The sequence below is a fragment of the Anguilla rostrata genome, chromosome 11, assembly GCF_018555375.3.
Source record: "Anguilla rostrata isolate EN2019 chromosome 11, ASM1855537v3, whole genome shotgun sequence".
Classification (NCBI taxonomy): domain Eukaryota; kingdom Metazoa; phylum Chordata; class Actinopteri; order Anguilliformes; family Anguillidae; genus Anguilla; species Anguilla rostrata.
This window is the reverse complement of record NC_057943.1, coordinates 8,659,421-8,803,599: the sequence shown is the minus strand read 5'-3', so window position 1 is coordinate 8,803,599 and position 144,179 is coordinate 8,659,421. Positions and strand designations below refer to the sequence as shown.

Genomic DNA, 144,179 nt, shown 5'->3' with positions numbered 1-144,179 from the left:
ACAATTTATTTTCATTTCATCAGAGATTATATTTATTGTAGCATATTATATCACTGCATTGCTCTGTGTGCAGGCTTAACTATGCATGATGGAAGGGGACTGATGCAGTTGTTAATTAGAAATTGATCTGAAACCATTTTGTAGCGATAAATTCTTGTCTGGATGTTTGAATACAACATTTGAGAAAGCAAAGAAGTATGTCCTAGGGCATAAATCAAACACAGTTCCAAAATATTGCCCTCTAAACCAAACAGGTGCCTTAGATAATGAACTGAAATGGGCAGGCTGGAATAGCTACAGTCCCCCCCAAAAAAAATGGATCAGATTAAAGTGGATATAATTATGAGTGTGATTTTCTGTACTCTCTCGCTGAAGTCCAGTCAAATCACTGCTTTCTGGGACAGTTTCCAAAACCAGCCCCAGGGGACAAAGGGGCCAGTTCATTAAGTCTAAAACTGCGAGACTTGTATTGAATGTTCACCATATACTATTCTACATTTTATCAATACCAAGTGAGAGGAGAGTTAATCAGCTCCGTGTTAATCATATTAGAAATTCAATCGGACTTCAGCAGGGCTGAAGGTTGTGAAATTAATAGACTTGCAGCCCACACATTTCACACTGGCTTCCTCCAGAAAAAATGCATGAATACTTCAGTATTTCAGCTGCAATGTCACATTGTTACCGATACGTTTTTGCAGTATCATAAAATATTAAACCTGACTGCAAATGAAAATTAATGACAGGACAACTATGAAAGAACACCAGTGTAGAACGACATATTTGCAATAGAATACCACTGTTTCAAATTACGGTGCTTCCTTTTTTCAAAACACATGCATGGATGCTGGCATGCACATGCACAAACTAAAAACAACTGACGATCTCTCCCCCTATCCACATCCCCCACCCCACCCACAAAATGAATGCTTTATTTTTCAGCAAAAAATAATTCTCATTAATGTTTTAAACAGCGTACGAAAGGATGGAAGGCATACCACAGTGTGGACTTAAAAAACAAAATCTCCATAAAGGTATGCGTGAAACTAGGAAAGAGGCAATATGTCCATTTCTGAACAGAAAAAACAGCAAGCATGTAGACATTATATTTGAAGGTACTACGTTCTAACATCGTAAATCAGTTGATTGATTGACTAATTAATGTATTCAATCAAATTGCTCAAGAAAATCTGAGACTGACCTTGGTTGTCATAGAATATAACTTTTTCCTCAGCTATTTATGCAGAAGTATTGCAGCAACACTTAAAAATAAAGCCAGATGAACTGTTATGTTGCTGTAGATCTGTACCAATCCGAGCATTACATAACACTAAGCAAATGCTCTTCAGAATATTGTCGATGAAGTGAGGATTAAGTGGAAGAGGTTTCGTTCCTTCTCTGTATCTTATACCCAGGCCATGATGGCCAAGCGCTTTGAAGCTTCCCAGGGCTGAGAACAAGGCAAATGACGAATTAGATTTCTGACAAATATGAAGAAGATAATTACAGTTCAAAATGCCTTTTTCAAATATTGTATTCTTTTCAGTGTCTTCTTTTTGGAGGCAGAAAAAAGATGATTACCTTTATTCCACAATAAGCTGTCAGAGCTATACCAGACTGCATTAACTTTAATTAATACTAATAGTATGCAAGGCCTTTTGGATTGTAAGTGTATCTATCTGCAAAAGACTGCCATGTTTTTCCTTTGATGACTGTTTACTGTATACTGGCCATCTGGGCATAGTTCTAAGCAGTAATGACTTTTTACTGGTAGAACTGCAATAAAGAAGTGTATAAGAAATTGTATAATAGATTGTTATTTTTATATTTACTTAGCAGATGCCGTTGTACCCTTACATGCCCTTCCAGTCATTTAGCATGTACAGTACACAGCAGCTTACATACAGTAGCTCACATATTTCTTTATTTTAAATATAATCTGTTTATACGGCTGGATGTCTTCCTACATTAGTTTAGGCTAAGTACATTAATGAAGGGTGCAATAGCAGTGCCTCACCCAGAAATCCAGCTTATCCTAACTATTTCCACCCCTCCATTTAGGGTGATCAGCAAGCCCAATTAAACTGTGGAAGTTTTGCTGTATGATCATTTGTCCTGTTTCCCCAACAGATGAACAGCTGGGATGCCGTTTGTTCCGGCAATTATACTTATGGGAAATTCTCTAATCAAGGTTACTGTGAAAAAGGGGTTGACAAAAAGGAGACATCATAACCTTGTGAAACTTACATAAACCCCAGCTTTATGGTGTCTCTCTGGGGGACCCGATGCACAGAAACTGAGTTTGTTTTTTTGTTGACTCACTGGGTGGGGACTGGCTATGTTTTTCACTAATTTAATGCCACACACTAAGTGAACACACACACACACAAACACTAGTGACAAGTACATATCTTGTGTAGTATGTGAAGGGAAAGTGATCAGGTCAGGTTTCCTCATTACTATGTGGCCAATCATGAACCTAGAATCGCCATCAGCAATATTATGAGGCGGAGCGCGGGTTGCCCAGGGAACATTTTTGCGGTGGAAAGTGGAGGGAGACACCATCTAGGCAATCAGGTGAAAACCTGGCTACATTTCGTAGAAAAGTGAACATTTCTATAGCCAACTTGGACTTAGCCAGGCTATACCCTGGTAAAACCTGAGTTATATTGGGGCTGACCAATTTAATTTATAACAAAAGGTCTCTCAGCCCTAGATGTCTGGATTTCTGGGTTTTTCTTGCTAGGTTGGCAGTTAGCTCTCTGCAAAGATGCAATCTAATCCATGCTCAAAGAAACAGATTGCAAGTATCAAAATGATTAGCACTGCTGCCTGTAAATACATGCTTTGTACGACTGCAACATGAAAGCTTTTTATGAAGCTGTAAAAACCCGATAATGAACTTTATTTAAAAATGGGAAAAGTAAAAAAACTTTGGTATGTCCCATAGAGGGATGACTTAGAGCACATTGCTGATAAGATTGTCATAAATCTAAAAATGAAAAATAGCCATATCTATTTTTTATTTTTTGAAGTCCATCAATGATCAAGCTCTCCATCATCATTCACGTTAGTCTAAGAATAAAAGAAGGGTATGAGGTATAATATGAAACTTAATCTATGGAAACATGAGCTATGTCATTAGCACCAACAGCTGAATTAAACATTAATGCAATTTGCAGTGCAAGTTGATATTTAAAGATCATACTAATCAGAGACCTGGTAAGGCCAACTGCTTTACGGTAGAGCCAGCCCTCTAGCTGCACCAATGAACATACATAAACATACTTTTTAAAGTTAAATTTGATTTAAAAATTAAAAAAAAAAAACCTCCAGAGAACCATGAAAAACAATGTTTAATTAAATATAATGCATAGAAATATATCTTACTGTCAAACATGCATTCCCCTTACAGCAACAGCTGTGTAAATACATTTTTAAAAATGCATCCATGTGTTTTCATACAACAAATGTACATCCATTGCATTTTAACTTGCTTTATAAATCAAATATTGGATGAAAAATACATATCTATGGGTGGGCAATTCTCAGCTTCCCCATTTATAATACATAGGTGATTTTTAGACTCATTATACTTCCTTTTAAATTGTTTTCCCTCTCGTCTAAACGCAATACCAGCGGTGATAAATGTTTAAACAAAGTCTTGATATTCTTCATGTAAGGCCTTTTGTGTAACATATTCAGTCCAGAACACTTCACACTGCATACTCAATCAGGATTCCCGAGTTCTGGTCACAGTGTGGAGCTAAGAAGACAAACATTTTGTGTGTCCCCCCCCCCCATTCTCATGTCTCAGTTGACACAAATAGACAAATATAACATGAAATGGAAATAAATTCTCACTCCCAGCCAAGTACAATGCCTTAGATAGACACACACATGCCTGGGCGCATGCGTGCACGCAATCACACACACACACACACACACAAACATATGCGCATGTACATTATGCACACGCATGCACAAACGCACACAAATACCCACGCATGCACACACACACACACACACACACAGCTACTGACATTCACACGCACTCACAATATTTCCCCTCACCACACCTCATGTACTCTCTGAATTGCATACAGCCAAGGGGCAGATAAAACTGCTTTCTTATTATTCTCATGCAGCTCTGAAACGGAAAGCTCTCTGGCTCTGCAGACAGAAAAACATCGCTTGCACTGTTGAACGGTATGGCTGGCATTAAGTCAATGCTGACGTCTAACACTTTGTCAGCACCTGAATACATTTCCAATCTTTTAATTATCAGCCAATGAAAACCCTGAGAAGCAGAACTATTGTGCGTTCCAAAGGTGAATTATATATGAAATGCTTAGGTACGAGTCCTATTCTATGAGCAAAAAGTATAGAAGATTTTACCAACAGAAGAAGCTTCATCCATTGACAATTAAGTTTCAGTTGATGAAAACCCACTTGATTTAGCTTATTGGTAATTGTTGATTTTACTCTCTTTTTGTTTATTGTTTATCCACACATTTTATTAGTAGCCAGAGTGAACCGCAGTTTTGGAAAGGCTTCAGCAAAGGCTTGTTTTTCCCCATCTGTCAATAATGCAGTAGCTTTCAGACGATATAACAAAAGATTATTTGCCATGGTTTAGTCTCAGAAATTTCTAATAAATGTATTCGCCACCATACCTATTTAAGCAAAATGATTTCAATAACAGCTGATATAATAAAAACCATATTTGTGCAGCTTTAGTACACTCTAATACATGAAAATCTTCCATGCAGCTCGACAAATAAGTCTTTCTGCCCCACTTTTTATTATTATTCAGCCATATTCCAGCAGTTTATGCAAATTATAAACTGCTGGGGAAATTGATTTGCGACCAATGACTTTTATTTAATTGTTTATTCTGTTCATTCAAGCAGATCATACTCCCAGCCCAAGGTAAATAAGCGTGTGATAAGAGTTCATATCTTCACACAACCCCGCATTTCCCAGATGTTTTATTGAGTCGCTGATATTTCACCATTGGGTTCTTGTTTTCTCTTCTGTCATCCCCGTTTGTAAATAATTGCCAGCGATTTCACAGATTACTCAAGAAAGCATTTCACAGCGGCCTTTAGGGTTCATTTCTGACAGTGGGAGATCATATTAAATTTAACTTCAAAATTCTCATATTCAAAAAGCTCCATACAGATACAAAATCTGCACACTGAAAAAAACCCCCAGTAGTCAGCATTGATTTATTGATCTTTTTTTTTCAGAAAAATGGTTCATAAGTAGAATTCTCAGTTGATGCAATTTTGTGAGGTGGACAAGGGTCAAAGTGGTTTTCCCCCCACAGTAGATTATTATTATTATTATCATCATCATCATCATCATCATCTATCTCTAGTATGGTGATGAAACTGTCCCATGAAAACGGCCAAAAGGTCAAAGTAGTGGGACGTTGTATACAAAATATTAAAAGCTCTAATCTGATATTGAAATCACAAAGCACTACTTCATAATCTCCTCTGACATAACTCATCACAGCTGAACACAGCAGTACAGGGGACACCAAAGACATTACTCAGTACAAAACATTGTACTGTATAATGCCTTTGTACTGGAGCATGTTCATGAAACACGTGTCATGTTAATAAATGAACTGCTCTGTACAGCAAATACAGTGCATCTACAACTCTTAGTCATCATACTGCTCTGTTATACTCAGCACTGATCCGAGATTATGCTAGGGATTATATAATCTCTTTTTTTCTCTCTGTCTCTCTCTCAGGTTCATGAAATAACACTATACAGTAAAATGATATATAGTAGAAATAAATAAATAAATAAAATTAAAACAATATTAATAATAATGAAGATTCACACTTCTGGTTATCATTTTATTTCTTAAAAATACAAGTGGTAGATTAGTTCAGAAACAGACAGCAGAACTGCAAAACAGAGCAAAGTATCAATCAATCAATCAATCAATCAATTTAACTTTATTTCAGACACACAGACACATAGGTCCGTAGCAGTAAGAAAATTTTTTTTTTTAAATAATAATAATGTGACCATCATCATGTGACTAATTTGGTAAACCTGCAGCAGGGGTGTCAAAGTCAAATCCTGGACATGGGGTTCATTCCAATCGGTTATTTTCACTCACGGCTGCTTTCCTCGCTCCTTAACTCCGGCCAACGGAGGACATGAGAAGAGATGCAAGGATGAGATACAATATGAGGATGAAGCAGCTGAGGCAACATGTATTAGGCAAACTGTATGTCCTTGCTCAGTGAAGTGTCAGTTTGAAGCAGTGTCCGTTAAAAATGTGGCAGATGTGGAGATGTGGATTGATATGTGAATCATTTATACGCCTCAGGGTCTGATAAAAAGACTTCCACGAAGGCTGCACTCGCGTCCTCACTGAAGCATCCTCCAGGAGCCTCCTCGCTCCTTTGAGGAGTGTTAAACAGATCTGAGTGTCCTTAAAGATGGCGGACCTTGATCGATTTCCAGGTCTCGCGAGGACTGAGGAGACGGGGGGGCAGATAAAATAAGCAATTGGAATGAATGCATTGTGTCCATTGTTTTTTTTTGACAGTGTCCTTTTCTATCAGCAGTCAAATAAAGACATGAAAACAAGGGATGTGGATTTGGACAATTAACAGCTTGAATGAATCGCTGGTGCTGAAAACCAGCACTGCCACCCCCTAGGGCAGTATTTTAATGCCTGTGGCAATCAAGTGTTTTGCGGGCTACAGATGCACATTAGGAAAATACAAAGGAAGTGGTCATGTTGGCTGACACAGAGTACACAGTGCTTCCATGGAGTGCAACAACAGACCAAGGATCAGACCTCCCAATAAAAAAAAAAAACTCACAGCAGTCACAGATAAATGGGACGGGGTGGTTGGTATTCTGCTGTTCCACGCCATTCCGACTGGCTCGATGTTCCCAGTGGCACAAAGGCTCAGGCCTGCGAACCTGGAGATGGAGGGAGATGAGAGGGAGAGTGACACGGCTGTGTCCGGGGAGGCCCGCGGATCAGACGAGCAGCAGCATTCTGAATGCGCTGCGGAGGTCTGAAGGCAGAGGCTGAGAGACAGCGTGTGTCGTAGTCCAGACAGAGAGACCCCCTTGTCTGGTGCAAAATGGCTGCCTGGGTGCATCGCCCAGGTGACTGTCACATATCGCCAGGGTTGTAGCTGAGGTGAATTTCCCTCCTTGAATATAAACTGCTTTGAGACCATTAAAGTTAAAAATACTGTTATTTTATAATAAAGCTTCTGCTGCTGTCACACCACCTCCAGCAACAGCACACAAATCAGGGATTTAAATTATTGGCCCCTTTTGAAAAAAGGTTCTCAATGAAGCCCACCACTTTTGGGCAAATGAGCTTTGTAGTGACAGTGGGTAATCCACCAAGCAAGGCAAGGCTTTGATTTTCAGTATTCGTGTAATATGAATATTGTATTCCTGTAACATGAGTGTTGCTTCTCATTTGCTGTTTTCCTATTTCTTTTTGATTTTACAATAATCGTTGCATAACATGTACTGTATGCCATACGTTGGACATGTAAGCAGAATTTACCACATTAATGCATTTTTTACACTATGTGCACCACAAAGGAAATCAATGCGAGCAAGCCTTGCACATTATGTGCATCACGAAGCAAATCAATATTCGAAAACCGAAATAAAATGAGTACACATGAATTATACAACACGACGCCTTCAGCTTTGCGGTTCGAAATATAGCAGGTACCTCAAAGACATCCAACAGAATGGCATTAAAATAAATAAATAATAAATAAATAAATAAATAAAAAGCAATCATAAAAGCAAAACTTGCCTTGGGATGTTGTAAAACAATATTACTCTGAAGAGAGCAAAATTTGAGTGATTGCTTTGGACCTGCATACACAAACACTGCACTGCACATATCTCAGCAGCGAGCGGAGGGGAATGGTTTTTAGCAGCCATTAGAAGAGATGAAATAGTACTCTCTGCGGACTCGTCAAAGCAATATATGATAAAAATGCAGGAGGTCATCGTTTCCAGACTCAAATTAATGAAAATTAATGCAAATGAAATTTTGGCGCTGAGGTATGGGGTCGATCAATATTCGTCTTTAGCTTTCACTCAGTTAAGTTGTTCCTGCTTTCCCCTTCCGCAAAAACACTTTTGTCAGTTCAGCATTAAATGGAAGTGAACGAGCCATGTTGTGTTTGTGAAGTTATTCTTGCCTTTATGTTAGAACCTCAGAGTTATGGACTGAAGAGTCAACTGAAGAGGGCATGAACCAGAGAAAATATACATAATCACACCTTATCAAGCTTCTTAGTGGAGAGAAAAAGCCAATGAAAAAACACTAGCTTTAAAGGCAAATGAGGCACACTCTCCAAAACTCTGCAACCCTCAAAGTCCATTTCAAACCTTGTTGCCACGGTAGTGCTCATCCTCCAGTAGCTTCCCCAAGCAGGCTTTTATGGAATCTAGTGCCTGGCTCTGAATAGTACACCTAAAACACTTCCCTTCCCTTCTCTCTGAAGCCACACAGATGCCAGTTTGTTAGTAATCTGAAAGTTGCCCCTTGAGTACAGACATCAATGCCATTTTTCTCCCAATTTCAAATCGGCGATTGTGAAATCACAGCGGACCTCGGGATATTGTTCAAAGCAACCTCTCAGATGTCAGACAGGGGTTCTCTGTCACAGTTTGTTTGCCCACCTTCACAGTTTTGCCAAACAAAAAAAATAAATAGATATATCCCCCTAACTGGTGATTATTACAGGTGGATTTCTTTCTGCACTTCTTGAATTTCAGGCAAAAACTGGTCCCAAATAAACGCTGCGTCTCAACGGAACAGTCATCTGCATGTAGCGGTGCCAGAGACCCATTACGGGAGCTTCACAGCATGTGTGCAGCGTGATCATTTACCTGCCCTGTTTCTGCTTCAGCACGTCACCCAGCCCCGCTCATATTAGTGGCTCTGTTCCCTGCAGACTTTCAATTTTATTTTTTTTCCCTCTCGCAACGAGCGAGGCGGTTCAGTAGCAATCCAGCCAATGACTCCCCTGTGGTGCTTTCTACGTGGGTAAACTCCAAAAAGCTTCGGTGCAATTGAAGCTTTGTTTGCAGTCATTATGAAATATTGAATCATTAGTGTCAGTTGCTCCTCTTGCGGTGTGTCTAGTGAGTGTTCCAACGTGCCGTTTCAATGGGGAAAAACTTCATTATCTTTCAGAAAACTTCAGCGACAGCCACAGTCATAAACCTCATGAACATTTTTTGACTGTCTGAAAAGGTACTTTGTCTTTTCACTTTATTGCGTGCTGTAAATGATAAGTGAATAAAAGATCCCATGTTTCTACAAGTTGCAAACAGTAACAAGACATTTTCTGTATATAAATACTGGTCTTTGGCTCCATGAATGTATATAGTCATGCTAAAAAAAAAAATAAATAAAATAAAAAAAATTTTAATCACCATACACAGTGTACAGGGTTTTTGTTGGATAATCAGTTCCTTGCTATTTCATACTCCTCAGTCCTCCCTGTATAACAGTCACAAAATGTAATGTATGGAATGAGAAGATCGTAACAATATGGTAGATGGTTGAAAAATCAAGTTAATTCTAGATTATATTTAATCTTATGCGGTTCACGTACTTCCAGCCACTTCAAATATGCGGTATATACTGTACAACTCAAAGGAATCTACGCTGCAAAATTTATAGTGACAATTCTTCAACTGTAGCTGGTTAACAGTTTGAATATTTTATTCTTCAAAATGCCCATGAAAAGATCTGTAAAGATGCATAATATTACAGAAGTCTTACAGCAGTGGCCTAAGGCACTTATTCCAGACACCCTCTCAAGGGTTAGCAAAAGCATCAAATGTAATTGCTTCAGCATCGTTCATAATGACTCCGTGATCACAAATGAAAATTCAACCCCTTGTATAAGAAAAATCCAATGCCTGTGCACAAGGTGAGCATTACGAAATCTCACTCTCTGCCAGTTTCCTTGCCTTCCCATTACCCCCGCACTCTAGAACGTCCGCATCTCAATTGCTTAATGACAAAATTAAGCCATAAAATGACTGAAATGTTTTTTTGAAAGGGGAATGTGTGACAAATATGATTAATATTAAATGGCAATGTGGAATCAAAACTTTTGATTCAAATTTCAAGGTAATGTAAAATTTTTATGTCCTTTAATTACAAAAAAACGCCTTGAATGAGCTTAAAATTTAAAGCTGAATGGAACACCTGCGTGTTTGTGTCGACTTCCAAATGAAACGTTCAACATCTATCCGTTTGTTTTTATCTCTGGTGATAAAACCTCTGACAGATTTAAATGAAGCAAAGTAAAAAATCAAGCCATCTGGTCAATTGTCTCTGAAAGCATGCATATTGATGCGTGTGCGCGCATGTGTATGTGTGCACGTTTGAGGAACACCATGTTCTGTATTCATCTGTAAAATTTCTGCAGATGGCAGCGCTCTCTCCAAAAACTGTAATCATCCTAATCCCTTTAAGAGCCCTCATTGCAAGTCAGTGTTTCCGTATAAATTAGTGTGCCTACAAACGCTGCCATTTTCTCTGGCATGAAATTGTCACCATTTTCAACACATCTGTTTCAAGGCCTTGCAAATGTATACATGTTTACATGTTGAGTGTGGGTACAGTATGCGTTTCCGATATATGGGGGTGGTAGTGTTCTGTAATGTTCCGGAGCCTGAAGACACACGCAATTAAAAATGATGACAACTTCAACAGTATTAAATTTCTTAATTGTTGTGCATTTCCTCACAACAGGATTGTACGTCACACCAGAAAAAAGTCAGAAAAGTGAGAATATTACTGTTTAAAAACAACACAGAAATAGCATAAGGAAAATTTCTTTTGAAATGAAATGCTTTTAAAATGCTTTTTTTTTTCATCCAGAAAGCAAGACACATTGATTCTACATTTGCCCTTTAACTTTGACAACTAAACCAAATCTTAAGCTTATAAGATTGAATGTTTTATTCAATAATTAATTTAGTTAATGTGAAGAAAAATGCTAATTAAAGCCCAAAAACAGTCTATATAACTAAAATGCTGCTGGTTAGCACTGATAGATCAGATATATATATCTCAAGTTGATAGATAAAAGTAGATAAAAATATAGGCAGTTGATAACTAAATATTTCATAAAATGGAATGAATGCCAAGTCTAATTATATCCTTACTTTGGTAGGAGTGCTACCAATGCTAGTAACCCCTTCCTTTAAAAAATAATATTAATAGCAAAATAACAAATGCAACTAAGCTAAGCCAGCAACTAAAGTTGGTAGCTTGCTAGCTAGCCACCAATGTGTCATACAACCACTTAGCAACAGGTCACAAATTATTCATATCTGTATAAGAATCTGAATAATGCCCTTAAATGACCAGCAAGCAAGCAGGCTTCAGTAAGCTTTCACAAAACAGGTTTTCGTGTGAGTGTGTGTCTGTGTTTTTGTGTGTGTGTGTAATTTAAGTCAGTCATTCTGTACAGCATTGACTTCAAAATAAATAAATAAAAATTGGTTGGCAGTGCTCATTACTTTCGAGTCAAAAAGCCTCAAATTTATAATTCAGGCAAAATTTCTCTCTTCCCCGTGAAGGAGTGAGGCTCCGTCTCAGCAGAACGGAGACCGAGAGGCTTTGACAGCAGAGCTTTGCACATGCAGCCGGCTCTCACTCTTGAAAGAGTGAACCCTGGAACCCCAGCGCTAAGTGCTAAGCGCTAACCTTTGGAAGCATCCTGTTAATATAGGAGCTGCTTACGAAGAAGGGACCGGTTGTTTCGGTTTTAGGTTACACTCCCGAAAACAGACGTAGATGTAGTTACGAGTTTTAGGAGTTTTAAAACCGGTTACTTCCGGTGACTCGTGTCCACTGAAATCCACAGAGCAAATGTAAAAGCATTCCTAAAGTACACACACCATGCCTAACAAGCAAACTTTCAGTAAATAAGTAAGAAAGTCGCCAAAAAAAACAAAAAAAAATTGCCATCAAACTTAAATGAAGGAACCACGACTGACAGTCATTGTACATGCTCACAGCATTTCACTTCATCACAGATGCCCTGGGCCAGCTGGTCTTAAATACCAGCTGGGCCAGCACAGGTGAAACACACTCTGACTAATGAGGTGGCACCAGGGAGTGCCACACCTGACCGAAATTGACCTCAAAATGGAACGGGAGAATGAATAAATGCGTCATATTTGCTGAAGGCGGGGGGGGATGGGGGCGCGGGGGGGTTTTTTGTTCTCAAAGGCCCAATGTTAATCCACCAATTACCCTGGCTCAATTAGCTAATTAGCTCTACAAACCAACGCTGGTTCCCTTGCATATTAGACCACAGTAAACTGTTCGCTGTAGGGACATTATAACGGTGATAAATTCGAGATTGCTGAGTTTATCTGGAAATTTTGTGAAAGTTTCAGTACAAGTAAATTATTGGGCTAAATTAAATCATTTGGATGCAAAAGTCCAGAAACACATCCGGTACCACTTGCCCAACCCTGGTGTAGCCCATGCTAATTGCAATTGTAGCCTGCTTTAAACAACACCTAAAACAAGGGTGTGAAAGTCCAGTCCTGGAGAGCTGCAGCACCTGTTGTTTTCCGAGGTGTTTCAGCATGAGTGATTCATTGAAGTCACTGATTGGCTAAAGAGTCCATGCACCTTGTTTTCAAATCCTTAATTGGCTTCTGTTTGAAAGGAAAACACAAAGACCAGCAGACACTGCAGCCTTCCAGGACTGGAGTTTGACACCCCTGGCCTATGCCTTGAAAGACTTCACAACAACGAGGAGAAATTAAGCACTTATTTTGGGACCAGCAGGAGACTTGCTGGAGATCAGCTAATGCAGTGGTGTCAAACTCGTGCCATGGAGGGCCGTGTGTATGCAGGTTTTCATTCCAGCCTCAGATCTTGATTATATAATTAGTTAAATTATTTGCTGAATTAGGGATGCAGGTTTGTGCACAATGGTGACCCGACATCTATGGTGACCCGCATTGTCTAAATAAAAATTTTCTTATATTCTGTGCTTCAATGCAGTTAAACGCATATGGCTGAATGAGTAATTGGACTCAATTAAGGCAGCATTAATTGGTTGGAATGAAAACCTGCATACACACGGCCCTCCATGGCACGAGTTTGACACCACTGAGCTAACGCATAACTCCATTGGATGCTGGAATAAAGACCTTCCTGAACCTAATGCACAGCTAACCACAGCTAATGTTAGTATGGTACTTTGGAAACCCGTCTTAATATGCAGCCGTGTACTAAAACAATTAGGGCACGCAATCGATCCACAGGGTCTGCTGGTTTTTGTTTCTTGCCGTGTGATCGACAACCGATTTAGACTCGAGAAACCAGGTGATCTGAATCTGCTGTATAATCAACAGTTTTTTTTATCTAATCAATTTCTGTACTACTTAATGACCCACGAAACCAGGTGATCTGAGTTAGTTGTGTAATCAACTGCTTTACCTGATCAATTGCAGTGCTACTCAAGGACCCAAGAAACCAGGTGATTTGAGTTAGCTGTAATCAACTGCCCTAACTGATCAATTACTGTGTTATTCAAGTGTTGAAAAACAACAAAATCCAGGAGGACCTGTGGACCAGGATTGAGGGCCCCAGTCCTAAATGATCAAAGGGGCAGGAGCTCAGTCTCTAGTTTAATAGTCCTAATATGCATAGCTGCAGTGAACATAGCACTGATGCTCCTGACCTCAGTAACAATTAGAGTGAGAACTAAATTAAAGTGCTGTATATATATATGTATCTTAAATTGTCTAAATTATTACCATTTTCTGCTGTAACCCACAGACGATCTCAATGACTGGATTCTGTCAGTAAACTTAAAAAAAAAAAAAAAAAGTTATTTCAGAAAATTATTCAGATTTCAAGGAAATCAATAAATTCCATAGAAACAAACGCCGTGGAAAATTCCATGAATCACATTTATTGAGGATTGATATTAATCTTCAACAGAGAGATTAAATCTGGCAGTAAATTAACTGACAGAGAAAGCTTCAAAGCATTTTACACCATAGTGAGGGAAATTAATATTGAAATACCAATTACACTTTGACTTTCAATAAATCTGTTGCTGTTATTCAGCCTACTGGAACATACAGTGAGACAGCAGCGTGTGGTCCATCAAAAAAACAAAAATACTTCAACCTAAAGTTCTATGCTTTCAGAGCTATACATAAGAGATATTTTATGTGTGGAAAAAGGATTACCAAAAAAGACCCACAAATGCTCTCTCCTCCTCGGACACGGCCCCGAAAAACCAGGAGAGGCCCAGAGAAGAGTCACTGGCTGATCCAGAGATTTACTGCCGCAGCGCCAGAGAACGACGATTAATATTCAAAAACCCAAAAGCAATTTCTCTCATACCAGACTGTGCAGAGAGGCTTCACCTCGAGGCAGGCCTTTGACAATGGGAGACAGATCAAAATCTAAGACCTTGACAAAGCACAGACTCAGTGAGCTCAGCCTAGCCCAGGGGCGTGCGGTTCTACTCCCACAGGGGCCTGTGAGTGTGCGGGTTTTTGCTTTCACCAATTACCCTGGCTCGATCAGCTAATTAACTCTACAAAACCAACAGCGGTTTCCCACGTATATTAGACCACGATAAAATGTTTGCTGTAGGGACATGAGGCACTTATCAGTTGTGATTAATGGGCTTATCCAGAAATTTAGCAAAAAAAAATGTCAAAACACCTAAATTATTGGAGCTAATTAAATAATTAGGAGCAGGAGTTGGAATGAAATCCAGAGACAGATACTGTCCTCCCTGCCCGACCTTGGCCTAGCCACCGCACCCCCGCACCCAGCACCCCGCACCCCCGCACCCCGCACCAACGTCGACCATACATTTCTCCTTATGCTAGCCTGACAGCGACAGAAGTCGTCTTAGGGAGAATGGATGGGCTTGGTGGTAGAGACCAGCATTAATCATTTTCTTATGGTTTTGGATTATTTAATGCGCAAGACTTATGAGGCTTATGAAGACGGTGCTCTTAATTAACATTAATGAATTCATTAATAAAACATCATTCACATTTATTGCACTCTCCGTCCTAAAGCAGGCATTACTCACCATTAGAAAATTACTTTAGGACAAACACTGGAAAACAAAGCAACTAATGCTTTGAATTAACTGATGTTCAACGAGCATTCACAAGTACTACTAAGTGGTTTACAATTTATGAGAGGCACAGTAAAACAGTTATTATGAATGATACACATTGAAAAGAAATACATTTAACAGCATAAATATTTGAAATTAATGCATTACTCAAGCGCTAATTAATGAGACCTTAATACAGATTAATATCATTTCTGGTGTCTCATCATGTTAGTTGTGGAGCTATTGCTTTGTTTATGATGCATACCATATGTAAATATGATCATGATACACTAGCAAAACCCTACACTAAATCTCTCTCTCTCTCTCTCTCTCTCTCTCAGACGTGTGCATTAGAGCACACACAAATACACTAAGACAAATTGCCATTGTCCAGCATGATTACAGCAACTCTGAAGATGGACGAGCTATCCAAGTATGGCCATCAGAGCCAATCTCTGTCCACTCGGTGACCAGGAGACTAATAAACTCAAACTGGCACTGGCTAGATGGGCAGTGAAGTCTCTTTGATGCCTGCCTCTTGCAGCGAGTACTAGTTGATCACATGGCACCAAAGAGCAGCACACTAGCACACTGGCCGCTGTTAGCATATGCCGTCCACTTCACTGAACAAGACGTCTGTGCGGCCATGCATAATTCTTTTTAATGTACGGGAGTCATGGAATTCAGGGACCATCAGGGTGGGTAGATACTGATTACTGATCATCTGCAGTTCCTGCAAATGCCAGCTGGCATGGGGGGTGGGGGGTGGGGGGACAGCCAGGCAACAGGAGCATCATCCCTGTTAATGCAGATTCATCAGCATCTGTGAGGGCCTTGTTTGAACCCTGCTTACAAGGTGATGCCAATGCCCCTGTCTTAAAATTAAACTCAACTGAAGAATTAGAGGAGGTGCGTTTGAACGGTGCATATATTTACAGCCATTTTTCAACCTCTTAACCAGGGGGTGTCAAAGTCCAGTCCTGGAGGCCTGCAGTGTCTGTTGGTTTTTGGCGTGTTTCAGCATGAATGATTAAGTCATTGATTGAGTCCACGGACCTTATTCTCAAGGCCTTAATTGGCTGCTGACTGAACGAAAACCCCAAAGACCTGCTGACACTGCATCCCTCCATGACTGGAGAGTGACACCCCTGCTCTTAACCAAGCCTGAGCTCCCTTGGACACTACAGTCCATCAGAAGACCTTGAAGGGTGTCTCTTGGTGTACTCAATAGTGGGTACTATCAAGCCTTCAGACAAAAATAGTCCATCCATCCATTATATATACCCACTTCTTCCTGCTCAGGGTCATGGGGGGTGCCTGAAGCCTATCCCAGCGTGCATTGGGCAAGAGGCAGGAATCTATCGCAGGGCACACATAGCATTCACTCACACACTCATACCTATGGACAATTTAGAGTCTCCAATTAGCCTAGCCTGCATTTCTTTGGACTGTGGGAGGAAACCGGAATACCCGGAGGAAACCCAAGTGGAGACGGGGAGAACATGCAAACTCTATGCAGAAAGGCCCAGGCCGGGATTCAAAACCAGGAACTTCCTGACAAAAATAGTAAATAGTGGAATTGCTTAACAGAAACACAGCATTAGAATTGGCCACCTTCTCTCTCCTGCATGCAAAAAACATTTTACGTTTTCCTTCAAATTCATCAACAGTAATAACTTTATCTGTACACCACATTCTGCACAATCATTAACAGGCACCTTGGGGGGGTTGGGGTATGGCCCGAGGGAAACACTACTGTTCAGGTCTTACAGCTCTGGCCTCCTTCCCTGTACTCTGTGAATGGAAATGTTTGGAATGAGATAGTATATTAATTGTCATAGCTACATCTGTACAGACCTGGTTACTCTCAAAGTAGCATGATTTTATGTGTGTATGTGTTTGTGCCTGTGTGTGTGTGTGTGTGAGGGAGGGAGGGAGGGAGACAAATAGAGAGTTAGAGATGGTGAGGGATAGTGTCGGTCTCTCTGTCTTTGCATTAGACAAGTGTGCATGTGTTTCATTGAAATGTCCCAAGTTTGTTTTGAATCATAGAAGGAGATATAATACAATGTGACAGCTCTGGTTCTCTCACCAGTCTTCATTGAGAATATTTCAGGTGGGGCTCATGGTGTACTGAAGCTACGTTCTGTCAAAATGATTTTTAAAATGGCTGTGCTTTATCGGCATGAATAAGCACATCATAGTGCTCATGGTCTCTTATAGATTTGACTTTGTAATGTTGAGATGGCATTTGGATCGAAGAAAAAAGGGAAAGTATTCCGACAGCATGTGGGTGCACAGCCACTGCCAATACAGTTTTACAAGAGAAGGACCAAATAACAATGAAACTCACATCCTACAAACCCCCTAAAGTTATCAACCATCTGTATCAGTCACAATATAAAACACCCCTAAATCTATGCATGCTAAGTAGCTTGCAAATAATCTTGAGCAATGAAAATTAGGTATACTGGCTGTCTCCGTGTCAGTTCCTGATTAGCACAATTTAATTTGGCCCAAACCCCTTATAAAAGAAAACCATTCTGTTCATAGCACTGACCTCAAGAGAAATAAAGACATAAAAAAACAGGAAACACTCACAATATTGTCCATGACAGAAGTGTGAGTAAAAGCCATTGCTGCAGAAAATATAATATCTGACATGCCATCGATATACATGCTGATGCAGAGAATTTCACCAATTCACCTTTGGTGCTCCCATTCAACTTTAAATCCGAAATAATATACATAAATAACAAGACAAATTACAAGGCTTGTAGGAAATGACAGTTAGAATACAGAATTGTGTTGTTTATTGAATACTTTTTGAATTATTTATTGTTAGAGAGTTTTCTTAGAGTCAATACTGGAAGAAAAAAAAACACACACTTGTTGCACTACTCTGTAGCTGTTATTCTGGTCAGAAATATTAATATTGGATACCCTAAGTGAGGAATTTCTGAAACAAACAGAAATTTCTGAAGCCTTAGGGCAACAAAAAGAGAGGAGGGAGATATTGCATATACAGTACTTGAATAACTGTATCTTCTGTAAAACACTAAAATCTCATCATTTTGATCCAGATGTCCAAATACATCAGCGGGCTATGAACACCACTGTTCCACCATTCCACCAGGAAAAGAAAAAATATTACATTCCTGTCAGTCGAAACAAGACAAATGAGAAATCTTTTACAACACTGGTAATGTTCCTTTCAAAACTTATTACCTAATTTCCGGAAACACAGGTGTATACCCCAGAGCGCCCATCCCATCCAAATCTTCTCCGACTCCTCATTTTTATGGGACTGACTGAGCACCAAAAACAAATAATGACAATGTGTTATTTATCACCACGGGACACTGCATTCATGATGCTTTGCTGAGTGGTGTGTTTTCTGCTAATTGTAAGATCTAATTATATTTTTTTAAGTACTGACTTTTTCCCCCTTGAAATTACAAACCATTAGAAATCAATCATCTGTGACCAGATTCTCATCTGTGACACAGATTAGCTCACCCCCGTGGACTCAGATTCCTGGAATCCCCATTAATCCTAATTACAGAGCTTACTAAACCTCATCCTTCTGTAGATGACTAATAATGCATTTAAATAAGTAAATAAATACACAAAATATTTTAGAGCCGCACACTCTGAATACGGATGAGATGACAGCAGGCTGTTTGGCAGTGCAGAGCTATGCACCGGATGGATTCTGGTGAACCATGAATTAGAATTCCCCAACCAGGACTGCACATGCATTGTGGACTTGTTTGAGTCATTAGGCCCTGAGTTTCAACCAAAGATATTAATATGAATAGAGATTCATCTCCCCTTTAAAAGAAGTCCATTCATCCTACAAGTGTTATTTTTTGTTGTTGGTGTTGTTGTTTTTTTGTGTGCAGGTTGTTTTCCTGAACAAACTTACCTACCATTAAAAGAAGCGGGAATTTTTCTAATTCCCTTTGAAAAACAAGAGGTATACACATTTTTGACATTATTTACTGTACATTGCAGTAAATGATATAAGATTAGCAGGGTTGCGCAACATGAACAGACCAAACCCCAGTACCTCAGCAACTTAAATCTATTTATTTTATTTTATTTTTATGGTCCCATCAGTCTAAAGGATGGTGTTTCATTTACACTGCATTTTTCATTTTCTTGTTTCATTTCATATGGGTCTCTCTTTCCCCAGAACAAACACCAAATATACACTTAACAAGATATATTTCATTTTTAATCTTATTCCGCAACAACTGGTGCAGCATCTGCAAACATTTCATACATATCCATCTGTAGTGCATGCACTGCAGCTATACAATATATATAAATAAAATACAATATAATAATGTGAGGGAAGTGGTTGTTAAAAGTGAATGTTAAACTGCAGTCTTGTTTAGTCTACTGTATGTCTTTGGCATAGAGCAGGGGTATCCAATCTTATCTGAAAAGGGCCAGTATGGGTGCAGGTTTTAGTTTTAGGCCAGCACTATGACACCTGGAGGACTAATTGACTAGTCCTAGTTTTCAATGAAGACCTTGATAAGTATAATTGGGTGTCTTCTTGCTGGGTTATAACAAATACCCACACCCACACCGGATTGGACACACATTACAGAGAGTGTATGCTTTTGTATGTGGGCAACATGCCTTTTTTATGTTTAAAATGTGTTTATTCATACATTACTTCTTTTTAGTTTTTACTGGCATAAATTGTATAACTTTTAGACGTGCAAAGACAATAGAGAGACGTTATTTTTATTAGAAAAATAATTAGAGCATGACTCAGGACTTTCAATCGAGATATTTGTTTGTGAATGACACCCATGCTGGCAAGCGGTCAGCAGAATTGACGCTAAGCAAAGGCGACATCGGTGGTGATGAACAGACAACTGTACTGTGGCCTGTATGGAATTGGGAGTGCAATCATAATGTGCATTCACCATGCGGAAGTCTGCAGAATAGACACTAATCATTCGCTGCACACTGCACTGCCCCAGCATTGTGATGGGTTGAAATGTGCTGGTCTTTGTTGAAACAGACATTGACCAATGGGAAGAATTAATAATAGTGGAACTCGAGGCAGTAAAATTAAGGAGAAGGAGATAGAAAAACAGACACAGAAGAGACACAAAATTATTCAGTTTTGGAGCTGTATTTAAAATACTGTATCAACTGAATATGCTGGCATGAACATATATGCATATGTTACCAGCCATTGTAAATTATTTCAAATATTAATATTATCCTATCCCAATTTCCAAAGGCCAAAATGGAGCGAACCTCCCCGAGATCAAGACAAGCATCTTGGAGCGACCAATCAGCAAGCTTTACATGCTACAGGAAGCATCATTGAGCAGTATGATACATACCGACACCTTATGCATACGCATCTAAACTGATTTACAGAACAACACTACGGCCTTTTGAAATTGGAAAAGTGAGGAAAATAATAAATATTAAATTGTGCCTGAATATTAAATATTGCTCGCAAGATTTAAAATTAATTGTTTGCCATTCAGAGCCACAATTAACAGGCTGGGATGAAGGGGCCATTTATGTTATATTAAATATTATTTGTTTTTGTTTTGTTTTCTTCCCCATAATTACCTTAGTTTACCTGGGTCGCCCACCCTTCTGCCCTGTACTTTCATGATTTATCTGTTTTGTCCCTGATAATTATATGGTGAGGTAGGTGGGAGGGATGGGGGACTAGTGTTCGAGTGAGGCGCACAAACTGTTTTTTAAACATATTTGTATGCTTTGGAAACTAAGAAGGGAGAATTATTTGCTAAAATGTATCTTCGGATCTCTCTTCATTGGAATACTTCCCCGGGTAAGTGACAAGAGCTCTTGTTCAAGATTTGCCACAATGCCATACTGACAAATCATCGTAATACAGCTGAAATATTTTCCGTTCATAGTGTTAAAACTCCCTGCAACTCATACCATCATTGAGACGACCTGCATCCTGAGCACAAACTCAGTATGGCAGCTATGAACTGCTTGAGATCTGCACTCCAAACTCTGCCTGGTGATTTCCTCTGATCAACCCCTGAGCTGTCTCTCCATTGGTTCCTCCCAGTCATTCAATTACACTGTGTATAAAGGTCCTGTTGGAGGAATTAAAACATTGTCTGAACAACACCCAGCCAGGTTTAACAAGAGAATGTACTTGACCTATTGATAACAGTGTAAGTACAATTACATGTATTCAAGCCTTTTTTTAGGTCCAGCTAATGACCAGACATGGTGTCTGGTTTTTAACACACATTTAAGCCAAAGAGCATGCATTTCTAACACAGCCTGAGTTTTTCTTTTTGTTGTGTTAATTAAAAGTACTGCTTCCCTAGCGCCGTAAATCAAATCCTCTTAGCGGTACATGGTTTGATTTCGAAATAAAAATCTGCCTTGTTAGCCTGTGACAGTACTGTATGTCAAAATAATTTGCACGTTTAAATGTAACATCAGCTAAAATTCATCATAACAGGCAGGAGTAAAACCTGTCCACAAGTTAAGATGTGAGGACATAAAACATTAACATGTTAAGAACAGACCTCATTAATTACCTATTAGTCAACAAAACAACAGCCACATTAAAATATACCACATTCTAAATATTGCAAGCATATATATATTCTTTCAGACAAAAAAATGTAGTCCTTCTATCAGAGAAGCTGCACAAGGTCATTGAACCTTGAAACTCACAGTTCTGGCCCACAAACCTGATTTTCAAGCCTAGGGTCTAAGGAATGCAAATTGGTCTCTAGGGGAGTGAAAAAATAATGTGTTTTCTAGTTTCTGAAAATAGAATGAGACACTCACTTTTTTAATAGAGGAGGATGGTTTTTTTTTCTATTTGACAGACCTTGTAATAGCAGTGGAAGTCAGGTCATATATAGTAAACAAAGACAAATTACAATGACCTTAACCTCAGGTACTGAGGCGATAATCAATAGAAACAGTAACAAATTAAGAAAAGAGAAGGCCCTCAAAGACCACTTGTAAGGACCAGTCACTTTGGGATTTAACAACCCCCATTTGTTGGTCATTCATCCATATTACCAAGATGGCAAGAGGTCAAGTCTACAGTACCATTTCATTCCCGAGGCAATTTGTTGGTATTATGGTGGTCAATATTCCACATTTTTCTTTCAGCCCCTTAGATGTATCTGAAATGTTTTGGATGGGCTTTTCATTAATCTTTTCTCCCAAAGCATTTACAACAGCAATTTTCACCTGGGTGTACGACTCTTAAATAAAGCCTGACATAGTCTAAATGGATTCTTGTCTGATTGAGTTGAAAATGGACCTAGCTAACAGTGTTAGTATGAATACAAACAGAACAGCCCATTTTTAAATAAATTGTGGATTTCCTTTATTGATGTTCCATGGACGCCGGTGCCCACACCACTAGGGGGCAGGAGGGATGGGTCTACTGCATAATGATTTACTTAATGCATACTGCAGCCAGGAAAGGATACATATCAGTAATTAAAGGCTAGGGGCTATACCTGGAAGTAAGTTCTTTCTTTGATATAGTCCTGGATTAGTAACTGAATTGAGATGTCAGCATATTCAACATCATGGCATCTTTCTATATTGCAGCATACCAACTTAGTACAATCTAGATATCTAGAGGGGTAGAAATCTAAGTTGAGGGACATTTTGACACAAACTAGACTAGACTAGAGTAACCCTAATATAGCTCAAGTTTTGCCCAAATTCCACCCGGCTATGTCCTAGTCAGGTAGAAAACTTACACTTTTCAAACAAACGTTGCCGGGTTTTCACCTGAACGACTAGACAGCATTTCACTGACTTTTTTTGCCTCAAAGATGATCTCACTGCATCATTGTTGCGTGGAATTTCACATTTTAAGTGTGTTATCCTGTCCAAAGTAAAAGATTGATAGCTTAGAATGCCAGAATCATACTTCATCGCCTGAAGCAATGCTTGCTGGTTCCCTGAAACGAATTCCTCTTGTGCCACCACTATGCAATCCACACTGATTTGCCAGGAGCAGCACAGAGAATTTTGATCGGGAGGTCTGTCATAATTGCTCATATACTGTACATCAGGGGAATGAAGTTATGTTCTCCTTTCGTGCATGGCATGCTGCTAAGCGGATGTGATGCAGTTGGTCTTTCTCATCCTGGAGGAAACTGTAACAATTCTCCAAATGAAATGTGGGCTCACAGAACCATATGAAGGCAAACCTAATCTAACATGAAAGGTATGTACAATATTGCTTTATTAATTTACTGAATGTGTAAATTGTGGGTTGATATACATTCGTAGCCTACAGTCGGGAAAATAATTCTTATTTGGTAAGAAATATTGATAAGTACTTTTGGTGTCTTCAGAGGTGTCTGAACCTAAATAAGACTATTTGTTTCATGTACTACTGTACATGAGCTTTTTGTATTTCAACATATTTTTATGACATTTTTAAAAATCAATTTAAACACATCATTCAGTTTTAGCAACACTAGTTGTCAAATTCAGCAATCAGCAAAATTAACTGAGGAAAAGCATTGCTTTGTTCCAGGCCCGATATCTAAAATAAAAGTGTAAGGACTTAAATGAACAAAAAGTAAGCTTTCCCCTATGACCAGTAAGTTAAAAATGCAATAAAAAAGGCTCTTTCAAAATGTGTTGTTGTTTGCTTTACACCAGTCATTGCAAATTCCTCTTTTTTTCTCTCTCTTTCTGGTTCTGCCTAATTTCTGTCTTGTAAGTTGAATGCACAGTCTTCATGGTTTAGTGCCCCAAACGATCTGTTTTTACCACAGGAAGCAAGGCCCTTCTCTGACTCCTGCATCGCTGCTCCACCAAATGAGCTAGCAAAAGGCATCTCCTTTCAGTCACCATCCTCCAGCTAATGGAGGGGTTGGGGTTTGGGGGGGGGGTCGCTTGTTTTCAAGTTCAGCGTAGCATGAACAAGGGACATGAAAAGAACTTACATTTCAAAAGAACACAGAAAAAAATATATATTTCAGGTAGATCCTGCCCTGTCTCTGTCGGTGCCTCTCTCTCTCAGCCGCCCCGTGTTGGATTGCTGCTCTACACGAGAAACATTTCGCCGGAGGAAGGGGAAATCACTTCACCCCGTGCGCCGTATGCGTGGTTCTCTCAGCATAACAGCGATCGCGATCGCGCCCGCTTGATCTGAGATGCGCTGTTACCCACCCGGGGCACTCATAGCTGCTGTGTGTCCACTTGACGTGTTAGTCTGTGTCGCTCACATGTTAACACAAAGTGATTATGTACAGTAAGAGCACTCTGCCATACAATGAGCTGGTTTTGCATGCAAGGGGAAACGCGAATTCTAATGTGTGGATTGTGTACAGTATGTGCCTTATACTTGGGTCTCCAAATTGTTCTTTTTCGTTAACATTAAAACTTCATAGTTTAAAAAGCCTTCAGACACTTTTTTTTGAGAAAACAACTCATGTAGTTTTATATTTTATTAATAGCAACATCAGAGTACTAAATGTACAGAGGAGGAGTCTGATGAGAATCGCATTTACAGTGCTTGCAAATACAGAGCTTAGAAGTACAAGAGTAACCAAATCAATATCACCTGGAAATTTTAACATATTACCAATACTTACAAAAAGAATAGAGAACTGTGATCCATAAGACAGAAAAGAAAAGTATACAACAACTGACACAGGAACTGCATCTGGTTATAATATATTTTTGTATGTCCGTGTGTGTGTGTGTGTGCATATGTGTGTGTATGTGTATTCTATTCATAGATCTTATATAAAAGTAACAGAGGTACTCTTTGATATATTAAACACAAATATAAAAAGATAAAGTTTTCACTACGTACAAAGTTTTCATTTAAATGGCACAACAAAATCTGAATCAGGTTTTGTAGAGCAGTATGGAGCAGTATGCGGCATATATCATAAGTTCATTCTACTGAACAAACTAGGTGGCATCAACTTAATGTTGCCCATCAATCAAATGTAAAACGTCAAAAAGGATGGTGCTATCTGCAAACACATTAAGCTTTGTAAGTAATTTTGTATGATGGAAAATCATTAAAGCATTCAGATTGGTGATGGTCGCAGAGTCTGGCTTTGTATCTCTTGATGGAGGTGTCAAGTGCTGCACTATAAGCGTCAGCGTAAATGGATTACATCATTTTCATTTCTACATTTTCTGAAAGACTCACCTGACCCCCAGTATACATGAGATATTACACATCTGTATTACAGTTCTGTATTAAGGTCTTTGTGCCTGAAATGTCTTTTTTTTTATTTTTTATAATGGACTGGAGAACTAGCTGAAAATATCTTTTAAAACAAAAATAAAGAGGGGGGGGAGAAAGCCTACATTTATAAAGTGCAATTTGTTTCCGTTACAAGTTTGACAGAAAATGAATGATTCAACAGTGATTCAAAATAAAAAGTGTTCACACGGAAATTTGATATTTCCAAGACAATGTCAAGCAAAGTATACAGACCGTCCTGAAACACAAAGCCCATTTTTTTCACATTGCTTGGTATATTTCTGTATTGGCACACGTTTTAGAAATGGCTTCCCGCCAGCCATTCCCTCTATGTACCCACATTTATTGAAATTACTCTGTTCCGATATATTTAAATTGCCTCCGTAAAAGTTACATACACCTGTACGCTGTACTCTGAGTGGAACAACAATTAAACCATGCACTAGGACTTGAAGAATAACTGCTTTAATCCAGACCTCAAAAACATGTATGATCTTCCACAGTGATTGCTATACAGTGCTTTTTTAAGATAAAAAGTCTGTCATAAAATCAAGGAGCTATTTTATGAGGTTGCTGTCACATTACTTTCTGAAGTATAACCCCTGGAGACAAATTTGTAGATGGCGGCCTTTTTTAGCTAGTGTTTTGGCAATTTTTAAAAAATTTGTTTATCTGCTTATTTTGTCCTCCGTGAATGTAATCACAGACAATAAATAAATAAATTGTGTTCAGAAAAATGTTGTCATGGTTTTCTAACTAAATTGCACCATTAAAACACACAACAATCAGCTGAAGAAAAAAAAATCATACGTAAATTGTCTTCACATTTTCGATAAATAATATGAAAGTGGGAAATCTGCGGCTGGTTAAATGGACAAGTTGAATGTACAATACGAGTGACGTTCGTTTAGCTGTGAGGCCAAAGTAATACAACTCCATTTTATATCAAAACCTGACCTTTTACATTTTAGGGGGCCATTGTAAATCAGATTTACATGCTCAACCAAAATGGTCAAACATGCAGAACACAGAGGGAGAAAAAAATACAATGCATCTAAAATTTGACCTGTATGCATGAGAAGCATTAGAGCCATTCCCCCCATATATTATTTTATTACCATTAATTTACAGCCAGTTTATGTGGCCATTAAGCAGCATACAGTATTTAGGACGCAATTCACAAGGGTCATTACGGAAATGACCGCGCATCAGATCGGCTGGTATTCATCCATGATACAGTTTTCAGCTCTCCTTTGCTTTTTTTTTTTTTTAATCTCTCCGCATGCCAATATCATCTATAATTACTCTAAGGGAGCAGTCGAGATTCTGAAGAACCATAAGTACTGGACGGCCTTCGAACCCATTTGTGTTTGAATGACGATGACACCACAAGCGCATAAGTGCTGACGGGATGTTTCAAAGATAGGCGCCACGCCTCAACTACCTTAGTTCCAGTTTTTAAGGTAGATTTTGTACTTTTCTAAATTTTGAGACTGCATGTAATACTGAAACAAATTCTAATGATATAGCAGATACAAATGGGGAATTTCTGTCCTTAAAAGCGTCAGCGAATGATGTAAAGCAATTTTTAAAAAACAGTGTTCTGAAACTACAAAGGCTTACGGTAGCAATTTCTTCCCTTATTTCAGGCTGTGGAAGGAAGTGGAGAGGGTGAGGGCACAGAGCAATGGTGCATCATGGGATATCATTCCGTCTCCATATCCAGAAGGTAGCAGGTTTCATCTCAACATCGCACCATCAACAGGTGCTCAGTCGTTTCTAAATGTTTTGTGAAAAAGTTCTTATTAAAAAAAAACAAGACCACCAGTGGATGCCAGCACATTACATCATCTGCAAAAAGAGTCTGGACTAACAGCCAAGACCAACACACCGGGTCCTGCTGTGTAACCTCTATTATGATTTCAATGAATTGACACCATAATCTTGTGTCCTTAGAGACATTACTTGGGTCAGAGAAAACAGATAAAGAAACACACACAAAACAAGTACAATCCAAAACCAATAATAAAAACCCTAATGTCAAGATTTGAAATTTACATATCCTTTTCCTGGAAGAATGTATCAACCAAATCATATATCAGGAGGATCTGGTGGCTGATTTAACACATTTGTTCAATAGCAAGTGTGCCATTTTACAATCAATCGAGAATATTGTTTTCTTGTTTGTCATTTTGAGAAAAAAAATACATCTGCAATACAGTTAAAACCATTCATTTTTATAGCAATATATAATGTGAAAACTGAAAGACTTGAGCATGTGTTGATACAATATATTCATATTTCCAAAAAAACTGAGGTATCGTGTAGGAACGAGAAGCATGTAAACAGTTCTGTACTAAACAGGCGTGCTTCAGTGCACTGCTATGATAAATTATTCAGAAAATGGTTTACACCTGAATGATTGGCAACAGAATGCTTTACATGAGGCAAAAATAGTTGTTGGACCACGCTTAATGACCTTAGAATTAATTACTTGCAAGAACATCAGTTAAAACATTATCTTTGTTACAGAACCAGTTTTGACAATGGCATGGCAATGGGAGAGTGAAACTTCACGAATCCCATAATGGGTAGACTAGCCCATCCGTCAATCCCTAATTCATATCAACCAATCAGTCTTTTCATTACAAAAGACTGCTGTTAGATAAATTCAGTGATCCATAACAGATGATGCTGCCACTAAGTTTGGGGTTTACAAATCCTGGCTCTGCCACCACTATAGTGGTGAGTCTTAACTGATCAATAAATGCCCAGTTTAGGGATCATTGTCATTTTGTGCCAGATGAAAACCTCTCAAATCCTGCCCTGCTCCAGTTTTTTTTCTTCCTGAATGAAAAGATTTAACATAAAAATGGTCCGCTCTTGATCTCGAACATGGTGTTAGCATGAAAAAAATACAGTAGCCTCGATGTAAGCATTATGTACCCTATTTTGTTGGTTGAAGATATCGTACATACTGCTTGAATGCGCGGACCAGAAGTTTGGCACAAGGTCAATCTGAGTTATGAAAGAAATATCATTGTTGTACCCATTGTAGTCACAGATGTAAACAGAGACACAATTTCCCTTTCCCAGCCCCAACACTCCCAAAAAGAACAGGTAATCTTTTAAAAAATAGAACACCTGTACAGCAATGGAAGGATTTTGTATTATATATATATATATATATATATATATATATATATATATAATACATCTACACATGTATATTACAGCAACAATATAATAATCAGCCATCAGGCTCTTTCAATAAAAATATGAAATCAGGGCAGCAGCAGAACCAGCTCAGGTCACTCTCTGGTTGAGAATGAGGCATTATCTCTTATAGGAAATCTGAGGTGAGGGGCAGTGGGATATGCAGGCAGCAAAGCACAATGGGCACGGCGTCCGTGAATGGCTAGCACACAGCAGCGCACGGTGCTCATTTCCTCTCTCATTGTGTGATCTGGCGGGACCAACAGGTGCGTGCCCAGAATAGGCCCACTTGCGGGGGCAACCCACATTTACACTGTGTGCTGCCAGATGGCACCCAGACAGGTCCTTATGGGCTCCAGGATAACTGGGCTGAGGAGCACAACCATAACATTACGGTGTCAGGGTACTGTTGGCCACGGGGTCACTGACTCGCATATATTAAAACATAACAAACATTTTTGGTAATTTCCTGCGGTTGAAACTGAAGCTAGCAAAACCGTTACATGACAGTAACTAATATGGGTTACTTTTTTATTTCTAATTGTTTTTTCCTGGATACACATTCTGTTTATAATAACATTGGGCTTCATTCACAACGTATGTGTACAATTACATTTAATTGTAAACTGTGTCTAAGAACGTTTTAAAGAACATTTTGGAATTCATCTTTTTTTATTTATCTGTACTTATTTATGGCTGTTTCCTTATACTAATTACATGAACATGATTGCGCATAAAATTTGCAAACTGTCAGCATTCATTATCTCATACAATCATATGCACAAAAACAAAGTTCTGGACATGTGTCATGAATTCCATATTGGTATTTTTGTAGGAACATTTTTAGGAACAAATGTACAGTAAGAATAATTTAAGAAAAGTTATGTGAATGAGGTCCATTGTGTTTTAAGTCTTATACTATAATTTATTCATGTATTTGCATGTCCAATACGTACTGGAAATGCTGATGTCACAGATACTATGTCAACAGAGCCATATAAAATTGAATTGAGTGGCAGATTCAGAGTCTTCTCTGGTTTTCACTGGAGATGTGAACCTGGCACTCAATTCACTTTATATTCATTTTACATAACAAAATGGGCATCTTTAGGGACAGGATTTGGCCATAAGAGCTGTGGATGCCCATCGTAGGATGTCGGTATAATTCGTAAAATTAAATGGTAATTCTATTAATCAATAAAGCTTGCAAATAAAAAATCCCCAGCAGTGTCTGAACAGTCAACTAACACCACATTTAAAGCACATGAGTATTGTCAGTGGGTGGTTTCATGGCAGTTGATGTTGCAACTGAATTCAGTTGAGGAATGACGCTTCATTCATTTGTATTTTTGATGCCATACTACTCAAATACTTGATCCAATAATAATAATAATATTTGTGGTTTTTAAACTGTCGATAAAGAGCTACAGTTGTTAATGGAATGGGAAATTCTGCTGCAGGTTTCAAAATGGCACCTCTGTCGACCATGTGACACACCAGAACATGTGACTGTCACCAGCGAATGAACCGCACCCTTGTTCTGGCTCTGATGGGTGATGTCACACCACACAGCAGTCACTGACATGCTCACTCACACAGTACGCTACACTGAGACTGATTTTGGGCGCATTAGTAATTGCATTTAAAGATAAAGGCTTTCCTGGACTTGGATTAAGACGAGGAACGCGTGCGATGATTCTCAAATGCTGGCAGTGATGATCTGTTTTGCTTCCGCTTGCACCTCAGCTCCTCCTTGGCTCGGTGAAAAAGACATAAAACTGTCTTTTATAATTTAATAAAACTGGGATATGTCAGTTTAAACCAAGATGTATTAGAGACCTCCCACAAGAGATAGTGCCATTCTCGTTGTATTTTTAAAAAATGGTAATCATGGCTTGAATAAATGAAAATAAAATAAAAATCTCCCCCAAAAATTACATTTTAATGGCCAAGTATTAAAACTGTATTCCTATGTTTAAATTATCAAAAGTGAAACTTCATTTGGGAATAACCCTTTGACAGCATCATTTATTTTAAGAGTCTGGTCTGTATCTTGACAGTCATCTCAAATTGGGCACCAGAACATGATTAACAGTCCTGAGGTCCAGTCACAGTGGACCTAGATGTCGTGTTGTGATTCAATTGTTTGTTGCTGTATAAAAATACGGTTGGGATAGGCTGAATTTTTTTGTCTTTTCTTTTCTTTTGTTCTTAAAAGGGGATCTGGTAACAATGCCTGGAAGAAAAGTCTAGAACATAGCATGTACTGTAGAAAGCAATTTCTTCTTTTGTTATCACCGTATAGTGCTTTATACATTTTCTCTTTTGGAATTTACCACAACGCTTTATAACTATGTTAAAACATATTCATAAAAATATTTTTTTTTATTTTATTTTTTTTTTGTTTCTTTTGTTTCAAAAAGGGTACTGGATTGATGTAGGGGTACGACTTGGTAAAATGACTTGCCCATAATGTCTTTATTAATCCATGATATCCTGGATGGGGTCCTTCTGTACAGAATGTGGCACAAGTGGCATTATTGGCACATTGTTCAGTAACACAGTTCAGCTCGCACTGGCAGCAGCCATTGGCTAGTACACTCTCTTGTCTTCAACGTGTCTGTGATTTGATTTACTCTTCGGTGCGCGCACGCACACACGTAATATATATATATATATATATTCGCTCTAAATATATATTTTTAAATCACCATCGGTCTCTGGAAAATAATCTGGAGAGGCATCCGGCTCCACTGTCTCAAGCTGTCATTCATTTTAGAAAAATAAACTTCTGCGCTCATGTTCGGGCAAGGTCCCATTATTTTACAAAATTGGCTGTTGGTTCTTTGTGTAATTGCTTGTTTCGCTTGGTTTACAGGTTGACCAATGGAATCCTGTGAAGAGAAACAAAGCGTTGCATTAACATATTTTACAAAAAAAAGTTTGTTTCATTAATTAGTTCCTTGACAGTAAGGAAGCACAAAAAAGGATAATGTGTAGATCAGAATTAAGTGCAGGCCATTGTTTGATGTTGCTCTCTCAGATATTCCCATGAAAGCATATTGCTTACATCGCTCATGAAGCATATACAGTACTTTCATGCTGCATGAGCTGTTGGGAATTAGTTGTCCACATTTATTTGGGTAACATCCAAACCAAAGAAAAATTAAACAGGTCTGAATGACAAAAAAATGTTTAAAAGACTTTACATTTCCAAAGAAATTGTGCCAAAACAGCTACAGTCCAAGCACTGTCAATGCAAAGATTATTCTGAGGCATCCAACATCAACTAAAATAACATTTTCACAACAGGTGTAGCAGTCTCAGAGAGGTTTAAAATTTCTTAATGAAAAAAAAGCTGAGAGACAAAACTCACAAGCTAAAGAGATGCGGTGGCAGACCAAAATTGTGATTTCTTTTTCTTTTTTTTTGTAAAGCACTACACAAAAACAGAAAAATTGCTTTTATCATTCAAGCGTTTTTGCTTGTCTGTTGCATTTCTTCATGACACAAACCACATGAACTCAAGAAACAGAGTCCTGGTAAACCGGAGTCATAGGCCGGACCTATCCCAGTCCCGATATTACAAACATTTACAAACATTATTCACATCATTCACAAAATACTTGCGCACATTTAATCATGAGCAGATTTTGAGAATGTTCACATTTCATTGACGGGTTTCAGCATATCTAGTTTAGGTCATTCAGCAAAAGGGAGTTTATAATTTCGCTTAACGTTCTTTGGATCGGTGTGCGGTGTGCACAGACATGTTCCCCTCACCCGCACAGATCCTTACCTTCAGGCACTCAATTCCCTTTCAAAACTGGGTCAATAACAAAGACTTGTTTCTTGGCCCCCCAAAGGGTTTGGACCGTCTCAGTATTCTCAGAATGTGTGTTTTTTTATCTTTAGTATTTAGAATTTTAAATGAATGCAGTTTACAGTTCTGGTGATGAAAAAGAAAAGCTCATTGGCATTCTGTGAAATGCACCACCTTTGATGTTTACCTTTAGGTTTTACATTGCAACTGTACCCTTTCAACAAGCAAGTGGGAACATTCAGATGGACAAGTGGGAACAGATGGAACGATGCCATTTTATGGAACAAGAATGGCTACCGTAGGCTTTAAATACAGACTTCCAAACACATGTATAGCACACATACGCACATGTGGAACACACCATTGGATATAATCCTTCCAAAAATGACATTTCTATATGAACAAGACCAGGTTAAAACCTAGTATATGGCTGGACCGAACCGGCCGACGTCACAGACAAGCGCGGTGTAACTTTATCACTCACTCAGTCAGTCAGTCACTCAGTCAGTCACAGACATGCGCGGTGTAACTTTATCACTCACTCAGTCAGTCAGTCACTCAGTCAGTCACAGACATGCGCGGTGTAACTTTATCACTCACTCAGTAGGTCAGTCATTCAGTCAGTCATAAACATGCGCGGTGTAACTTTATCACTCAGTCAGTCAGTCATCACTCAGTCAGCCACAGACATTCGCGTTTGTAGGGCTGGCCCACTGTTGAGGTCCAGCCAAAAATCTAACAATGTCAGGCAAATGAGTAATCATTCCCTGACAATCAAACGACCGGACCACATATCACTTTAAATGTGGCCTGCAGATTTCATAAAAGTCCTTATGAAATTCTGATACCAGAATTAATGTGCAGGCAACAGGAAATAATGTTCTTAAGTAAGTTTAAATATAAAGAGAACATTCCTTATGTCAAGAATGATTTCAAGAGTACAGGACTTTACTTGCTTGCTATACTTCATTAAAATGGCACTTTCCATGTGACGAATTGATTATTCTTACTGTTTTTATGTCTTTTTCTAATATTAGTTGCACAAAAGCAAACCTGTTGCTAGACATTACAAATCCTAACTACAATAATACAATCTCACAACACCTGCTGTGCTAGTGCAGAAATTGTCATTCTGACTGCAGATATAGTTTTCTTCTACATTTTGTAGATATAAGCAACAATAAAAAGGGATTTAAAAAGCAATTCAAGCATAATAAAATTATTGCAATTGTAAGAGATGCATGATTAATGTTTTGTTCAACTCTAACACACAGAATGTGGTAATGTGATAAAAACTTTCTAAAGATGAATCTGAAAATGAAACAACATATGATTCCTTAACCAGTGGGTTCAATTTAAAATCACTATACCCACTCAATGATGTCAATGAAAAGCAAACAATGTTTTTGTAGTTCAAATTATGTTCTTGCACGTGCAATCCAATTGTTACATATCTTTTCATTCGTGAAGTCTAGTGCGTATCCATTGAATCGCAGTTCATTTTGCCCGAAAAGCAGTCAGAACAAACTCTGTCTAATTATATAAATAATGGCTCACAGGAAAGATGCACTGACTTCTGACAGGAAACAGTGAACAAATTCATGACTGGGCTTTTTAAAACAGTTTGCATCACATCAGTGCATGCTATTCTGTTGAGTGCATATTTTCCTTCGGCAGGCAGTCTGGAAGCAATCAAGTTACATTAGAAATTCTTACATTAGAAAGGTTGGCTGGTGACCTGAATAGTTTTTTAACATTAACAGACAGAGGAGAACAACTCTGCCACAACAGCTGTTGTTTATTTCACTGAAATATATTGTCTCACCAAAAAATTATATTCAATGTAAAAATGACAAGTTGCAAAGCATACACTCTATAGATTTGTAAATCTGTCTGTATAAAAAAATAATTGATATTGAAAGTCACAACTAAATGTCACCAGTGTGTTTCACAGAAACCAAACATACCACATCACAAAGCAATGCTAGCCAGCTATGTTTCCATAGAGTCCTTTGAGTAACTTGGCCCTGCGTGTTATAATACCTTTAATCCTGGCAGAAGACACGGTTACGAAAATGCATCTTTCACCTGCTGTACCTGAGTACTGGAAATCAAATTCAAGACTAATACGTTGTGTGGGAAAATTAACATGTAGTAGATAAACAGTAAACAGAGTCTCAGAACATTACGTCAACATAACATTTTTAGTGAGACATCAGGTTGAACACCTAAAAATTTCATAATTTAGGCCAATAATCTGGAAGTATAGAAAGATTTATATTTATTTATATATCTATCTTTCATGCTTCCATCACATGATTTATACCAGCACAGCAGCACAGAAATAACATATCACAAAAAGTGGTGGTATAATGATGGACTCTGTGTACTTGGTGCACCAGGTGCAGATATAACCAAGAAGGCCTGCCTGAATGCAACTAACAGACAGTATCCGGCAGCAAACACATGGCTACAAGGTTAAAATAAAGCAAGCCGTAGGGCGAAGGCACAATTTGGCTATAGAATATAGAAAAGAAAGCAATACGTACCAGAAACAAAAAAATCAGGAAGTCTGAACCACCGACAGGAAGTAAAGGGACTCTGGTCGGTCAGCAGGAGATCTCAAACCATTTCTCAGACACAAAGGCCACAGGAATTAGCTGCCGTTCAGTGGGCGAAGGTCTGCAGGGGGCGGAAAAATGTGTTTGCGAATGCTGGTACCAGACAGAAGACAAAGGGTCCAAGTTAATTTGTCAAATGCACGCTCTCTCACACACAGGGAACAACGCACAGTACAATTTACTGAAGTTCATCTGAAGTGAAGCAGACCTCGGAACTTGGCAAAATTAAAGCAATATATACTCCACCTGCAATGGAATTACTTTTTATGATGCAAGAAATATATTTTTTTATATCTTATAATTATTCTTTAATGATCAGGCGAGTGATTACAGCTTTGTTCACTCATTGTAAATCAAGAGGACCTTGTGTTACCGTTTCAAAAAAGCCATCACGCATTGTCATCAAAAAGCCCTTTTCCAATAGTTTTGATAGACTTTGGGTTCCAATGGGCACTGTCTGGCTCAAAAGGGTTGGTGAGATTAGTTACCATAGGAACCACACCTGTGTCCCTCATATACCCAAGTGTTTACACCTTTGGATGGACTGCATTTATATAGCGCTTTTATCCAAAGCGCTTTACAATTGATGCCTCTCATTCACCCATTTACACACACACTCACACACCAACGGTGAAAGGCTGCCATGCAAGGTACCAATCAGCTCGTTGGGAGCAATTAGGGGTTAGGTATCTTGCTCAGGGACACTTTGACACGCCCAGGATGGGGGATCGAACTGGCAACCCTCCGACTGCCAAACAACCGCTCTTACCTCCTCAGCTATGTCGCCCCCACCTTTGGGGAACTCTGTATATTCCTTCACGCCAGTCTAATATAATCTCATGCCATGCAGTAGAACAGGGTGAAACTTTATTTTCTTTATAAAGTTATCATTGCTTTTCAACGTTGAGAGCTTTTACTGTTATTTATCTTTTCACTTCTCACTCAAATGACTTAAAATATAAAAATTTACACAGATATTTCAAAAAGCTATGAACTGGGGGTTTGGAAACTATAAAGCTTCATTGGTGTGTTTTTCTGCATACTGCAATTTCTTCTAAATAAAACAAAATTTACGAAGCAATGATTGAATGCTTAAAATTAGCATCACGTCTGCGTCGTGATCTGCATCAGTAGTTCATCGCTGCCGTTTGCATTTAATCACGGGAAACACGACAATTCACCAGAAACTCAGCCCCTTAACACCTTCCCACAAATAAGGTAGAAACAAGGTGCTTGGTGAAGCTGTTGGAGTCGCTGGCGTATTTGTGCATGACAGCACGGAGAAATAAATGTAACAACTGATTTAAGAAATAAAAATGTGATGTGACACAGCAACACATTTTAAAATATTTTTCCCCTTCTCTCAATGACAGTTTAGCACGAGCCCAATGGCAAAGAAAGACAACAACAATAATAAAAATCAATAGAACAATCAAAGCAGAACGCAGAAGAGCAATGTGGTCATGTCTTTAATAAGAAACTAATTAATTTATTTTCCAAATTTATTTTCCAAATCTTGTCAGTAGTTGCTTTCAGCAGCCATGCAATATCTATCGGGGCGCGCTTGAAATGAAAAATAAAAGTCGTGCACTTTAAATTTGACAGATTAAATTTTATAACTACAAGACTGATTGACTTGGGCCTCATACAGCCTCCTATCACATTATTAAACCCCGAACAATATCTCTTAATTCCTTTAGGACTTCAGGGGTAAAGAGGACGTTGCACAGGGCTGACAGACAGCCGCTCTATTAAATCTGTTCGCGGATAATCCTCCAAATCTCTGCAGCAATAATACACACAAAGTGCAAGGAGCCGCTTGAGCAGAAACCACATCTTTCCAATGTTGTCTTCCCTACGAGGAGGAATGCTGAAAAACAACGCAATCAGACACGGGCTTGTAGTTTACCCAAATGCCCAAAGGTGGTTGACTTTATAAGATTCGGGCAGTCAAGTTCAAAATGAGTCTTCACAGCCTTCAATGCAGTGTTTGAGGACTCCTTGCTAAATGAATCTCCTTCTACATATACACAGCATTCTTGATATGAACTTTAATTATACTTCAAGCATTCTTAAGTATAAAATAGTATACTTCAGGTATACTACACCATACTATTTTTTCTCTGACCATTGGCCTGAAAGTCAGCCGGGCCTTACCTATTTCCGTTGTATGTTGTCTTGTACACGGGGGTCTGCTGGATCATCTCGTCCGTATAAACGGGTACTGCTGTCCGTACGCACTCGTGCGAGCACTGTAAACTGTCGTTGTAGGCCGTGAAGATGTCCACGCTGCTCGGCACCCGCGCCGGGGTGAAGTCCGTCAGGTTCTGGCAACTCTCCTCCTGCTGGTTTATCTTCCGTTGATGGCTACTGTGGCGACCACTTCCGCTCTGTGCACAGCTACAAAAACACGTACCAAAAACAAAAAACAAAAATAAAATCGTACCCCGTACAACCGTCAGACCTGGAATCTCCGCGTCTTAAAATCACACATTCTGTAAAAAAAGTTTTTATGCCAGGCTCCCAAAGATAATTGAGGATTCTGCCTAACCATACAAAAAACCTTGCATGGCCCAGTGGTTATCAGTTTTATTGGTCTTTAGTCAAAAGCACCATTCTAGCAATGCAACACAATACCACAGATTACAGCAAATTAACGTAATTAAAATTCAGCATCTTAATGGATGAAAGGAATCTTTCCTACCAGTTCTTAAGGACCAGTGTTGTTATCAAGGCTGCGATTACCATGATTAGAGACACAGTGATTGTAATGATCTGGTGAACAGCCAGACCTGGAAACAGAGAGGAAAATCAAGGAATACAAGAGTCAGGTAATGGAAAAAAACATGTTTATGCAGAAATGCAAATAGCACAAATGGTTGGCGTGCAGCGAGGAAACCGCATTCCATTTCAAAAAAAGCAAACACATGGCCCCAAATTAGCTGTGATTTGGAAGTTAATAACATATTTCACCAGCTACCTTTTTTTCCAAATGTGTCATTTAGTTACAGATTACAGCTAATCACGAATCGTTGCCGTACCCACACAGGATGACGCATGGCCTGCCAATTTTGCACTGACGCATAAATCAGTTGCGGTCCCATATTTTCCCATTTGACTGAAACAGAATGCAATCGTATACATTTAATCCACCATATCCCACGCTGCTTGAAGGTCGATCGCAGCTGAGTCTGAAACAAACTGGAGGCACTGTATCTACACATGGCAGTATTATTCATTCAGCATTTGTCTAAGACTACCATATGCAGATTAGACAGAGAAGGAGATGGAGTGAGTGTGTGAGAGAGAGGGGGGGGGGGGGGTCGAGGCCCGTTAATGCACTCATTGAAAAACGAAGAGGGACTTAGACTGGCTGCTGATGTGCCGAGCCTCAATAGAGATGAGAATCACAAGGACAAGCAGATCTGTGGCACTGTGGGAGTGTGCCCAGTAAAGGGCATCTGAATGGAAGTGGGCACGGGGCATACCTTCGCTAAAATCGCTGCACACACACTTACACGACAGGCGTATCTTTCATCGCAATTACATTCCGTTTCTTGTTTTCCCCGAAAAGCACTACAACCAAATTTCAAATGAAACTGATCTTCCATTTTGCTTATTAGCCGCTACGACCCATTTCTCACACGCCATTTTTTGACATCTGTTCCCGTTGCTGAAGCCCATTAACACCACCGTATCAGACGACTCCTTTCCCACAACTCATGAATTTTGCATATTTCTCATGTGCATAAATTCAGAGGGTATTATCCGGCTTCCAGACATCCTCAACTGAAGCACCACAACTTCCTTTTTATTGTTTTCTGGGCCAGGGTGTTCATGCAAAGTGACCTAGAAACCCCCCATGACAAGGCACAGAACTACAGTACACAGAGCCGTTTCAGCCTACCAAATAATGCATATGTCATTTGTCAGTGTATTTCCAGTCGATTACTTCAGCTGACTTGCTCATAAAGTGCACTTTACCAGACCATTTGACCCTTTGACTTTTATACTTTTTGCAAAGTCTTAAATACTGAGACCTTAATATCGCATTTTAAATCTCTAAAGCCTAACCAATCAAGTTTGTTTTCCAACAGGATTATCACTGCATCTGAATTGCTTTGGCTTCAGGCCTTGATGTTTGCTGAGGGCATCACATTATTTACCCCGTGAGAAGAGGTGTTTAAGGTCTAGCAGAACCACTTACTAGCCATGGTTACAAACGCTGGCTTAATGCATTTCTGCTGCTCATAAATGTCTTGGCTTCAATGTATGTGCAATATTTAATATGAGCTTGCTAAATATAATATCTACATTTAAAGACTTTAAATTTTAGTAAGGTGCAAATGTGCATGGTGCTATGAATCTGGATAGAGCGTAATTATATGTCTGTGTAGTGGAAAGAGACCAGGGGGGTATTTCACGAAGCAGGATCACAGAGATAGTGAAGATATCCAGCTGAATAAAACCCAGAACAACTCTTTTTACTTTGATCCATGTTCCAGATTTGGGACAGTTCCGGGTTTTACTCCATGCAGTTATCCAGGTGACTCCGTAATCCTGCTTCCTGAAACAGGGCCCCAAATTGTTGCCTTCCGTTCAGACATTAACAATGCCAGAACATCTCCAGCAAGGTAAAAAGGCAATACAGACATCACCGCTTCAAATGGCTTCAGCTGAATGTAGCTCACATCCCTTTCCCCCACTCTGGAACTGGCATAAGTTTGCCCTCATTCTTACTAAATCCCTGCAGGACCCCACTTTTATCAGAATCTCTGCCAGTGCCATGCACGATTCCACCACTTCTAAGGAAGTATAAGACGAATTCATATCAACTTCAGCAGTTAAAAGTAAATGGCATTAGCCCATATAATGAGCCTGCCTATATAAGTAATATGATCATCTTATAAGAACTGACGTAAGAGAGCATGCTACAACACAAAAGATGCTGCATTCTATGTAAACCACTCATTATAAATGAGCAATTACTGCAGGCAGCATAACACTGCTCAACATCTTCCCCATTTACGTAATGTTCTCAAAATCTATAAAAACAACAACAACAACAAATATAGCTGCAAGCAGCAATGTCGGCGGCCACACACCAAGGGTGAGCCATAATCCCATAGTATTTTGGTCATGGACTGTAAACCTAATCGAAATACCATCCATACCAACTTTAGTGTGTATTGATGGGCACCTCTGTTATAATTATTTGATAATAGCAATCCTGAAGCAGTGCTGTAGCGCCACCTATGGTGGTAATGGCATGAAATTGGATACATATGTTCTCCAATCCTTTTCAAAGAATGAAGAAGAAGAAAAAAGAAGATCAAAGAAGAAGAATTAAAAAAAGAATCCTTGGCCCAACAACAACAATAACAACAACAACACACACACACACACACACACACACACACACACACAGTTAGTAGACAGCAACCAGAACTGTGCTGTTCTTCCATTGATCTTTCAAAAGCATTTTATGCAAATGACCAATGTTAATTCTAATGCAAAATGGAAATCCAAGCAGAAAAAGGCAGCCGGCTGCTTTCGTAATTATCAACCAAACAGAACTTTCTTTATTAGTCTGTATTGCATAAAGAAATGTAATTTAAAAAAACCAGCTGATCATATTTTTTGAAGGTAGACTAACAAACCGCAATTTTATTTAGTAAATCTGTGGTCAGTGGGTTCACTGCATCATGCTTCTCACTTCTCCAAGTGTTTTCTCTTAATTCATTCAGGCAGCATAATTTGAATGCAGGCATATACTTGTAGCTTTAAAAAAAATAAAACTCATCAGAATTTGGAGAAATACATTTACCTTGTGTTATAGATCATAGGAGAGCTTTTCAACAGCTTGTGCAGCACTGTACGAAATTTAAAAAAAACCTTGAAAAATAATGCAGAATACTGGAACAAAAAAGTTTTTAAAAGAAGACATGTCACAAAATGTGTTTAGAAATGGCATATGATGTTCAATAATTGCCAACACAGAGGTCACAACATTCAGAACCATTAATTTGTATGCCATTAAAGCATAAATAACCCTCAAAGAACTCAGGTTCAAATCCACTCTGCTCTGAATGCCATTTTATGAGTGAAATACTATAAGACTGATGACTAAAAAAGCATAAAAACATACATATTTTGAAATAGCAATGTTGCCAATCGATTTCAATAAGATACAGTAGTAGTTGGCATATTTGGTTCGGGCCGGAATAAATCTTGTAGTGAGAGCACAATCCAGATCTGGCTACGTGCCCAAAATTCAAACCGATTCCATTCTGTATGTGAAGTACTTCACAGGCCCCCAAAGCCGAGCGGAGAATTGAAACTGGAACAGCTCCAGGAGTAACTAAAGTGTTATTTTCATTTATATGTACATATATATGATTTGCATGGATATGTGTATACTGTAGGAGAAAAGGAGAAAAAGAAAAACATGAACGGACTGCTTGCTTTGCCTCGCAGGGTTAAACCATTAGCCGAGTCTGAACGGCGAAGCATTGTGCTGCATTATTTAACCGGCAAACTCGCGGTGCTCCGCCGATCTCACTGTATCGGCACACCGGAGCAGCCTATACACACCGATGAAGTGCGTGTCAGGGACAAGGGTTACTCCACTGTCACACGGGCGGGGAAGAGAACAAGTTAGTATGGCGTGTGCGCGAGCGGCACTCAGAGGCGCTTCTGCTCCTGCGATTAAAACCGAGAGAGAACGCCACTGTGACTGCCCACCAGCCCACCTTCCTCACAAACGTGCCAGCTGACCCAGGTACCGCGCATCCACACAGTCTCGCAGTGCTAACGTGGAACCGCGTCCAGGGGAGAGGAGGAGTTCGCTGTTTGGACGCGTTCCATCCCTAAGACGAGCAGCCACGTTTGCTGTTCGAAGATACTAAATGGAGCTGTCGCAGAGGTGCTTTTTTTTTTTTTAACTGCCATTCCTAATTGTTACCTTACCTCACCTTACCTCGTGTCTCTGAACTGCATTTGCACTTGGATGCTTAGCAACTGCAGCGTGACAAGGTGGACAAGTCGTCAACCCCTGGAACCATGACAGCACCGCCAAACTGTACAAACTCCTTGCCCTTGCAATTAGGGTCATTCCGTTGCCAAAGACACATTAACTTAACAGAAAGCAATTTGCAGCCCTCGTTCTTGAGTCTGACATCACAAGGCTAGAGCCACGAGTGTGGGGCTCTGCAAGAGATTAATATCTGTACAATTTCAGAAAGAGACAAACGTTGCCCTTGACCTTGATCAACAGCAACGGGTCTGCTGATGTGGACCTATCCTCTTCAAGTCTGATGTCAGCAGTGCTGATTTAAATGTGAGCTTGCTTGTAGAGGGACTCTTTTGAATTAAGCAGATCAAATGTACTCAGGAGATAATATCAAGTCAATCAAAAATGCATGCAGTCAACTAATCAGCGCTTTTTTTCTTAAACGGTAAACACTTCATTATAGAACAGTAATGTCTTCTGTTTGTTACGCAAACATATTTGACAAGATAAGATGACACTTCCATGATGTTTTCAAGCAAACCTATGAACGTACAGGCAGGCTGAAATATTTTCTCATTTCAGCCAACCTACCGGAGAAAGAAATGGCAAATCATGTGGCTCCAACCTCTCATTCGCATCTGGGGTTTTGAAAAATGACTCTCTATGGTCACCTTGCTTGCAGAGGTGCAGGGACACTGGCTTTGTTTGGACGAATCAATTCTGATTACCAAGAGGAAGAGGAGTGAGCAGGTGTCTGACAGAAAGGGATAAATCAAACTTTGTCAACTCATTTCGCCAAAATTCTGATCGACTCCAACAGGAACACTATTCAAACAAGAATTCAGAATTCACAATTCAACTCATTCAGAATCCCAGGGGCTCACCCACACAACTCAAATTTCAGTATTTGCCAAGTATATATTAACACATAAAAAAGACCTCCAGTTCCAAACCCTAGAAAAAAAAACTTGGCACAGTCATGCACATGGTATGGGAGAAGATAATGCCTATAACAATCAAACCTAATATGGAGAGATATGCCCAAAAATCCTGTTGTCTTGCTCAGTGATGAATGCCAGGATTTCCAATCAATGAAAGGCAGTGGAAAATCTGGCTAGCAGGCCTGACAGCAGCAAATAAACTAATGACACCCAATAAACTGTTTGTAAGGCAGTGGAAAATCCATTTTCAGGATACTATACTTTTTCTTCTTTTTCAGGATGCTATAATTTTCAAAAAAGCGGATAAGAAAGTCCGTGCCATTTTAGGAATACCTAGAAGATACATAAATGTTCATTCATGTTACTCATTCAATAAAAAAACAACACATTTATTTAATTTCAGAAATTCTTTTGAGGAAGGCTCTAGTAAAAAGTCAAGTTATTTATTATTGTTAGTGTTTCACAATTCTACTGAATTATTGGGAATTCATTACTACTGTAAATTGACAGCGTGAGCTATGACAAGTTGCACAATGGCAGTTGACAACATTTCAAATGGAATATTCCGTTGGCTTTTGTGTCTCTTATTCTTCAAGTAAAGCCTCAGCTGGCATGATTCTCGGCACAAGAGAGACTCGGAGTTGAAAGTACTGCGCTTGAACGAGTTTAAGAAGACAGCGCATCAGGAGGTAGTCCCTCTCCGGTTTCCATCCAACACATAAAACCAGAATAGTAGTAGGGCCTTAATGGTGTTTTTATGCTTTAGGGTTCATTTTGATTTGTGCCTAGCCTCTTTTTTTCCCCCTCGTGCTCTGTACCGTTCTGCACTGCTGCTAAGATGAAAATCTTCCCAACTGACTCTTGCAAACTGAAAATGTTCCTCATTTATAATGCATTAAAGGTCCGAGGGGGGTCCAGCCTGCATGAACCTTAATGCACGCCACCACCCCACCCCCCCCCCCCCCCCAAATCCACCCGCTCATTGTCTCTCCTGTAACCTCTGTAGCATCCCCGCGCAGAGAAAACCGTCTGTTAGGCCGTACTGACGATTTGCCATCGGCAATTAACTCCGATGTCAGAGTGTCAATCGCTGGTTTCCATGAGTCACGGCCAGCCAAAACAGTTATTGCAGGAGTAAAAAAAAAGAAGAGAAGGAAAAGTGGTGATACACACAGCCAGATCCATAGTTTATTTGAAACTATTTTTGCCAGAGTCCAGCATTATTTAACCAATCTGCACGCCAAACGTTCACAGAAAAGAGAAGGCAGACAGACTCCCACCTATCCATCACTACTTGGTACTAAATTAAGTTGTCCCTGTATGTGGCTACATAAAACTACCTTTTTATAGCTACCTGGTGGCACCTCACGTGTGCGTTAACATTTCGCTTTCGAAAAGGCAGTTTGGCAAGTTATTTTCACACGGGGCTTATGTCGTCAAACTGCATCCATGAACAAATAAAATGAGAACATAAGTTTTAGTAAAGTAAAAGTTTTTATTTGTATTAAATCTAGGTCAGCTACTGAATTATGTGGATCCATGTGACACATTTGTTATACTGTGTTAAACATAACAAATACTGTAATGGTGTTGGAGTTTTGTATGTGACAACCTACAGTCCACTTCACTTCTGTCAGCTTGTGAACTCATTTGCTGAAAACGGTAAGTACCTTACAGCTGCTCGTATGTCTTCTTGGGTAGGATTAGTTTAATCAATGCAGCGCTTGACAGAATTTTTCGGTCAACAATGTCAAGCCAAGATTAAACATTTTGTGGGAAAAATACTCAAGTTTATTAATGCAGAGTAAAGGCCAATGCTATTTTTATGATTTCTTCAATCGCCATGGTAACCAGATCCTCCATGGATAAAGCCGAGCAATCATTCCCCCCTCCCCCCCCCAAGAACACGTAAGCGCTTTTATGCATATTTAAATGTACGAAGTTAACAGAAAAGAGCATGTCTGACAAATAAAAATCTAAAACTTGACAAACAATCCATTCATAAATAATCATGTCCTCCAGGGCTACTCAACTCCAGGTCCTGCAGGCCGCAGTGTCTGCAGGTATTTGCTCCAATCATGCACTACAACCCCCTAATTTCACTAATGAGCTTCCTTCCTGAACCAAGGAGATAAAATAATCATTATGAATAAAATAATTATACATTCCTTATTCATTTTTAAGGAACCGATGGTAGGGCTGGGCTGGATATTCTTGTTGTCGTTGCTGTTGTTTTATTTTTTATTTTTAAGTGTTTAATTAACCTTTCAACCAAATATAATAACAAGCCCTGAATTATTGGGAGTGAGTCCTAGCACAGTTTTAATCATCTCGTACGCGTAGTCGGGCCGACAGCTCCATCTGCGTCGTTTTCGAAACGGCGGCAAGTTTCCCCGAGAACGGTCCGGGAGCAGCTGCGGCATCCTCAGCCATAAATCTCCTGTACGTTAAAGCGCGATGATCAACAACGCTCGCCGCGCTTCATCACAGGCCACGCCCCTCTGCGAGAGGGCACGCGTGCGGCAGCCGCTGAATACCACAAAAACAGCCCAGTGGGGGGGGAGAAAAGATTAATCACGCTCACGGCTGCCTACTTCTGTCCATGTGGAGGGTTGGTGGGGGCGGCTTCTAAGTAGTTTTACGTGAATACCAGCAGTGTGCTTTGTCTTCTGGAAATAGAAGAAAGTACAAACGACTTTGGGGTCAGATTAAAATGAAAATCCAGAAAGGTATCCAAGAGCCAAGTGCCCTCTGGGCTGACAATATATGGTGGCAGGATAATAGATTGTAGGGACACATATAGTATTTCCATGTGGGATTTAGGTAGCATACATAACACAAGGGTGTATTGTTCTTTTTCATTTATGTTCATTGTCTTCAAAGGCATTAAAAAAAAAAATCTGCCCCAATATAAACCAGAGGATTACGCAGCTGTGCTTTGGATGTACTTGCTACTGTGTTTCTGGCTCTACTCAAACCATGTCATGTGGAGGGTCAGCATGATCTGGACTGAAATTAAGATTTAAAGTAATGTTTTGGCAACATTTTGGATCTTCGTCAAATGGGGAAATAAGGAAAATATGTAAGAAATAAGGCCTAGCTGCCTGGCCCAGTCAAACAGTGCCAAAGTGCTACGATGCCACAGTGCCCGTGGTCTAACTCTGATGAGAAATATACCTTGTCTGTAGGAGGAGCTATATTTTGGGTGAAAGGAACACTGCTTGGCAGCAAAATTAATCTTGTGTACTCAGAACCTGACAACATCAAGGTGCAATATGTTTCTATTTTCGTCCAGAAAAAAAAAAGAAAAAAAAAATGCTGATTCACCCAAGATGCCTGTAGGCAGAAATGGCAGAGGGGAAATTCACCTTTTGAAAAACGCTGTCATTTTCATCAAGCGGTCTCTGCAGTCCGTGTTTAGTAATTATACCCTGCCCTCCAGCAATTGTGCGAGACATGGGCTTGTACATCACATGGACGTACAGCCCCACCTGGATATCGCCAATGGAGACCAACTCTGCCTCCCAGCAGCGTACCAGACTCCACCGTGTGTAATAACTCACTCTCTCTCTCTCTCTCCATCGGCAAAATACTGCGCACGTATACTGGCTCTAAACACACCTGTGTGAACAGAGAAGCAAAAGCTGTCTGACGATCTATGGCACAGGTGGAAAGTCCAGGGGTCAGAAAGTAAAAATCCTGCCATATGCTTCTTCCGCCGACGAACTCAGCCAGCTGATTTCACTAATTAGTTCTACCTCCTGGTTGAAGAATTGTTCTAATTAGCACATCCAGGTGATCGGAACAAAATTCTGGGGAGGACTTTCACTTTCTGAACCTGGATTTTCCACCTATAATCTATAGAGTCCTCCTTAGTTAAACCACATAGGCTTCATGGTCTTCTATATTCGAGTGACATGGGCATAGAAATCGTAATCGCACGTGTGGGATGATAATAACGGATTCCTTGAACGTATGGAATCTGGCAGGCAAATCCATGGGTGGCCGATCTTAATTAAATTGTCTTGCATTTATTTGAAACAACTGTGAGCTATTAACAGATGGCCAACCATTTTTTTTAATCCCTCTTGGTCCAGTAGAGATATGTGTGTATTACAAGACATCTTTGATGATAAAGGCTTATGTTCACTCAAGGACTTCACTCAAAGTGGAACCTTCCTGGTTCTTATTTTCCATAGTCACAGTTGAGTTCATTGAACATGTGTATATGCATATCATTATTCCGATCTTTTTCAGAATACCAAAGTACTCCAGTTATGGTACAGACCATGTTAACACCTTATTACTTGAAGTTCTTACTTCAAATATTCAAAATCAGAATAACACAGCCTGCATATGCCAGTAAGTAATCCAAAAACGAAAACCATGTAAACACCTTATTCCATTTACAACTCTTAAACAAAGTCTGTGCACCCATTCAGAAGCTACTTTACTGATGTTGGGGTAAGCCTGAAGCCTTGACTTCTGGACCAACATTGTGCAACACATGAATGGCAGAAAACACCAAAATAGCAATTTGTTTAATGAAAGATGCTGAGTACAGAAAAAATACACGGATGGAACCCTGAAATCAATGCATCTTAAGCAGGCTTGTCAAATTTAACACACTAACTCAGGTTAATTCATTTTAATTACAATTTTAAATGATGGTTCCATTGTTAAAAACAATGGTATGATGGGAAATCTGGTAGATCTACACTTATGGGGACCACTAGAGCCAAAATATGTATATTTTCACTGCAATTAATTGTGTTTTAGAAGTTTAGCCCATTTAACACATTAATCATTAAAATTACCCACATGATATAATGTGTTAACATCGATAGCCCTAATTCAAAGAGAAAACAATACCAGCAGGCCCGCACCCAGCTAATTTTAAACACTTCATGCACATGAAAGAATTATTCAGACGCCATCCTTTCGGGCTGACCAAAGAATGGACATGGAATATTGAGTACCAAATGCAATATTTAGCTAACCATGCATACGGTGATAAAACCAGGCTATTCCTTCCATGATTTATGCAAAGGGCATGAATCGGAATATGACCATAGCTAGAATAAGGATTCCGTAATTACAAATATGGTGTGCTTGTAGACGTGATCACTGATGCGTGCATGTGGCGTACCATGGAATTCTCCACTTCTCGTTCACCCCGTGTCAGACTGGATAAAACCAGCACCCAGCTCTTGAGACGCTGTGCCAAAAATGTATAATAAGCTATTCATTTTACTCTTTATCTTCCTGTGGCAGTGAGAGATGAATAGGTGCACACCGGATTATTCACTTCAAATTCATTCAAAGGGCATATGCTACACCTTATAAATGCAAACAGGTGAGAGTGAACCAAAATTATCACTGCACATTTTGCGCCAGCAAACTTCCTGGATGTTTTTCTTAAAAATTACTTTTCTATATTTTTTTCAAATTGTCTTACTAATGCCAATTTTTTTGGAGTTTTGTGAATATGTCCCTGAGTGATATTGTTGATCAGGGCTGCCCAACCCTGTTCCTGATATCTAATATCCTCCAGGTTTTCATTCCAACCCTAACAAAGTGCACTTCATTCAACAGCTAGGGCCATCGATCTCCAATCTCACCCACTGAAAATAGCGTCGGTCCATCGTCCATTTATGTACTGTCACATGGCTAGAGATTTGCTCAGCTGCTAATTAATAGAATCAGGTGTGCCAAATTAGGGTTGAAATGAAAAACCTACAGGACAATAGATCTCCAGCAACAGGGATGGGCAGCCCTGTCGTAGACATTCAAATCGATCCTAATCCCCGTCTATGCCTACTGAATGATGACTCTGCATGAACATTAAATCTTACTCAACACAAATTGCTGTTTGCTGGCTTTACTTCAGCCAAAAAAAAAGGAAATCAATCTTACAATGGCTCCTGATGCACAACACAATTTGTAAATGATGTTATGTAATCCACTTTATATATTGTTATGTTAGTTGTGTGGATAATTTCCCCCGTTTGTTTTGCTGGTTTGCCTGGTTTGTCTATTGCAGCATATCTGATGATCCTTGCGCCTGTTATAATTCCAAAATATTCTCTCATCTCGGTGTACTTTGTTTTTCTTGTGAAGAAAATCAATGAAAAAATAAATTTAGGATCGCCCATGGATTATGGATTATGTGCGCACTTGCCTTGTGGTTGTGAACGAACAGGCCCACAGACCAGTGAGAGACCGCTGGCCCAATCAGCGCAAGTACAATTTCTGTGTTACTTTTTCGTCAGTGGTCATTTTTCACACAAGTTTCAAAAACAGGCCAAGACCTTTCCTAACAGTTCAGAGGGCGAAAGCACAAATTCAAGGAATAACACAGCGTGTGCACAAAGATTAAGAGAAACTGGCAGGGAAGAAAACGGCGTAATTATAAACATCGATAATGTTAATTAAATACAGTGCTACCGACTGTATGGAAACTCTTACCTCAACACTTCTAACGCAGTTTCGCACCGCATCCCACTCCTTTACATGATACGGTGATATAGATTCAGTACCCGTACAAGTCAATAACATCATTTGTGATCTCTTTATAACAGTGTGTACCTTTTTACTTGTATACCAAGTAGGAACCATGCATAGTGCATATATGAAAGTAATGAAGGTGTGATATGCTCATCTGACCCGATTCACTCTCTGCTGCTCTTGTTTATTTGACATATTTGTATGTGTATCTACACTGTGGAGTTTCTGTCAGCTCTGTGTGTAATCCTGGACATGAATGATATCTTCATGGTCACCTGCTGTATATACCTGGTGTAAGATTCCACACATTCCCTGACAGTAAACTTCATTAAACGGTAAATCTAACATACAACGCCTGGATGGATGCGGAGGCGCTAGTTCCAGAATTCTGCTGAAAAGTAACCGTTTCACATTTACATTTTATTGGCTGCTTTTAATAATTGTACATCGGCACGGTGAGTGGTCTTGTTAATAGAGTTTGCAGATAGCGTAAATCTCAATCAAGAATAATCACGAGGAATGTCAGTGCCCACATCCTGGAGTTGCAGTGATTACTAATCAATAAAGCCATTCTGCATGCATTAGCACATCCATAAATTAATTCCAGGGGGATTAACATATGCATGAACTTATTATATGCAGCCCACCCCCCTCCCACCCTCCCCCCCCCCCCGAAAAAAAAGAAGAAGAAAGGGAATTCACTTATTTTGTGAATTTAGAGTCCTAGCATCACACCTATACAGAATGACAAGACATAAGCACCCACACCAATGCAGCATTATGCGCATGTCTAATTCTGTAAGATGTAGGTCACTGAGTTTGTTTCTTGTAGATAATCTTATATTAAATTAGAGAACCCAATTATTATGCAGAAGAACTTGATTGGGTCTATACACATAAACAATAAAGCATCAAACATGCAGTACTATTGTCATGGTAATGTCCGTGTGTATTACTCATAAGATATGCCTCCATGTCTTTTTTGATACTGAAACACAAATCATTCTCTGTTGCAGAGATGGACCTGTATCTAAAATCTGAATCCAAATCCTAAAATAATCATTGTATTATTAATTCACTGATTCACGTCACCAGAATTAAACAAAGCTTTTTATGGATTCCAAAAACAATTTACTAATTTACCGTAGGTTTACACAGCAGCAATCCAAGAAAAGTGGATAAACATGTCTTCAGTGATGCATCTAGGGCCTACAAGGCAAACTACAGAATTGCTTTAATCACAAGATCACAGCCATAAAAGCCAAATAGCTTCTCTTTGTTATTGCCTTACCTAAGAGGCTTTAAAGCTCGACAATGGGAATGCTAATTTCCCCCCAAATGGCGGATGTGAGATCTTAGCACCTGAAGCAATTTCACACAAGAAGAGTCAAAAGAGCGCTTTTTTCTTTTATTTTACCTGCTGTCTCTCCAAATGGCTTTGGTGGTTTGGCAGTCACCCCGATGATAATGCTGGATGGCGTTGTGCTCTGTCTCCGGGGGTGGATGGTTGTCACCGCCACATAGTTTGTTTGGGGGTGGCGCTTTGTGGTGGTGGTGGTGGTTGTGGTGGTGGTGATGGTGGTGGTGGTCAGGGCTTTGGTGGACACGGTGGAGTTCGGCACCACCCTGCCGTCGCCGTCGCCTCCTTCCTCCCCGCCCGTCGGCCCCCAGTCTATAAATCCAGGCACCGTCGTCGTCCTGCCGTCCTGGGACCTGTCGTAGCCGTCCCACTTTGCCTGCCTCCTCGGCCTTATCAAAATGGCCGACGGCTCCGAGTTTCCTCCCCCCGCCGAAGAAGGAGCCAGGGAGTCCGTCGCCTTGGCGGAGGAGCGTTTCGACTGGCACTCCGAACAGGGGGGGCCTCTGTGCGCGGCGGCGGGGCCCCTGTGCTTTTGACCCGCGGGCGCGGGGAGCTTGTCCGCCCGCTCTGGCTGCGGCGTCGGCCGCAGGGTCCTCTGCCACCACGGCCCCGCGCCCCGCCACAGCGGCTGGTTGGGGGGGTCCCACGCGGACCCGGGGCCGGCCCTGGAGCGAGGCGCGGGTCTGGAGAGGAGCTTGAGCACCGGGCCTTGAGTCACAGGGCTACAGAAGGTGAAATCCATGGTGAGGTGTATCATGGCGAGGAGGATCCAAGCGTGGCGTCCTGGCGAGCCCCCGGATCTCAAAGCAGACATTGGACTGGAAAGAAGGAAAGAAGCACATTTCCTGTCATTATCTCTTACAAGACCAGGGTCACCCTCACAGCCGAGTCTATTAAAATGATAATAAATGGACCATAATTGAGTAGAGTACATTGTAACAAGTGGAGTTCAGTCAGTAGACATTCTTTTTTTTTTATCCCAAGAAATATATTGGGGTGAATATACTCACAGGCTATGCAGCGAACAGTCCCAGCAGATACAATATATGGCCGCCTACTTCGAATAAGACAGATTTTTGTGTCAGCTTTCTCATAAGACATATTTTTGTGCTAACCTTTCACAATAATCACTTAACCTTTTTTGTACAAATAAACCATATCTTTATCTTTTTGCATAGTTATATCCTATGTATTACTGACTATAGCTTTGGATTCTGCTGCTTTTACATGTTGAGTACACCAAGGCTGCATCCTTTATTATTCTAGTAAATGCCGGAACACCTCCATGTAGGACGGAGTGTAGCACAGTGGGTAAGGAACTAGACTTGTAACCGAAATGTCGCAGGTTTGATTCCCGGGTAAGGACACTGCCGTTGTACCCTTGAGCAAGGTACTTAACCGAAATTGCTTCAGTATATATATCCAGCTGTATAAATGGATACAATGTAAAATGCTATGTAAAAAGTTGTGTAAGTCGCTCTGGATAAGAGCGTCTGCTAAATGCCTGTAATGTAATGTAATGTAATGTAAAATAGAAGAAATCGATGTAAAGTGTCTCTATAATTTTGCAATAGTGCCAGGCATAGTACACTCGTTAAGAGATTGCGATACCTTTCTTCCCCATGGACAACACACATTACAAAACGATAATGCACTTATAAGAGGGGAAAAAGCAGTTAATGTGATTTGTGCATAAAGCAAACATTTTCACATTGTATTATATTCAGAATAGGAATCTATTTCTATGCGCAAACAATAAGCCTCAGAGTGTATTTTTTGAAAGCCTTCCTCAATCGTTTGCTGGGATCCATGAATTTAATGGGACATTTTACGAACGACAAACCCTATATTCACTATCAACTACTGAGCAGGAAGAAAATAGCAACTCTGAAAACTGTAAACTGGGACTCTTGAGCATTTGTGGAAGGAAGGCTATCGATTGGATGTGGGATTATCCTCCGGGTAGCGACTTCATCGAGAGATATCTGTAATCTCCATTGTCCTTGGAGACTTCCACCTCAAATCAGGAGCTAATTCAGGGGCATTGCAGAACTATGCAAACAACAGAGTGAATAGCTACATGGTCACAAATGAAGGGGATGGGGAATAATCTTGGGCTATATATCATTCCATTTATGGTATATAATGATACACCAAGATTGATTCCAAATTTTAGGATATTCAATTTATGCCACCTAATTGCTCCTCTTACAGAACAAAAAAAAATGTATCTATATCGGATTGTGCAGAATTTTAACCTTTCATACTAAATTGCTGTATACAAGAAGAATACAACTGTGATTGAAGAACTCACAGAACTCACTCTAGGTGCCCAAAAAAAAATAAAAAATAAAAGAAGTCCACCTATTATAAAATTCTGATCATTCAAGAGCTGCTGCTAGGCAACCCATCTCTTTAAACCATACATACAAAATGTTTCTGACAATCAGGTTCCTGAAGCCCATCCAATTCAGCCGAAATGTTTTGTAAAGTATACGCCCACAGCCTTTGCTGCAGGCAAGCAGCGGTCACTAACAGGCTTGCAAACCCTCCGTGTGAATTGCACAGTGAATTCCAGTATTCATCTCATTTGTAATGGTCTGTCTTAACAGAGGTTTTCTAAGAGTGTTTGTGTGGGTTTTTTTTTTCTCTGCTTTGTTCAATTGTATATGTTCCTACCTATTTCATTGTAAATTTCCAGCTTCAAGGTTTCCAGGGCCAGAAATATGAGGCATTTCATTAACTCATAAATGGCATGTGGGAAAATGGTTCAGATGTACAGCCAGTCATGCAGAAGAGAGCAGCATAGCATTAAAGTACAGTATTAAAAAGACCCGGCCCTTCTCCTCTTCCTTTGCTGACAAAATGGACATGCGAATAGCAATCGTGTGTAAATTTCAGGTGGCATGGAAAAGGATGTTATCTGCGAGGCTGAGTTGATACCAGAAGCAGATTAATGCACAGTATCTCAGCAGGTTTACATTGCGTTATTACACTTACAATGAAACTAGCAATTACATAGCAATTATTACATAACGTTTTTAAATAGTTTTTAAATTTTAATTTTTCTTTACCTGTTGCAAGCTGTTTTATCGTCATCACTTCTGTGTTTTTTCGCCAAAACAATTATCTACGACCAAAATATCATCCACCTAAAGTTCATTTATCCTATATGAACTGTTCGAAATGCATTCATTTTAGAAGCATAAAAGCTGCTTTAATGTGACCTTGAATAAATGTGTGATGGAATAAATGGACTGCATTTTTATATAGCGCTTTTATCCAAAGCGCTTTACAATTGATGCCTCTCATTCACCCATTCACACACCAACGGTAAAAGGCTGCCGTGCCAGGTACCAGTCAGCTCGTTGGGAGCACTTAGGGAGCACTTAGGGGTTAGGTGTCTTGCTCAGGGACACTTCGACACGCCCCAGGGCGGGGGTTCGAACCGGCAACCCTCCGACTGCCAGACAACCGCTCTTACCTCCTGAGCTGCAGTATGTCGCCCCATATAGTTATGATCTTTATAGTTATATATAGTAACTATATATATAACTATATATATATATTACTTTTCTTTTTTTTTGCATTGGGTCTTTTTTGTACTCCTCAAATTTTCTGTCATTTCTAACAATCACTTATATGATGCTCTCACATCACAATGACACCCCTGTCCACACTGGGAGCATTGTGTCTGAAGCACATGCACTTCTCCCATAGCCCAGTGACGTACAATGACCAAATTAACCAACCCCATTAGGATGAAAGCACCAGTGTTCCACTGTTGCAATCTCCTGGTCACAGTCCTAACCTAGCCCAGACAGTGCCATCACAGCTTTTGGGGCTGGCAAAAGCCTTCAGTGTGTGGGCCATTTGAGACAACTTTCAATGATCTACCTGCCCTTCCTATGTTGTTTATATGTAGTCCTTTCCTTCGATTCTATCACATAGTAATTGTAATCATACTAATACACCTTAGTAATAATTTGCCTATCAATAATCAGCTACTAGGGCGGTTGATATGTGTATTTACAACAGAATTGGTTTTTTTTGAGTCCATAAATAAATATTTCCCATTTCCCCCCACTTTGGCCTGCAAATGCAGATTTTAATACCTTGTATTTACCTCTCTTGATATACCATAATTGGATAACGCCTAAGGAGAAATGTAATCACTGATGAAGAGACCACACATTGATATGCATATTGTTGTAAGGAACGACGGAGGATAAGTTGATTGTAAACAACATGCATTATTCAGCAGCTCTTCAGACTTCCTGGGGACAATCTGGGCCTCCATCTCATTGCGCCACCAATTTCCAGCTGAACCATCGCAAGGAACGAAATTACTTTTCCCCCCAAAAACTACGAAGCGACCCATTAATTAAAAGGCTTTGCTTGACGGTGGAGATCACGCTGAAGGTCAAAAAGAAGATGATTTGCTTGGATGTGGTGGGCTCTGCTCTGAAATGTGTTGAAATAGACTGAAGGATTCAAATCAGCTAGAGGCATTAAACGACATGATTGTGATTACAATTTCATCATGTGGAATGTTTTATTGATAGCATTAAATATACTTTTAGATATACATTTTCAATTGTCCAAAAATTCAATTAGCATTTTTATTGTATACTATTTAAAGTTCCTTTTCATATGTTTCAAACCAAACAAAAAAGTTTCAAAAATATAACCTAAAATGGTATTTAAAGAATGACCCAAAATGCGAAATAATCAAAGCTCATACTAAAATAACTTGCATAGTAAAGTGAGTCAAGCGCTGAAAAGACTGAAATATTCATTTGAACGGGACTTCAAAACGCGTAATTTTCTGGAAAAAAAACAATGGTTTTTCTGGTCAAAGATTTTGAGTCAGAGTGAAAGCAAACTTTCGTTAAGAGTAAACATTTCAGAACTTATTCATGGCATGTTGCAGCAACACTTGATGTTCTCAGACTCAATTGTTTGTTACTCCTTTGTTACTTTGTTTTTCCCCACAAACAAAGTTTAAAAATATACATTTTCTAATTGCCCAGTGGTGGTTGAAAATGAACCCTTGTTTTTAACAAAGTTTAAGATAAGAAACACGCTAATTAAACCTAAGCCTCTGTATTGAACTACTGTACCATTTCCATGAAATGACAGACAATTTCTGGTTTTAAAAATGGTACATTTAAAACAATCATGGCTTTGTACAATAGCCTCCTTGAGTATTACCACAGCAAACATGAAACTATTTTACAGTCTGAAATTATGAGATATGACCTTTCAAAAAAGGGACCAGTTGCTTAGATGAAGGATTTTGTTCACATTTACAGGGAACAATGACACCCTCTTTTTCTGTATAGTGTTACCAGGCAATGAGAAAAGATGTTTGCAAGGCACCATTTAAATTAGTTAAGATGTCTCATGCAGACAGGCTTCGCCTGCTGAATGTTCTTTGATTTTCACCCTGAGCTGTATATTCTCCTCGTATGTTAATGTAGAATCCTTCTCTCACTCCAATTTAGTTTATTATATAAGACCATGGCAACAGAAATTACATGCCACTGCTTCAGAGGGCAAAAATGAGGATTTTGAAATGTGTTACATCCCGAATGCACACAAAATTAACATATCAATATGTTGTATTAATTAATTGTCCGTAAATTGAATACCCTAAAAATTATGTTACCCTTGCCGCTCCTTTATCTCTCCAAAATTATGTTACCTTGAGTTTCCTTCCTTCCATGTTAAATGATTTCCACAGATTTATTTATTTTTTCTCTGTAAGGAGAGAAGAAAGTGTTAGTTCTGTATTCTGCTTCCAAATGTCTCGCAGCCTATTGATATCTGCTGTAGCGGTGTCTGCCAAGAATGGCTAACCACAATGCACAGGGGCTGCAGAGATCATGTTTATTTTGGATTTTCAGCAGGCCTATAGGGCGGACAGGGGCCTTTAAGTCTGGCAGTCAGAATTGTGAATCAGATACTCCCTGGCCCGGATGATGTTGTTTATTTTTTATTTTTTTCTGTCTCTCTCTTCCTCTGAACCCGCAGCCGCGTTCAAGGGTTGTACACCTACTGTTGTGGAAAGCGATACGTTACGCCATTGAAATGCAGCCGCTCACCTACGCACCGCCCGAAGAGACGACGTTTCGTTGGAGAAGAGTACTACAGTACAGCGCACGGGGAGGTCTTCAAGAATGCGATGTGAAAGTGTGAACATAACACCGTGGAGCCGGTCGCTCATAGCCACAGTGCTCCGATTATCAGAGGCACTCCGCTATTCGTGCACGTTTGTTTGCGATCCACTCCAAAGCAAAAATGATTTATACACGTGTAAAGAGAAAAAGGGATCCATAAAGCTTGCATTGAGTGATGAGACCTATTTTTTTTTTCTTCCTCTGACTGTTTTTATTTAACAGCCCTCTCTTGCTTTGGTAGCTCCAGGAGAAAGGAAGGAATCTGGGGGTCAATGGTATTCACAAATGCTCCATTACCCCCTCATCCATGCTATTACCCCCTTGGGAAGTGGGTCACTGCTTACCAAATACATATTGGGCCCGGGAAGAGAAGTCCGGGCTGCGTGTCAGTTATAGTGGGAACGGTTTTCATTTTCCATTTTTATTTGTTCAGTGGAATAGGCTGCCGCATGCATGTGGAGCCACGAGGTCTTTCCCTATGTGGATGACCTCATACTATGTGACATCATTACTGAAACTGCTCAATAAAATGTGTAAAATTCTTGACTTCCACCGACTGAATAATGAACAGACAAATTTAATGAAAATGACTGGAGAATGACTACATTTGAAAGGCCATTAGCACAAACTGAGCAAAAATACACAAACAGAAGCCTGAGTCTGTCAGAGAAATATAGCTCATCAACTCCGCAGCCATACTCAATCCGATTTTTCTTTTTATGCAACAAAAACTTTGGCATATAAACCATGCCTAACGCTGCATGGCAAAGGTCAATTAAACATTCATTTACAAACGAAGGCTTGGGCATTATTAAAAAGATATCTTATTATGCGCAAAGAAAATCAACTCCATGTCACATCAGTGCAGTGTGAGCAGATGCGGTGTGTGCAGTGATCTATAACATTCCGTCCTCGGTGTCAAGCCTCAGGGGAGTTCAATAGTAGTGGTCATGTTCCCTGACAGAATGACTAAGATGCTTGCGACAGAAACCAGTGACATTTAATTCATCCCTCTATAGCGATGACAGCACGGGCATCCTCTGCTCGCCAGAAGTACGACTTTCACAAAAATAGCATGCCAAACGATGAAAAGGAATACACCTTTAAATCACCCCGGGCATTTTTATTAACCGTCTCTGATGACAAACAGTGCGATTAAAGTTTTTTTTTTTTACAATCAGGCAGCCTTGTGACATCACGCCAGAGACATTCCAGTTAGTGGTCGTCAGTGTTTGCGGGAAGACAGTGATTCCCTCAACTGCTGGGACGTACCGTAGGGCTGATTGGCCAGGGGGACTTGTGATAGAGAGCGTCAGTGTATAATGAGGCCTGTCACAGCACCACAACCTTTTGGACAGACAGAAAATCTCCCCCATAAGGTCTTCTGCTGTTGTTGCTGTTTTTGTTGTTGTTGTTGTTGTTGTTGTTGTTAACTTCAGTCGAAGCGGACGTCATTTTTGCAGTGGGTACCCTTAACTACGACGGTGAGGTTCGGCACACCGAAAGCTAAAATCCAGCAGCGGTAGTTATGCAGTAGGGAAGCTTTCATTTTCAAAGCAAATACCCGAGAATATTTATTCAAAAAAATATTTCTAAAGCAGAGGCGTATCAAAGGCACATTCTTCGGCCCGTGCATCTTCAAAGAGGAAGCAAGAAGCAAATACGCAACGCTACAGAGCGATAATGAAAGAGCTTTAAGAGGTGCCATATATCCGAAGCAATTTAGCCATTCATCACTCTGGGGGCACGAGTGTATTTGTGAACTCTTCCACGAATATGAGATACCATAAATAAATCAAGAGACTGGGCTCTTCCTATACACAAACACACATACACACACACACACACATACACACACGCACACACACACATCAAGGCCAGCAAAACAATTAGACCAAACACTTCGATTTCAGCTGCCAAGGACCGATGCAGGAACGAGGCAGGAAGGACGAAAGCTGACTTCTAGTTGAAATTCATCACTTATGAGTCATTCTTTCTTTAGGTTGGGGGTGGGGGGGGAGATTATAAATTGAAAAAGATTTAGAGCTAGATTCAATCAACATTTGTCTGTGTTTGTTACAGGAAAAAGGTATTGCTTAAATTTATTTGTATGTCTTACCTAAGACCAAATATTGATTTAGTCCAGGCCAAAGTATCTCAATGTTAAAAGTTGAGGACAACTGTTTATTGAGTGCATGCCTTCCAGGTATTCAGACAGCAAATGTTACGAGTAAACTTTTCTTGTTTAATGACAATTGCATAATTGCAAAGGGTGTAAGAGGACAACGCAATAAATCATGAGTAATAACCAAACACATTTCTTCTCTTGGACAACCATGAAACTAAAATAGCATCAGTACTGAGCAGGGCATTGTAATTCTATTAAGAATATCATAACTAATGGTGATTGCGTTGATGGATGTCATCACATACTGTATGCCTGTCTTGTTTACATAGTTTATCCTAATTGCCATTTTATATCTCTATCACTTTACTGAACATGCATACCACTGTCAAAGACGAGTAAAAAGGGTGTCCATTCATTTCAGTGCTGCTATGTTCTAAAGATAACAATTCACAGCACTGTATGCAAGTTGACCTTTGAAATGCCACGCTGACAAGCCTGTTTTTAAAGCTTGAAGCTCTTTATGATTGTGCCGGTTTGCAATAAAGATCCCAATCAAATACTAATTATTGTCATCTTCCCTGAAAGGGGACAGACTATTGTCAATTTCAAATGGCTCTCTGATATTTGGCTGAGAATCACTGGGTGCCATTGATTACAATTCTGATACAGTAGCAGGCAAATTGCATTTGAAGTGCAACAATGCTCCTTGCAACAGAGAAACTTGTAACATGAAGTGCATCTAAGAGTGAAATCGATATTAATTGATTTTTGAAATATCAACTCATTCAAGGACAGGGGTGCTCAAACTAAAATTGTGCTGTAGCAAAGTGTGGGCAACACAGGCAGTTTAAAGAGACCTGTTCACCTCCGTTTCTCCAATGAAGTACAGCTGACGTTCAGAATCAAAGGTCCTGTTGTTGCTTCTCGTCAGCGCGCTTACCCAGGGCTTTTATTCTCTGCGAAATCTAGTGCACTCAGCTCCACCGTACAGGCTCCATACGGGCTGCGTTCATAAAACCACCATAGCGGGGCGGTACTTAACCTGCATTGCTTCAGTAGATATATCTCCAGCTGTATAAATGGATGCAATGTAAATGCTATGTAAAAAAAAAAAAGTTGCGTAAGTCGCTCTGGATAAGACCGTCTGCTAAATGCCTGAAATGTAATGTAATCATTTAACTCCAGGAATTATGAATCTTTGTTAAATTCTAAATTGCGTCAATGGTAAATAAAGGTAAATTGCAAGCATTATATGCGATACTGACTGTAGCTTTAAATTTACTGCATGATTTAGCAGCGTGTCTCAGTAATTTGCATTGATAAATTGCTAAATGTTTTAATCCTGTCAAAGTCAAGCTGTTCTCACTTACCTTGTCTGTAACCAAAGATGTTACAGTACCTTTCGCCTTAAAGTCATTAAATCATATTCATATATTTGAAAATTTATATAACCAATGGTCGTATGGTTATTATATTGTCATTATTATGAACCTGTCTCTCCAGGGACCCAGCAGGTTGTCTGCTCTAAACAGCAGCTATAATGTGTTCCCAGTGCTAAGTGCTTGGAGAGATAAAACATTTTCTCCTGCAGATTCAACACAATAGCGTCATGCTAACGTGAGTGCAGTACCCTAACTGGACACAGCAAACTGACAGATATGCCAAAAATTAATTACGCTCTCAAATACCGTAGCTTTTTGCAGTGAGGGTACTTTCAGTTAATGTTCTGCATGTGGAGTATCTAAAAAAAATCTGTTAGCAGAACCCTTTTGAACCCTCCCTAAAATTTTGGCTTGATAACCAGGCTGATGCTTCTACCCACACCCAGCCCCAAAACACACACACACGCACACATACACACACACACACGCATACACACACACACACACCCAGACACACACGCGCATACACACACACACGCAGGCGCATACGCACACACTGTCATACCCACAGGCAGTGACTTTCCCTGCCCTTTTGTGGCACATTTTTTTTGAGAGGTTAGTCTATAATTGGCAGCTGTCCCCTAGCCTGTGGCATGTGAGCAGGTACAAGGTCAGCAGAATGAAGCTCCTGTATCTTACTTCAGTCCTGAGCCTGTGAGACATACCCAGAGCTCTGAGAAATGATGAATGTGCCTCATCTGCATCACAGTTTCTTTGACATGTAAAATAAAAAAGCCCACGACGAGGTAACGTAAAAACCCAAAACAAACCCTGACATTAGCGTGATACAAAATCAATGTAGCCCAAGCATGGACCGCATTGGCAAAGGCTGCCTTTGCATTAGTGGGGTACAGTTTTACAGTAGTATATGCTATCAATCAAACTGAAGTGATCTCTGCTTTCAGTTCCAGGTAGCATAATCAGGTCACTGACTACATTTACATATTTGAGGGAAAAAAAAAACAGTACGTGGGTTCAGCTATTCAGCAACAATACCCATCATCAACATGGTAAAGGCACAGAAGCAAAGCTCACCTATTGTTAGACAAAGTTTGGTGTTTACTTAATAATTGTTGTTGCTGTTGGTGCTTTTTTATTATTATTTTCTTTACACAATGACCTCATTTTACAGTTTCTTGGAAAGAGACCCCCCCCCCCCACACACACACACACACACACACATCGCGAGGCACGTGAGAAATCTTCCCGATTTCAGCCGGCCTATTTTTAGCTAATTCATTTAAGCGTGTCCCCGGATCTGCCGCGGCAAGCCAGTCGCCCCGCTTAACACGCGCCTTAATTATACGTCGTTTTCCACCGCGACTCGCAGCGCTGAAAGTGCGCCAAAACAAAGCTTTGGCAGACGGGGTGGGGGGGGGAGCATGTCCGCCACGGGAAGACGAGCCGATCGCCGCCTCTTTCGCCCGCCATCAGCTCCTCCATCTAATCGACCCCCCCCCGCTGCCCTCACCTCCCTGTCCCTGCTATCAATATATCAATTTTATCAGCATGGCCTTTTAATAACCCCTGTGTTTAGCGATCGTCGTTCTCATTCCATTCCTCGCCATTTCAAAGGGACTTTGGCTGGATTCGGTTTCCACGGAAGGCGCATGTGCTGGCAACCGTTACTGGCTGTCCCATGTCCCATTTCCAGGGCTTTCTCGTCATGTGTTTGTCGAGGGATCACTTTTGCAGTTACTTCTCGTGTAAAAGCATCCAATTGTCCATGTGCATCATTGGACGCAACAGTCTGAGCGGATGATCCTACAGCTGTTCACAACTAGGCCTACAGTTCGTATACGCTTCGTCTCGCCATTGTAAAACACACTAGACTTGAGGCATAATTAGTGGACACTATACACTGGATCTCTGTAGAGCCCACAGCAAAGGGAATACATTTCCCTACATCTGCATTTCTACCTCAGCCTGCAATTGACAAGGACAATATTGGCCATATTTCACCCGTAGCAGACAAAGCTAAAAGCGCTTCCTGAGCGAGTGGTCAGCAGTTGGGCAGAAGGGAGCTACAGTATATCAGCTCTAGCTAACCAAGCCGGTCTGGCCCAGAGTAGCCTCTGATATCTCGTAAGAAACCGCAGTACACAAGACAGACTGAGTTTGAGTCGTGTGTATAACAGCTGCACTGGGACTTCTTGTCAGTGTTGCATTACAACACCGCTGTCATTAAAACATAATTAAACAGTCTTTGCAGTCCCGTCGTTGTCTTTGATGAATGCAAAATGGCCTGAGGACTACACGCAATGGCCTGGATTCAAATCAACATTTGTCCTTAATTTTGACTAACAATTTTTTTTTCTTCAAAGACCACAGTTGTGGCAAATTCAGCAATCACTCATAACAACTCACCAAACTGAGTTTGTCAAGAAAAAAGTAACACTCATGTTTACTTGTAAATGAAGGACAAATGTTGATTGAATACAGCCAAATACTTCATTAAGGGTAGAATGAATACCACTTACTACCATAGATATTCTATTACACGGCAGCTTCTGTGGGGAAAAAACCCTTCTTGTCACTTCACTAGATCAATGCTGGAGGAGAGCTCCATAAAGTCCTCATTACCAAACCCTCAGCACCCCTTCAGGATCAGTTCAACTTGATTCTGGACAAGTCCAATGCCAGCAGCTCAGCAGTTGTTTGAAAGCCAGAAGCAGCATATGAAGAACAGTTTGCAGAGATTTTCTCTGGTGCTGCAAGCCTATATAAACACAAGAAGATCAAAACCTTATAGAAACGGAGTACACTGCAATATATTATAAATAGTTTGACCTTTTGAAAATATAACGGTAAATATACATCACAGCAATACATTCTTTAAATATGTATATATTGCAACATCTGAAAGTAGAAATAATGTGTATATTAGCCCATATTTTGCTCAAAGAGTTGCTCTGATACAATACAATACAATTTATTTCAATACTTTGCAGTATATTTCATTTCTGTAAGCAGAATTTTGAAGTTGAGCAGAGCCAAAAAAAACTCAGAAAATATGTTGCCTTGCCTCAGTATCCTGTATATTGAAGGTAAAGCCCAAGATGCAGTATAAGGAAAGGGTTTTTTTTTATATGCTCGTCCAATCAGAAAGCTAACACACGAGTGACGTAGTAGACGCATTTCAAGCCATACAAAAAGGCTGTCAGGTGAAATAAGTTTAAAAGGAATCTGCATAGAACTGCAGGACAATTTCAATGTTTTTTCTGAATACCCACGGGGCCTGCACATACTCAAACCACGGCACAATAAAACACACGCCGAAGTTCTGTATTGAATAGCGGTGAAAAGACTAGTGTAAATGCAGCAGTCGAAGTCGAACACACAATGCGTTTCCATTCAAACCCCTCTCTCTCTCTCTCTCTCTCTCTCTCTCGCTGTCGCCGCAAGCCCTAAGCGACCATCTGCATGTCGTCACAGAGGCGCAGGCTAACTGCTAGCAAGAGGACGGAGGGGTGGGGGGCGAAGGGGGGGGGGGTGCTCACAGAACCCCTGCGTGGATACTGAAAGGCACTACGGCAGTCCTGTCACCTCCAGGAAGAGATCTGTGATCCTACGGGGGAGCCCCGGGGTGGCGGGTGAAAGCCCAAACGCTTTCATCTTCGCAGCTGTTGTGCAGGTGAAGCTATGGATTGAACTCCAGGGGCGTCCGAGCCAGACACCAATATCTGCTCTGTACAAACAGCCACTTCGGCCAATTAGCACGGGGGGCTCAGCCAAATCTTTTCACCTCAGGTTTTCACCTCAATTTGGGTTCAGAGACAATTGTGTGCGGCGAGTGTGAACTTGTTTGAACTCATTTTGGTTGCAAACAATAACTTACTTAGGCCTATTTCCCCCCTGAGCTCTACAGCCTTGTTTTTTTTATATTCTATTCCAGGAAACAAAGCAATAACAGAAACTTTGTACATGACTCGCCACCAGCATCCAATAGTATTCCACCTTTTCTTCCTTTGACTAAAAGTCCTATATAATATTGTACACTTAAGTACAGAAGCGTAAAGAAAGGCACTGAATATGTCTACCTCTCTCCTCATGGCTCTATTGCCCTTGTATTCACTTACCCTGCTTCCTGTCGCAGGGTAAAAGAACACAAGGGCACGCGAACAGTCCTCACACCGTCCTCCTCTGTACCTTTAATGAGACCGTGCCCCTTTAAGGGAAGCTGACCCAGAATAATCAGTGTTCTCGAGATGAGGTCAGCTAGGATGCACTTTAAAGCTGGGGAAGGCCCGAAGCAGCCCTGCACAAAATGGCTCAGCCTGGCGCGCCTGATCTTTGCACATTAGACGCATGAGCCCCTGGGTTAAACAAGCCTAATATGGCGTCCCCCTTCCCTTCCCCGTCATCAAGACCAAGGGCAGGGCACCACTGGTTCCTCTGGAAAGACACTGAAAGTCGACGGACAATGGGGTGTGCCCTTCTGTAGAAGAACAATGGCTCGGCTCGCTCGCCTCTTTCATCATTAAGAGGATAGAAGGGGGGTGGGGGGGGGGGGGTGGGGGGGGGATGGATTCCAATTAGTTTCCTTGTTTAGCTATGAGATCACGATCAAACACGATGAACCAACAAATGAAACTGACACAGCTGGAGCCAAGTGTTGAACTGTAACATATGGAATGTGCTAATCCCATTCATTTTTTATAGATATACTGCAAATTGGAGATTAATCAGACTGGGGCACTGGCCGAGATTCACATTTTTGTAATATTTCTGCATGACTGACACTAGGCTGACCGTTTTTTCTATGACACGCAAAAGGTTTCGTGAAATACGCAAAAGGAGATTACCCATTTCCTGTAACTGGCTGGAATCAGGCATCGGCAGATTAACACCGCACAGGTGCAAAGGCAGGTTGAGGTGTTAGAGCCGAAGCATGAACTGCCATTATTTTAATTTACATATAAAATGTGCACTGATGAGGAGCTTACAAGCGCATTTATTAGACTGTTTATGTGACCGGGTTTTCATTACCCAACAATACGGAGGGAGACATTACACGTACAATAGAGAAGAGCCGTGGATGAGTTCTGAAATTTGGCACGCCGTCTGTTGTCCATCAGGTACTTAAACCACATTAACAACAGCACCGACGCAAATTCAGGTTCCATAAACAAAAGCTCATCTGAAATTCAGGCCGCTAATAATGATGTCAGCCCTTTTTTTTTTTTTTTTCAATGTGTTCACAGCCAAAAACCTCCGGGCTTACTGCTGAGCTGAGGAGCAGAGGCTTTTCCTGTGGATTACCGATGCAATAATGTCCACATTTCAGAGATAAATACCTGCAGCATGTGTTGCATTTCTAAGCAATCACAAGTCCCGTTGGGCCAAATAAGTGCTAATGTGCGTAACATCATTTCCACATTAACTGTATGTTCATGAAAGATGATGAGCAGTTAACATTATCATTAAACTAAAAAAAAAAGTGTTTTCCATGGGTCAGTTTCTTGTCATTGGTGGATTTTAAGTACCTGATACATACACCTATCCATCCATCCATTCTATTATCTATACCCACTTATCCTGGGCAGGGTCGTGGTGTGAGGGGAGGGGGGGTGTGCTGGAGCCTATCCAAGCATGCATTGGGCAAGAGGCAGGAATACACCCTGGACAGGCCTCCAATCTATCGTAGGGCACCTACACCATTCACTCACCATTCACTCACACACACTCATACCTATGGCTAATTAAGAGTCTCCAATTAGCCTACTTGCATGTCTTTGAACAGTGGGAGAAAACCGGAGCGCTCGGAGGAGAAGTATCTGATACAGTACTGACAATATGTGTAAGGGGATTTGGCCTCTGGTCAATATGTTGGTGAACAGCTGTTATAACAAATATTAGTAGGACAGAGTATTTAAAGGTACCATCAGTAAATTTTCACCAATTACAGGAGGAAAACCAAAGATCGGTTTAAATATTCAAAGGTGTTCAAAGGCTAACAATGATTCTTTAAACAAAAAGCTCCCGGGGTATGCAAATGAAATGCAAATGGAAGCAGAATAACAAACAAACACAAAAAAAACAAGACAACAATAAACAAGATAAAAAGCCAGAATTAATCAAAACTGAAATTATAGCCAGAGACAAAGCAAAATGGCAGCAGTCACCCTATCAAAAGGACAACTGTACTGCTAATAAATATGATTGAAATTATGAGTGAAGCTTTATTGATAAATGTTGATTTGTGAAAGTCAAACCACCCATTTTATCAAAAGCAGCCAACTGTGATGGTGTGGAATGTCTAAAAGCAAAGTGTACTATATGTGTTCTGTTACACACATGAAATGACACTGACTTAAATCGCATTGACTTAAAATGTCAGCCAAGAGGCGGCAGATAAACATGACATGTTCAAAATAACTGTACATTTTCTGGCAGTTCAAAAACAGATGGAAAGGGTAAACTTAAGCCCTTGTGGTTTAGAAAAAGAAAAAAAAACCTCATTTGCACATGTGCAAACCAATCAATTCAAGGAATAAGTAACACAGTTAATGCCATCATGAAAATGTGTCCTACATGCTAACAGAATATCTGAGAAGTCTGACTGAATGCTGCGGCTCTTGAGCTTGACATGAATAAAGTACGAATTGCTCTTTTAATGAAAAACATGGCAGCCAGTATCGAATTCAACATCCACAAGCTCGCCTACCCCCAGTTTTTAATTTAAAAACGTTATTATTTATTAAAGATCTGTTTTGTGAGTTCAGCTCTCGGGTGGCTGTCCACATGATTGCGTTATAAAAATATAAATATAAAAATATGCCATTAAATTGATCAAATTTCATTTATGACAGCATAAGGTTTAAACACATATGACAAGCATGTTGTCTGATCTGGGAATTTTTGGATATATATAACCAAAGCATATTATTTTTTTCATCTGCATTTAGAGAAAGCCCCTCTCTGGTCACTGAGGAGAACTGGGAGATCACTGGTCAACGTTTTCTCAGCCTATGTCGGCAACATCGGCACATTCTTTATCTTATAAAACACCCTCCAAGGAAGCTTTTCATCTTGACCCCAAATCTAAATGGGTCAACACAAGATACCACAACATCAGGTGTGCACTGAAATGAGTTTTACCTGTTTTCATTGCATAATGCTTTTGTGCACATTAAGTGTGGGAGGATGTGTGTGTGTGTGGGGGGGGGGGGGTCATGTGGGCGCATATGGGACTGTATGTGTGTGTGTGTGTGTGTGCGCATATAAAAGGTGGTCACACATGCATGACTACATATCTATGTGCGGTTGGTGAAGTACACAAAAAAAATTATTTTAGTTGAGCTATGATGCATGGAACTGTATCATAACTGGTGAAGAGTCCATTTGAGCTGAAAGTGGCATCACTCAAATGGCTGATGCCCACAGACTCTCTTGCATTTCAGAACAGAATTTACAATCCAGGCTTTTACTGAAATTACGAGTTTGTGTGCTTCAGCGTTCAGAGACTGACACCACAAAGAGCTCAGTAAGTGGCCATAAACGTTTTGTTGTGGATTCACTGCCCAGAAGAGAATGCAAGGATTCATTTATGCACCAAAATGTCCTCCATTCATTTACGGAATGAGCGAGCTAACAATTAACAAACCTGTTCACTGTATCGTCTCCTTGCCTGCCCACACAGAAGACCTGAGACTGTGCTACCTTTCACAGAACATTAAATTAGCACAAGGATGTTTCGTCTAAACTCAGGTTTGGTCATTTAAAAAGAGATTTGATTAGCTGAACATAATGAGTCACATTTCATTCCCCAGATACAGCAATGCTTCTTGTACGCATGGCTGTTTCTGTGCACGGTTTATACAGCCAGTTATGCACGCAGACTCTGACCGAATAGCCTCCAGTAAGTTCAGTGCATCGAAGGACATGTGCCTTGTTTCGAACGCCTATGGCATAAACCTAAAGGCAATATGGAACAAGAAACCATGCTGGAGGCCCAAAAAGAAACAGCCGTTATTTAGGACATTACAACCAGGATGTAGCTAGCATTAGCCCACGCAAATGTTGCAATTTCAACTATTTCAAGGCTTTTCCTCATAATCCACCACAAATTAATCCCTGCTTGGACCACGGTTCTTAGTTTTTTTAAGGCTCTATCCTGACATGTCAGATAAGGGGACTTCCATTTTTCTGCTTAAGATAACATTTCCGGACAACGCATGGTCCACTGGGACTGTGCGATGTAAAATTGGAATATCTTATATAAGACAAATTATCACTGAAAAGTATGTTGTCAGCCTGATTATCTTTCTATCCATCTGTGCTATTCTTCTGGAAGGACTTGGGCTATAGGAAGGTTTTGGGGGAGTTGGGTTGTTGGTTGAGTTTGTAAGACCATCTATTGATGAATAATGAATATTAATTCATCTCAAGTTATATAACTGAGTTAACTTAATCAGCTATATATTTTGTATGAGAAATATCTGAAGAATGGAATGCCACATCATTAACACCTTACTTCACTAATGGTAAAAAAAAACAACATTTAATGCAAATATTTGCTATCCATTGGTAAAACTGTGGTAGAGATGTTCAATTTAAACTCAACTCATAACAGAACTATACTGTTGACAACATGTTCTCATTTGTTGGACTTTTTCCACTTTAGCAATGTTGTTCTATATTTCTCTCTTTTCATTTTACAGGCAATGATTAAAAGAATTTTCCTCTTTTACTATAAGAGGAGTATGCAGTATTTCTCTTTTATCTTTCTTAAAGAAATAAATCAGGTAGTATTTAAATTTCTCATTAACATACATGTGCACATTATGGCATATAAAATATGGAATGCAATATTGTATTTTGCTCGACCCAGGCCTACTTTTTAAGTTTACTAATAATTTTCTCTGATGCCATACTTCTGGAAACATCGTTATGTACTCCCTAGCAATAAGCCTTCATCTGGCAAGTGCTCATGGGATATGTTGACAGCCCAGTGTCTGTGTTTCAGCGGCTCGTCTGTAGGAGTCCTGCTGGCCGAGTGGACGCGAAATACTGCCTGAAAGGACCAATCAGATCAAGGAAAAGAACAGCAGCTGTTCTCTCGGATGAGTGGAACAACATTACATCAGACCTGCGTGAGCCTCTTCCCCGACGCACAAAAGTCGGGAGGAGCCAAGACGTAGCCGCCAAAGGCACTTTAACGACCTACTAATTAATCCCCCCCTGCACAATATCTTCCGCCCAAAGCACCCAGAGCCCGAATGCTCTGCAGGGAATCGGGGGCCCTGCCACCCACCGAATGCAAAAGGGAAGATTATCTCCCTCTCTCCGGATCAACTACCCAGAGAGTGCTATTAGACAACCCACAAGAAGATTTCTAGGCTGTGTTTCGTATGAATTATTGACCACGGCTGTATGTATATGATGTGCGCGGAAAAAACATCATCCGCTACTAAGAGCACACAGGTCCTTCCCCACTTGTTCGTTTAGATGGTTTTTTTATTTTTATTTATTTTTTTTTTTTTAATGCAACGTGAGATCTGAGGTTTTTTTGCGGACTGGGGTGGGGGGGGTGGGGGGGGGGGGGAGAGTGCATCCCGCCGCTTTGAAGCAGTCCAGTTAGCGAGAATCTGTGAGACTGAGCGATCTGACGCTTTGTGGCGGCGGTATTGATTAAAGGAGAGCGCGCTGTGTGAACAGAGAGGGCGTTAGATTTCCCCTCCCCCCCCGCCGGGCTCAGCGGGGGGTACGCGAGGCTCGGTACGACCGCGTCTTCACTTTTTACGGGGGGGGGGGGGGCGGTTTTGTCTCGTCTCGTTTACTTACGCTCGTTTCGAACAAAGCTACCTCATTAATATTTCACGCCGCGGCTATTGACTCCCGAGGAATACACATTTCATAGCTGCAAATGAATTAAGTGCCATTTTATTTTTGCAATACGGCTTCCAAATAAGGCAACCAAAATCAATAGCGCATCTCTCAAAACTACAGAACTAAAAGGAAGCCCCAATTGCTCCACTGACTCTTATTCCAGATGATACTATAATAGTCGACTGTTTGCATGTGTCGACATTCTGAACCCAATATAATCACAAGAAAACAATTTTTTTTTTTTAAGTTTCAAAAAATAGACTAGCCAGGGGTCGTACAGGACGTTCCACTTAACAAACGAGGTTCACCGCCTCTCGCATTTCATCGAGTTAATGGAGGCTGCACACACACACACACACACACACACACACACACACAGTGCATGTACGTACACTGGAAAGTAAACGAGACATTTAGGTCCCCGCACTCCCGTCTGTGTCACACACACAGCGTAGTATGTGGTCCTGCTCCATTTTCTCTCCTTTCTCGATGTGCCCAGCTATGTAATCAGCAGGCCGTAATGGTGTGGTGAGCAAACGGGACCGCCGTGACCGGGGGGGGGGAAGGGGGCGGTCCGACCGAGCTGGAGGCCTCTTCCACTTCCTTCACAGTTTGAGACGGGTCTTCAATTTTACCCCTTGCGGCAGAAAGCGGCGAATGTTTTTTTTTTTTTCACGCCGCGTAAGGCCCCCGGAGAGCCGGAGCTCAGAGACACGACAAGTCCTCGTTTCGCTACAAATTAGGTTAATGATGCTCGGGAGAGATATGTGGTGAATCACCCTCATAATTGCTATGGGAGAAGAAGAAGAAGAAGAAGAAGAAGAAAAAAAAGCGAGCGAGCGAAATGCACATAACTGAGCACTTGATGTTTTCATCACGAGTCTTGCGTCCTGGCGTTGGAATTAAACGAAAATGGCGTCCCCGGCCCACTTTCTGTAACCTTCACCCATTTCGGCACGGCACCCAGACTTTCTTCTTTGATTAACAGTTGAGAGAAAGATCAGCTGTGACCGTATTTCCCCATTGACACTTCTGGGCAGGGAAGGAGCACAATGATTAATGGGTTAGGAGGGCATCATAGTGAGAGGGGACGTATATATTGTATGTATTCTACATTCACATTACAGGCCTTAATGGTCAATTTCGATTTTTTTGCTCGGATTCGATCTTTTTGCATCGAGTGTTCACATTAAGGTTTGTAAGTGGCCCATATCTGACATAAGCATGAAAGGACCTTCGCCCTGAAAGAACCATATGTGTGCATTAATAACAAAAAACACTGACAAACAGGCATCTACACCTGTGCAGTGTAGTGGGACGTTAAAAAAAAAAAAAACACCTGAATTCAAAAATGACGTGGTCGCCTGGCTACAGTTCAGATGTGTATCCAATCAAGGACCACATATAGAAGTGGCCCAAAGCCTGAAATCTGAAAGTAGCTTTATTGTTCTACAACAGGGAGGCCCAACCCTGTTCCTGTTTGCCAATGTATTATGAAGTACTGAAATATACTTTCTGATCCGGATAATGTTACAATACTTCAATATACTGTAGTATGTTCCACTTCCTTAAGGGATTTGTCACAGAGTAATTTGTAAGGGATTTTTTTAAGTACAGTATGTACTGATGGAAAGACTTGGTCAAGAAAAACAGAGAATGCAAGGGACAAGCAACCGTCCCAACCCACCCAGTAAGCCTATCCATGCATTGGTCAACTCCGTACCAAAGGGCGAGACACTCAACTGAGAATTAAAATAATTTCAAAGGCTGAGTTGTCTTCGCCTGAAGAATAGAGAGAGGGTTCCAAAGGATTTGAATCCAACTCCAACTAAGTCCTCAAATCAGATGTGAACTGACTTGACAAAGCTTCTAGCGCCACGTTCTTCACCACACCTGGTCTTGATATTACCTAGGCATATGGAAGCTGTCATGCACTCTATCACATAATTGAAACAACCCCCTGATATTCCATCCCAGCAGTCAGGCAGAGTGAAAGAACTCAAGTCGACGCGCTGAAGCTGTTGCCGAATTCCAGCACAGCCCCCACATTCCACATCGATGCAAAACATGAAACAGACTGCGATAAATTACACACAAACGCCTGGACTGAAGTACCTACTCACCACGTTCTTCTGGATCTAGGCAGCCATTGAGATGAATAAAATGGACCTAGGCTCACAAGCCAAGATATAAAATCCATATACTTGAAACAGTAAACTATAAAAAAGCAGCAACCTGAACAATTATGAGAAAGTTCTGACTTGTTGAGCATCTAAATCTAGGTAACACTTTCAAAAATGTTTTATTTATTTTATTGTCACAGTATAGTATTATTTATGTCATGGTCAGTAAGTAAGACAAAACAAAAGCATTTTCATTCAATTCCATTTCACAAGCAAAAGGACAGGGAATCAATACTGCTTATCCTCTGGTCCTACTTCATTCATTTTCTCAATGCATGTCAGTCAAATTTTCCCCCCTTTCCTGAAGTGCTCCCATGGCTTTTGATTATTCAAACACAATGATGAGACAAGGGTGGAAACGTTACACGACCTTTGTTGGTATTTATGGAGCAAAAAAAATCTCCACAGTGCAATCTATTCCATTGGGAGCGATGGTGCTGTCGGATGTATGCCCTGTATTTACTGCTAAAGATTTGAAGGACACAACACGGACCCAAAGGGATTCTAAAGCCGTAGACACTTCAATTAGTCTTTATACACACATGACAAAATACTGACACAAGCAGGGTGTCAGCAGATCACCTCAGTATGACGAGTAACAGTGACATAGCCGTCTATTCCTCATCAGTGGCCACACAAACAGCAATGGCACAACGTGAAAAGGAGAAAAAGGCTCTACTTTTCGTAATTCAGTGCGCCTTAGAGAGCTAAGCCCTGACTCAAGCACCCACTTCCACTGCTTAGCTTAATCTGGGGTTCTGAAAATGGATTTAAGACAGTGAAAGACCAGATGCAACCAAGTTTTTATTGGGAACCAAAATATCTGTTGTTGCATTCGACTGCATGTTTATCTAAAAAAGCCACCCCACCCCCCTACCACCTACCCCAACCCCCACTCCATAACATTAAAACAAGCTTGGCTTTATAGGAATGCTTGAATATGCTTCAGGATTTCACAGAGGCCAAGTGCTTCAGTCAAAATGTGTCACCGCCCATTCCGCCACGTTATACCGACTGTGAAGACGAGCGGGTCGCTCAGCACACCGCGACCACCTGGCGTAGAACGAAACGGGGTGCGCGACCTGCACCCCATTTCGTTCTTGAATCGAGCCCCCAATTCCTCTCGACCCCTTCCAACGGGAGAGACCGGAAGCTACTGTACTTTCCAAAAACTTCAATAAACGTAGCCAATTTCCATTCTGATTTATAGTGGGGGGAGGGGGGGGGATGAGGGGTTTCTCCCCCACAGCCATTAACCAAGGCTGAGTCGAAACTGAACAACATGACACATTTCAGACCTTTACACAAAAAAAACCTTCTTATACAATGATCACAACTGAGTTAAAATCAAGAAGTTTTCGAAAAGCACTCGGCTGGCTCGTGTCACATATCTTTTCAATAATCTAAATAGATGTAAGTGTTTGTTGAGTGACAAAGAAATCTGAATGTCAAAAGAAGATTAATTAAATTGTAAAATCGTTTGATATTTTGAAAATCTGAATATTTCCAGTCATGTTGTCAGAGTAATGCTTTAGGCTAAATAATTCAGACCAATCTCATCACGATCTTTATAATTATCTATATAAAACAACCCTGTTAATGTTGCTGTTCCAGTGGTAATTGATAAAAACATAACTGCTGTAACAGAAAGGCATTTCATGTCACAGATTATGACAACAAAAAATGTATATATTTTATTTCAATAGAGATTAAAGAACGAAATCTTTGGATAACAACTTACAAAAGACACCACGCTTTTACTAGTAAAAACTAAGACAGAGTTATGAAAGGGAGTAAATTAAAGTAATTAATGAAATAACCACCTGATTGTATAATCGTCTGTATTGTGGCTACAAAGTATTTTCAAAGGTGTGTACATTGCCACAGTGTTATAAACCGTGTATTTTCCATTGTCCTACATTTCTGTGTGCCTGAAGACAAATTTGTTTTCCTATATTACTATCGCGTTTCTTTATTTGTATTTGTGTGTGTGAGTGCGCGCGCGCGTGTGCGTGTCGCACTTTTTTTTCTATAGATGATAGAGGAGCTATTTGCCCAGACTGATGTGCCATCATCATTGCTGCTCGTTTAATATTTTTTCGCGTGCATTTGGCGACCTCCAGTGTTCAGAAAATTAATAGTAAGCACCGTATGTACTTGAAACTGAGAAATTTATCACATTGTTCGTTCCTATTAACCAAATTATCGGAGATAAATACACAAAAAATACATAGCAGTACGGATGAGCCATTAACATATTTTCTAAACGCATGCTTAATCATCCGACTTATTTATTACTCGCCTACATGACAACTAGCTCCAATACAGTCATGCAAAGCAACTCATTTCATGGCGTAGTGGGAAAAAACTATGAGAAACGTTTTGCTATATGAGCTTATATACGCGCAACTGATGCTACTTAATGATGATGCGTCCGATCTAGCCTTTACATTTCTTGGTGACGCATTAAAATCTTATTTGACATTGTGTTTTTCACTACTCGAGAAACAAAATAGCCTAAAAAACTAAAGTCGGAATCTTACCTGCGTGCAACAATCCGTTTTATCCACATTTTCTCGAAAATAATTCCGAATCAGTCCTTTAGATATCCTCCCATTTATGCACGTTCCCACAATTGTCGTTAGTCGCACATGAAAACAGTTAAGTTAAATACCTTATTCCAGGCATCAATAATGCTAGCATTCTGAGCTTCTGCTCCTCAGAATATTGGGCATGAATTACTCCGAAAACGCTGCTGGTCCTCCCACAACGCACAAATGTCGAACAGAGATGAGAAAAAATAACTGGATCATATGGATATCATGATGTGTTTTCTCTCAGTGGCCGGGGTTGCTTTATGATTTAATTGAAATCAGTGAATGAAGGCATCCGAAGTAGTCCCCTCCAGGTGCTCTTCCTTAAGTTATTCAATATAAGGTGTCTTCTGTCCATTGGTTTGTGTCGATCAAACTTTAGGTTAATTCAAAATGAACAGACGAATTCCTCTGCCAAGTCCGAAAAAGCCACGAAAAATGACAAAGCGACAAGGTGAACCGTCGACATCCCCTGTGGCTTCAGCTTTGAAAATTACCACGCACTTCAAGATAATTATTCAAAGACAGTATAATAAAACACACGCGGAAATGTTTGGTGTACGTTAAACTAAAAGCTTAAAAATAAATGACCAGAAATTTTCAGTCCAGGGTGTATTTTAAAGCAGACTCGATTCCTACATTTCGCATGTTCTTGAATTATATAAAAAAAGAAGCTTATAAACAATGACAAACAAACAAAAAGAAGCGACAGTGAGTCTAGTTCTGTATGTTTTGTAGAATCAGTTTCGCAGAGGCAAACTGCCTTTCGTTTTATGAGAAAGAGGGGGAAATCATGCACTTATCAATCGGAGAGAGTGCAATGTTATCACCCCGCGCTGCATCTTGCTGCCTCTCTCTGCTTCTCTCCGACTCACTAACAACCTGCCAGCCCGGCTTCGCCTGACACTCCTGTGACGTCATTTTAAAGTAAAATATGTAATATCGTTAGATCCCCACGCAAGTTGAAACTACCACCTTCTCCTACACCCTCGACACACACTCCTGCACACGGACCCACAAAAAAAAATAAATAAATAAAAATCACACATTCCCTCAACACTTTGAAACTCACGCACCCGTGACACGAGCTCAGCTTATTAATAAACTAGGAGCCACCTGACAACTTGGAAATTGCTCACAGAAACCTCAATCTAATTCCTACACAAAGGAAGCAAATTCTTTCATATCTCAAGATTGCTAGCTTTGCTTTGTGCCAGACTGCTGTTTCGTCGCGACACTGAATTCATTTTTGTCTATAATCGGATCGCGATGCTAACATGGTTTTCCCATTTCCCTTTATCTTGAGAGAGCAATTACAGTAAGTAGTCTTTTGTTTTTTATATAACGTTGCATAAACCTCATTTTGCCATAATCTAAAAGTCAATTCTTCAAATCACTTCAATGTTTTTTTCATAATCATACTCGTTCTTAAATATTTTAGAGACTCAGGTAGGAATTGACCGGCAACCATTGATATTTTATGAAGACTCCAGATGTACAGCTACAGAACAGAGGGAGGTTTTGCTTGATGGATCCAATGGCATGAATTCTTCACTTCACGAGTGAAACAACAAAAGAGACACATTCATCACAAGAATCCACCTGCTAATTGAGCAGGCAACATATCGGTGGCCTTTTTTCAGTTGGCCAGGGTAACGTTGCTCAACAAAACCAATTAATCTGGCCACAGCACAGATGCGCGCAGTCTCGTTCTAAAAGCAGCGCTCGTGTCTTGCTGTACATGCAACCAGAAGCAAAACAATGAGCTTGTTGATACTCCAAGCATGAATAATGGCTTGCCTCCCAAGCAGTATTGAAGGCAAAGTTTAGAACTGTTTTATCCATTGCATTTTAGATTCCAGTCAGAAAGAAATCCTGTATACTTACTCAATTAGAATGGGTTAACATGTCTATAGTGAAAGGTGACATGTCCCAACCTAGATTTACAAGGCTGGGGCAAATAACACTGGTCTTGTATGTAACTGTATGGTATGTAGCATTGAGATGAGTGCGCCATTGTGTTTGTGCAAGTATATTTTAAGTAATAAATAATAAATAAGTTCTGGAAAGCAGTTTAGCATTTTTGTTTGCCATTGGTATGATTAGTGGTTATTCATAGCTGAACCCCCCCCCCCAAAAAAAAAAAAAAATAACAATTTCCCCAGCATAATGTTTGTGGATCGAGGATTACATTGTACTTCGCACATTACATTGTACATTGTATAAGTTAATTAATCTGAGATGTGATGTCACACAGATGATGATCAGTTCACTGAAGAGTTGAAAAAAACAGAAAACAATTAACATTTTATCTGGAGAAAAACTGTGACATCAACATTGTGGAGGCTGAACTAATATTGGGCACTGTCATTCACCATCTGAGCTGTTCATTGTCAACAAGTTCATTTAGCCGGCAACAGATTCACAGAGTTCTTATCAGGAAAACTGAAAATCAAATTTTTAGCGGGCCTGCTTATTTTTTATTTTTATTAATTTTTTTCTATGGATGAGATGTGATGTGGGAAGACTTTTACAAAATATGAAAACAGGGTTGAACTGCTTATCTACCTAAGCAGACAGTGCTGGTTCAATTTTTGGGCTTTTTTTTGTTGCCTCTCACCAGACTGTACGCTCAACAGGTAAAATCAGCCATGTCCAGCAACCTCTCTCGCTAATCAGGTTGTGTTGCACTTCTGCAAAGATCAATATCACCCAAGACTCTCACGTCGTGAATGACACTGTACACTGATCAGCTTGATACCGAAACCATTCAATCAATGTCCAAAATCTATACAAACAATTTATCTTCAAACCCCATTACATTACATTACATTACATTTATTTAGCAGACAATTTTATCCAAAGCGGTGTACAAAAGTGTATATCATGGTCATTGGAATAACTGCAAAACACAGGTTCGATAAGGTACAATACTCATTTCGTACAGTTATTTATAGCCAAGAATACAGTTCAGTTCACGCAGTGAACATTATACTGACCTAACTTATGCCAAGTCAAACTAGGGGGAGAACAAGCTAAAATATTAGGACGGAAATACAAATGACAAAAAGTGCTGGAATGGGGGTAAATGTAACAGGAGTGCCATGAAAGGGGCGATTGTAAATGATGTGTAAATCATGTGTAAATGGGATGAACCATTTGCTTTCCTTCTTAGTGTTATAGCCAAGCGTGTCAAAAGGAATGTGCACCAAAAGAATATTTTATGAAGGGGCCGTCTTGTAAAAGTAGAAAGGACAAACCCTGTAATTGCTGATGATTGTCTTTGTCAAAACAAGACAAATGCAATGCAGTGTTTGTCTGTGAAATCTCCCCCTGAAGATCAGAGTTAGAACCATTTGTCCTCTCCCAGATATTAAACAAAGGAAGAAACACAGTCTCTGCTCCAGGTCTCATTAGGGACTAAGGGGTTTTCCGTGGCTCCAATTGAAATACATAAATTTGGCAACCAGTTTGAGTTCTCGATAAAAAATTTTTTTTTAAAGATCACTTTTCTCCTGCCCTTCCATGTGCCATGCGTCTCCCTGGGTGAGAACACAATTTTTCCTCAGTACAAAAATCCCCTTTTTGCCCCCCAAGTGCATTTAATTGCCATTACAGCGAGTGGTTGATGGCGAATCCACCCCCCCTCGAAAATGAGATGGCCTTGGACAAGGAAGGGACTGCTTTTATAAAAATAAAAATTAAACATTTTTAAAAATGTTTCCTGAGCAATATTGAGCGAAAAGTACCCATAAACCCCCTCTCATTAAAACATCACTGCCTTTTGCTAGAGCCGGTGTGTCCGGGAGAAGAACAGATACGCCTCCGCGAACAGCCGTCAGGAGATCCTGGGCAGATTGAGGCCGCCGTCTGTGAGAGGCGAGTACGGTGGAAAGAAAAGCGGTTCCCTGCCGATCTGTCACAGGCTTCCCCCTGTTGTCAGTTAGCTTTTGTTGTGTGCGTGTGCGTGTGTGTAGTAGTCGTAGTGCACGCGTCGAGAAATCGTAATTAAATACCTGCTGTGGAAATGGCTTTTTACGACCACCGGTGGACATGTGGACGGAGTGAAAGGATTTCGGGGGGGGCCTGTGAGCTCCAGTCGGAAGCTTTAAGATTACATCATTTTCTCAGGGAAGATGCCTTCAGTTTGATCCTTTCACATGTGAACTTGCTTGTGGCAAGCTTTTGCTAATAAGGGGAGAAACAGAGGAGACGAGCAGCTAATATACAGCAGGGAAACTGTCCCTGCGTTGAGAGAAAGACATAAAGGTAGGTTAAATAAAAAATTTTAAAAACCCTGAACCCCTTCAAAAAAAATTCAAAAGATCACAGAGCTAGCACACACATACACACAAAAGCTTGAGAGAGAACGTGGAAATAACAGCCCTGTTTCTCTTTGATTCAGCTTTGGCACGTGTCAGAACAGCATGGCCCTTTGCGTCTGTAGAAGACATACAGCCAACTATAACTGTAAAACAGGAGCTATATCTGCATGACACAGTAGTGGATTATTCTGATAGTGTAACAATTCAGTTTTAATGGGAAAATGTCTTCTGGACGTCATAAGAGTATTTCTGTAAAGTTGGTATTGTTTTGTCCAAATGCCTGAGGATATCACAAAATAAATGTGTTTTAATGAAATCGTAAGCATTCACAAGAGCGAAAAATCCCTTCTCAGTTCTCTTCATCTGTTGATTCAACAGTTCTTGGATTCCTCAGAGTATTTGATTAAATCATTTTTATGGACGTATAAACAACAATGAGCTTAATTGCCTTGATTCAATCATAATTTTTTATAAACTTTGACTCAAATGCAAATGTTGGCTTTTGTCTTCAGAGACAGTGAGTTTGGTCAGTTCATTTTTTTGCCATTGCTGAATTTGATTCACAGTTTAATGAAAAGTATTTGCAAAGTTAAATTCAAATGCTGACTGCTCCCAGTAGTAAATGAATGACTGAGTGGTAGAGATGTGACCTGCATCGTTATGATGCAGATTCCTTTTCTCAGTCAAAAAAAAAAAAAAAAACAATCAAGCAAAATGAATTTTTATTCATGTTTTTAAAACGTGACCATTTATGCAGTCACTCGGTGAAATACAAAATGTTCAGTGTTAAATGAACTATGAAGAAGTACCATTTCACTGATGAAGTACATTTCATTTCTATTGGCCTCATTTAAACTCCTTGGGTCCTATATTGACAGCGCAAACAGTCTCTTTCCTGAATCTCATGTGAGAAAAACACAAGCATGCTAGCATGAGGTCACAGGCTGGCACTAATCCCTGATATAGCGTGATTTCATTTGTCTGAACGGTCTACCACAAAAATATAGTTTTAATGCAAGCATAAGGTGTTCCACAGGTGAACAAATGCTAAATAAAGAAATAGTAGCTTAAAGCAAGCCACGTAGCCAGTTATAACACATTCAAACAGACTAACAGTGCCTATCGCCCATTTCTCATCTCATATCACTTGAGGTTATTACTTATGCAACAGTAAAATGTTCAGTGTTAATCCAGTCCTAGCAGAGTATATAGGAGTCCAATGGATACTATGTAAGACTGGATTTAACACGAAACATTTTTCAGTGTGGATAAAAATCATTGCCGGGGCATCTGGAATAATCTAATCTTTTGGATATAGAACAATTTCCCAGCCAAATATGTGTACCGTTTTAAATAAAATAAATAATGAGATTGCATTTGGTGAAGGCTAAGGGAACCATTGTTCTTCCTGCTTCTGCATAACCAGACCAAAAACCATTTGGATTGCACTGCTAATTATATTGCTAGCAATGCAGTGATGCAAGAGAAGATGAACTTAATTTTTTCCATATGGGAGCATAACTTCCACGTTATGCATAATCACTGATTACATTTAAATGTAGGCGTTTAGCATATACTCTTATCCATACTGATTATGAAATTAATCAAACTACCCTTCTTCTTGCAGGAAGTGCTAAATGCAAGGAAATACATCATTGTGTGCTTAAAAAAGTGCAATACTTAATACTTTCTTGGTTATATTGAACCTGTTCATTGTGACAACCCATTCTTAAATTAATCTTGATTTTAAATCTTTACATTTGCTTTGATCAAGTGCATGGCTATATTGCATAGTACACAAAAGTGTACTATGTCTTTCAAAAGTGTTAAGCATTGTGTTTTGCTGCCTTGTCATTTTTGCTGAAACACTTAATGCATTGTTTAATAGCATTAATAGCAAATAATAAAAACGGAATATTTCACAAAATAGAGCAACATAAAAATATTAACCTGTTTTAGTTTAAGCTTTGTTTCTGACCAAGCAAGAATTGTTCTGTTTATAGTATGTCTGGTAACATGAATTGATTTAGCAGAACATGTAGCAGACACGTATTTCAAGTAATCACATGGTACCATAAATAGTATGAGGGGTAATGGCTATATAATAAACTGCACAGTCCCAGTTTTACTCATACACATTTTTCAGTGGCAGAGAATATTCCACGAACGTATTTACAACTGTATGTATTTTCATATCATAGGAGGATATTTCAGCCAATAAAATCTGATGAAATGACATTGTAATAATAAAAATGCATATCATGGAACAATATGGAGGCAAAGTTGACAGACTCAAAAAGCGCAGCTACAGACAGAAAGTGTCTTGCAACCCCAAGGGTGGAAGAGGAAGTGGAAGAGTCTGTCTTGCAGGAGAATCAAACTAAAAATATGAATCAAGAGCCATGGACCGACTGGTCGACTGAACAGGATATGAACCCGGAAGTAAGGTATGCAAATATGCCTTTTCAAACCCTTTATAACCAATTATCTTTGTTATTATTGCCAATAGAGAACATGAACATTTAAATGGAAATGAGTCACACTATTGATAAAATAAAAAAAATTTAAAAAAAACGGAAACACACCTCTCCCTTTCCCTTATCTGTGTATCAGTTTTCATTTTAATAATCAAGGTAATCATTTTCTTAGGGAATGACATGAATTAAACGAATATGATCATATCTACTCATTTACAATATTTTTTTTGCACTGTTGGATGCATCACGGGTGCATTTATTCATTGTGCTAGAAGCAGTATAAGTTATGCTAGGTGGTCAGGAGCTGTTTACTTGTCAGCAGATCACTGAACCCCTTTCAATTCTCCCTTACCAAGCGTAACCAGAATCATCTCCAGCTTGCTTCAAACTCATAGTCTTGCCCGGAAAATCTTTCTGTCCTATCATTTTCCCAGTCAATGGCATTCAGTTTCTTTTCAGTTGACATGCATTCATTCTTGATGACATTTCATTGTGATTTGTTTTCTTTTGTTTTTGAGAGATAGAGGCAATTTTTCTAAAATCTGTCATCCGCAGAAAGGCTCTTGTATTGCTGTGTGTTTGCCTACTTTACTTAAGCTCACAGAAATGTATGTGTGAGCTATTATTAGAAAAGCCAATGCCAAAAAGATAATGCATTAAAGAGATCCTCTGTAACAATTTTCCTGCTTACATTTATATGCAAATCTTATTAACTAAGATGTGTACCTACAGTTGAAAAAGCAAAGCATTTCAATGCATTTTACATTCAATACAGGATTCAAATTAAAATGTATCTATTCAGCCTCGATTTTAAAGTGACACACATTTAATTATATTAGAAGTATTTACGACTTACGCAGCATCTGCATTTTTCCATAGTGTCCGTTCATACAGCCTGCTATATGCTGAAGCAATTAAGGTTAAGAACCTCACTCAATGGTGCAATGGCAGGATTCTACCGGGGAATCAGACCTGCAACCACCGGGTTACAAACCCAATTCTGAAACCATTGTGCTACTCTGCTTCCAGAGTTTTGAACGACACGAAGTGTGTGCATCTTGCAGTTTGTAGTTCTAGCTATGCAGTGCATTATACTAGTACTTCACTTGCCCAACAGAGAACATTCTTTGCTCCTTGTACTCTCTTGTAGAGAGAGAGAGAGAGAGTATGAGTGAATGAGTGAGAGAGAGAGTATGACTGAGTAAATGAGTGTGTGAGAGAGAGAGAGAGAGAGAGAGAGAGAGTATGAGTGAATGAGTGAGTGAGTGAAAGAGAAAGAGAGAGAGAGAAACTGATAGCCCCTTGGCATGCACGGCACGTAACATGACATTTCCATTTACTGTAGTCCTGCCCTGGAATTATATCAGCCGTATTGATTCAATAAATGAGCCTGGTACTTTACTCACTCATGCATCTTCGATCAGGGTGACACGTTTCACTCTTACAGAAATATGAATGGCTCCTATGTGCCCACAGTTTAAAACATACTGCTTTCTGTGTGCCATTCCATTCCAGGACCATTAAGGACCATATTTAAATAGACACTGGTCACCCGTCCGAATGCCCAAAAGGTGAACACATAAGCTACATATCCCAAAACTTTAATATAGTCTATATATACAATTATTACAATTTTTTAAAAATATTCATTTAGGATCCCCCAACACTGGCACAGATTTATGACCATATTGGCTAAACTGTGTCATACTCTGATCTTAATTGAATACCCAAAGGCAGAACTGGCATTCAGTGTTTAAAGGTTCATCAAGCGTTCAACAGTATAGATTTTGTGCAACTGAAATGCAACCGATTTGTCCTTAATCCTTAAAAAAACTGAAACGTGCATTATTGTGCATTTCTTTGTAACTTACTATCACTTTCATTAAGTTCATTAAGCTGTGACTTGAAGTCAAATCATTGTGTCTGCAACATAATAAAATCAGCAGTTTACTTCCTTTACTTGATTATTGATGTCAACTTGAATCTGGGTTTAAAAGGACGGAGGGTCCTGGCCTCTGCAGTCAGCAGCTTTGTCCATAGAGCATACATAAGACCTGGAGAGGCTAGGAGGGGCCAGGCGGTGAAGCCTAGGAAGTAACAGGGAAACATCCTCCACTGGACATGTTCAGTGCAAGAGAGCTTGCTCAGCAAATTGAATTCAATGTAGAAAACCAAGGTGATTTAACTACCAAAGAAAACCTCATCGGCCCATTTATTGTGGCCGTAAATTTCATTATGTGCAGCAGTTTGTGAAACAATGGTTGTTTTGGTCCAGAAGTCTTGGGAAACGATTCATTAAAATGTGTATGTTTTATTACATCTTACATATTTTTGTATTCTGCTTTTCATATAAAACGTAACGGTCGTTAATCAGGTTTCAACATACCATCGGGGACATTTTATTTTTCCTTCAGATTTTGATATCCCCCATTCACTTTAATGAGAACGCCAATGTTTTGCCGTCAGCGTGCGCAGTACAGGCTTACTTCCGGGACTTCACAAGCTTCGGTTAGCTGAAAACGTGCTTGCCTGTCTAATTAAATATGCACGTCAGTGGGTTAGTCAGAGTATCAGTCACGCCTATGCCGCTGTCAGTCTGTGGATATTTTTATTCATAAACTCTTGGTTACTTATTATTGAGAAAACAAAAACCAGTCACTGGCCTCTTCATATTCCACACTGTCTTAACTGAAGTTCCGTGTGAGATCATACGTGCTGTATGCTTTAACTGTCAGGAAATATCTGCCATCAATCACTTTCATAATACATTAAATCAACGTATCTTTGGCTGGAAGCACCTCCATTTATGAAAAGGTGAGTTAATGGTTTCTTTCAAGATAATTTTACATGTCACCTTCAAATTGAAGGCAATTAAGCATTAGTCTCATGTACAATATGACTCCTGCTTTTTTTTTTGCTAAGCCTGTATGCATGACTGGCTTGGTGTCATCTGTTCATACCTAATCAGCTTTTCACACTGATTGTTTGAATCAGTGAATTTCTGGCATATCGGAGACTAATTTTTAACTTCAAGTTAACCTTTTTTTATGAATGACTGTAATTTTTTGCCTCCTTAAGTCATCTGTGGTCGGCCAGATAATGGAAAAGTGATGTTTTATTCACATCAGGCAGAATCCTTCCCCCTTTCCTCATTCCCGGCTGCCCTAGCAGCTCTCTCTCTCTCTCTCTCTCTTTCACAAGATAACCCAAATTCCTGCATTAAAGTACCGAGTAGAATGCACGCTCACATCTTCCTTCACACACACACACACACACACACACACACACACACACACATATCCCTCCGGTCTGTGGGGTGTCACTTTAATTCCTGCGGTTCCTCCATTATTTAAGTGCTCTTCCCGGGGACCCCGAAAACAGAGGAGCGGTGGGGCGTGGGGCCTTTGAAACCGCACGGGCTTCCTGCCAAACACGAGGAAGGCCACGGCCCTTTGCGTTGTCTGGTGTGCGACAAGCTGTCGATAGCACAAGTCGCTGTGAAGTGGGAACGGGAGGATGAATATATGCATTATGAACAATAGAAATCTTCTAAATAATTCTGCATTGATTTGTTTTTTTTTGTTTTCGTTTTTTTTTTGGAGGGGGGGGGCTCAAACGTAGCGCCCCCCATTTTTTTGAAGGGGGTGGGGGGGGGAGGCTCGTAAGGCTCAAGTGTGCCTCCCCCCATTATTTACTGGTACTAACGTAGCCTACTGCGTTGTTGAGGCAAAAGTGTCACAGCAATGATGCCTGTCTATCTGGTTTTCTACCCCAGCCGAAAGGGAAACCGAAAGGACCCATGCGATGGTACAAGCAGAGAAAAGAAACAGCAGCTATATACAAGAGGCTCTTCACTAAAGGGATGCTAAAAAGGGGAAATCGTATGCTATTGGACTTACAGGGTACTTGAGCGGGGGACCTAGCTGGTGGCATCAGGGTGTCTATTGTCTATGCTGAGATTCCATACGGGCTACTCCATTTATTGAAGAGGCGTGAAGCGCTCGCCGCACAGGCTGCCTGTTGGGGTGCGCAGAGGACATGTTTCGGCAAACAGACTCGTTCAGACACACCGTTGGATGTCTCTTTCAGTATCATTCCGTGCACGCGTATTATTAAAATCTTGCGGGACTGATCTACAATTTTCTCAGCAGTTGTGAGAGAGCTTTTTTTTTTTTCCCAACAGGACAGCTAATTTGTCATGTACTTGAAAAGCCAACGATTTTTATTGATCTGTTTTTGAGACTTTGCTATTCTTTTTTTTTTTCTTTCTTTTTTTCTCATTTTTATGAAACCTACCAAACGCCGTACCTCGTGTGTGGTAGTTAGGCCTTATCCAAGGCTCATCCTTTCGCGCCTGTCAATCAAAAGCCCCACCGTGCAACATTGGCCCTCTGATAATATCCTCCTACAAGGAGGGGCAAGCTTTGGATCTTTACCTCGTCTGCTATTGATATGGGAGGCGCAGGGTCCAGGTGCCGCCGACGGCTCCGATCGCACCGCTGCCGAGGGTCTGAAATACAACTCAATTAGTGGCACAGCCTCCCCCCGCCAAGGCACACAAGTTTATTGAGATGGCTCCTGGATGACTCTGGGAGGGAAGTGAGTGAATTAATGAACAGCGCAGGCAGAATGTATCATGAGGGGGGGATAAAGCCAGCGATCCCTGTCTCTCAATCAAGGCGCACGCTCCGGCAAACTTGCCGGAATTTAATGCCGCGACGCCTATCGATCCGGCCGCCGACTTCCACGGACAGCCGCGATTGACTTTTCTCTTCCTCCTCCGAAGACTGTTCGTCCCGAGCAGTCAACCCCCTTTTTTTTCGCTCGGTTCGATTTTGGGAATAAACGTACGCGAGCGTCTTTTACGCGCAAGGCCACGTGGCAAATGGAGCATGGCACGGGGGGGGGGGGGAGCCGGGGAGAGGAACTAGTGCAGAGAGCTGATTTTAAGGCACCGAGCCTCCAAGCAGCATACTTTCAGAGTCTTGACTTCTCTGATATTGCATATATTGTTCAATGCTGCAGGAAGCTTACATGTGCAGCGGGCTAGAAATGGGGGGGGGGCAAAGCCAAAGAACTACCATGGTGTTTTCTTCCCTCAGACCTTTTTGTACACATTGTATCATGTACTAGGGTATATTTCTACAGTTTTCATACTTCATTTATATGACTTTGGCAGCCACTGAAAAACACTGAAACTGAACTGTAACACTTGCTTATTTTTCTTACTCAAGAAATGTATGACAAAGTGTAACAGAGATGCCTAATCCCTGCTCATTATAACATTATATATATATTTTTTTTTAAACATTTAAAAGGTTTTGGAGATAAAACCACAGGGAGGTCCCAGCATCCGCCACAATTTTATCAGTCAAAGGTCAATATCCACTTGAACCTAATTTTTTGCTTTTGCAGGTTCACCAGCCACACATTTACCCCCTCTGTACAGGCCTGTATGTTGCTGCAGTACTAATGACTTTGTCATCAAAAAAATGTGCATGTCGGGCAGGCAAATGTTGCCTGTGCCTTAGCCATTAATTTTTAATCTGCTGCTCAGAGGAGGCCAAGAAAGCTAATTTATTGAGCTACATAAAAGCGAATACCCTGCAAAAGCAGTGTGTTTGACAACAGTCCAGACATGAAAAAAATAATAAAAATGCGCTCGCATTAATGTTCTTGGCTATTTCTGGAATTTTTTTTTTTTTTAAAGGTCATGTAATTTAATGTTGCTTGCGTAATAAAGCATTCATGTCTCTTGTTCATAAATTACAGATTGTTCAGGAATTATTCATAAACCAAAATAATGCCACCCTCCCCCCCAATGTGACAGTAGTTGTCAGCTGCAGCTGAATTAAACTGTATTTTCCATGTTACTTTTAAGCTTCCTATAAATCGTGCATTTTAGTAGGCCCTCAACAACATGGAGTCTTCAGAATGGCAAAAACACCACTGTGATGTCATAATAGGACAAGAGCAGGAAATGAGGATCTGTTTTAATCAAATTAATTGAAAGCAAGTATACGTTCTCACAGAATACCCTTTGAGGTCCTTTGATGCTCCAAATAATATGATGGAATAAGGAACCCCGTGGCTTCTGAATTAGTTCATCTTTCATAAGCAATCATGCACAACAAGGCAAGTACAGTAAATTAACAATAAGAGTTAGTGCAAGATCTACCTGGCTCACTTACACTTTCTAACTGGTTGGAAACATTCCAGTTGCATTAATTATGATAAGGCAAACTAAATCATTAGAAGATTACAGTGGATTTAAATCAATTCATCTTATTCGTTTTCACTGCTGTATCATCGCTTTGATATGAAAGCTTAATGAATATTAATGTTAATAATGGAAAATGGCGCTGTTCGAAACAGCACCATTGTTTGCTCTTGTAATATACAACTCTAAAGACCGTGCATAACTCTCCTACTGAAACTGGATAATTACTTGGTCCCATTTCATCAGAGAAGCAATCATATAAGTCTGAGATATTAATCTTACATTGTGACTGAATATGTTTAGCCATCTCTATATATTATCATCATTTACTCTCAAAATATGCACATTTTGAAATGAAGAATTGGCTTATTTTTTATTGCGAAGTTTGGCTTTTCATAGTTGAAGTCTGAGAGAAAAATATATTTCAAAAGCCACATTGCCTCTCTGCCACCAATCCAAAATAAATAAGTGATGTGAATAACACACACTGTACTTGACTGTGTCAAGTTTTTCAGGTATTAGCTGTTTGTGTACCACAGCCTTTTCTCCCACCTGTGGGCATTGGTATCTGAGGGTCCGCTGCCTGACTTTGATGAGTTTCCCTGTCCTCATCCTGAGACCAGGACTGGCCCCTCCACCCAAAAGGGCCCAGGGGTGGCCCCTCCACCCAAAAAGGCCCTGTACTGGCCCCTCCATCCCAAAGGGCCCAGGGGTGGCCCCTCAACCCAAAAAGGCTCAGGGGTGGCCCCTTCCGCCTCAGAAGACCCACGGGTGGCCTCTCAGAAATCATCGGACTGGACTTTGTATAGTCACGGCAACGACTCAAAGAAGACCGGTTTGACATTGGGTGTTTGGGAATGACTTTGATCCTTGCAAATCCAAGCATATCCCCCCAGAGTCAGTTCAAGAGGAAATAATGGCTTCCTAAAGGCACGTGGGTAGCGTACCGATATAGCATTAAGAAACACTATCCCTGAAAACAAGAAAATTCTAAATTGATTCTGGGCCCTATTACAAGTTGCCTGGTTACCCGTGATGATAAATCCAGCTTGATATTTCAAAGTTCACTTCCACTCCAGTAACGCTATCTGCAGTAGCTTTAAAAAAGTGTGTGTTCTCGCAATCCAATGCCCAAGTGAGGTCTAAACAGTTATTGTGACAAGTAGCACTGCTTCCGTTGTAAACAAACTTTTATTGTTTGGTGAGCTGCTGGAAAACAGACTGTTGTTAATACATGGCCATCTGTATCAATTGAAGCTTCCAACCTGGCTAAACAGAGCCCAGTAATTAGTTTTTATAGAAAAATTACCATGATGTTGATATGAATGTGTTATCTGAATGTTTTTTGTTTTTGTTTTTTCTTACTAATTTTTCAGGTCCTCCATGAATGAGATTTATATTGATCACAGTTTGTAGGCCCTGTTCTCAAAAATCCTATTTGGAATTTATACGCATTTGTTCTCAAATGAAACCTTAACCTTGTTTATCTGGTGGGTAAAACAAACAGATTCTCAACAGGTAACAAAATCATTTGATCTCATCATTAAATTATTCACTTATCTATTGTATCTGTGATATTTAAATACTTGTGCAGATATTATTTCACCTTCTCGTATGTATAGATTTGAAAAAAGTGAAAAAAAAATAGTTTTAATGTTACATCTAAAAAATGTCAATACGAAACTATTATAAATAATAAAATGGGACTGTCTAATGTCTAAAAAGAGAATAGAAATTACCTCTTAGACCTTATCATTTCAGACATAAAACGAGATGTGAATACATGAATTCATATAATCTCTTGTACAGACACCAATTTCTTTTTTTCTTATAACATAACATTGTTACACATTGAGTGTAACAATGTTATGTTATGTTATGAGTGTAACAAAGTGTGATCACCACAAAAGGTGACTTGATATGTCTTTTATTTTTTAAAAGCAAAAAAAAATTCAGAAGATTTTTTTTTTTTTAACTTTTTTTTTCAGAAATATGGATCCAGTCTTAGCCTGCATGGTCACTGGCATATCACTGTGCAATGACACCACAGTGAGTGTGGATGTAAGTGGAACAGTACAAAAAAAAGACTCTTAAATCCTGAATCAATATATGTAAAACTTTCCCATGACCCTGCCAAGCCTCCATGAGTCAATATTAGGATTTTAAAGGTTTTGCTGCCAACTAAATCAATACTCTGTAAGCCTTTTGTATATTAAATATTCAATGTTTAATTAGTCTGCGCTTGAAACGTCACTAACAGAAATTCAATTTTGATAAAAGTTTAAACTAAGTGAAGCTTTTAATTGAATTTAAATATGTATGCCAAGAGATGAAATCCTACTTGTGTGGTAAGGTTTAAGAGGCCCAGAGCCAGATCAAGTAAGATTTAAAACTCTGACCTATCCACTAATCGTATCATCTTTTTTACTCTTTCACAGGGGCAATAGTTCTACTCCAGAGAGTGAAGCATTAATGCTTAAATATTACCTAATTTAACAGATCAAGATCTGACCTGGTTAAGAATCTTTTGATTTAGTAGGTGGTTTTGTTATGTTTCATTTCAGAACTGGCCGTTCACCTTTTAAATTTCCATGGTGCTAAATGTCAATCTATCGTCCTTCTTGGTTCTTAGCATATATAATTACTATTCTGCTTCCGTGGAGTTAAACACGTTTCCCCTTGATTTACTGCAAAGCCAACTGTGAGACCATGAATTAACTAACAAACAACCTACCAGCTGTGCCTGACAGTCTACCTGTGTACAGTAGAACAAGCTGTGTGGAAAAGATAAGGAATCTCATCTCGCAAGGCATGTACTAGCAGTAGAGTTAATGGAATGGGTATGTGGTGTGGTTTATTGTCAATGATGTATAAAAAGTTCAGTTAATTTTGAGCTCATTTTCATAGGTCAAGGGCACAATGATAACATGGTAATGATATGTACGTACGTAATGTATGTAATGTATACTGTACTTAAGTACAATGACACTATTAATTTGAAAGTTCCTTTTTCATTTTAATTTTGGCTTATTTTTCAGGAACACTACAATGAACAGTACTGTAAATATGCCAGTTAGCGAAAAGGCCAGTTCATCTGTAGTCCCTGGCCAGATATGAAATTGGCTGCCTAAAATCCAAAGACAAGTTAAAAACAATCCTGTCAGAACATGTCAAATACATGTAGAGCCATACAAAGGGATTAGATTAGCCTAAGGTTAACAGACATAGACAACAGGACAAAATTAAAGCAGATGTTAGTAGTGTAAGGATGTGGTGTAACTAAGCAATGGTACGGCAGATCAACAGACCGTGGAACCAAGGTTAAATAGGACAAACACTAATTTGCAAGACACTGCCAATACAAGTTGTTAGTGGAATACACTGGCGAATAAACACTGACATGAAAGCTGATTTAAAATACAAATTTGGTACATTTTATTACTTCCAGAACTTTTTTTTTTTTTTAGAGAAAGACTTAATTAAAAAGATTAAATTAGAATTGTACTGTGCATTCCTAAGAAAAAAAATATCTTTACTGGACTGCAGGGTGGCTGATCCTGTTAAGACGCTGTTGCCGCATGTAAAATCACAATTAGCTCTAGCATCACCAGACAGGGGACGGGTTCAGTCAGCCAGGATGACAGCACCTCATCACAAACAAGCAACCCCCTGCGGGTCGATCAAGTGCTTTTCAAGTTCGTCAGTCAAGATGCACCTGAAGTGTCTTCCTGCGCCTCTTGTCTGCGTGAGCACGACATGAGAACTGAGGAGTGACTCTTGGCATCGCGTGCTGCAGAGGAGAGCACCGGCTCGTCTGTGCTCTCGAAAACTCTACGGTAGAGGTTGTGGCAATTAACACTTATATATACGTACGGTGCCCTCCAAAAAGTATGGTGACTGTGAAGTTTAATGAAATTTATTTTTGCTTTATACTTAAGGCATTTAGATTTCAGATCAAAAGATGAATATGAGACAAAAAGTACAGACAATATGCTGTAAGGGCTATAATTAACACACCCGATATGGATCGTAAAGACCCTCAAATTAAAGCTGACAATCTGCATGTAACCTCATATCAGTTGTTTCATTTCAAATCCAATGTGCTGGAGTACAGCCAAAACAGCAAAAAAAACAAAAGAAAAAAAACTTTTACATTTAACTACACAGAGCAGTCCGTAAGCATTGCTTAATTTGTGCCAGATCATGCCAAAACAGAAGCCGGGACCTCTCAGTCTTGGATTACTGGTGTTCCAGGGCCTATTTGCCTGGATCTGGTATCTCTTGAAGGAAAAGAAAAAATTTAAATAAAAACACACACGTCATGTCCATTTCAATGGGGTTCAATCGCTTCTCAACACCCCTGGTCCTCCAATGGTGGAATCACTTCCCTGCTTTGGCACTGTTTTCATTTTTTTTTTGGGGGGCGGGGGGGGTGTTCCAGGACCTCAGAAAAGCATCAGTCACCTCCTTTACATGGGCTCTATTTCTGGCACATCCTGATTTATAATTTAAGGACTCTCCATAGGTATTGGATCAGTGACACAATTTTTGTTGTTGTTGTTGTTTTGGCTCTGTACTCCAGCACATTGGATTTGAAATGAAACAATGGATATGAGGTTAATGTGTAGATTTGTCTGCTTCAGTTTGAGGATATAGCATCATTATTGCGTGATCTGTTTAAGAATTGCACACACACACACACACAAACACACGCACATGCACACACACACACACACACACGGGGCATTCAAAAATGGGTAAAAAGAGAGGGAAAAGAGTATACGTCTATGGCTATATTGTCATTCCTGTTTGTGGCGCATGTATAAAAGGGCTGGACTGGAAAAATGTGCTTCCCAGATAAGATGGCTGAGATTGCCAGCATCTGAAATTTTATCAAGTAAATAATTGGCGCAGATAAAAGTGGCTTCAGATTGAGCAGCCATATACAAAATTATAATAAGGCTATAGATGAAACAGTATTGCTACCATTGATCTTCATCTCCAAGTGGTTTTCTAGTAACACACCTCCCTTCTCTACTGGTGTAGAGAATGAAGTGTCTCTGCACAGTAGTTCAGCGGATACATTTTTAACAAGCCATTATACGTGGTGTGAACAATTACAGTAAATTACAGCTTGCAATATTATAGTAATTTTCCAAACGCTAACATGGAAGGCATGCAGCAAATTTCTGATTAAATGTTTGAAGTACCAATGATTTGGACTTATTTTAGTAGGAGGGAAATAAATGCAAGTATGCAACAGCAAAAAACCTACCGATCTTAAATCTGCTACTTCAGTGCTAGTTTGTACTAGGCAGGATTGTTTGTTTGTTTGCTGAACAGGTTACCCTACAGGGTTGGAGTCCTGATCTATGTGGTCACTTCTGGCACTACGATCTTTACTTCACCCTAGTGTGTTTCTTTTGCACCTCTGCACCTTGAACTGTTGCACTTGTTGTACGTCGCTCTGGTTAAGAGCGTCTGCTAAATTCCTGTAATGTAATGTAATGTAATGTACTTCCATATACATAATAAATAAATAAATAAAAAATGTATTATCAGAATTCTTTAAGTTGTCCCTCCTTTCATTCCACTTTTCTAAAAATCTATTTCATGTCAGGGGTAAGATCCACAGGCACCACAGACATTTACCACATCCTTTTTACATGGATTTAATGACCATAGTGGTAAATATATCCCACATAACTCCCCAAAGGCCCCATACAATCCCATGGGAATGGTGGTCTTTCTTTGTCTAAGACAGAACAGCTTAAAATGAATCCTGTCTCTCCCACATTACCTAGCAATTAAGATAAAAAAAACCATGAAGGACCATCTTGACATTTTCAGAAAATGACCTGTGCAAATCGAGGGTATAATTTCCCAGTCACATATAGTGAACACATACATTACTTGTATAACGTGCTGTTCAGTGTGTATTTGTACAATGTACTGTGGTTCATTCTATTGTACCTCCAAATATATAACAATTGTAATTTATTTAGTAAATTTTACTAACTTTAGTATTGTGGTACTAGTCTTTTTTTGTATCAAAACCTGTTGAATTTCCTATATTTTATTCTCTATCCCCCCCCCCCCCCAACCAGGAATAAGCATGTTAGATAATGGATGGATAGATGGATGGATGGGCGGATAATAATAATAATAATAACAGCTGCAGCCTTTAAATCTCAGTACATACTGCCACAGCCGTGTGAGATGAAGTCAAAAAGATGTTCAAAAAGAAGACACCAGACATGGTGAACTCAGACACATTTCTAATATGGCAAACCAAGTTAATCTTACAGACCAGTGAACAGGGAGAGGAAGACACCAAGGGGCAGATGAGGAAGTCCCAAATCTTCCAATGAGTTTGGAAGGCCCCCAATGTTCCAGATAAGCAGAGAAGACAACCTGTAATTGTGTACCAGTCAGCTCTCAGGGGCATTGTCTGCAAAGATGATGTGTTGGAAAAGATCCACAGAGGAATATAAATGTGTATCCAAAACTGAGGACAGTGTTTTGCTGCACTTGTCTGTAATAATTACACATTTTAAATTTAGCATCTTTTCAGGTTTCATGGAAACCAAACTTTTGCATGGAACAATTAAACTGAATATACTGTGGTGGTACAATTATCCCCAACACCCAGCTGATCAGGAAGGAGTCTGAATCTGCTAGTTCCAACCACATAAAATATGGAAAGGATGAATAACTTTAATTAAAATTATGCTGTATTAAACAAATGTCACCGCAATATGCATTAACAAATGAATAAATGGCTCTTCGGTTTCAAAGAACACTAAATAAGTTTTTTTAAATCCCTTTCCCTTCATAAATTACAATCCTCTCTTTTCTATTGAGCAGCAAATAACAAAAGGAACTGTACTGATTGGAGGAGGGTTTTTAGAATGTTAACAAAATAAACAAAACAATTAAAGCTAGCAGGCCTAGACAATCACGTAGGCAGGTAGAGGCTTGCAATAAGCCAAGTCCAGCTCCGGTGTAGGTAACCCAGCATAGGTGTGTTTTTAAATAGAACGCCTTGAAGCCAGCCAGGCTCCCCAATACTCTTACAACTTATCCTCCATAGGCCTGACAACTGAAGCAGTGGAAACTCAGCCAGAAAGATCAGCAGAGTTCAGAGCCAGAACAAAGCTGCTAACAGGAGGCGTGTACTTAGAGAGGGTGTCAGAAATCAACTTGGATATGCTACTTCCTGCCTCCTAATGCCAACAGAAAGGGTGCTGTCACACCCTCAATGGACAAGAAAAAAAGCACCACAGCTGTTCTCAATGACCAATTAACTGCCAGTCTCCAAGGCACCGATCAACAGGTGATCCACATAGCCCCATTATCAATTGCCAAGTCAAAGAAATCTCAAACTGAGTTTAGAGATCATAAAATCAAGAGGATATTATATCAAACTAAGTGGCAATGAAAACATACACTGAAGGAAACTAACAAGCGGCAATACTATGTTTACTATATTTTCCAGGCAACAATAGTCTAGTTATCGCACTACAAAGGCAGCCTTGAAAATCGAGATATTTTCATATGATTATTCTTTCTTCCCAAGAAAGAAAAATATTCGGACAAACAGAACTTATATGGCAATACTGCAATTTAATATTTAGACTACATTTCCTAACCAACATAAAATCATAAAAGGATAAAGTAAAAAGAATTAAGGGTGGAATATATTTAGTCAGTCAGTACCATTGTAACGGCACATTCTACGGAATAGATCAGGATTATTGCAACAATTTTTGCAGCAATTTTACCAGTTCATTCCTAAAATAAAACATATATATTATTCCAGTCTGGAATCAGTCTTTGTGCCTCTCTATTCACTACTGCATCCACATCCATATCCAAATTATTTCCAAGTGAACATGCACTTACTACAGAGTCATTTCTATTTTCCACACTACAGGTTATTTATAGTACTAATACACATAAAAGAGCATAGCCAGATGTGCTCTGAATAATAACAATAGGAACACTGTGCATGATTGACAGGTCATTGACTTGACTGGTATAAACCCTATATGATATAAGATACTGTAGGCTCAGCTCCTGGTCCTGGAGAGCCAACCTGCTGTGCTGGTTTTATTTTCACTTTTTAAATTTAATTAACCAGGTGAAGATAGTTAACAGAGTTAATTGGTTAAGTGCAGATTAACAATAAAAAAAAACAAGCAGAGCCTGTGGCTCTCCAGGACCAGGACTGCAGAACCCCGGTATAGCCCATGACCAAGGTAGTCTCCGATGCTATAAAGGTCATGTTATGACAGTTGATATAAATTATTACAGAACTATTTGATGCTTAATAGGGATATCTAAGTGCTGCACGGCACGTTGTGGATTCAAAAAATATAGGCTTCCTTAGTCTCACAAGCAGTTCGCAGCCAGGTTACAAATGTACTGCTGACACAACTGCTACAGAAGTGGAAAAAATATAAGGTTGATCCACCACTGTGAATTTTACAGATTCTAGTGACAGCAAAAGGAATACAGATACAGAATGATTATGATACCAAGATTTAAAACCAGGGTAGGCAATCCTGTTCCTGGAGATGTTCCTGCTCTTTGCTACATCCAAACCTATAACTATATAATTGGATTAATTATTAGACTTAATTAATGACTACATTATGCAGACATTCAGCATTTCATTGTTCGGGCTGTGAATATTCAGGCACAATCCGCGATCAAACTCTTGCTCTCGAGTTTCGATAAAGAAAAACATCACTGGAATGCTATGCCATGACCAGGCTTGCCTACCCCCGGTTTAAATGTTTCATTTCAAAATCAATGTGCACAAGGTCTTCCAAATGCAAGTTAACGGTTTCATTCTTATCAGCTGTGAACTTGAAAACACTGTCAATCTTATAGCTCAGCTGGGCTAAAATCCAAACCATCGCCTGCAAGCCAGATCAACATGACCTGTCAAATGGTACAATGTGACAATGTCAGATCAAGTGCCTATTAAGAATCATTCATTTCCAAATTCAGGTAATTCAGAATTTAAATAAGTTGAACTCAGCTTCATTTCCTCAAACAAACAAGTGGTCTTTATCAAATATGTTTGGAGATCAGAGTCATTTTTCTGGCATACAGCTACAGGTGTTTAGCGACCTATAGAAGCATGCACTTAGCATAACACCTGGACAATCCTCCTTAGCAATGGAATAGACTGATTGTTGTACAGTGGCCAGATGAAATATTTAGCCCCTTGAACATTTTTTACATTTACAAATTCATAGTAGTAATCAACACAACCCAGTCAAAGCACTTTCAAAGCCAAAAACAGTACTGTAAATAAATAATTGCAAATAAAGCCTTAAGTCTTAAAATAAAGGCAAACTTACTGGCAAAATTATCAGAAAGTACTTAAATTACCTTGATTTTTTTTTTTTTTTGCAATAATAGTGGTTCTAATTATTTTAGAAGAATTAAATGAATTAAATTACCTAGGTCTCTAAGGTCAAAGGTCTCTCAATCAGGTAGTGATTTTCAAAATGGACATGAAGACATCGGACAAACAACATCTGCGCAAAATAAACAAACAAGTAAAAAGCATACAAAAAATGGGTTTCCTAAAATCAATAAATACTGCACTGAAATCACATTAAAACACTCGAGAAAACTAAGAGAGAGAAGGGCCTGGCCTCCATTGCCTCCAAACAGATCACCTTGAGGGACTGCTCATTATGGACTACCAACCCCCACCCCCCCCCCCACCTCCCCTGTCCTCTATGTAGGCCAGATCTGCGTTCAAACAGGAAGTCTTTTCTTCTTTTCTCCCTTTCTAATTGCATCATGGGACCTATGTGCTGTTAGAATACAGCATGTGCAGTGGTCAATGTTTCAAAAAGGAGTATCTCCGTCCTCCTGCAGAAGATTCCAGAAATTCCCATTGGGCTTTCCAATGTCTCACATCACCTCAGTCTGGCTCGCATAGGCCATAAGGCCATGCTGTCTTTCTGCAATCATTATAGGGTCAACTTGCCGAGTTAACTCAAAAGCTAATTTTCATCACTGGTCCCTGGGCAGGTCACAATGCTAGAGAAAAAAAAGTGAAGCACGTATAAAAATGTAATCAGGGGGTCTTTGTGATCATCATTGCCGTCATCATCGAGAGACGTTTCTTGTAGAAGGAAGCCAGGTGTGGATGTGAAATTTCCCCCAGGTGAGGTACTAACTGGATAAGCGTATTTGCAAATGTTTTTGCAAAGTTTACATCCCCTGTAGATTGAGGCTCTCATTTGAAGGGCATTGGTTGGGCACAGCTGCTACCATTTCATTCTGTGAGATGTGGCCTGAAGACACGAAGTTAAAAGCAAAAACAAACTACAAGAACATGAAGCCAAAAAGAAAAAAAACATACCACAAACTCAGAGAGCTATGACACCTGAAATTAAATAACTCCTCAGTTATTCAAGTGACATTTGCACTTAATGTGAAAACTAAATGTGCCAAGTTTTTCCTTGTACCCCTACCTTAAGCAACCGTAGGAACAATACAGCTTTCTACCCACTCAAGATATGATTAGTTTCAAGGACACCTGGACATTTTTTTTTTCTTTTAAAATGTTAACGACAAAAGAGCACAAATTTTCAGAAGTTGTTCTCCAGGTGTCCCTGCGTGCACTCTTGAGTTCAGCAGCAGCTATCTGACGGTCAGCAGATATGTGAGTAATTATACAATTAGGGACTGATTATGAGGCGTTCATCAGTGCAAAGCAGTGAATTACCTGCTGTGGAGGAAGTAAACCATTGACGCAAAAAAATAATGACTAATGGTGTCAAGAGAGTAAAAAATAGCTAAAAGAACATCCTGTTGTTCCATTGCATGCTGACACATTTAATATAATCTTGCAACTCATCTTGAGGCCATACAACAAACAAAAGGTAGTCAACAGACCAGCACTTAAGACATTAATACAGAACAAATGAAAGTGAGATGGGCACAGGAGAAGGGGGTGGGGGGGGGGGGGCAGCTGTCAAAAAAAGGATAAAGAGAGCAGCGAGGGCATAATTTAATGTGTGATGTAATGGAGACATTTGTCCGTGAAAATATTCCTAGTGGGGGAAAAAAAAGATCATTCAAATTTATGAGCATTTTTTTTTAGCACGTAAGACATGTATAAATGGGCATTCCTGAGATCTAGTCACCCTTATAAAGACTATTCTCTTTCAGACTGCTGAATTAGACAAAAATAAGATCCTCACTTTCTGTTAACACTTACGTGTGTGAAAGTGCAGCATTCACAGTCGTCACTCTTGCCTTGAATGAACTGAGCCGACTGCTGGTGTTAATTGTGATTTTTTTTTTTTTTCCCTACAAGTTTGCTTGAGCCGGAGCCTCCACTGACTGAAAGGCACGCAAGTTAACAACCTGCCCAGACAGCAAGTAGCTCCAGTGCAGTATCGGCCAAGGTCCGGCTCAGCGTTGCTCGCTATCAGGGCTGAGGTTTTCTCTGGACCTGAATCGCATTCATTTACAGCCCTCACAGGGCAACACACCGGACTCATGAAGTGAATGCCCAACCAGACACCTCGTCTGATCTTTTCCCTCTCTGCCGAAATCCTGAATATGAATTAATATAAAGCTGAGATCAAAGAAGGGCACATTCTCATAAGATGCACATTTTACGGATTTTGCATGTTTGGCATGCCGGCCCTATTTGTCAATGCCATCTTCTCTTCTCAGTGGGCATTTTATAAGCTCATCATTTATTTTATTTTTATTTTATTTTTTAAGCGCCGAGCCATTTCTGAGCCCAGTCCCGCTGCTTTGCGGAGTACAAAGAGGCATCACACGATTCATCATTTGGGTTAAATGTAAAACAGAAAAAGAAAGACTTTGTAGACGGGCATGGGCTGAAATTAATCACTCTGCACTGCGTGAGGCATGAAGTGTCTGCCCGGCTCTTTTCAGATGGCTGTAATGAAGCCGGCGCTCAAAAAGACCCGTCGAAGATCCAAAGAAAAGGAATTTTTAAATCCCAGCTTTCGTGCAGGACACCCTTGAGAAGGCGCTTGGTGCTAAGGCTGCCACTGCACAACTCGTGCAGCTCTCTCCGTATCTTTTTTTTTGCTGAAAGTGCCGAAGCTAGTCGAGGCTGACTGATTGGCTCCTCCGCAACGTGGCCGATTCCTAACAAGACTCTTCCTTGCATCCAGACGCGACGCCGCTTATTTACCTGAGCGCTGCTCTGGCGGGCCCCGTGATCGATAACGGCTAGGAGAGAGGGCTTAAATGATGCAATGCTGAAATGACGAGCCACTTTGCGGGGGGGGGTCGGGGGGGAGAGAAGAGGCGCGGACGTGGCCCGCGCTGATCGCTTACAAAAGGAGTTCATTCCTCGGATGCCGCCACACATGATTAGTCTCTTATTATCAGACGGCTCCGTGAATAAAGAGCGCTTATTGATTCCTGTTAGCCACGGTAGCCTTTCTCATTAGGAAAGGAAGAAAAATCACTGTGTAGGAAATAGTGTCATTGTGCACGTCTCTGATTAATGCTTGACGCTGCGAGCACCCAGCGTTCCAGAAAAAAAGTTAAATATAAATATAAATAAATATGTGTGTGTGTGTGTGTGTGTAGACGGGTGACAAATTAAAGGAAAAACCAACATAAAGTGTCTTAGTAAGGTGTTGGACCACCACGAGCTGCCAAAACAGCTTCAAAGCGCCTTGGCATAGATTCTACAAGCCTCTGGAACCCTTCTGGAGAGATGGAAACAGCATTCTTCCAAAAGATATTCCCTCATTTTGTGTTTTTATGATGGTGGTGGAGTGCGCCGTGTGATACGTCGGTCCAAAATCAGGCTTATCCATGCAAACTGCTTAAACTACTGTCTGTGATCATATCTCATATCTCTTTATCATATCTCTTGTAATCATGCCTCACTCGTAGTTTGACTTGCCATAACTTTACTGACTTAGCCTGTGCTTACTGCGTGAACTAGACTTGATGTTCATGGCTATGGATAACTGATACTTAATAAATTTAATCAGACCTGTGTTCTGTAGTTGTTCCCGTGAGCTTTGGCGCGCACTTCGGATAGAAGCATCTGCCAAATAAAATGTAATGAAATGCAATTCCATGATAACGAGGAGGAGTCTGTCCACATGTTGCACTCCTGTGTAGCTTTTTCCTTAAGTCACATGAGAAGTGGAGCCATTTCCCTGTTCCCGGGCCTTCCACTTCAGTTCTACTGTAATCCCAATTATTCACCGTCTTGTGATGGATCACGCAGCCCACACGTTTTGATAAATTGTGAGTGCGAAGTGCACCTAACGACCTTTCGCTGAGAGGTACAATATAATGTCTTTAACGTTCATTGCAGTGCAGTGCCCCTGATTAGATTAGCACCGTAAAAAAAAACCGCTATACAAATCACAAAGTCTTTTCCATAAGTCATCCACACACCATATAATATGTAATTTCATTTCATTTCATTTTGGCAATGATTGGATCTGAGGAAAGATCTAGAAAACCACCAAAGGTATCACAAACTCCTGGCAGGCCCATGACTGCCCAGGGGACTTGTAAGTCCAAGAGCGAAACATAAATAAAACTGTGTGCATTTTATTATGCAACAAAACCCTTTCAATTCTATTGCTCGTTCAGGCTTCGGAAAATGTTTCTGCAAATTAATTGTGTCTGGGCAGGACCTCTCGTAAACAGCGTATAATACAACATTGACTTGCATAGCCTTAATGGAAGATTACTGAAACGTGCTGTGGTTAGGTTATGTAACCATTATTTTATCAAGAATGTATCTGAGCATTTTTGTTTTTTAACGGAACAAATTATTGCTTTATCATTTCTGATTTTGTTTCCAGGCTCTTCTGACATAATTAATCGTGTTGCCTTTCTCCACCACACTGATCATGAATTTATGGATGTTTCCGGTTTTTAAAAGCGAAAAGCCGATTTTTGAAGACATTTGTAACAAAGAAAACATAAGACTGTTTATTTGCTCTATAGGTTACCAATACTTTCGTTATTGTTATAAAATTATATTTGTATTGTTTTAAGTAAGCGTATTTGTTCTATTTTGTCATTTTTATATGATGAGTGCAAATAAATAAAATTTATTAATAGCATTATTTTTATATTGCTGTCGTGTGGCTGAATCTTTTCTCAATGCTTCCAGAAGAACGCGTTTTGATGGCTTTGATGTAGTAAAATACTGTCAGAACCAATGAAAATACGATTGATTGATGACAAATATTACAAAAATAAGACCGAGGTTGAAAAAAAACAAACAGACCTTTAATGTCTGCCTCACACACTTGTGTATTGTTTCCAGATGGCTGACATTTTGGGAAAGACATAGCAACAGCATTCCAGTGCAGCTTGCGCATGGACTCTGCTCACACTTCTTACATCCTAAAGTAGAATACAAATCGGCCAAAATAAAAATTAAACCCCGATCAAGTGTTACGGAACAAAAACCAGCCGGTTCTGAACCACGGCCGAATCGATTGGTGCGCTCCTAATTACAATGATTAAAAAGCAGATGGACATATGGCATACAAACCCGAGCTATGTATCCAGTACAGCTACAGAGGGTATTAATTGCATGTCTTCAGCGTGTGAATCAGGGATTTTGTCTCTTGGTTTTTGTTCTGGTAGGCTGCTCAACAGGCCTATTGTATTCAAATGATATAGTGGCCTCCCTCTGTAATCAAGTATACAAGCTTTTCTATTCTGCTATCCTGTATTTTCCCTGTGCGAACTCCCTGATATCTAAACCTAATTAGCACATGCATTGAAATAAGAGGTGCTGTATATGTAACCAACCTCTGCATTCTGTCAATGAAATAAATTAAAATAATTATGCAATACGTTATGCAACCAATAAGTATTACTTTATCAAATTAATTTATTATGGCCAGTTGGCACTATTTCCCTATGGAAAAAAAAACTCTCACTCAGTTAATGTTAGCTGGCCACCATCTGCCTCAGATTAGCTTACTACCATGAACCAACCCAGCTAACACAAAACATTTCCATAACATTGCAGAGGAATCCAATTAGATTCCCCTTTTTTTTTAAAGATTACATCATAATAATATAATGTCATTTTTGGATGCGTGGGTTCATGTGAGAACTGATAGCAAGGCTTACCAACCTTTCTGCTTAGTCAAATGATCCTTGACAGGGGTTTTTATCATGTTATATCCTATCAAATTTCTATTTGACAGGATTTCTATTTCTGTGTGACATGGTCAAAATGGTGTTTTATTGGTTGCACCGAATGACATTCAAAAATGCAGTTAAGTGTTTCAAGCAAATCAGTAACGTAACCCCTTATCAAATATCATCCATACTGCAGTATATAGTTACATATCTTCACAAAATCATTCATAGTTTGTAATTCTAGTATTTGCTTTTTGAATATACAATTGGACCATTGCATCGAATGACATTTTTGCTTTTAAAAAGTCCCATGAGTTAATTGAACACTTTTGTGGTTCAAAAAAACGAAAAAATAAAGTAATTACATAAAATCTGCACATACTAATTGGTCTTTGTGAACATTATTGCGTTCAGGCATTCATGTAGTGTTTTAGTTTACCTTTCATCTTTTAAAAAATCAGCAACGTGTCATAGGTGGCACAACATTTCCTGGTACGCAAGTTTGTGCTTCACTAAACAAATGTGTTTAAAACAAGATTCTTCAGACAACGTGACAACAACAAATATCTGGTGAGTGACAGGCAATGCTCTGAAAAAACAGCAAAACAGCATTTTAATAATCTAAATCATGTTCAGTTGTCTAATGTCCTATTTATTTATTTTTGTAGATATGCATAACCCTGGTTGTTCTTTTTATACTGTGAACCAATGTGTTATGATATGATATTCTAGCCTTTTGTAACATGGTCCAAACCAACTTGACTTTAGAATTTCAACTCCCGACCTGAAGCTCATGACGTGACTTAGTTTGATGACATGACTTTAAAAATGTTCTTGGATATATTAGATTTGTAATGCCCGGAGGGTGCCGGGTCATTGCTCTCTGCTCAAATGACCCCGTACGTATACTTTGCAGTTGCTGCCAGTTTTGTTGATTTTGTTCATCAGGTTCAGAACCATATTTATTCTTGCCCTGGGGGTATTGCATTTTCCACTAGAGGTTGAGGATAAATAAAAAAAGGGTTGGGGACTGCAACTTCTCACTGCACCTGTCATCCAATGGAATATTGCCCAGACTCCTTCCAAGAGGTGATTTACAAAATAAAGATGAGTTCTACTGATGAATGGAAGCCAGGGGGGAAAAAATGGCATGGAATTCTAAGGGAGTTCAGAATTCAATAACAACTCAAATCCATTACTCCATTCTGTGAAAACAGTCATTATCGCTTGCCTCTCGTCTAGCCTGCGACAAGTTATCAACACCACAGAATCCACTTTCCTCTTGCCACGAACAACTCTTATTGAAGGAAGCAATGTGCACCGAGCATTAAAAATATGCTTTAATCAACATCGCATCTAAATTCTGAATTCTGATCAGAAAATGTATGCATTGCATCGCTCTTATATAATTATTATTATTCATTTTAACTAGAGCGCACTGCTGATATGCAACATTTTTCAAAGGTGATGCAGTAATTCACTATATTTTAAGGGTTCCGGTATATTATCACAATTATCGCTGCTGTTTTGGTTTCGTTGGTTTGTGGTTGTTACTTATTGCGTTGAAGGGTGGTGTCATCCTCAGCAAAGAGGAATTTATTAATATACAGTTCAGTGACATCACCAATGAAACTTTTCTATGATTTTTTTTTTCTGTCTCCAGTCACTGCATTTCATTTTCATAATTTTTTCATTGTGAAGCAGCTAAAAAAAAGTGACAGACTTCTTTCAGTGCGTTTAGTCAAAGCAGAATACATTAACGATGCATTGACTCAGTTGGCAGTTTCTGGAATTTAATTAGAATCGTAAAGTGGCTGGATGGCTCTATTGATGAATAAACAATGAATATGAAAATGTTTATTTGAACATGTTTTGACACATTTGAACATGTTCCTTGTGAGCAAGCATCAATGTTTAATTTCACTTGTTCCGACAACAAGCAGTTTTTCATCCTCTCAAATGCCACGCGCATTATAACCTCGGAGTCAGGGACCAACTAGTCAACCGAACTGAAACCAAAAGTAGCACACAGCTTGCCTTATCAAGCTCTCTACTGTCACCGGTGCAAAACTTCGAGAACTGGAAACAAAAAAGGAGTCACAGTTCCAACTGATAAAAACTCATATCTAAATACTGTCAGCACAAGACAAATGGGAATGTCTTAACAGTATGGCTAAGAAATACATTGTATAAAATCAACAGTATCTGACTTAGCCTACAACAGGGCTACAAAAAAAACAAGCAGTTTGCAAAAGAAGCCAAAAGACAGGTCAGTCAACACACTTGGTCAGTCATAAAATCTTGACTGTTCTAATTAAGCACAATGGCATGAAAGGCCATGCTGTAAGTTGAATACAGTCATCGCTACAGGGGTGTTGTTAGGTACGACGTGGAATGGATTGCTGGCAACCCCCTGTAGACGTGACTGTATTCATCATACAGCACGGGCTCAAGTGCCATATTGCCTTTTATAAAACAGTTACCACATATAGAAACACAGTATTATTTGTATTTGTGATATTATTGGTATGTAACAGTTTGTAAGTGGAATGATATTGTTTACAAACAGGCTGTTTGATTTACTGTCACTGTATCGAATTAACAATCGCTGTAGAACGAGGTCTAAGCCAATCAGCGTCCAGGATCGAAATATCCCCTTTTTACAACCAGATTTCATCAAAATGCATCAAAATGACCTCCATTTTCAAAGTTCCCTTGAATACCACAAAGGTTGTACCCTGTCTCTCTTGCCATCATCTCAAAGTCTTGTAGCCAATGCCATAGGGTGAGTATGAACTGTTGAATCTACTGTACGGACCTCCTAACATGCACAACTTCATTATCTCCCCAGCAAAAGACATCTTCGTAGATCTCATAATACTTTAATTTCCATCTATGATTCATCAGGCTGTTAAAATCATTAATCTGCTGGTAATTAATTCCGAGTAATGAAATAATTATGAGCAAGAACAATGTTGGAAGCTGTAATGTTTTCACATTTAAATAATTTAACTAAATATTGCTTTTTCCAAAATGCAAAAACGATTATTTTGACAGGTGCAAGGACTGTTTGACTCAACATTATGCGAGGTATGTTTACAGATATTAGAGAAATGTTGCTGTCATTTGCTAGTCCCTGTTAGTGCTCAGCATTGCCCAAGATAAGACAGACTGCTTCAGCTCTACAACCTCCTGTCATAACCCATTATAAAGGGTGAGAGGATGCTGCCTTTGGTCTAGAAGACAACAAATGAGACCGTTTATGAGTTTTTAAAGGGGATATTAACTGATGCACACGCATAGATTTGAACACTTACAATCGGAAGAGAGATCTTGGTTTCTGGTCAAAAGGATTAGGTACTTGTAAGCGCCTTACTTTGACGCTAACCCTTTTTTTTTGTACAGTTGATATTTGCATGTACTTGCTCTGAAAAAAATGGGTGCATTAGCTCTCTCTCCACTGGAAGATGAACTAGCTCATTTCTTAAGACAAGCATCTTTTGTCTTTCTGGGACTATAAATAGCACTGAGGAACAGACTTAGTACTCAGACATAATGGCAGTCACACTGGGGAGAGCATATGAAGTTCTGAAGCACAATTTATTATTTTTTTAAATAAAAAAATGAAATCAGTGAATTACGTATAGGATTGCACCGCAAAGGCATGTCACCACCAACAACATCCAGCAATAGCCATTTTACCATAGCTATTTTAACTGATGTCTGTCTTTGAAAATGGTAAATGAAATGGTAATGAAAATGGCATTTGGTGAATGTATCAAAGTTTGCCGCAAAACTATAATGGCAGCCAACAGGGGCACTACCAGGAAATTTGGGCCCCATGAAAAGATCTCATATGGGGCCCCTGGAAAATCCAATGTTCTAATATTTTGTAATTATCCGAACCAACCCCCCACCCCTCCCTTAGAGTGCCCTAAATAACCTATACTAGGTTCTCTTTTGCAAATACTATACCCAGATAAGCGTCAACCGGAATGAATGAAAGCAAGGGGGAAAAAAACACACCCTGAATGTATTCAATGTAAAATTAATTGTAAATTTGGTGGGCTCATCGTCCTGGCTCGCTGCCCTGGCACGCAGCCAATGCCACAATATGAAACCTGGCTAGCTGATTATTCAAAATTGCTTCCTCTCATTCCTACCAATTACCCTGAATTAAAAGGGAAGCATTTAGATATCTCAACATGTGGCTTAACATCCCAAATAAGTGTATCTTTTGAATCATGAGAATGCACAGAACGGTAAATATGGCAACGGAATGAGAAATACCACATGACCTGGAATATCTTGAAGTCATATTTGGCACAAACAAGACACTGAAGTAATAAGTACATAAAACTGCCACAATTTTTAAAGAACTGTGCAAATAATTCACTGATTATGCTCAGATAAAATATATACAAATTTGCTTTCAAAAACAATTTCCGAAGCTGAAAAGCCATTGTGCTCAGCTCTTAGACAAAAGTATTGTTATGTACTTTCAGAATAACAATGTGTTATAACAAATGTGACAATACCAACAATGTAATCTGGTTAATGGTTAAACATTATAAAGGGTGACATAAAACGTGCTTACGTGGGATGCTAGGCTAACTGTGACATACCTTATGATGACAGATGATGTCACGAAACAATCCAAATCAGCCCGAAGGAAGTTAATCCCCTTGCCTCCTGTGACAATGGCAGTAAATGGCAACACTGCTCTGCAATATTTTCATGGGTAAATTAAAATGGGCACTGCTTCAAACTTTCAGTGGAACCATTTTGAAGACATGTAGTTCTATTCACACATTATTTCTTCAGTAACTACTCACAGGTCTGTAAGTGCGTATACACCGTCTCTGGTATACACATACACAATTGAGCACACAAATGCTCAGCTACGTTCATACAGAGTAATTTGACGTTTGTAGTTGCATTTATTTTGTGCTTGCAATAAATGGCTTGCAGCTCACACATTAAGCTTCTTTGAAAAGACAGAATGTCAGGATGCGTGGGGGGGTTTGGACCCAAACGCAGAGGGGGAAAAGTACAAAACTCCAAATGATAAGAACAAAAGACTTTACTTAGAAAAAGGGAACAAAAAGCCTTGCAACTTTCAACAAACGAAGGAAAACTCTACAACACAGGAACAAAGAAAATCCAGAAAATCCAAACAATAGGAAACCAGAACATGGGCAGGGACACATGGAGCAGGTACTTGAGTAGGGGCTTACGCACAAAATAACCAGACATAACCAAGGATCCAGCAGCTGAGTCAAGGAAGAGGGAAACTTAAATAGAACAGACACTGACGAGACACAGGAGGGCACCATGAACAATCAGGCCACAGAGAGGGAAGGGAAAAGAAGACAACCAAGAACCAATAATAGGACAATTGAAAACAATCATACAATTAACAGGGGGGAGCAGGACACAAAACAGAAGTGCCGCCATCTGGCGGCCCAACGGGGAAAACACCGACAGGAACACAGAACCATGACACAGAATTTGTTACGTGTATCAGGATAGCCTATCATTTTTCCACACCGTTCAGCTGATTTGGCTTTTTTTGTGTTTCATTAGACAGCACGTTGTTCTGGAGGTTTGATGTACATAGGAACTGGTCATGCAATGCATTGCCACAGTTTTATCCCACTTTCATGAGATCTCTCTGAGCTGTCTGACAGTATCCCAGCTGAATAACAACAATTATTGCTATGTATTTAATTAAGATGATGTTAATATCACGGTAACATTCATTATGCGATTGATTTGCATGCAAACAGAAATGTTAAACTAGTGCACTAGAATTATGTGGTTTCATAAATTCTTAATCCAGTGGGATTTCAGTCTACTAGAAATAACAGCCAATAAAAAAAGACATGCACACACAGAGTTCAATAGTTTTTCAATGTTATGCTAAACCAGAAATGTCTGCAGGCTTAATGAAATATTTGAATATTATTTTAATATTAATTTCAATTTTTTTAAAAAGGGAGAGCAGACAGCCCATCCCTCCTATTGTATTCATTGTATATATCGTTTTTTGTTGTTGTGCATTTTACAAAAAGGAGGATGGGCTGTCTTCTCTTTATTTAAATCTTGCAATAAATATTTTAAAGATATTTAATGCGACAGGTAGACATGGGACCAAAGCACTGAAGCGGGGGATCGAACCCCCAAACACACGTACATGGCTGGAGAGTTCAAGGCTCCACAGACTGGACCACACCACACATCTAGTCTATGACCGTATTTTTTAAATCACATTCTTCAGTTATGAAAAGTAAAGTAAAGCGTTCATTTCATTAAAGAGAAGAACTTATCATTGGTAATAGGCAACACAAAAAATGCTTTTCTTCTAATCAACAGGGACAATGCACATTCATCTTCATTTAAAGTATTTTTTCTCAGATAGGGTTTTGAAAAGCTTTATTTTAATTTCTGTTCTCTAGTTCTGCAAATTGATATGAATTTGCAGTAGAATCAACCCTATCAAGTGCTTCTGACACTATTTTTTGAATACTCCATTTTTTCAGTCTCTCATATCTTAAAATGAACCATCAACCTGCAAGGGGTAGTGTGTTCTTAGAATTCTCAACTAAGAAGTATGGGTTTGTGTGCGTGTATGCGTGTGTGTGTTTGTGAGAGAGAGAGAGAGAGAGAGAGAGAAAGTGTGTGTGTGTTTGTGTGCCTTTGGGTGTGCGTGTGTGTGTGTGTAAGAGAGAGAGAGAGAGAGTGTGTGTATGAGAGAGAGTGTATGTCTATATGTGTGTGCGTGCACATGTGTGGGAGTGGAACAAAAAGTCATCTCTATGGAAACAACGGTAGCATTTACAGGGAAAGCAGTCCACAAAACCTCAGTCAAACTCACACTGAGAACTTTTGAAATTAGTCGATTCGATTTTTTCCATATTAGACAGAACAACTAATTTAATGTTAGACAGAACAAACATTTTAGCCTTCCCTTTTGTCCAGTCCAATTATTTCTCACTCTTGCACAAGACATACTTGATTAAATAAAATGTAAATAATCCATAAAATTATTAAAATATTGCTAAAACGCATTGATGGTTGTGGTATACACTTCTGTTGATCTCAAAACTTAAAAAAAACTTAATTTGAACATGTTTGAATGACCTAGCACCAGCACACACAAACACACACACACACCCACACACACAATACACATGTTATAAATGTATATACTGTAGCCTGGCAACAACGAGGCAGGGGATCCTGTGAACACTAATGAAATACGCACAAATCATTAACATATGGCCATTGATTAAACAAATGTGCATTGTGAAGTTGTAGAGTGTTGCACTGTTCTGAGCAATGCTCAGTAGACATATTTATGAGATCTTGAATTATGCAGAATTGTTTTCCCTTATGTTAAATAAATTCCCACGCCTTTCCACAAACAGTAATAAGACATGGTATCAAACAATAGCGTTAAGCAATAAAAAAAAAGAAAATGTAGCACCACAAAGGATATTTAAAGTTAAAGAATCTATTCAAGTTTGTTTCAAAACGAGGTTATCGAGTTGAGGCACGAGTGAATTGATTCGTCCTGTGGTTTTGGTCAAAGTAAGACTGCCAGCGCTGACTCGCGTGAGGACTCCTGTGGGTAAATGCACGCTGGGCCCCCCAGGGTGGAAGAGTGCCAGTCAGTAGGGTATTGCCTGCCTCATGATGCTATAACAACTCTGATTGGATCCCTGCCATCCACCTTTCGCTGGCTGTATCAGTGGTGCTTATAATTTCATAGAATAGTTTCATTCTATGTGTCATTATACTGAATGGATGGAAAACATTTTTAAAAATGATAGACTAGCAGGTGAGATCGGCCAGGTCCTAATCGCTGAAAGTATGGACATCTGGTCACTTAACCTAAACCATTTGTTTAAAATGAAGAGTTCAGCCACAAAATCACAAAGGCACAGAGCCAAGCCTGTCCTGTGTTGAATGGGGGTAAAAATCCTGGAGGAACTTAACACATATTTTCAGCAACCTGAGATGATAAAGAGATTCATTGTAGCAAAAACAAGAAAACACCGGGTTCCCCTCGGACTGAGTTCAAAGACCCCCTGCCCCAGACATGACCATCTCAGGGGGTAGTACTGCAACACCAAAAAGAGAGCATTGATGTGAAGTGTGAGGCATGACCTGCATGTATTCACAGTGTATAGCCACCAGGTGGCAAATACAGATATAATGTTACAGAAAAACACTGAATCGTGGTGAACAACATTGTATTATCCAAAAACCAACACTTGTAAATCTAACTACAGTAAACCATGTAGTCCTACCTTCAAGGCAAAAAAATGTCCATTCTCTGCATAGGCTACTCTCTCCATTACCAATCTGTCAGCGCGTGCGTTTGCCATTGCTGATGCAATCCACAGTGAGCCCGCCCCGAATACAACTTCCTAAAACTGTCCAAAGCACCGAACCGGAAAATCAGGGCCATGTTGTGTCTTGTGCAACTCAAAGGTTCATATACATTAATACTTCGTGAGGGGGACAAAAGCATGTTTTAAAAAATATAATTATCTCAGTAATTAATGACAAATAATAGCACGCATTCAAGCAGAAATCGAATAATATTCACACGGCAAATATGCAATTAAATGATTGCCGTATCAATGACGTACAGCTGATGGACTGGCATATCAACTAAATGACTCTTGCAATGAAGTAATGTAATGACAATAAGAAACTCAGAGTCCAGAAAACTATGCTTTGCTGAGCGCATAATACAGCATTTTCCATTTAATCTTGTGATATCACAGCCGCAGTTAGCCAGTGATGCATGACAAATATACGTGTGACAAAAGTTTCTTGGATACGCATTGTGGATTGTTGAATGGAATAGCTATTCACCATAAGTTAAAAAAAAAACTTGAAATTAATTTCCCAGCTATTTTCATGGAAGACATGCACATAAAGAAGATTATTTATTTTAGTTATTTGCTGTTCCAATACAGCTCTAAATTTGTTTGAACCGTTACCTGAATATTGTTATTGGTATAACACCTGGATGTGTAATCTGCTACATATCTGCTTTATAAACAAAATGAGCTGTTTGCAGTGCTGTTCTGTTCGTGTAAAAAAAAGCTTTTCAGTAATATTTCTCAAGGCAGCTGTCTAAATTAAGTGTAACTGTTCAGCTAAGCAAAGCAATATTCTCCCATAATGCATTTTTTTCTTTTTCCCCCCACAACAATGCAATCAGTGAGAAGCGTGGTTAATTTGTGGAATGAGATCCACATTTCCATTAATATTTTCGTCGCTATTATCAAGTTCCTTCTTTTTTCTTCATTATCTCATTTTCTTGATAGCTACCACATTCAACTTCAACTCAGATTTTAAAATACAATTTTTTTTAAAAACCAAATTTTATTGTAGTCAGATGATTTAACTTTAAGCAACTCAAAGCTCAGAACAAAGGTACGGTCTTTGAAAAATAAGCTGCGGTGACACTATGTCCTTCACCTCCGGAGGAAAGATCAAAGGCTAAATGTTTAGCCAATAAAACCCACGTGACCCATCACTGGCCTAGATTAATCTTAATTAACCTTCTATGCTTGCTACCTCCCTCCAGGAATGGAATGAGAGTGAAATCACACAAAAACACTTGTGCTGAGTGATGCTTGGGGAGGTGGGGCAGGCATCTATAGATAGACGGATTGTTTTAATGTCCATATCAGTCACAAGATCTTTGGAAATTCATGAATTCTAGATATGGGGTTTGAATAAATGAAGGAGTCGAGTGATCTGGTCCACGGCAGATCAGTTAAGATACTTGCCTTCAAAGGCAAATCCTCACAAATGTAGACTTTTCCTGAGGATATCTTTCACTGGTTACAGATATATGCTTTTATCAGACATTTCCCCAACAAGATTTCAGTATCCATTGATCAGATATTAAGTTGAAATACACCTATGTGGCACAGGAGAGCAGAATTTGATTGGTAGGATCACCTATCAAAATGAGCCAATAATCCATCAGGGATGACCTCAGGGCAAAACCGACAATAAACAACGACCCCCAGATGCAGGATTGCAACTGTTAGCTAAATCAAGAAGGCTGAAGTCCAAGCACATGACTGTGGATCATCATACTTACGCAAACTTTGTACTGGCCATTGACTGAACTCAACACTCACTGGCTATAAGAGAGAAACCCACAGACGAGAGGGGAGACTTCTGCAGGCAAAGTCTTCGGGACCCCGTGATGTTGGTATAGCATAAGAATAACTCATTCTGAACCTATGGTGCCCTTGCGTTTTACATCCTTCCTTCAGTCTCGATTCTTCGGACCATTTCCACTGCAATAATATTTGAAAATAGACGCCTGAATGTGATTTCCCTGCCACTGACCACAGACTGCAGAACATCTGAAATCAAATGAAGCTGTGAGACGGGTGGTGTAGTCTACAGAGCAGTCGACTCTCAGGCCAAAGTTTGAGTCTCCCTAACGGTTAAATTCTCGTTCCCCCGTCATGACACCTTCTAAGCTTCTGTATCGGCCACCCTCCCTATCTTATTTCTTTTTATCTTTTATCTATATTTATCTCTGTTTTCCCTGTCTAAACATTTTTTTTTTTAAACTGGGGTGCACTGTCCACCCTCTATTTTTTTAAAGGAAAAAATCTGGCCTCTGTGGCAATTCATCCCAATTAGTAATTATACAAAGGCTTCAATACACAAAATGCACTGGTTTTTAAGGCATCTTAATTAACGGACGCACAGCAAAGCAGATAATTAAATATTAACGTACAGTAAATATTTCATTGACGCACGTTACGCTCGTAAAAAGGCAGTGACATCATGGCTGAGGCTCAGAATATGCAGAGCAAATCTATTTTAAACGGTACATTGTGTGTGACCTTTACTCGTCTGAGGAAGGAACTTTAAGAAGCACATCCCATCATGCTCCACTTGGCAAGTCATGTTCCTCTGTATGTGTTCACATTTATAGCATTTCCTCTTTACAAAAGTGTTGTTTAATATGTGAATTAGACTAGCAGGTGTGCTCACGCTGACTAATTTCAGTGAGTCAAGCTGGATGAAGATGTCTCATTAATAAAACAGCATGTTTATTCTTCTATTTGGCAATTCTTTTATGAATGGGTTTTTGTTTATATAGTTTGAGCCTTTTTAGATCCCGTGCATATCCAAGCCATGCAAGTCTCAGGAGAGTCTTGTGTTCTCATGAACACAGAAAAAGGGGTTATATCGGGATTTTTCAAGGATATGAGGGTAAAATTGTTGCAGCGCAAACTAGTAGCATATAGATCTATGTCGATTTCTCACAGGATTTCTGTATTTTTTTCCTTCATTTTTTCAACTGTTTCATGTCCTTATTGCACATACATTGTACAGTAGTATCATACAAAAACTTATTGGACAAACCTCTAGAAACCATCCAGTAGCAGCCACAGGATATTTTACATTTAACTGGCCTAATGTGTGAACTTCAGGTTATGTATTTAACCCCTTTAATTTAAAAAATTTATTATTTTGATGCCATTGTTGTGAGAATAGGAAAATATCTATTTTGGTACAGCATCATTAAAATTTTTATTAGACACCTGGCAAATTGCTTTATTTTATTACCCCATAAGTAGCAGGAAATGGAGCAATGCTTTCAAAATAAAGCACCCAAATTGGTGTGCTATAAGTGGACATTAATCTACGAAGCATTCTAAAGTGGTTTCTTCATTATTGTGCTTTCCCAGCACCACCACTTCAGCAACCGCCAGCTAAATCCCCTCAAAAATCAATTTTGACACTTCCATGAAGTAATGGAGTTGCTTCTTTAAGTACTCTCTTCATGGAAGAGAGATCAAGGTGTGTAAATTCTTCTTTGGGAAAAGTTTAAAGGGCCTAATCCTGCTGGAACCTTTTATCTCTATTGTGTAACCCGTTTTATTGGTTAAAAAATACACATGGCTCCTCCTTGTGTGGGTATCAGAATATAAGTAGCCCTCAGTATAAGCTTCAGACTGAGGGCTACTGGCATCTGAAATTTGACATTCTTTGTTGGTACAGTAGAAAAAGATTCCCTGTGCTCAAATGAAAGCATTTTTGTGCCCCCAGGCCCTCTGGTGAAACAACTTTCCAGAATTTCCCACCCAAATTCATCCAAGTTGGTAAAGTCCTGTTCAGAACCACCCTGAGAATATTACAATATTAAAAGTCCTGTTGAAAACAGCTCAAAGAAAATATTACAATATTAAAAGTCCTGTTAAAAACTTGAGGGGTGGGGGGGGGAGAATCTATTTCAAGCAGTTTGTTCTGCACTAAATTCTACATTCGTATACACAGTAAAATGTCCAGTGTTAATCCAACTCTTACAAAGTACACATGCGTCAAATAGGGACCATAATATGTATTCTGTAAGAGCAGATTTAACACTAAGTGTTTTACTGTGTACTCCTTCCAACCATGCCTTGAATTTTGAAAAACAAGAAAGTTTGGTTTTGATGTGTCATCTTGTACTATACCCCACAATATCTTGCATTAACTACTTAAGTTGTTGTATCGACTAATCCTGCGACTGCTCTCTTGATTTTAGTCTCTTACATTTCAACTGACATTTCGAATTTGTGAATTTGTGGTTATGCCCACACAATTCTATCTGTTTACAAGTGTAGGTGTACATGCAGACAGCTCAGTATTCTGAAACAAAAAATAACTGTGATTCGACAGTTAGGATTCGACAGTGAACAAATACCTTACACCCAACAAGAATATTTGCAAATTAAAGATTTCTAAGATGCACATTAATATCTGCAGTAAATATTCAACTGTCCTGCTGCCAAGAAGTAATTCACCAAAACAATAAATCAGTTTCAGAGCCCCACAAGCACATCTGATAGGGCTGTTGTTTATATGTATTGAACATTTTTATTGAATGTCTTGAATTAGCACATTTCTGATCAGGACACATATTCGTTGCACAGCCTGACACCGTTTCCCGGGTAAAAATAAATTATAATCAACAATCATAAACAATCAAAATAATCAAAAAATAATCAAATCAATGTGCTTTTCCACAAACATGGTGTGAATCATACAGTGCCACGTAAAATTGGGTTCCAAAGGCAAGCTGTGGATAACAAAAGCGGCATTGTGATGGAGCAAATGACATACAGTATGCGTGCGGTTTTGTGCGTGAAAATAACAGCGGAAGATAAAGTCTGCACTTTTTGAAAGCCTGGCGGTGTTGCTTATCGTGTGTCATCCTCTCAAAGTTCAAACTGATTGGGCATTTTCCCAGCCGACCGGAGTGGACAAATGGGTCACATCGCTAAGGATACACGGCAAAGACGATTATGGCCGTTTCTTCGAGGGTCTCATTCTTTTTAAATGCCATCCCTCCGGCTCGTGAAAAGAAAAGAAAAGTTCATAGCTGGAGTGTCTTAAATCTGCCGGCTGACATTTTTTACAGCCGTGCACTGCGATGATTTAAGCAGCCCCTGTGGCAGAGCCCATACAAGGTAATGCCATAAATCCCAACTAATTCAGTTTCGGTGACAAACCCCCACAACGGGGACTTCCTCCATGGGCTCCTGGTCCTCCCTTAAAGTGGCCAAGTGAGAAAGCTAAATGTAGTTTAGTGAGCCCACATAGCCTCGTCGCACCTATTACAAGTCTTTCATCAAAATAAAAGTCAATGACCTATTGCATTTCTGACACTTTTGGCCAATGGCAGTTTTGATGAAGACATTCACATATGCATATATTACACACACACACACACACACACACACACACACACAGACACACTGGGGACCAAAAGTCTGAGGACACTACCAAGTCCAGGTTGTTTTACTTATTTGTTGAAACAAAATGCAATTATGACACTCCAGGTACACTTCTTCCTTCAAGAATGCATTATTGAGAACAAAGGGGAGCTTATTAGGATGGCGTCCCCACCACAGTCACCGGACCCGAATCCAATCGACCATCTGTGGGAGCAGTCGAAGAGGGAAAAGGCCAAGCATCAAGTAGCATCAACAGATCATCGACGGGAAGTGTTGAGAAAGTGCCGGCATGAAATAGAAGACGAGGTGTTACATAAGCTGGCAGAATCAATGCCAAGCAGAGTGAGGGTGGTAATCAAGGAAAAATGTGGAGACACTGTGTACAAACTGTTTTTTGCCAATCAATACCTACACACTTTTTTTCCAAATTATATTATTAAAAAGCAATCTATTCTTGAATGCGAAGTAGAAACAGATCATCATAATTGTATCAGCCCTTGATACATAATGAAAACAATCCGTTCTTTCTAGTGTCCTCAGACTTTTGGTCCCCAGCATGTGTGTGTGTGTGTGTGTGTGTGTGAGACCACTACACGGTCACCACGTCTTAGTCTGGATGGTTACTTTTTGCCTCTGATTTCTCATCATATAACAGAGCTAGTATCAGGGTCTTTTGAGGAGCATAAGCAGTACATTTTAGTGCATCTCTGTCTCGAGTTTGTGAGTGTTAATTAAATGCTGTACAAGTCTACGGTCATAAAACTTTTGAAGGCACTGCATTTGAATCATTTGATTTGAAGAACATGTACATTTCCTTGATAATATAGCCAACATTACAATTAATATTACAGTACGTTAGCAATAACTAGTAGCATTTAGCACTAACATAACAGTGTGGAAGCATTGATTAGCTAGCATTAACTCGACTAATGAGCATTTGTAGTGAACATGCGTATTGCAGTCACGCGCACTGACTTGGGTAGAGGGATGTGTGAGGTGTCACAGAACATGAGGTACCACAAAAGGGAATTTCAATAAGTGTCTTGAGTGGTGGATGGAAGAGCCGGGGAATTTGTTGTGACAACTCTGCCTGCACTGAAATTTCACTGCGTCTGGTAATTCGTGCCAAATGTCTGGACAAGAACGCCTCCGTGCACGAGATCATGTCCGTCTCTGACATAGACACTGCCGTGTACAAGGCAGGACATGCCTCTGCAAATGGACCGATAAAGAATTCGTGCACTCTAGTTTCCGCCCCCATGAATGCACCTTTTCATGCAGTGACACACAAAACGGGCACAGGTCCCACAAGCGGCTGCAGACAAGCAGGCAAAAATACCAGGTGAATCAATTCATTTTAATCCATAAGAATTTTTTCCACTCAAAATTAAAGTCTGAATGGGATTTTTACAAACGCACGCATGCACGCACACACACAGTTAAGCAAGCACATCTGCTGCTTCTTCGTATCTGCATGGGATTCACATACATACACACACACACGCACATATGCACACACACACACATGCGCACACACCCACACACACACACACACACACACACTCTCTCTCTCTGTTACGCATGAACATCTGCTGTTTCTCGGTCTCTGCGTGGCCCGTGGCTGCGGTCTTTGGGAGAGCGGCGGCGTCCTAAACGGCGACATCGCCTAAACGGCCTCGAAGCGGCGGGGCGCCGAAGACCTCTGCTCGGCGGCGGCGGCGCGATCACGCCGAAAAGGCTGTGCCGCCGTAATTGATAGAGTCGTGTGCCCGACTTATTAATTTACCGACACTCCTCTGCAACGCCAGGCTGGCAGGGCTCATTCTCCTGCCAGCAGGGCACTGACATATGGCAGTCTCTCTGACTCGCCGGGCCACGTCCTCGCATACTAAACAGCCACTCGTTAGACAGGGTGTCTGAGAGCGCGGGTCCGCGCTCGACATCGGCCAGCGATTCCGCCCCCGGGAATCTTCAGGCAACAGAGGCAAACCAACGACCACACAGCTGAAATTAGAGAACCATTCTCTTAAATGCGATATAACGGTGTGAGTTGTGGTTAAACCTCGGCACTCTTGATTGAGCTGGACGACAACAACCGTTAAAATGAATTATTTCTCTAGGGAACGATTGGCCATCCCACACCTCCTTGACAGCATAATAATGGCTGTTTGAATTGATTTTATTATATTTCAATCCCCTTTCCAATCTAATGTCAGATCGGAAAGGGTCAATTCAGTGGAAGATGTAATGTGAAATGTGAACATTGCAACAGTCTCTCTCTAATAAATCACATTAGTTACATAGTTATCATTTAGTTGTGGCAAAACATTACTATTGAACATAGGCCTTTGGTGGGACCAAATTAGTCAAAACCTGTGCAGATTTTTAATGTTCACCATGAATAATCAGAAGGGAAACAGAAGCATTCATGTGGTTCGCATAAATTTGTACCAGCTAAATACAAAAAAGGACACAAATATGGTTTTGATCTCGAGCCACAACAACAGCAGCGACTTTGACTGAAGCCACCATTTCAAGTTGCATTCTTTTCTCTTTTTCTTTTGGGGGGGGGGGGATTTAACTGAGATCATGAAAACAAATGAAATGAAAAGCTGATTAAAGCTGACCATTTGGTCCGCCCCAGCGGAACATGATTTTGTGATCTAAAGCAACTCATGTTCAGTAGGACCATTAACTAGCTAGCTACCTCACTACAGAATACAGTATGTGGCAAGCTAACCAATTAATAACATCAATATCCAAGGCACACTGTATAAGGTATACTGGTATACATCCATACAATCATACAAGGTACACCGTTACATCATATTATAAAATCTACAAACATGGACCCAATGCATGCCATTTTTATTTTATAAATTTCCTACCTGCAGTCAGCAGCAAGCTAGTACTGGTTGTCCACTAGAAAACTAGTCTACAGACTGCTGCATCATCTAGCTACGACGGAAAAAGTTTATGTTTTGAAATTACACTTTTAATGATTCATCCCTGACTTCAGTTGGCAGAATTTGGTATTCGCCGGCATGTGCAACTTAAATCGGTGAGTGAAGTAGCCTTGGCTTTCTGAGTGAAAGATACTGTAATTGTGCCATTGTGATTGAAGGAAGCCTTTTTTGTTCACTCTGAGATGCACTGCATGCTTTGTCACCATTTTGACAAACTTTAATCACAGCCACTGTGTATTGTGTGGGTAGGTAGCTTTGTTACCGAGACGTCACATTCGTTCGTGTGCGGCAGTTAAATTTCCCCCAGACATCCCTCTGTGACGGAAAACAGACAGGCGTACAAGTGAGCAGGGCGGCACAAAGACAGCATGTGCGTGCGTTTTGATTTACCTGTCATGAAAAATCTGAAAAATAGAAATGCTATCAACTGGAAAAAAAAAAAAAGTTTTTCTGTTTTCTCTGCATGTAAGGTATGGTTCCTTTGCAGCATATACACATTTGTTACATGAAATCACAGCAAAAAAAAAAAAAAATCTATCATCATATACAGAGATAACATATTTTATTTCATTACTGTAGTTTTCGTATTGGTGACGTGTTTGTCTGCTATGCACATACAGGAGCTAAGTTCACATTGCCAGGTAGTTTTTAATTTTGATGGAGCAATGTATAATTTGAATATTTCTGATTAACTGTTGATCATTTTTGAAAATTTGAAATGCAGTGAAATGTTAATATATAATTTTCTTTTTAAACTCTTATTTTTCAACTACTGTTATAGTGATATTTTAATCCAATTTAACAACTCAAAAACATGGGCATTTTTTTTACAGGTTAACTACACAGAAAAACTTTTAAACCGAGTTCAATAGGTATCACATATACACTTTCAATATAAAATGCACTCAGAATTGACTCATTAAATATTTTAGTGTACTTACTGTGACAAACACGCCTGCCACAGGCCACCGAAGTGGCTTTCCTTGGGGCCCTCCAGCACAGAGACACAGGGAGATGATGTTCCAACAGTCCAGATTTATTTCCGAGGGTTTGGCAAGATGTTACAGCCAAGTGAGCAGATCTTAAACACTGTCATGACAGAGAAGCTCCCCATGTGAGTGGGGATGGCAGATTTAACCTGTGCGCAGTGATTACCTCACTACGCACAGGTGCAGCCACTCCTGTTCCTGGGTCCAATTAGCCTGGCCAATTATCTAATTCTTAACCAATTATCCAATTGGCCAGGTCTAATTAGCTTGACCCAGGGCAGGTGTGGCTGCTTAAACCAGCCATCCCCACACCACACTTACATTCCCAGCACATGCTTGCCGAGTTCTCGGTTTTACTTTTGAACGCACTGGTTTGACATTGCCAACATTCAAGTCCACAACTGGCAAACAAGTGCGACTACACACGTACTTGTACATCAAGTGACGGCTTCTCTCGCAATCACTTAGTTAGACATGAGCCGCATTTCCTATGGTGACTCACGCAGCACGCGCTCGAGCGTTGGGCTAATGGAGGGCAATGGACTGGAGTAGATTAAGGGCCTTTTCACCCGCTTATGTAGGGGGAAACAATCCAAGTCAAACCCTTGGAATTCTGGGACATAAAGGAAGCTGAGCGCACGTGCTACGTTGCTCAGAACACTGGCCGGAGATGATCGATTTGCAATAAATCTGATCGCTTCCTAAAACAGACTCCCAGCTCTGTCATTTTCACTTGATATAAACGGTAAACGGACTGCATTTATATAGTGCTTTTATCCAAACGCGCTTTACAATCGATGCCTCTCATTCACCCATTCACACACCAACGGTGAAGGGCTGCCCCATGCAAGGTGCCAATCAGCTCGTTGGGAGCAATTAGGGGTTAGGTGTCTTGCTCAGGGACACTTCGACATGCCCAGGGCGGGGGATCGAACCGGCAACCCACCGGCTGGCAGACAACCACTCTTACCTCCTGAGCTATGTCGCCCCACATGATATCATTTCAATCACCTCTTAGTGCTGCCAGTGATGGAGATTACCAGTCTCATGTGGGGCTCATTTCATCTTCAAGGCAGCGATTTTTGGAAACGAGTGTGAGGTGCAGTAGGGGTCCACTCCCTCCACGTTGTTAATATGTTTATTGAGAGTTGAGGCTCCTTTCAATCCCACAGTTCCCTCCTAATGATTAATCCCCCGCGAAAACCACAGACAGGTAATTTGAACGATTTATCACCTCCTTATTTATGGGTTTGGTTTTCTTGTTAAAGCGAAACAGAGCAATGCGCTTCAGCACTTTGCTGATTGGCCATCCACCTTGCCCTGAAATGCCTCTTACCGCTATTCGTGCTGCTGGAGCACCAGAACACAGTTGACATTGCGCCGCAGCGCAATAAAAATGTAGTATATTAGCGAAGGCATCTGTGAATATCAACTGTGTTTTTGCGGCGCAAGTATATGGGAGGTAACTTTTTAAAGTTTCTCCCAGTAGTATTTCCCCTAAACCGTACGCATGCGTGTGTCTATGAAGAAGTTGTGTCCAATGGCAGGTGTATTTACAGGCCTAAATATACCTCTGACAAGCTGTTTTTCCATTATCAAACCTGTGCAACCAAACCAAACAACCCAGACACCGTCCTGTAGACCCCACTACCCATGCCCAGCATACTCCAGGAAAATGATGTTCAATTAAAACGGCAAAGCTTTACCAAAAATAAAAACGGTCATCAAATCCAGCCTAAATCAAACTGCCGTGGACAGTGCAGTCAGAGCTGCCTCTCCATCTTCCCATCCACTGTGTCTCAGTGCTGTGATAAAGACTGCAGAACTGGCCAAGGACACCTCTTCTCACAGGTCGTTTTTCAGCAAGGTGCATGTACATTCATCCAAGGTCACAGGATCCTGGTTTGTTCTCTTCGTTATCCACAGTGGACTCACCAGATGTTCATCGAATTAATGCGCCACCTCCATTTTGACTTCAGGCGAGTGTTCCACCACCAAGCGGATCCAGAACCAGATGCCTCTCTACAGGTGCCAAATGACACCCCCCCGCCCCTCCTCCCCACCCTCCAAAGGCAATAATCTAAAGCATACATCAAAAAGAACTGATGGGACAAATTCTCAAACTACAACCCAAACCAAGACTGGAAATCAAGACGAGAGGGAACTCTATAAACATAGACCACTGAATATGTGCACGCTAGGCAAGCGAGTCCTTTTCCTTCCACATCGCCTTGTTGCTTCTGCATAGCAAATCAGCATATTCACTGCCATGACCATACATAATAGAGTTCAGAATACTGTTTTGACAGTCTGATGGACAAGTAAAAAATTACCCTTGTTTACACAGCTTCCCTGTTCCACGTATTGACATGGAACTTGTTTTAGAAGTCAGAATTTACTACGAAAGGCGTACGGTGCATACAAACAGTCCTCTGCCAAACAAAATTGTTTTGATTGGACGTGCAAGCAAATGGGAGCCACTCACTCGAATGCCAAGGGGTTCCTCCACCACTCCACGAATTAGACGGATCGCTGGCCCACTGAGGCAAAGAATTAACATGAAATTATTTTGCTTTTAACAAGGTTTCATTTCCAAGATGATCGAGCACACCTCTATTAATGTACTGGTAATTAGCAGCGGAGGCGCTGAACTGTCCTTTTGTCTGCTCGGTTGTCGAGTACTGCAAAACAATAGAATTTGCCTTTGTTTTAGACCCGTGTTTGATAAAGCCGTAATCCTTCCTGACACAATGAAGATGGCCTTTACAATGGCTGATTAATAAATGCCAAGCATGACTGGCAAAACCCTTTCTCTGGTTTTACTTTAATCAGATGGCAGCGGCAGTTCCCCGGTTATATTCTACCGTAACTCATCGTATGACTGAATGATAAATTAAATCAGCTGATTAAATGAAAAGCCTGAGATTCATCTCTGTTTTACTGTATGCCTGATTTTAATTAATCAAAATAAGGCAGTTAATTAAGAGAAGCACTTCATATTAAGTTCATGAAAAAGGAATTCAAAACTCAAAAGCTCTGAAAATTAAAACCAGAAGTCACTCAAACAGAAAATGGGGAGAACACTACAATTGTGATATTTTAAGGCTTATTTTGGAGGTAGCTGCTTTTATTTTAAAATGAACAATATTCTGTCATTCTAATTCACAATTTAAATTGCATTAATTAATACTAAGGAAAGAGAAAATCAAGCACTTTCATATTAAGCTAGGCTTTTACTCCATCATATTTTTCTGACATATATTATTTAACTATTACCACTGCATAAATCATGAAAACCCATGTTTTTGATCAAGCACAGATTTCATTATTCAATACCAATATACGCTCTATAAGTGCTTTGTCACAAAAAAGGTACATAATAAATGGTGGATACAGATAAGACACCTGTGACTTATATGCTATTATTTTTGTACAGTTGTCCAAGCAGTAACCAGGCCTTCCAGTACGTGCTATATAGTAAATTGTAGAGAGGACTGTCATGAAGCAATATGGCTGCACACTGACACCCTGTTTCACAAAGTAAGCTCAAACTGTACTGATTGTGTTGCCATAGCAACATATTCCTTACCAGGCCTAACCTGATCCAGGCCTCACCTGCTCTTTAACAGCTGGCATATCTGACCAATCACTGCCCGTCACAAAGATTTTAGAGATGGCCTCATCTTTTCTACGGGAGCCTGTTAGTATCAGTGCACAAATTATAAGTAGTGTAATTGTGAAGTATCAATCAACGTCATTGCGAAGATCTGTATATGTTTTATGGAGTGGGCTATTTTCATGAACATAATATAAAAGTAAAAATTATGTTATATTCACTTAGGTTTGTGCATTTGTTGCTTTGATGTGACATGTTCGAGGAAGGAAAAATAAAATAATTGATTTCAAACATGAAATGTACATCAGCTGCATGGTCCTACTAATTAGACATTTTAAGAATAGCACTGTATGTGATTTAATATCAATATAAATGATAAAATACCATATAATGACAACACTGGCCAAGGACAGTGTACAAGAAAAGCTCTTACAGTAACTACTAGTAGCCAGAGAGCAGTCTTTTGATGGAGTTGCTGTAATAAAGGAAAGGGTCATCCTAGTTTAAAATGTGTTTTGATATTTTGATATGCTGAAAAGAACAACGATAACACAATCAGCTTGTCTACGGTCCTTCACAAAACGTGATCTCTCACACGGCCATTACTGTTTGTATTTTCAATATGAGGAAAACAATGTGTTGCAGGCAGAAGAAATTGCAAATCTCCAGACCATAGAATTCAGCCTTTGGGGGAAAATTATAGAGAATAAAAATGAAAAATAAAAAATAAAAAAAAAAGCTCGTTTTGTCCCTTGGAATATTTGACTGTTGGACTTGCATACCACAGGCAACACAGAACACATAAAGAGAAAAGGCTAACCCACCTCCCACACACACACACACACACACACACACACACGCACACACGCACACACATACACACACATACAGCCCTTAATGTTTATCCCTCTCCACTTTAATTTGGAGACTGCCATCAGCAATAGCAATAACTGTAGATTATTGCTGGTGGAATTTCTCTGGGGACTGTGTCCTGACCGGAGATACAGTTCCACCGCGCACCTTGTCACGTTACTCTTTCCAAAGGGCCAAATTTCTCCGTTTGATTGGCCTGCAGACCTCCCGTGGTCCCGCCTTTTAGTACTCTTCGGAGGGACAATTTGCGCGTCTGCTCCCGAATTTTATTTGCCGCGGTTTTTGTGGAGGAAAGGAGAGGACACTGAATGAAAGGCATTAATCACTTCGCAGAGCACTAAGAGATAATTGTGGTGGGACACCGAGGTAGAGGGAGAGGCGCAAACAGAGAGAAAACACAATAAATCAGCAGCCGTGGCATCGAGGCTTGAGAGAAGTGCACTACACAACAGGCCTTCCGCGAGCGTCTCATCCAACACTCTCAGCACAAATATGTCATCGCGAGCAGTGACTGGCTCTGATAGGCTGGAGGAATGTGACACGATAGCACACAGTCCTCCAGAACTGATGCAAAATGAAAGAACAAAAAAACGTTTTTTTTTTTGTAATCCCCCAGGATATTTGGCTGTAGATATTCAGGGATAAGAACATGCATAAGACTTGCACTACAATCACACTTGTGTAGGATTTATAATGTAATACAGCTGCAAGTGGGGACAGTCAAATGACTCAAAATTAGTTTTCTGGAAGGTCCATCCCAGATAGAGATACCTGGCTGAAAATATTCTCTTAACTATCTTCAATCATGAACTTGGAAAAGGGTCACCAAAATACCTGGAAATACCTGGATACTGCACTATAATGCAAATTCACAGATTTGTGACATTTCTAGAGGTGTTAGAAATCCCATTACATGTACTTGCGTAAGCTTGGGTTTGCTTAGATTTGGACTTGTTTTATGTGGCAGCACTGCTTCTACTCTTTACTTTAAAACGTCAGTTAAATTTTCAAAAATCATGCAGCAGTCTTGAGCAATTCACATTGTATTCATATCTTATATTATACCAGTAGCTGGTGTTTAAGAACAAGTCACTGTACTGGTAAAATTTAGGAGGGAGAAGCTGGTCCCAGATCTGCAATTAAATAACATACCTAGCGACCTAATGTGTTCGGCCCGCAAACGTGCCAGATGCTGTTAGTTTCTGTGCAAAACCAATTTTTAACTGTTTTTAAATACAAATTCAAGACAAAATTGTGAACTGGGATTTATTTTTTTATAACAAGTAGAGATAGCTATGTTATAGAAGAGTTATATGTAGACATAGGTAAGACCGCTGATCTTACAAAGGATCATTAAAAAACATAACTGCCCTCCGCTTTAGTTCTCTTATATAGATTAAATTATTTTATATGTGTGCAGGTCCACTAGGAGGCATAGTCTAATGGGAAGCGTACCCTGATGAATCACAGGCTATTTTAATTTTTATCTTGTGGTCTAAAGATGAGCCATAAGATGTGGAACATAACAAATTCAATGAAACGCAGTGTACTGGTACAATATTGTTTTACACTTTTATGGGCCTTGACATTGTTTGTCCATCCATGTTTCACTTCCTCCACACTTTTCCTTAACAGTGTGATTTTATTGTTTTTGTGCTGGCGAACACACCGTCATAATTAGTCCCTGACTGTGCAATTAGCCACAGCCTGACCAAACTGGCAAAAGGAATGCTGGAATTGAAGTACACTTCACACTTCGCCCGAATGAAACCCTCTCTTCCCTGGGCGATACTACTGCCAGTTTTTTTGTGTTAGCACTGGCACTCTTCGGATTTTAAACCACACTGTGAATTTTCAAACCAGACCACGTACAGTAGCAGCTTCATCTCCGTTCCTAAAAAGCATAATATATCTTCTTTTTGTTAAAAAATATCCTGAATGTACCCAGCAGGCACCTCTTCTGACAGCCTGGTATTTCCCCTGCTCGCTCTCTTTCCAGTCACAGATGGGCAAGGACTCAATAGCATATCTTTGGATAGATTTAAACCAGATATTTAGATGAACTAAATCTATCTTTGCTGACTATACTATATTATAGATTAAAATTAGAGATGTAGATTTTTTTAGAACCAAAGAAAGTAAATGTAAGCGAGTTTCATCTTAAATCTTGGTTCTGTTAATCTAATATTTTAAGTTAAATATTTATTTCAGATCCCAAGATATGAGGACCCTATGCAATACAATTTCCAATTGAATGTGTTAAGCCACGAGACAACAATGTGTATTTTCTGCAGACTGCTGTCGAGTTTGTATTTCACGCATCATGCCCTCTAAGTTGACAGACAAGCCATGTCAGCAGTGATTTATTTTTGGCATATAGCAATGTTCACCTTCACAACTTCGCTCATGAAATAGTAATAGCACCGAAATTCAGCCACAAATCAAATGACCTACTTTTCTGCTCTGGTTTCAGTCTTGTTTCAGTATTCTTTCTTTCCTAATGATGATTTCAGAAGCTTTGAACACAGATCTGTGATGGGCACAGGTGAACCTCTGACTCGAAAATTCCCCTTGAAATGTGGTGCTGCATGAAAACACATGAAAAAGCAAGAGTTAAAATATGAATGGCTGTTTTAGGAATTCTTATGTTCTTGCAAAGCTCTCTCTTAGCAAAACTAAAGTCTATGGTGTCCATTTTGGGGGCATCCATCTTGTATTTTCCTCACTTCCCTTTTCATACTTAACAAGCTGCTACATTTCTCAAAAATCATGTTAATATTCTACACCCTTTTTGTGTCACTACTTTTGTGTTACTTGCAATGCATTTTGTGTCAAAGTTACTACTTTTGTGTCACCAATTTTAAAAAATTCAAATGGGAGACTTTATAATCACAGACTGTTGAAAATGACACAAAATGTGTTGTCCTTAACCAGACATGGCAGACATGTTTTTTAAAAAATGGCACTACCTTCACCCTGACCATTAACTTCTTATGATTCATCATGAGAAGAATGGAGTTGGCCTAAAGCAGAGAGGTGAGGAGGTCCTAAAAGGGACATCGTACAGCAAGTGTTCATGCATAGCATTATCGCCTTTGTGCTTATGTAGGGTGACCATGCTTTGGATTTCAAAACAGAAGCCAGGGGTGGCGTGCGTTACTACAATAATACCAGGCTATGTGTCTATATACGGTCTATGGAACACGCAAAACCCAACTGGGCAATTTTAGGAATTTATAAATCCCGCCTGGACAGATACTGTCGGTCGCAAAAAGAAGAAATGTCCGGGAGAAAGAGGATGTCTGGTCAGCCTAGCTTATATAAAGTCCAAAATGTTTTATAGGGTTTAGAAAAATCTGTGCTAGAAGTCAGTGGAGATGGAAAAAGGCAGAATGGCCATGTAGAAATGAATAGAAGTTCCAAGAAAATTGAAACACTCCTAATAAATCAGTCCCGGCCGTATCCCAGCAAAACCTTCCAACCATTGCTTAGCAAACTAGTTCGACTTCACAGCACCTTGGATAAACCGCACTAAAGACTGAGCCACACAAAATTGTTTTTTTTGTGCCAAATTGCCCATTGATCAATGAATGCTTCATTGTTGAAGCAACCTTCAGTTTTTACTTTTTTTTTTTTTTTCTTCCCGGCTGTCATTTTGTGTACTCTGGAAACATATTCTGTAGCATTAAGCCTTCCTTTTGTAACTCATTCTTTTGTCAATATAAACACATTTCGGCTCCGCTGCTGGTGCGCTGCGCAAAAGGTTTGGCAATTAAGAAAAGCATCACACATTCTAAAGGATTACACTAAAGGGAGCCTGAAAAATTTCAGCATTGATTTTTCTTTTCTGCATTTTTTTTTTTTTTTTTTTTTTCAAGCCGCAAGCCTCCAAGAACTGATAGCCCTAATTCAATCACAGACATTTTGCTTTAATGGACAATTAGCTGGAAAGAGTACGACCTGCAGTTTCATAAATTCTCACCTTGTCAACAATGTGAGTGATGCATAGGCCCAAAAGCCCACTCTAAATGCTTTTAACCCATCCAGCCTAATTAAATATGGGTGAAAGTTTTTTTTTCCGGTCTAACAGATTCAGAGACGGTTTGATCCTTTCGTTCCACAATTGTAACGTGAAAAACAAAGTGTTTGCGGGGTCAAATATGGATTATCATTAAGTATTATAAGGAGTCTTGCAGACACTGCAGAGCACCACGACCCTGTTCCATCGAAACAGCACAGTCACTGTGAAGCTGTGGTGAGCCACTGCAACAGTAGGAGAAAAATGACTGAAATGGTTCAGTGCAATTTTCAAACTGCCTACAGCAGTTAATCTCATATAGAATTATTTGAGAGAGAGAAACACTATTACTTTTAGTTGCCATAAAGGGGAACATAATGTGAGGACTCTTCTTATTGCCATTCCACTTTCTATGACCAAACATTATCCCCTTAATATGTACTGAAAATTTTCTTGCAGTGCATCTCTGTCATCGCATACCCTGCCACCCCACTCCTTTTTCCTTATGACAAAATATGACCGGCAGACCTTCATGAGGTATGTAAGAGTTACAGTTAGGCTTCTCCGTCTCCATACAAAATTAGATTTTAACACGCTGTATATTTCTAACGAGCACGAAAATTGCCATGAATGCGACTGCCTGCTAAAGTACTATTTTACTTTGGTGTTGGGTTGTTCTCATCTTTTACTATTGGGTACTGTAGCCCCTACGGCACCACCAAAATAAACAAAACTCTTCAAACCCTTGGACAGCAAAGTGCATTACAGCAGGGATGGGTCTCTGTAATGGCATACTACATCAGAGTGGCATTTCTGTCAATAGAATGAGGCTAGTAGTGCTTCTAGTAAATGCTCTCTATCATCTGGCTCACCTGCCTTTTCCATTCATTTTCCAGATATTTTAAAGCAAAAATCATATGAATAATGGTTGCTTGGAATCATCTTGCTTAATTTTTCTAGAAGGCCTATCTATACAACACCATCAACAAACCCAACATGACACCCAACATGCTCAGCATTTACACACAAATCTGCTCACAAATCTAAATATCTGCCATACAGGTTTGCTCTTGATGGTCTAAAAAAAATGCAGCTTTAATTCAAGAGCTATACCGACCATGCTAACTTGACCTTTCAAGCACAGGTTCTGATTCATGCGATTTCACTTAAGGGCAAACTCACAGTTCCAGCAAGGAAAAGTAATTTGGAGGGACTTTCACAAAATGTTCTGAACATGTTCAGCGTTCATAAAATATTCCTGTAATTGTCAAAAAAGTAATACGTTTTAGAGATGAACCTGCATTCATTCACAGGCAGTATATTGACATTACAATCTAAAGTACTATTCTCTGTTCATGACCCCGGCATATATAAGGAACGCCATGGTACTGTATGTTATGAGATCCCGATGTCTGGAATCCTATATTAAATAACATAACCTGAAGAGTATTTTAGTAACATTACAAAAAATAAGCCACATCCGGAATCCAAGAGAAAATGAGTGCAAACCTCAGTTCCCTCAGGCTTGAATTATTGTAATGCTCTAACATTTTATAGTAGCCAAAACTGTATTATTTCCCCTTACTCCTGCCCTCTTAGATTAGTCCAGAATGTTGTTACACGGACTTAAACTGAATTGACCGCATCCCAGCTGTTATCACCTCTCTTCAGATTATTTCATTTATTTGCATTTCTATTTTTTCAAATCTCTTTTCTTGGGGGGGGGGGGGGGGGCAGTTTGCTGGCTCCCTATTAAGTAGAGAACACTAAAATGTCCTCCTAATCTACAAAGCTGTAAATAGGCTGGCACTGTGATATCTTACTAAGCATACTATTTCAAAATAATAATAAGACATTTATGGCCCTGTTTATCCACAACACTTTTGCCCACCAATTATCAACCCCATTATATCCTAAATGGGGGCCTATGCAGTCCCTTTCATCCCGTCTTATCCTTTTTTCTACAGGTTCATCCTATGCCCCACGCACACTGGTTCAACTAGTGTTATTCATTCAACCATTCATTTGAATTTTTATCCAATTCAAGGAAACTCAATTACTGATCCATACAGAAAGCCTGTTCTGCACATGTTCCCATGCCTGATTTCTGCTACTGCAGCTGTTAAAAGCTGATATTGTGACTTGTGCGCATCTGTTGTATTCCCGATTCCACTCAAAGGGCAATAATTCAATTACCTAGGGATGGCGATTTTCAGTTATTTCACAGATTGAGTGATCATATAATGTGCTTGATTCCAATTCGATTCCTAGCATGGCGAAGAATCAGTTTTTAGAATGCACCTTGGCAAGGCAGCATCACTCGCTTATAAAATGCATGCATGCATAACAACACACATCGGTACCAAGGTTTTTCCATCATCGTGAAGTCTTAATTCATAGCCTATTGTGTCAATAAACGTGGTCAGAGTGAGATATGATACAAAAAAAAAAGTATTCTCAATGTTGCGCACCCACAAAACTAATATACAACAGCTGGGCTGGATACCCAATTCTGGCTGACTATTTTTCCATATACGGTGGGAATATATGGGAAATAACAGCGGCAAAAAATTGCGCATAAGTCTAACTAGGTAAATAAAGTGGAAATGTGTAAGAGCCAACAGTTACAATATCATACTTGCAGGACGTGTCAGCATGATGTCCATGAATGACTGTATAGAATAGCTAGTCTACGGTAGTTATAGCTTGACTACATTTATAGTTCAATAAGAGGAAAATATATTTTCCATTTAAAAATAAAAAGTAAAGCACATGGACGTCCAAGCTACCTTTGAGAATTTACTAAATATACCAATAGATGGCGCTAAAAACCGAGGCCAGCAGCGGCTCGGTGGGAGGTATCCTACCTCAAATGGCTACTCGCCAGTAAACTTACTTACCACGACGCGTCATCTGTAACACGGCAACTTGGTGTTAAAATACTGATTTGAAGCAGTTTGACACTCAGGCGTGCAAACAGTGAGGGAGCTAACCACTAAGTTAAAACCTCCCATCCGGAGCGAGCAAAACCCTAAACAGATTTAAAAAAAGAAACCAGCTGGTTTACACAGGGGCATTCACAACAACCAATCGCGTAGGCCTACAGAATAATAGTCAATGTGCCGACCTTGCAGCCGAAGAGAGATGAGAGATGCTTGTTTATAAAGCAACCCCCAACCCGCTGTTAAACAAACAGGCCTAGTGCCGGTCCACTGAGACCAGGTCTGCTCAGCAAACGGAAGATAAACACCACAGCATTGTGTTATAGGGACTGGAGCGACATCGGCAATTACTACATTGAATAAAAAGCACGATAATATGCTAAGAAAGAGGAAAAACAGCAAACGGCGTTAAAGCAACCTAAAAGGGAAACAACCCAGTCAAACAAAGTTCTGCTGTATATAAAAAAAACATAAACATCAGATGCCGTAAGGACAGTCCTACTTAGCATTCCCCTACTCCAACTCATGCACCGGACCTACGGACCACTACAAATGAATAGGAGGGGTAGGGCGTTTGTTGGTGGATGAAACCGAACACAGCACGATCGGGTAATTTCCCATAAAACAGGAAGCTACACGGAAGAGGAAGCAGGCCCAAGGTCAGGAGACGAGGTAACATTAAAACGACAGGTACGTTCCACTTACGTAGCTGCCTACCTAATTGACGGACTATTCAGAATAAAGGAGAGGGAAAAGAAAGCTTATCGATGCAATCGCGTTCTTTGTGAAAACGACCAGAAAAGCCGTAAACCGGTCACAGTCTACCCCCACGATGAAAGCACTTAATCCCAGGGCCTGAAAATGGCTGAAGTCATACTGCTGAAGTCAAACATGGCGTGAGGCCATTTTCTTTTACTGAAAACAGAGCTGAATTGAAATATTAGGTAGCCTGGTTGAGATAGGCTACTAGAAAGATACACTTGTTGCTAAATGGTATAGGGAACGGGATATTTGCTGGAATACTTAAGTGAAGTTTCCATTCCAATTGGAATCGCATCTTTTGAAACGTATATTTTCATTACAATTGAAGGAGGTAGTAAATTTGCTTTGGGCAATTTAACTCAGCGCAAGGCATTCAAACAGCATAGTTTTCATAAAGCCCCTCAGACATTATTTCGCAAATACAATGGCTTACCAGCAAAAAATATCTGCAATCAAAACATGTGCTTCAAAATATGTATTTGCTTCATTCTGTTCAAATTAAGAAATATCCTCCATTTTATTGTTTCTTTTTTTAAATACTGAGATAAATTAATAAATGAAGCCAAGTCTAACACATGGTTGTACATTCATAAAATAAAGATTGAAGAGGCACATACCCAACGAGTAATCAATAAATCAAACTTGTACCCATCCCAACTGTTATCTACCAGAACAGATAAAATAAACTTTAAATAAAATAGACTTTTGTAAAGTTTGAGATTTTTGTTTCTTTTTGTCACCTCTGGGGGGAAATGTTCAATGTTTCTCCTAACCAACATTTAACTTGTTTTTTTCCCCACCTTGATCTTTTCAAGAACAATCCGTCAAAATGTATCTTGTTAAATGTTGCCATGATCAGGTTGCATTAGGAAATCTTTCTGTCTCAGTTTAAGTATCAATTTATTATGTCATTAATCCTATTGCTGTCACGGTAGGCAATTTCTTCTTCTTTGTTCTTTCTTTGCTGTTAAAGCTTCTGTGCTGTTCCTTTTTGTTCTTCATTGATGTTGTTTGTGCATATTTTGTGTAGAGCACATTAATAACAATTCCTTTATTAAACACTATACTGCATATAATTTAATTTAAAAATATATTTTCCCTTATTGTGAATCATCATGGTAATAACGCATCAGTCATTTGTAGCTGTTTTAACTGTTCAGATGAAACTATGCTAATTGGAAAAGTAAAGTAAGATTCAGCAAGCTGCACTGTATACACAGTATATACTTGTAAAGTGTAATATATTGTATGTTCAACCCATCTCAGTGCCCACCAGTAGGTTCCAACCTACAGTCCACTGAGCTAACAAAAATGTGTTTAACCCTTCAAGGTGTAATATCACAATTATGTGATTAGAATGTTCTTAACTGAACATTCTAATGCTGCAGTTCACTACTGGCAATTGAAAGCAATGGAGTTCTAGAACACTTAGATTTAGAATTTTGAAAGAACATACTCTTCAAAAGGTTAATCCTATTCTGAAGGGAGAATCCCTCTGCTAAATATTATTGTAAATATTTTAACAATTTGTTCTGAATTTAGGACAGCATGACTTTGAAAATCCATTCATGTTCTGCAGAATGCCACATCCAAGAAATTCAGTGAAAGAAAGTGTTGCTATGGTTTCACACCCTAGACCTTTCAAAACTGTTGTATGCACCACCATTGAGTTTCTGAAGATAGATAGCTTGCAATTAGGATGAGAAGCCTTTATTTTCTGTAAGACATATTATTGTTTATTCCCATGCGCTCCTAAGCACACATTTAACACAAATGATAGTTTTTAAAACATCAGCCTTACTCTTAACACAAGTCTTAACATCAAGAATAGCATAGGAACAACTGAATGATGCTTGAGTAATAATGCCTGCACACTTTCTTGTTTTTCAGGAAACCCAAAATATGATGCTGTCCTCAATTCTGGCATATGGGTTTTTTTTCAATGAACTGTCATAGTGCCATATTTCAAGATACAAACAGTCAACTCAAGGGCAAACATACAGTCTCTTTGGATATTATACACTGAAAATGCCCTTAACCCGTGCAGTCATTAATTTTAGGATCCCCATCTAATTAAAAGCAAAGGTACTAAAACGAATATTTTTGCCAAATTAACCTCAGGTTGCCTGTTTTGACCTGTTGTGCAACTAGGGCCAGCCCTAGGATTTTGGGGGCCCTAAGAAAATCTGTCCGAGCGGGGGGGGTCAAAGCATGCAGCGCAGGAGGAAAATGGATTGGATTATGCTGAATATATTATCAGTGGGTGTGTTGCAGCTGGATTCATTCATAGCAATCATCTATACTATAAAAGGGTATATAAAAAGTAATGAAAAATTGTAAGAAAAAAAGTGAAATGCAGTACCCCAGGGACCACAATGTAGCATAACAGCAGCCATAAACAATGAAAGACAGAAATAAATACAGAAATTAAAATGATTTTAAAAAAGACAATGAACAATGTATTTTTCCTGCTTCTGGGATTTATATTATTTGGACGGCATACAGTATGACCCACGAAAAGTATTGATCGGCTTTTCAATAGGGAAAGCCCTGAAATGAGCGATCCGCCATACGCGGGGGTGCGTTTTGCTCCGTAGTCCTGATCTGAGCAAGTGGGCAGTGAGGATGCCAGTCGCCAGACCGGACCGTGCATGAAAATTTGCAATGAGTTGCACAAAAATTGCGGTGCGTTGCTTGATCTTGACCGACACACCCCCAGCAGTGGCTCTCCCTCCCACTTCGGCACACGTTGGGTCAACAAATTTCCAAATTTCCAGCTCAGGCGCGTCAAAACCCACGATGAACTTCGCCAGTGCAGCGGCTCGCAACATGCCACGCGCTCGCTGGCCGGACAATAAAACCCAACGTGTCATTTTTTAACACACCGCCACGCCTAGTTAAGGACAACACATTTTTTTTTGTGTTGCTTTCAACAGTCTGCTAAGAAGTCTCCCTTTGTGAGACATACTGCAAATGGTATATTTGTAACACGAAAGTTTTGAAAGTAACGCAAAAGTAGTAACGCAAAAAGTGTGTTGGATCTAAGCACCTCGTTTTTCAGAGTGTAGACTTGTATTTAAGCCCGTTCCGCTTCTGAGGTCCCTTTCTAAGACGTCTTTACGGGATATAGCGCACAACCGCAACATCTTCACAGCTGCTATCACGGTCTCATCAGAGGTTCTAAAGCATAAAGGCATATAACAACTGAATAAATGTTTTGGCACGCCTGTGAGATTGGGTTCAAGTACTTTTTGAAGGTACACTGTGTAAAGTGTTATCTAATCTTCCTCTGTGGCACAGTATGATAACTGCAATTCAGTGACATTTTTAAAGGTTTTTGTGAGATTTGGTGTGTGTTAAGGAAGCAACGTAAGATTGAAATGTTTTGCAATTGATGTTCAAAGTAATAAAAGTTCTGCAAGTTGAGTTCTGGGACATGATAATTGTGAGCAGCCACTGAGGTCTCATATAAATCTCATTTGTGCCTACCATGTTCTTCAGGACACATTCTGTTGGAAAAAAAAAAATCTTCTTTTTTCTTTTTTTTTTTTTGGATCCAATCAATGTAATATCATCTAACAGCATGAAAATATTATTGCCTCAAGCAAAACATCATCCTTTACTGCTTTATAAAAAAAATCACCATCGTGCTACCTCAGAGAGGTCATCTCAGCAGACAGTATAAATGAAATGGTGGTGCAAATTCAGTGCTGGATTTGATTCTGTAATTTTGTTTTCACTCACACACAGATATACACTCAGTCCATGGTAAATCAAGGGAGCACCAAAGCACACCGGTCTCATCACAGCTTCATGATGTTAACTGGTAATTTGTCTGTTTTTTTATCATGCTGGGACCTCTTATGTTCCACAAAAATGAAATGCCTGGCAACAAAAGAACCTGTTTTTGAGGGATTCACTTGTGTTATGTTACTCATTACATTTCCTTTTTTAAAGAACTTATGTGAAGTACATTTTATCCAACTCAATGACTTCGGCAGCTTAAATTTTGGTAAAAGTCCAACGTCAAACCGTACAAGTAGCTAGAGAGCTTCTTAAAAATTTATTTTACTTTTGGAAATTTGTACAAGTATTCTTTGCATCTAGCTAGAATGGGTGATATGGCCCAATCTTATGTACACTACATGGCCATTAAGATTTGCCTTTGGCTGGAACTAAGGGGCCAAGCCCAAACCATGAAAAACATCCACAGATCAAGGGGTTTCTGGATACTTTTGGTCATATAGTGTATCTCTGGTCTGGAGTGATAAAATCCACATATTGATATATATGCTTTTTAATGTACTGTACTGGGGAACATAAAACAGAGGCTCACTGCTGGAGGTCACGTTATTTTTATTTTAATCAAGTTTGTGATTCTTTCTACTACATATTTCTGATGATAGCAGACAAGAACTGAAAAATGTCAAATATAAATTGTAAGCAATATGAAAACTAACTTGTATTTAATGAGATACTGAACTCTATGCATTTAAAAATGTAAATATATAAGAACCAATGCAGTATAATGTAATCAGTTCTCTGATTTTCATCATATTCTTTTACAGTCATTTTCCATTTACATATAGGGTATGAGGTCAAGTGAAGTTTTGAAAGGAATGTTAGTAATGTAAATACAGAACCAGATTTCTTTTTTGTGCATAAAATATCTGGTACAATGAAGGACAGTAATAAAATGCATTACAAAATAATCCATCGTTGTCCAAATATGTGACTTTTGAAACTGATTCAATATTCAGTACAGCAAAGAGCAAAGAAGGTTTTGTCTCTCCTAATACAATTAGATTGCTCCTGAAATCATTTTCTGTAATGTATTACCGCCCCCGACATCTTCTATTGATTTCCGTAATTGATAAACGTTAAAACAAGTGAATGTTCTGATATTTATGGGGCTGACAGTCGAAAAACAATTATCATTGAAACTTCAATGAACTTACCTCTAGCTGAATGACAGATCCAATGCAATTAATCTATGTAGTGAATTGTTATCAGTTCTCAGCCAAAATGCAGTTTCCTCATTCCTCAGTACATTTAGGGTAGTCTGTGGTAGCTCTGTGAAGCTGGTAAAAACAATTATGTAAAATAAATAAGCTGAATCCTTTGGTTTTGACAATATCACAAATTACGGAAAACAATGCACAAAATAATTACATTTGTTTTTTGTTTCGTTTTTGAACATGTGGGGGGTTCAACAACATTGTCATCATTATCACATATCAATAATACCTCAAAAACATACTAGTACAAGCAGTTAATTCATGGCACAATATCAAGTATACCATACAGTAAATAATATCAGCTTCTCTGCTGGAAATGAAAAGCCCCTGTTGTTGTTTGGCAGCAGCTGGCTTTAGAGCCAAGCCTGTTTGCAGGTCAATAGACTGAACTAATACGTAACAGTAAATTATTGCTGATACACATCTGAATATCATTCTATCAGTAATCATTTACACCCTGTAATCAACAAAGATCTAGACAAGAACTTTGTCATCTAGCTCTCACCACTATACCTACTAAAGTGGTGAGGAGTAGTTTAACTGCATGTACATGTAGTTAAACCTGTAGTTTAATTACATTTTGTAACAGTTTGCTGGTAGTTCAATTACATTCACATTTGTGTAGTGGTTGTTGTAGTTAATTACTTTTTTCCATTTTTAAGTGTAGTCAACTACACAAATTACCAACTACATTTGCCCTAAAATATTTGACCAAATACCACCTCCACTGTATCTTTTCCCTCCAATCCTGGTTGGTGAGAAGCACTCCACTCCAATACAGTTGCCAATGTTCAACTGCCAATTGCCTCGTATTGCTGGTTCTCTAAAATAAACTGTTTGGTACATTGTTTAGCGGCAAGAATGCACTGATGAGCTCAGCAATAGCAAACAACCTGGTAGACTACGGAAGACCACCGTTCTGGATGACTGCAGAATACTTTCTATTATGAAGAAAATACTGTCAAACAGATCCAATCAAGAGCACTCTCCAGGATGTAGGCGTAGATCTAGGGGGTTCCCCGGTGTCCTGGTTAAATTCCCAACCTGGTTCTTTCAGCCTGACACTTAATCATCCCCCACTTTAATTGGCTAAAAATGGTTCTCTCCCTCTCCGCCACTTGCAAATTAATTGGGCTCTTCTCAGCAAGATTTTTCCAGTTGTTTCTTCTGATGACACTTGCGTTTTAATCATGGGGTGGGTAAATTTCGCATTTCTCCTATCCTCAGGCAACCCTGCCCAACAAAATGCAAAAAAAATTATCAAACGGCAGCTCAGAAGGTTCATTTGAAAATTATTTGTATTCTTTGGTGTAGGTTTCATGGGTTTGTTTCTGAACAGGAAGATGGAATAAAACTTTTATTCATTCATTCACAAAGAAAATCAAGTTTCCTTCTTTATACCGCAGTGCGTGTGAACCAGAATTATTTTGTTTTAGTGCCTTTCAATTTCACTTGGTTTATTTGTGGTACTCCTGCTGCATGTGCCTGTCTCTGGAGGATATGTATGATGGAGAATACAGACATCCTCTAGGCCAGTGGTACCCAACAAAGTTCCTATAGATCTACCATCCTGTAGGATTTCATTTCCACCCTAATTTATCACACCTTGCTCTACTAATTAACAAGATTTCTAGCTGTTGAATGAAGTGTTTTTGTAAGTGTTGGAATTAAAACGTACAGGATGGTACCATAGATCTCCAGGATCAGGGATTTGTTACCGCTGCTCTAGGCTGTGCTTTCGATTTTCCAGTGCATTACTGGTTAATTTGGCCAACTAGCTGCAGTTCCAATGGAACATGATGGAAACATTAGAAGGCATGGCTCACACTGCCCACATCTGGAAACAATTCAGGAGTAAAAGCACCATCTGGGCAGCAGTGTAGTATAGTGGTTAGGGAACTTGGCTATTTAGACCCAGAGGTTGTAGGTTCAGTTCCCAAGTGAGGCACAGCTACTGTACTGTTGAGAAAGGTTACTAAACCTGAAATGCTTCAGTATACTGTGGGGACCAAAGGTCTGAGGACACTACCAAGGCCTGAATGTTTTAATTATTTATCATGGGAAAATACAATTATAACACCCTGCTTATACTTCTTAATTAAGAAAAGGTGTGGAGGCATTTACTGAAGGTCAAACATTGTTAGTACCCTGTGTGTGTCGCCTTAATTACCACCCTCACTCTGCTTGGCATTGATTCCAGAAGCTTACATAACATCTCATCTACCATTTCATGCCAACACTTTCTCAACACTTCCCATAGATGATCTGTTGATGTTGCTTGATGTTTGGCCTTTTCTCTCTTCAGCTGCTCACACAGAAAGTTATGTCACTCATGGACATTTATATTGCCCTTTACGTAAGTTCTTTGTTTCCAGGTAAATGTAATGTTTGCTCTCATACAGTACAAATTATGAGTGAACCGAAATTACAAAATGGCCGCTTTTCATTCCAGATGATCTGAGACAGCCCTGACCTAGTGGCCTGGGATTGCTCACATCACTGATGGGTAAACAGAATTTTAAAATCATTGGTACAGCCAAACAATTTGGCACTATACATTTCTAATCACTAATCATTGATAACTCTGCATTTTTAGTACCTTTTAAAAAAATACCAAGCAAGAAATGCCATGGCAGTATCATCGCCAAAATATCAACAGCAGTTTCACAGTGCTTTGACAGAAGTGTCTGAATGTGTATAGAGATATAAAACCACTGTAATAAAGCGTGATGTCGGACTTTATGGCATTCATTTCAGCACCATATCTTTTGCACCATAAATATTTCTCTCTCCTTCTCTCAACCCCTTCCTGGACTTGACGAATGTTTGGAAGTTGGACACAGATGTCCTAAAATATGTGTTCCATATACATGGACTCCTCAAAAACTGATCCATTTATCCCCCCATGCTCCTCAGAACCATTCTATCCCGCTCTTGCTCTAGAAACCAAACCCCCCCCCCCCCCCTCCAAATATGGAATGGCAAATCATATCTGTTCAATGAAAGCAACACCCACTCTCAATTCACAGAGCACATATGCCCTATGTTCTCTAAAATTCCTCAGGCCCCAATTCCTCTGTTTTTGATCTGCAGTCCACCAACCGAGCTGCACAAGTCAGGAGCAATGCAGGCTCCTGATGGGCGAGAGGAGTTGCTCCGGTGTAATGAGGTGTTGAATAGTATGCCGTCTGAAAGCAGCCCTCCCTGGGGAGTGCTGTGGCATATGCAGCCCCCCCTCCCCCCCCCCACCTCAGGCTGCTGCACAGCTAGCGTCTGCACTCACATGCTCAGGGTTCGATTCCAGTAGGAGGCCAGAGCTTTACCTCGAAGCACCACCAGCCACCAGCCTTGAGGAACATTTTTGTATTTGTGGGACTCACTCACATTGGATTACAGCAATGCATTCATACCAGGCGAACCCACAGCAAGTGGTTGACATTTTTTTGTATATAAATGTCAGTGCTTGGTAAATAACCAATGACTTGAACGAATAATTTAAAACCCTGAAGGCAAGTTTGCAACATGAGCTGACATTAATAAATCTGGCTGCAAGTTCTTCATTTTCATACGCCAGAAAATTGTTCAGAAAATGACCATTCACTAAGCTGATGGGTTTGTACTAAATAGATAAATCACAGTCATATGTGTTAGGAAATTAATAATTAAGTACTACCACAAGGGGTAAGGAGGACAAAACCTTTCCAAATTATTGGATCACATATTTAAATTTGCGACACAAATCATTGCAGTCAGTTCTGAGCAATAAATTGAAGCCTTACATTTCTTCTTACAAAGCACTTTTAACCAGTGACAAATGACAAATTCAAAAACCCATTTCATTTAATTATTTTCAGGATATAAGCACACATAGAAGGAACTGTCTCATGAAATAAATCAGAGGTCAAGGGTTTATTCAGAGTATTTTAAAGGATCATTGGGTTTGAGAGCTGTACTCCAGCACTGATTCTGGCTTTGGAGAGAATGGAATAATCTAATATACTGTAAAGTAAAATTGTATCATACATGTTAAATTTCTCATTAGATAAAAAACCTATTATATCCAGTACAGTATAATAGCTCACCAATGACAGTGACTAAATAGCATAATGCAATAACAGTTGTTTATCTGTCTATATATAGCCCTGTTAGCGGTCTTCCTCCTTCACCTGTCTGCTGACTTGACCTGCAGCTATTCAGTTTGGCTTCATTTAAATATAAATGAATTCATTCATTATTTTTGGCAGCTAATATGTTGAAAAATTAATGCTAGCTGGAACAGGTACTTGCATCATGAGAGTCAGTTAGGCTGGGACTTAGCTTTGTAATAAGGTCAAAACATTGGATCTCTAACCCTTACAGCTGACCAGACAGACTGTGAGAGCGAGCTCACCCCGGGCACACACAGAAGGAACTGTTGCCCTACTGCCCCGACTCGACAGGAAATCCAGGGGCTACTCTCCAGCTCGCTCTAAGCTGTCATGGTGGCTGTGAACATGCTTCGATATTTTTTGCAGGATCTGGATACATAGGGATGCGGTGGAGCATCATGCAAATGACTGATGGGTTTTGCCTGTAAGGTGGGATGCTGTCTGAAAAAAAATAATGACCTGCCAATGCAGGGTCAGCTCTCTTGCGGCTGCTGATCTCATCTAGGTCAATAGGCCAGGAAGGGAGGAAGGGGGAGGGGCTAGTGCTGCAAGCTGCACACCAACGCTGGCTTGGACTGTATTAAGTGATAAGGAGGGTTAAGCAGTGTCTGGTCAAGCTGTCAGCACCAGGGCCAGATGTTGGTCTGGTCAGACCTGCACGCTCTGTACATACTTGGGAGCCAGCTACTCTCGTATCACCCCTACGAGAAAAAAAAAAATCAAAAACCACATGTGAACACCCAACATGTGAAGAGTATGCATGAGAACTATAAAAAATAAAAATAATTCCACTTCTAACATGAGAGCAGAAAAAGGTAACCTATGCTATTTCAAGTGACATCCTTCATGTGTGAAAACTGCAGTTCATATTTTTAAAAGTCAGTCACATGAAAATGTAAAGATGCAAATGACTCAATGTAATCCATTTTTTTTGTAAGGGCAGTAACCCCATAAATCCCATATTGTCACTGACGGTGTTACACCCCTTTTCCCTGATATGCTCCCTTTCAAAGTCCAAGCTGTGAATATTACTCATTAATAAGGATAGAAAGTCTCCCATATAATCCATGATGCTTTTACACCCCAAAACACCCTACCAGTGAATCTGTCAGCCATGCCTGCTGGATTCACAGCTCAAAAGAAATCTCGGTAACACTTTACAAGAAGGTTCCATTAACGAACATGAGTTAATGCATTAACTAAATGGAGCAACGAATGAGCTAATCGATTAACAAGGCATTTGGTGACATGAACAAAACATGTATTTGCATTTTATCAAATCATGTACCGTTCCCTGCCAAATTATCACATTGAAGGTGATACGGCAGGGAAGTATGGACTGTTCCCTTTTGGTCATCGGGGATAAATGTTTTGTATACTAATAGGATATACTTAAGGAAGTACTTCCGAACATGAACAAAGTGTTCATGTTGTTCACTTGTATGAATTGCTGGGGAGTCAGCCCCCCCCCCACCCCCCACCCCCACTACTTCAGAGGCTTCCCTCTCTTCAGCAGTTACATGATCTTCAAAAATGTGCCATTGCTTATTGTGTCTGCACAACACACCAGGGAGCAGAAAAAGAAAGAAATCTAGCTTGGCCACCTGTCCCAGAACGTTTTTT

At 39.8% G+C, this 144,179-nt stretch overlaps 1 protein-coding gene across 2 annotated transcripts; it reads right to left on the bottom strand.

The window, feature by feature from the left end:
• Positions 1–24,628: 24,628 nt before the first annotated feature.
• Positions 24,629–76,119, bottom strand: ajap1 (adherens junctions associated protein 1). 2 transcript variants are annotated; one of them, XM_064300896.1, is made up of 6 exons: positions 75,209–76,119; positions 50,957–51,717; positions 37,784–37,871; positions 37,237–37,479; positions 35,008–35,140; positions 24,629–31,529 (listed from the first exon to the last, which is right to left on the bottom strand). In XM_064300896.1, exons 1-5 carry the CDS (start codon positions 75,235–75,237, stop codon positions 35,068–35,070), a joined length of 1,194 nt encoding a protein of 397 aa, XP_064156966.1. In that variant the 5' UTR covers positions 75,238–76,119; the 3' UTR covers positions 24,629–31,529; positions 35,008–35,067. The 2 variants fall into 2 exon arrangements, with proteins under 2 accessions (XP_064156966.1, XP_064156967.1); XM_064300897.1 differs by lacking the exon at positions 75,209–76,119 and adding an exon at positions 51,910–51,945.
• Positions 76,120–144,179: the final 68,060 nt, after the last annotated feature.

What these genes read in the sequence shown, in the direction of transcription:
- ajap1 (XM_064300896.1), bottom strand. Translation starts at nt 75,237, where the DNA reads ATGTGGATAAAACGGATTGTTGCACGCAG. An exon ending in ACACTGGTCCTTAAGAACTG is followed by an intron (nt 37,480 to 37,783) that starts GTAGGAAAGATT and finishes GTGTTTTTGTAG; the next exon opens with CTGTGCACAGAGCGGAAGTG. An exon ending in ACAACATACAACGGAAATAG is followed by an intron (nt 35,141 to 37,236) that starts GTAAGGCCCGGC and finishes CGCCCCCTGCAG; the next exon opens with ACCTTCGCCCACTGAACGGC.